Source organism: Triticum urartu, chromosome 4A (assembly GCF_056163025.1).
Source record: "Triticum urartu cultivar PI428250 chromosome 4A, HENAU_Tu73, whole genome shotgun sequence".
Classification (NCBI taxonomy): Eukaryota; Viridiplantae; Streptophyta; class Magnoliopsida; order Poales; family Poaceae; genus Triticum; species Triticum urartu.
Genome location: NC_141876.1, coordinates 347,808,701 through 347,952,879, shown reverse-complemented (window position 1 = coordinate 347,952,879; position 144,179 = coordinate 347,808,701). Strand labels below are relative to the sequence as shown.

Genomic DNA, 144,179 nt, shown 5'->3' with positions numbered 1-144,179 from the left:
GATCCTCTAGGCGACCCTACAGTGGAACTCTCAATGAAAGCACCAATGTCGGTGTTAAAACTGGCAGACCTTGGGGTAGGGGGTCCCTAGCTGTGGATATAGGATCGATGGGGAACAAGGGATGACAAACACAGTGTTTACCCAGGTTCAGGCCCTCTCGGAGAGGTAATACCCTACGTCTTGCTTGATTGTATTGGATGTATAATATAGTCTACAAAGTAGATCTACCTCGAGATTCGTATGAGCTAAACCCTAAGGTGATGAGGTGACGAATGTAGCTCTAGCCCTAAAGACTAACAACCATCGGTTTATATAGACACCGGTAGGGTTAGGGTTACCGAAGATAGATTACAGTAAGAGTTTAAAGAGATCTTGTGCCTTCTTGACTTGGAGGGCACACCACGGCTTCATAGGTCTCCTATCACTATACGGCCCCATCAGTCTGGCCCATGTAAAATGGGTCGTCGCCCCGAGGACCCCTTAGTCCATGACTCCCTCAACGGGGATTTACCTAGGTTCGGGCCACCTTGTGGTGTAAAACCCTACTCCTGCTTTGTGGTGGTTTGCCTCACGAGGAGGATGGGGATGAACTAGTACAAGGGAGAGCAGGTGAACTCGAACCCCCTCTATGGTGGAGACTACCTACACTTATACTGGCCTAGTCCTCTTCTCCCGAAGGCTCTAGGAGGGAAGGGATACCACAACGGCCAAATTCTAAGGGGGACAGGAGTACACCCTATCCTGACTAAAGGTGGTCTTCGACTGCAAAGCTTCTGGTCGTGACGTGTAGGTGGGCTCGGTGATGACCTCCGTCCTACCGAGCGTCTGGTCTTCATCCTGTTGCACCAAAGGGGAAACCTTTGGGGGATGCCTCAGGAACCCGCGTGCTGGTCTTTTCCTTAAGCACCAAAGACGAAACTGCCCTGGTCTGCGCCCGCTGGTGCCTTCCTGGCTCCGCTGTCATGGCTCGTCACCCACGTGCATCGCGAGGCGGGGTGGCGAGCCTAGAAGTGGCCGCCCCTCGGGAGGATGCTCCTTGTGAAGCCCTTGAGGCACCTGACGATGCTTACCAATGCCTACCTTGCGAGGTGGGGGCCTCGCGAGGGCTTTGCTCGTGAAGTCTTGACCTTGGGCCTCTTCGGGCACCTTGACGATGCCTACGCTGGGTTGTAGGCGGACGGGCCTGGGTGCGCCCAGTCCCAAAGCCCCGATAGCTACCTTTCTGCACTATTGTTACCATTACTATTACTTGCTCATTACAAATTATCTTGTTATCGAATTATCTATTACCGACAATTTCAGTGCCTGCAGAAGATACCTTGTTGAAAACCACTTGCCATTTCCTTCTGCTCCTTGTTGGGTTCGACATTCTTGCTTATCCAAAGGACTACGATTGATCCCCTATACTTGTGTCTCATCAAGACTATTTTTTAGAGCCGTTGCTGGGGAGTGAAGGGCCTTTGGTAAGTAAAAATTTATATTACATGCTGAAATTTACTGTCAGTTGTTACTATGGAAAACCATCCTTTGAGGGGTTTGATCAGGGTATCGTCACCTCGACCGGAGACACAAAGAGTTTCTCCTCAACCTACTGCACTGATACGTCTCCGATGTATCTACTTTTTCTTGCGCTTTTCCTCTTGTTTTGGACTGTAATTTGCATGATTTGGATGAAACTAACCCAGACTGACGCTGTTTTTAGCAGAACTACCATGGTGTTGTTTTTGTGCAGAAATGAAAGTTCTCGGAATGGAACGAAACTCTGCGAGGATCTTTTATATCATAATAAGAATTTTTGGAGCCAAGACCCACCAGAGAGGGGCCCCTGGGTGGGCACAACCCATCAGGGCGCGCCCCCTCTCCTGGCGCGCCCAAGTGGGTTGTACCCACATTGTGGATCACCGGTGAACGAAGTCTGTGAAGGTTTGGAAGTCTACCTTCAAGACTTATCAGAGTGATTGATCGAGGGCTGGGTGTCATTAGCTTAAGGGGAATAAGGTGAAGACACGGTCTTCTGAGTTAAATCTCAGCCTCCCTAACCAGATGTACAGTTGTCACAGCAACTGGAACTGGTCTAGCAAATCATTGTCTTCAACAAGCAACTGGTTCTATCCTTCCCATCTCTTTATTTACACTTGGTCCTTGTGAAGTCATTGCCTGTTTGCATTATCCATTTGTCTTCACTGTGTGACTGTTTGTTCTGATTGGTTTCATACTTTCTTCCATCCTGATCCGTACTGCCTAGCTGCTATTAGTCTTCGTGCTCTCACTTCATTGAATACTTTACTATGGCTTGTCTAGAGTAGTCTACCTTCCGCTGCATGGTTATAGGTTCATTTCTATCGTTTGCCTTCGAAACTCCCATGTTTTGAAGACTTCCATAAAAATCGCCTATTCACCCCCCTCTAGTCGATAACAAGCACTTTCAATTGGTATCAGAGCAAGGTACTCGCTAGTTCTGTGTGATTCGGTTTAACCACCTAGAGTTTTAGCTATGTCGACTGCAGGGACAATCAAAGTCTCCGTTGCGTGCCCCGTATTCGATGGAACTGAATATCCCTACTGGAAGAATAAGATGCGCATGCATCTTGAAGCCATTGATGTCGATCTCTGGTATGTCTTCAAGAATGGCGTTCCCAAGGCTGGTGAAGGTGTCACCGCTTCTGATGTCAAGAAGTTCGTTCAACTGGATTCCACTGCCAAGAACATTATCTGTGCTCATCTTACCAAAGGGCAATAAGACCGTGTTAGTGCTCTGGAAACATCAAAGCTAGTCTGGGACTGGCTCTCCAAGGTCAACGAAGGCATCTCAACCCAGAGAGATCAAAGCATTAGTGTCCTTCGCAACCTCTTCAACCGCTTCAAGAGAAACGACAATGATAATGTTCAGCTCACGTTTGATCGCCTCACTGACATCACAAATGAGCTTCAAGCTCTCAGCGCTACTGAGATCACCAAGCATGAAATCGTCAAGACACTCCTGAGATCACTTGATAGATCGTTTGACACCCTAGCCCTGATGATTCAAGAACACCCTGACTTCAAGACACTCGATCCGTCTGACATACTTGAAAGGCTCAACACACATGAGTTTCAGCTTTCTGAGAAAAGAGATATCTACGGTCCCAACTATGGCCAAACTCGCGCTTTGAAGGCAAAATCGGTTTCCACATCTGAAGAAGAATCTGACTGCAGTTATGATGACCCTGAAGACATTGGAAAGGAGCTTGCTATGCTTGTGAAGAAGTTCCAGAAATTCACCACGAAGAAAGGTTTCAGAAAGTCTTCACGATCCAGCTCATGGAATGATGAAGCTTCTACTCATGACTACAAGAAGAGAACATGCCACAAGTGCAAGAAACCTGGTCACTACATCTCTGAGTGTCCGCAGTGGGACAATGAGAACAAGAAGAAGAAGAAGAAGAGCAAGGGATATTATTCTGACGACAAGAAGAAGAAGAAATACTCAAAGCCTTCTTCCAAGTCTTCCTCAAAGTCTTCATCACACAAGAAGAGCTCATCTGGCAAGGCTCGTGAGTTTGTTGGCAAGGAAATGGATTTAGAGGAGGAGTCTACTTCTGAGGAGCCGGCGGTGGAGTCTGAGGAGGAGTCCGACTCTAGCGTTGCAAGTCTGGCTAAAGCCTACGTTGCCAAGTCCATCTTCAACACTGAAGACAATGACTTCCTCACCGACGCCGATGCTAATGACAAGGACAACTCCTATCCCACCTATTGCTTCATGGCACGCAGTGCCATGGTAAACTCACGCAATGCTCACTATCAAACATCCAGTGAAGATGACTCTGATTGTGGTTCCAAACCCAGCTACAAAACACTTGCTAACATTGCAACTGAACAACAGAAAGCTATGGAACATATTCAAAAACTGTTGGACAAAAGCGATGACCTGTTGGATGCTGAAATGACTCAATCTCAGTCCTTAATTGAAGACATAAAAAATCTTCATGTTAAGTATGAGGAACTTGAAAGTCATCATGAAACGCTCTCAACAACTCATGAAAATCTTTCCTATGATTATCTTCGAAGGAAGCAAGAACTTGAGAAATTGAGAGCGGTTCATGAAGATCTTCAAAAGGAAAACGAGTCACTTTGCGCTGAACAGATCAGTACCGCTCAGGAAGGATTTGAACCACCATGTCTTAAATGCCTTGAGCATGCTAAAGCTACTTCTGTTGCTAAATGTTCTACTGCTGCTACTGTTGTAATATCTTCAACTGTTGATGTGGTAACTAACCCCTCTGCTGAGGATGCCACTGCTATTGCTGATGAAAATGCTAGGTTGAAGACATTGCTTGAAACAGGGATGTACAAAAGTCTCAAAGGGCATCAGACACTATGTGATGTCCTCAAAAGGCAGATTCTGAATCGAAACCCTAGGAAAGAGGGTGTTGGGTTCGAAAGGAAAATGAATGCTGAGGGCTCTTTCTGGAAGCCTGAGCAGTACCCCAAAACCACATGGGTTGCTGCAAAGGAACCTTCAGTGGATCCATCCACCCTATCTGGCTTCACTTGTGCTAATCCTATTGTCATTGATGAATCCTTTGATGCAAACTATAAACTGTTTAAGAATCAGAATGGTGAAGTGTTTGCCAGGTATATTGGTACTAACTGCAGGAATGGGCCACCTATGAAGAAAGTCTGGGTGCCCAAAAGGTGTCTGGAGAATCTTACTGTGAATGTCGTCATGACACCACAAGGGAAGAAGACAAACCCCAGACCACAGGCTTCATATGGTCCAAAGGCTTCATACAGACAAAGGACTCACCTGAGTCGCACTAACACAAATGTTTTGCAGGGAAATCATACCAAGGCCTATGAATATGAGAGTGTTTCATCGAACCGCCATGTTCATAAGACCAGGAACTACTTTGCTTATTCCTATGAGTATTATTCACCTCCTGCAAAACTATTTGCCAGGGCTTTAAAGCCAAAGTTCTCGTATGCTGCACTTAGACTCATTGGTTTGAAGCCACCCTTCAAGATGTGGGTGGCTAAGAAAGCTTAACTCTCTTTTGTAGGGAAAGGTCTCCAGCCAAAAATCAAATTCATCTGAAGCTATTGCTGGGGAACTAAAACATCTTGTAGGGCGCAAGATCAAATGCCCAAATGGTCTTATTATGTTTTTTACTCCTGAGTCGCTTGCTATTTGTCCTATCAGTCCTAACCTCTATCTAAGCTTTCATAATCCACTTGCTCGTCAAATGTTTATGCTTCACAGTGTTTTTCGTGAAGACTATCCCCCTAACTGCACTGTAGGGTATGACACCAGCTGCTTCAGAATGGATTATTGATAGTGGATGTACTAATCACATGACTGGCGAACGAAGTCTTCTCATGGACTCAACCTTACATCCGTCTGACAAAAGTCACATCACATTTGCTGATACTGGTAAAAGCAAGGTATTGGGTCTAGGTAGACTTACAATCTCAAAGGATCAACACATGGATAAAGTGATGCTTGTTAAATCCCTTGGTTTCAACTTAATGTCTGTCTCAATGCTTTGCGATTTGAACATGATTGTGATATTTGGAAAATATCGTTTCCTTTTTCTAATGGAATCTGACAAGTCTCTAGTCTTTGAAGGGTATCGGAAAGATGATTTGTACATGGTAGATTTCTCAGCAGGACCACAACTTGTCGTATGTCTTCTTGCAAAAGCTTCAGAATACTGGCTCTGGCATCGGAGGCTAGGGCATGCTGGCATGAGGAACTTGCATACTCTTGCAAAGAAGAAGCACGTCATAGGAATCGAGGGCGTCAAGTTCAAGAAGGATCACTTATGCGGTGCCTGTGAAGCTGGAAACATGATGAGGGCCAAGCATCCCTCAAAGACAATCATGACAATGACTCAACCCTTCGAACTGCTACACATGGACCTCTTCGGCCCTACTCACTACTCTACCCTTACTACTACTGCTTGTCTCTATGGCTTCGTCATTGTTGATGATTATTCAAGATATACATGGGTACATATAATCCTCTACAAGACTGTGCAGCATGTCTTCAGACGCTTCGCCAATCGAGCCATGAACAACTATGGCGTCAAGATCAAGCACATCAAAAGTGACAATGGCACTGAATTCAAGAACACCGGCCTCGACACTTATCTTGATACACTGGGCATCACTCATGAGTTCTTAGCTCCGTACACGCCGCAGCAGAATGGCATCATGGAACACAAGAACAGAACACTCATTGAGATGGCTCGGACGATGCTCGATGAATACAAGACACCAAGAAAGTTCTGGCCTGAAGCTATTGATACTGCATGCCATGTCATCAACTGTGTTTATCTTCACAAGCTTCTGAAGAAAACATCCTATGAACTCCTCACTAGTAAGAAGCCAAATGTGAGATACTTCAGAGTATTTGGTGCTAGGTGCTGGATCAAGGATCCACATCACACTTCAAAATTTGCACCGAAAGCACATGAAGGTTTTATGCTTGGTTACAGAAAGGATTCGAACTCCTACAGAGTCTTCAACCTCTTTCACTATAAAGTGGTTGAAACTGTGGATGTGCGGTTCGATGAGACTAACGGCTCGCAAAGAGAGCACCTGCCAAATGTGCTAGATGAAATTCCACCCAATGAATCCATCAAGCTTATGTGAACTGGAGAAATCATACCGTCTGAAGTTCAACCTGAAGAGGAACTTATCATTTCTGCACCTAATCAACCTGAAGACAATGCTCAGCCTGAAGACAATCCTTCAAACGATGACAATGATCAGCAAGAGCAAAATCTTCGTCCAGTTCATCCTCGTGTTGCAAATGAAGTATAGATTGAGAAGATAATTGATAGCGTCAATGCACCTGGTCCACTCACTCGTTCAAGGGCAACACAACTAGCAAATTTCTGTGGGCACTTTGCATTCGTCTCAATATCTGAACCCAAGAAAGTTGATGAAGCCTTCATGGAACCTGAATGGATTCAAGCTATGCAATAAGAGCTTCAACAATTCGAGCTGAATAATGTATGGGAATTGGTCAAGCGTCCCGATCCTCGTAAACACAATATCATAAGCACTAAATGGATATATCGCAACAAGCAAGATGAGCATGGTCAAGTTGTCAGAAACAAGGCTCGTCTCGTTGGTCAAGGATACACTCAAGTTGAAGGAATTGACTTTGATGAAACATTTGCTCCGGTGGCTAGGCTTGAAGCTATACGCATACTGTTAGCCTATGCGAATCATCATAACATCCTTCTGTATCAAATGGATGTGAAGAGTGCCTTTCTAAATGGCAAGATTGAAGAAGAAGTGTATGTTGCACAACCGCCTGGTTTTGAAGATCCAAAACATCCTGAAATGGTTTACAAGCTCAACAAGGCACTGTATGGCCTCAAACAAACCCCTCGTGCTTGGTATGACACACTCAAAGACTTCCTGAAGAGCAAAGGCTTCAAACCTGGTCCCTAGATCCCACACTCTTCACGAAGACATATGATGGTGAACTGTTTGTGTGCCAAATATATGTGGATGATATTATCTTCGGCTGCACTAATCAGAAATACAGTGATGAGTTTGGACACATGATGCAAGAGCAATACCAGATGTCCATGATGGGTGAGCTGAAGTTCTTCCTTGGTCTTCAAATACGGCAGCAACGCAACGGCATCTTCATATCTCAAGAGAAATACCTCAAAGATTGCCTGAAGAAGTTTGGAATGCAAGACTGCAAAGGTTATACGATGCCCATGCCAACCAAAAGTCCTCTGGGTCCTCACGCCAATGGTAAAGAGTTCGATCAAAAGGTATACCGCTCCATGATTGGTTCTTTGCTTTATTTATGTGCATCTAGGCTAGATATCATGCTTAGTGTTTGCATGTGTGCCCGATTCCAAGCGGCACCAAATGAATCACATCACTTAGCCGTGAAGCGAATTCTTCGATATTTGGCTTACACCCCAACACTAGGATTATGGTATCCAAAGGGCTCAATGTTTGATCCAGTTGGATTCTCGGATGCTGATTATGCTGGTGACAAGGTGGATCGCAAGTCTACATCAGGCACATGTCATTTTCTGGGACGATCACTTGTGTGTTGGTCTTCAAAGAAGCAGAACTGTGTATCTCTTTCCACTGCTGAATCTGAATACATTGCTGCTGGATCTTGCTGCGCTCAGCTTCTATGGATGAAGCAAACACTCAAAGACTATGGCATTCATATGAAGCAAGTGCCACTCTACTGCGACAATGAAAGCACCATCAAGATTGCCAACAACCCAGTTCAGCACTTGAAGACAAAGCACATTCATATCCATCATCACTTTCTTAGAGATCATGTCATGAAGGAAGATGTTGATATCATTCACGTCAACATTGAAGAGCAACTGTCAGATATCTTCACAAAGCCCTTGGATGAGAAAAGATTTTGCAAGCTGCGGTGTGAGCTAAATATCTTGGAATCCTCAAATGTCCTGTGATCATGCACACATCCTAACACTTATGCATGTTGATGACTTAGATGTGCAACACACGAAGTAACGTATATCTTCAACTAATGAAGACTTACACTCTAAGTGTGAATACATTAACGCGGAATTTGACTTCGGAGCGCCACGATAATTGTGCGTCGTGTCTGGGTCTAATACTTCCTATACGGTGGGTAACGCCACCACCAAACTTTTGCTTGAAGTATTTTTTGTTGGCGTTACATTTACAAAATCTTCATGTTTGGTTTGTCTTCAATATTAACATGACTTCATGTTTATCTTCACTATATTGATTTGGTCTTATTCGGATATATTCATATATTAGCGTTCTGTCCTCTACAACATTCACTTATAGCTATGTCTTCTCGTTTCGAATCTTTTGAACTAAGTGAATGTGATCGGACGCTAACCTATCTATGCTCCCGTCTCAAATCTATCTGTCCAAATCATATGCATTTTATTGAAACCGGGGAATGTCTTCTCTGCGTCCTTGTCAGTAGAAGACACAGAGACAAACATTAAAAATGATTTAAATGCTCTATCCTTTTTGCCTGAAACCCGGAGAAGCGGGAACGACCACCCGACAATCCAGGCATGCGTGGGAACATGGAACAACCTCCAATGTGTTGCATGTTCACCACGTGTCCTTCAGATGTGAACCGCCAGGGGCACCTGCATAATAACGCTGTGCCGTCCCTGTCCTTATAAATACACGCCACACCCCATTCATTTTCCCTTCTTCCACTTCTCCTCGCACAAACCCTAGTGCCACCGCTAGCCCTCGACGATGCCGGTGATGAAGCGCTTAGCTGCCGTGACCTCACCGACGCCGTCCTCACACCGGCCGTGGACATCGTCTTCTCCGTCGTCGCCATAGGTGTCCTCCGTCGCCAAGTTAGGGCAAGGAAGATCGAACTGCTCGGCCTCATCTCCTACTCCGTCTAGCAGTTCCTCGAGTGGTAAATAAAAACTCTTTTTACAGTCCTTTTTGATCTGATAGATTCATCCTTTTCAACCACAAGTGGTTTCTGTCCCAACAAATTGAATCTATCCTTTTCTGAATCTCATAACATGCCAAGTATGCTCACTTATGCTTCACAAAGTAGTTAGAATCCTCACTTGTACTTATTCGTGGATTCGTACAAATCTGGAACCAACTCTCTACATATGAGTGAATGTCTTCGGACTATGAGGTCAATGTCTTCTAAACTGATTTATCTTCAAAATCTTCTGAGAATGCATATGAACCCTTCCCCTTCCCTTGCATCTCTAATGCTGTCACAGATACATGTCCGTGGGAGAATCCCTTGGTTCTCATAGTATGCATTCATTTGTAGAGTTCTTACAACATCACATCAATTCTCCCGAAGCTAATTCCTGTCTGACCAGACGAAGGAAGCCTTTGAATGTTCTGAAGCCATTCAGTCTGAACTTCATGGCGACAGAAAAATCAGTCAGGAAGGGCGGCAGACAGCGCCGTGAAAACACTGCCAAGGACCAGCCACCGGATCTCTATGAGCTATACAAGTCAGATCCAGAAGAGACCTATGGAGAACACAAGAACCGAATCCAATGGATTCGAAGACATTGGGCAGAGGAATGGTTCAAGTACAAATTTTTCACTGACGAATATGCTGAAAAGAATGCCATCAAGGGCCCCTGGGAGATATTATATACAAAGGTCTTCAGCCCAAGTCGAAGTCTGAAGCTATTGCTCAAGGCTTCTACCCCTGCATGATCCGTGGACCTCAGCCTGCTAATGCCGACCCATCCTCTTTGTTATGGTGTCATGAAGACAATCTCTTTAAGCGCAACTTCCAGTTTGCCAAAACTTCTGCCAAAGAGAACAAGAAGTCACTAGGGTTAGACTTCAACCCTAGTCCCTCTGCTCCTCGTGCCGACGCCACACGCGATGCTGAACCCAATATTGTTGGGCCCTTCTACAACATTGAAGGTCTCATCACTCACATTTAGGTTCAAGGGGCAGTCGTGGATCACTCTATAGATGACGCTAATTCTGACGAAGCGCCTGCACCATCGAAGCCTGTGAAGCAAAAGAAACCAAAGGCTTCAAAGCCCTCCTCCGTACCAAAGGTCTCGCGGGCGAAGCCTCTGGCCACTACACCTCCTGAAGCCAGTTTGTAGTCTGAATATCTCTCTCGCATCTCCAAGTCTGACAAGATGAAGAAGCCCATGCAACTAATTAGTCAAGCATTGACCCCTGCTGCCGTTCTGAGGAACGAGAACGAAGCCATTGATCTGTCTAGCGACGACAATCTTGGCGATGATGCTCTTGAGCTGCTTATAAAGAGCAAGCAAGAGGCGGAAATCTTCAATGATCTTCCCCTCTTTGATGTGGAGATCATGTATAAGTTCATTGATGAGTGGTTTGACAGCCCAGACCTCAGTTTTGATGATCTTCAGCTCCCAATTGGCCTCAGCGTCTCTTTCCATGGAGCCATTGCTCCTGAGATGGCTCTTGCACAGAAAATTGTTGAGCTGAAGCACAAGATTGATTATGAAAAGGCTCAGTTCAAGAAGCACATGGCCAAGATCAACGTGGAAGACGTCCAAAACTTCAAGGTTAGGTTGCATGAGCTCAAGGAGGAGTTCCACAAGAAACATGAAGAAGCTAAAGGTTCTCGAGAGCGCACGAAACACCTGGCTGCCAAATGTGTTCAAGGCTACAATGAAGCTGAAAAGTGCAAGGCTTTGGGGCGACCTAGCATCTACCCTAGAATGGCTGCCAAGAAGAAGAAGAAGCCTGCTGTGGCCTAGCCAGAAGCTTCAAGGCAGGAAGAACCTCACATTGTCTTCCCTACCAGTATAACAGGCTCGAAGCCTAAAGTCCCCACAGTGGCTTCAGAGCTCAAGAAAACTAAGGCAGCTGAAGCCGAAGCCCGAAAGCGCAAGACCAAGGCCACCACTGATGATGCTCCACCGACCGAGAAGAGAAAAACCAAGAAGAAAGATCGGGCTGCTCCCACAGAGCCCCTTGTCGTCGAGCCAATCTCAGTTGCCTGTCCTACGTCTGAACACTGTGAGCGCTAGTTGATAGTCCATGAGCCTGCTTCCATAGAGGCTCCAGAAGTTGAAGACATTCCAGCTGTTGACCCCATCGCAGCTGAAGACATTGGTCATCAAGACAATGTTGAAGATGATGAAGTCCTTCCTCAGATCGAACACAATGTGGTATCATCGCCTGTTCTCACAGACAGCGCACTCATCAGCATTGGTCGTCCATTGACGCCAATTGCTTAGGATGACTCATGGGAAGATCACCCACAAGACTCCCCCCGTCAAGAAGAATCCCCAAGTACTCTCCCACCTCAAGTCACCACTTTGGTGCTTGAAGACAATGACTTTGTGTACCAGCCAACTCCCTCTCCAAAGGCGTCGCCCGCACTCCGCAGGCTTCGCAAAGGAACAAGGCCATAGGTCACTTTGTCAAGTGTTCCAGAAGGAGAAGAGCGCCAATCCGTTTCACGCCAAGTCTTTCCTAAAGCCTCTCCTACTGCGAACATCCCCGAGTCTGAAGCCAAAGTGGCTGATGATATTCCGGCTGCATCAGCCGGTGAACAAGAAGAGCCAAGACATGAAGAAGAACGTGTTGCTACACCCCCAACCAACCCTGAAGTTGTTCTCGAGGAGAACGTGTCCGACCCAACAGCTACTTGAGTGGAGGTTGAAAACTCTGAGGCGGCCACTAACACCAACACTGAAGCCAATGACGTTGTCATGGCCGAGGCTAGTGTGGCGCCTAAAGTTAATGTGGTGCCAGAAGTGATTGCACCTGAAGCCAATCTGCAGCTCGAAGCCAATGCCAGTGCTCCTGTACCACCTCCACGGCCACACACTCTTGAGCAGGCATTCTATCAGGGCCAACTTACCACCGTCCGCTGGCCCATTCTAGTTCCTCCACCTGCCGCCGGTCTACAATTTGACTATCATGTGGAGCACATGCCTCAGGTCCAGAAGCCAAATCCAAGGCTACCAAGGTTTCCAGGTACTGCAACTTCACCAGGGTCATTTAATCTGAATGGCTTCAAGGCACACAACACATTCTTTGACAGTGCCAAGAACCCCTACACAAGGCCAAGAATCTACTCAAATCGATTCTGGAGTTATCAGCAGCGCAGCTACTATTCCTGCATCTTATACAATTAGGGGCGCATTTTCCCTCATATGCGTCTAGACAGCAAAGCCATGGCTGGCCTGCCCTGCCTAGAAGAAGCCCTTGACTGCTTCAGAGATGCTGGCCTTCTACAATTTGTAACTGCCAAAGAACATTGGAATGAAGAGCTTCTCCTACAATTCTTTGCTACCCTTCACATTCGCGGCTACAACAGGGATCCGAAGACTTGGATCCTTGAGTGGATGACAGGCGATGTAAACCATGAAGCTAAAGCCCAAGACATCATTGAGTTTACTGCCCTGCCCACTCCTGGCGAACATTATGAACCAGGTTGTCAACTACACTAGAATGCGTTGGAAAGCATCTTCCAGAAGCCAGAGCCAAATATGAACCAAATGCCGAGCATGATGAAGCCACTTCCACAAGACGCTGACTATCCTAAGGAGTTCTTTGTTGAAGACCTAGAGTATCTGCCCCGCACTATTTATCATATTATCAGGCGAACTCTCTGGCCAGTCAAATGACATTCTCCTGCAGTGGAGCTTGAAGGAGGAATGAAGACATTGGTTTTCTATATCTTCCATGGCATCAGCTTCAATGCTCAAGACTTCTTCATTCGACAATTGGCCACATCCGGCTCTGATATCTTCGGTCTGATGTTCTATGCTCCATGGGCAATGCGCCTCATCAAGCTTCACTCTGCTATCAACTATCAGCCGTTTGCGCGCAATCACCTTATATTCTTGCCAGAGGTTGATCTGTCCGTCGAAGCCATTTACCCAAAGCATGCAAAGGAGCCAATTTATCTTCACAATGTCGATCATCAAGGCTTCACCCAGCCCATTGAAGGAGTTCAGGCCGTTTCACGTGTTTATCCCTTGGCTGCCAATGCGCGTGCCCCTCGCACCCAAACTGAAGCCACTTCAAGTACCATCGCCCAAAGGCCACGGAAGCGATCTCATGTTCTCAATGACCGAGAGCTTCTCGTCGCTCTACATCAGAAATAGGATAAGCATCAAGACTGGCTTAAGTCCCAGATGCAAAGCCTCTTGGTGGAAGTTAATCACATTCGAAATCTTGCCACCAAGAATGCCTTTGTTACACATGAAACCTGTCGGAGGTCATGGAAGAGCTTGACATTGCTCAGTGCTGAAGCTGATCTTCAAGACGATGGCTTCACAGAGAGATTCAAGTTTGATTCAACTCCTCCAAGGAATGCTCACTTGCGTCAGACTCCCTCACTTGAAAACTCTGACTATTCTTCCTCAGCTGCAACAGTTAATGCCAAAGTCATAGATGATCAAGACGATGCTACCTCACCACCTCCAACTTCGGCGTGTATCGACACTGCACCAAGTTCGTCTGCACCACCAAACCTCAACGACGACTCTGCTGCATCGCCTACTCCACATGGGAACGAGTAGCTGATACGTCTCCGTCGTATCTACTTTTCCAAACACTTTTGCCCTTGTTTTGGACACTAACTTGTATGATTTGAATGGAACTAACCCGGACTGACGCTGTTTTCAGCAGAATTGCCATGGTGTTGTTTTATGTGCAGAAAACAAAAGTTCTCGGAATGACCTGAAACTCCACGGAATATCTTAGAATAAATAATAAAAAATCCTCACCAAAGATGAAGACCAGGGGGCCCACACCCTGTCCACGAGGGTGGGGGGCGCGCCCCTCCCCCTGGACGCCCCCCCCTACCTCATGGGCCCCCTGGTGGCCCTCCGACGCCAACTCCAACTCCATATATTGGCTTTCGAGGAGAAAAAAATCAGAGAGAAAGTTTCATCGCGTTTTACGATACGGAGCCGCCGCCAAGCCCTAATCTCTCTCGGGAGGGCTGATCTGGAGTCCGTTCGGGGCTCCGGAGAGGGGGATTCGTCGCCGTCGTCATCATCAACCATCCTCCATCACCAATTTCATGATGCTCACCGCCATGCATGAGTAATTGCATCGTAGGCTTGCTGGACGGTGATGGGTTGGATGAGATTTATGATGTAATCGAGTTAGTTTTGTTAGGGTTTGATCCCTAGTATCCACTATGTTCTGATATTGATGTTGCTATGACTTTGCTATGCTTAATGCTTGTCACTAGGGCCCGAGTGTCATGATTTCAGATCTGAACCTATTATGTTTTCATGAATATATGTGAGTTCTAGATTCTATCTTGCAAGTCTATAGTCAACTACTATGTGTTATGATCCGGCAACCCCGAAGTGACAATAATCGGGACCACTCCCAGTGATGACCATAGTTTGAGGAGTTCATGTATTCACTATGTGTTAATGCTTTGTTCCGGTTCTCTATTAAAAGGAGGCCTTAATATCCCTTAGTTTCCAATAGGACCCCGCTGCCACGGGAGGGTAGGACAAAAGATGTCATGCACGTTCTTTTCCATAAGCACGTATGATTATTTACGGGATACATGCCTACATTATATTGATGAACTGGAGCTAGTTCTGTGTCACCCTATGTTATGACTGTTACATGATGAACCACATCCGGCATAATTATCCATCATTGATCCGGTGCCTACGAGTTTTCCATATACTGGTTTACGCTTATTTACTTTTCCGTAGCTACTGTTACAATCACTACAAAAATACCAAAAACATTACTTTTGCTGTCTTTTCTTTGTTACCGTTATCACCACTATCATATTACTTTGCTACTAAACACTTTGCTGCAGATACTTAGTTTCCAGGTGTGGTTGAATTGACAACTCAGCTGCTAATACTTGAGAATATTCTTTGGCTCCCCTTGTGTCGAATCAACAAATTTGGGTTGAATACTCTACCCTCAAAAACTGTTGCGATCCCCTATACTTGTGGGTTATCAAGACCCTTTTCTGGCGCTGTTGCCGGGAAGCATAACTCTATTCTTTTAGTCACTTGGGATTTATATCTGCTGGACACTATGAAGAACTTGAAAGACGCTAAGACAAAAAATTATCCCTCAACTACGAGGGGAGGTAAGGAACTGCCATCTAGCTCTGCACTTGATTCACCTTCTGTTATGAGTAAGCTAGCGACACCTAAACCTACTACTGCTATGAATTCTGATATGTCGCATGTTATTGATGATGCCACTTCTGCTATGCATGATACTTATGATGAAACTACTTCTATACTTGATACTACTGTGCCACTTGGTGAATTTCTGGATGAGCAAATTTCTAAGTATAGAGAAAGAGAAATTAGTGAACCTGAACACGATGATGTTAGTGATGATGAACCTATGCCTGTTATTCCTGAGGGTTATCTTTTTAATAATGAATCTTATGAAGCTATTCTTGCTTGTTCGGATAAACCTGAACGTGAGAGGTTACTAATTAAGTGGAGTAAGGAGTCTTTTAGAGGTAGGATGAGACCTGACCCTGCTTTTGCTACTTCACCTATCTGTGTTCCTGATCAGGATTATTATGATATTACTGTTGCTCCAGATATAGTTACTTTGGTTGAATCTGATCCTTTTTATGGCTATGAATCTGAAACTGTTGTCGCACATCCTCGTAAGTTAGATGAAATAGCTGCCCTGTTTACTAATAATCTGAGATCGCGCCACTTTTATATACTCAAAATATTTCCGTTCTCATTAAAGGGTGATGCTAAGAAATGGTTTAATTCTCTTGATCCTGCCTGTGTGCAAAGTCCCCAGGATATGATTTATTACATCTCTGCTAAATATTTCCCTGCTCATAAGAAACAAGCTGCTTTGAGGGAAATATACAATTTTGTGCAAATTGAAGAAGAGAGTCTCCCATAAGCTTGGGGGAGGCTTCTCAAGTTACTTAATGCTTTGCCTGATCATCCTCTTAAGAAACCTGAAATATTTGATATCTTTTATAATGGACTAACTGATGCTTCTAGAGATTACCTGGATAGTTGTGCTGGTTCTCTTTTCAGGGAAAGAACACCGGATGACGCTGAAATTTTATTGAATAATACGTTGGCAAATGAAAATAATTGGGCACCTCCTGAGCCACCTCCCGAGCCAACTCCTGAGCCAGCTCCTGAGCCAATTACTGAGCCTATTCCTAAACCAACTCCGAAGAAGAGAGGTGTTCTATTTCTCAGTCCCGAAGATATGCAAGAGGCAAAGAAATCTATGAAAGAAAAAGGTATTAAAGCTGAAGATGTTAAGAATTTACCTCCTATTGAAGAAATACATGGTCTTAATTTACCGCCTGTTGAAGAAGTATATGATCTCAATTACTTATTTACTGAAGAACCTCCCGATATCCCGACACAGGTAGTAAAGGTAAATTCTCTCTATAGATATGATAAAGTTGAAGTCCCTCCTACTAAAATTGCTAGCCAGTGCTTGGATGAGTTTGATGACTTTATGTTTAAGCAAGATGACTTTAATGCTTATTTTGGTAGACAATTAAAGCAAAATACCTTTATGATTAAACTCTTGAGTGATTATATGGATAATATTAGAGGTGAACTTAAACTTGTTAGCAAACATGCTTCTATGGTTACCACTCAAGTAGAACAAGTACTTAAAGCTCAGAAAGAAATGCTTGATGAAATGAATAGTAAGAAAAATGATTATGCTGTTAGAGTGGCTACTAGAACTGGTAGAATGACTCAGGAACCTTTGTATCCTGAAGGACACCCTAAGAGAATCGAGCAAGATTTTCAAAGAAATAATATTGATGCACCTAGTTCTTCTAAAAGGAAGAAAAAGAAAAATGATAGAACTGTGCAAACTTCTAGTGAACCTATTGCCGAACCACCTGATAATCCAAATGATATCTCTATGTCTGATGCTGAAACACAATCTGGTAATGAACATGAACCTAGTGAAAATGTTAATGATGATGTTCATGATGATGCTCAACCTAGTAATGATAATGATGTAGAAGTTGAACCTGCTGTTGATCTTGATAACCCACAATCAAAGAATCAACGTTATGATAAAAGAGACTTCGTTGCTAGGAAACATGGTAAAGAAAGAGAACCATGGGTTCAGAAACCCATGCCTTTTCCTCCGAAACCATCCAAGAAAAAGGATGATGAGGATTTTGAGCGCTTTGCTGAAATGATTAGACCTATCTTTTTGCGTATGCGATTGTCTGATGTGCTCAAAACAAATCCTTATGCTAAGTATATGAAGGATATCATTACTAATAAAAGAAAGATACCGGAGGTTGAAATTTCCACCATGCTTGCTAATTACACTTTTAAGGGTGGAATACCAAAGAAACTTGGAGATCCAGGAGTACCTACTATACCATGCTCCATTAAAAGAAATTATGTTAAAACTGCTTTATGTGATCTTGGAGCCGGTGTTAGTGTTATGCCTCTCTCTTTATATCGTAGACTTGACTTGAATAAGTTGACACCTACTGAAATATCTTTCCAAATGGCTGATAAATCAACTGCTATACCTGTCGGTATTTGTGAGGATGTGCCTGTTGTGGTTGCAAACGTTACTATTTTAATGGACTTTGTTATTCTTGATATTCGCGAGGATGATAGTATGTCTATTATTCTTGGAAGACCTTTCCTTAATACTCCAGGGGCTGTTATTGATTGCAACAAAGGCAATGTCACTTTTCATGTTAATGGTAATGAGCATACGGTGCACTTTCCGAGGAAACAACCTCAAGTTTATAGTATCAACTCTATTGGAAAAATTCCATCGATTATATTTGGAGGTTTTGAATTTCCTCTTCCTACTGTCAAAAAGAAATATGATATACTTATTGTTGGGGATGTCCATATCCCCGTTGAGGTAACATAGTGTTATTCGAAATTTCTCCGGTTCCATGATTATCGGAATGAGTTTGTTAACAAGACTTGATCAACCTTGTTAGTGGATTCTTTTTGATGAGCATGAGATGGATGAAACTAGAAGCACAACCTTTTGTACCCTCTTTATATTTTATGTTCTTTAGTAGAAATAAAGTGAAATAGTATTTTTCTGTTTGTTTCCTGACTTATCTGTGCAATATAAAAATATCCCGAAAATAAAAGTCCTCAGAATGCCATGCCAATTTAATATGATTTTTTCGGGAATATTTAAGGATTTTTAGTGCAAAAATTACCGCGGGGGGAGCTGCCACCTGGTCATGAGGGTGGAGGGCGCGCCCTACCCCCTGGGCACGCCCCCTGCCTCATGGGCCCACGGTGGCCCTCCTCCACTTATTCTTGCACCCATCTTCTTCCTCTGTCTCGCACAAACCCGAAAAACCAACTCAAGCTCGTGTTCCAGCAACTTTTGCTGCGATTTTCGATCTCCTTGCTCAAAGCACCTCTCGCAAAACTGCTTGGGGAGATTGTTCCTTGGTATGTGACTCCTCCATTGGTCCAATTAGTTTTTGTTCTATTGCTTTATTCATTGCAAATTTGTGCTTCATAGGTGACCATGTTCTTGAGCTTGCATGTCAAATATATATGGTTCCAAGTAGTTCTAATGCTTGATATATGCTCTAGGCACTTGTATGAGTAGTTGCTATCAATCTTATTGAAGTTGGTTCACTTTGTTTGAAGTTACTAAAAATTTCAGATTGTTTCAGAAATAATGAAGAGACTTTTGAGGGGCTCGTCGAGCCGAAGTTCTAAGGAGAAACAAAAGGAAGAAGAACAGAAGCCCAAATTTAATCTGCCTCGTATCGCGGAGGTCCGGCCATGTGAATGGCCTTCCGATGACTTCTTGAGAAGTGCCGGGATTTATGAAGATTTCTATCTATTGATTGAGAACGCCGGCCTCACCAACTTCCTCCGCGACCAACGTCATCAGTATCTCTTACTCACAAATACTTTTGTGCAGAACTTCTACTTTTTCCCTAAGAAATCACCTCCAACAGTAGAGTTCCATTTATATGATGTTGCTAGGGAGATGACATTAGCTGCATTTTGTGAGGTTTGCAAAATACCTTTTGAGGGTTCTTTAGATGAACCACACCGTAATGAAGTGGAAGCTTATATTGACAATATCACTGTGGGAGAAACCAGGAAGGTTTCTGATGCAAGAATTACTAGCATACATTTCCCTGTTTTATGCTACTTTGCCTTATTTGCTAGTCGTTGCTTGATTGGTCGCGGGAACTGTGGGAACCTTAGTATTCCTGATATTATTATTTTGCTCCATGGTTTATACCGCAATAACTCTGTTAGTATGGGTGGAATTGTTGCTAGACGGTTGAGTATGAACCATACTAAGGGCCCCATCTTTGGAGGCATTTATGCTTCACGCCTAGCTGAACATTTTGAAATACCTATTAGGCATGAGGAGAAAGAAGAAACAGCGCTACCCCGTGCTTATTTAGATTATAAGAGTATGGTAGCGCATGATTTTCTTGTTAAGAATCGCGAAAGGGAGCTTAAATATAAATTGTACTTTGATAAACATCACCCTGAGAATATTACTTTGCCTGCTCCCTCTTTGTTTAACTTGTCTGCAGGTACTTACATTGTTCCGTGGGCGGCTGTTCAAGCCTATCGGAATCCTGCACCAGCCTCGGAACCGGAGCCTCCACGAATGTCTGTTTATTCTTGGGATCCTGAGGCGGTTGCCAGCCAGTGGCAGTCAGTGTCCTCTTCATCACATTATGATCCCAACTATTCTTCATCGCAGTACGACCCCAGCTTCATCTACGGATATCAGCCAGGTTATCCCTGGCAATAGACCAACTTAGGCCAAAAGCCTAAGCTTGGGGGAGTACGTATTTCCCACCGACATTACATTCATGTTCACACACACTCATTGCTAGATGTCGGTGCTCACACTCTTTCATTGTAATATCCATGTTAGTTTAAATTTGTTTTTCTAGCTTTCTTCTTGTGTGTTTGATAAACCTTAAGAAAAACAAAAAAAATTAGTGTTAGTCTACTTTCCATGCTTGTAGTAGAATTAAAAAGAAAACCCAAAAATATTTCCCGTCCTTCTTCTGCTTGTTGGGAGCTTTCCCGTGTAAATAGTTTTTATTTTTCTTTTCCTTTCTTTGGGGGTCGAGAAGACTATATTGAAAATGCTTAGTGGCTCTTATATGCATGATTGTTTATTTAACTTAGAGCCCATATTACTTGTCTTCTCTCTTGAGTTGAATGCTTGCAGATTCCAGCTTAGTCCAATGCACGTGCACTCTTATTATTATACACACCGTTCGGTCGTGCAAGTGAAAGGCAATAATGATCATATATGATGGACTCATTGGGATGAGAAAAGCTGGTATGAACTCGACCTCTCTTGTTTTTGTAAATATGATGATTCATCGTTCCTGATTCAGCTATTATGAAGTAAACATATTTGCAATGACATTTAGAGATTGTAGTTGCTTGTGCCATGCTTTATTAGCTATTTAGATGATTATGATGTGGTATGATAGGATGGTATCCTCCTTTAAATGAATTGAGTGACTCGACTTGGCACATGTTCACGCATGTAGTTGAATCAAATCAACATAGCCTTCATGATATTTATGTTCATGGTGGATTATATTCTACTCATGCTTATATTCGGTGTGAATTAATTTTAATGCATGTTTACGACTGTTGTCGCTCTCTCAGTTGGTCGCTTCCCAGTCTTTTGCTAGCCTTAACTTGTACTAAGCGGGAATACTGCTTGTGCATCCAAATTCCTTAAACCCCAAAGTTGTTCCATATGAGTCCACTATACCTTCCTATATGCGGTATCTACCTGCCGTTCCAAGTAAATTTGTATGTGCCAAACTCCAAACCTTCCAATGAAATTCTGTTTTGTATGCTCGAGCAGCTCATGTGCAACAATGGCTGCCTATATCTTCCATGCTAGGTGGTTTATTCTCAAGAGGAGTGGACTCCACTCCTCATTCACGAGAAAGGGCCGGTAACCAGGATGCCCAGTCCCATGATCCAAAAAGATCAAAGAAAATCAAAATAATTAAACAAAACTCCCCCTGGGACCCGTTGAATGTTGGAGGCACTCGTTGTTTCGAGCAAGCCATGGATTGATGCTTGTGGAGGAGGGGGAGTATAAACCTTTACCATTCTGTATGGGAACTGCCTATAATGCATGCAGTATGGAAGATACAGCCATCTCATAGTTGTTACATTGACAGTGAAAGTATGCCGCTCAAAATATTATTTATCTCTATTTCAAAAATCGATCTCTGGCACCTCTACAAATCCCTGCTTCCCTCTATGAAGGGCCTATCTATTTACTTTTATGTTGAGTCATCACCCTTCTTATTAAAAAGCACCCGCTGGAGAGCACACTGTCGTTTGCATTCATTATGATTGGTTTATATTGGGTATGACTTGACTTGATCTCTTTTACCATGAATTACAATGTTTAGTCAGTCCTTGATCTTAAGGTGCTCTGCATTTATGTTTTGCGGTCTCAGAAAGGGCTAGCGAGATACCATTTTGTTATATCATGTTATGATTATTTTGAGAAAGTGTTGTCATCCGAGTTTTATTATTATGTCTCGCTAGCTGATTATGCTATTGATATGAGTAATTGTGAGACCTACGTGTTATTGTGAGTATGGTTAGTTCATAATAATTGATGAAACTTGAATGCTGGCTTTTCATGTTTACAGCAACAAGAGCAAACAGAGTTTGTAAAAGTTTTTCTTTTTCTCTTTTAGTTTGTCAACTGAATTGCTTGAGGACAAGCAAGGGTTTAAGGTTGGGGGAGTTGATACGTCTCCGTCGTATCTACTTTTCCAAACACTTTTGCCCTTGTTTTGGACTCTAACTTGTATGATTTGAATGGAACTAACCCGGACTGACGCTGTTTTAAGCAGAATTGCCATGGTGTTGTTTTATGTGCAGAAAACAAAAGTTCTCGGAATGACCTGAAACTCCACGGAATATCTTAGAATAAATAATAAAAAATCCTCGCCAAAGATGAAGACCAGGGGGCCCACACCCTGTCCACGAGGGTGGGGGGCGCGCCCCTCCCCCCTGGGCGTGCCCCCTACCTCGTGGGCCCCCTGGTGGCCCTCCGACGCCAACTCCAACTCTATATATTGGCTTTCTAGGAGAAAAAAATCAGAGAGAAAGTTTCATCGCGTTTTACGATACGGAGCCGCCGCCAAGCCCTAATCTCTCTCGGGAGGGCTGATCTGGAGTCCGTTCGGGGCTCCGGAGAGGGGGATTCGTCGCCGTCGTCATCATCAACCATCCTCCATCACCAGTTTCATGATGCTCACCGCCGTGCGTGAGTAATTGCATCGTAGGCTTGCTGGACGGTGATGGGTTGGATGAGATTTATCATGTAATCGAGTTAGTTTTGTTAGGGTTTGATCCCTAGTATCCATTATGTTCTGAGATTGATGTTGCTATGACTTTGCTATGCTTAATGCTTGTCACTAGGGCCCGAGTGCCATGATTTCAGATCTGAACCTATTATGTTTTCATGAATATATGTGAGTTCTAGATCCTATCTTGCAAGTCTATAGTCACCTACTATGTGTTATGATCCGGCACCCCCGAAGTGACAATAATCGGGACCACTCCCAGTGATGACCATAGTTTGAGGAGTTCATGTATTCACTATGTGTTAATGCTTTGTTCCGGTTCTCTATTAAAAGGAGGCCTTAATATCCCTTAGTTTCCAATAGGACCCCGCTGCCACGGGAGGGTAGGACAAAAGATGTCATGCAAGTTCTTTTCCATAAGCACGTATGACTATTTACGGGATACATGCCTACATTATATTGATGAACTGGAGCTAGTTCTGTGTCACCCTATGTTATGACTGTTACATGATGAACCACATCCGGCATAATTATCCATCATTGATCCGGTGCCTACGAGTTTTCCATATACTAGTTTACGCTTATTTACTTTTCCGTAGCTACTCTTACAATCACTACAAAAATACCAAAAACATTACTTTTGCTGTCTTTTCTTTGTTACCGTTATCACCACTATCATATTACTTTGCTACTAAACACTTTGCTGCAAATACTAAGTTTCCAGGTGTGGTTGAATTGACAACTCAGCTGCTAATACTTGAGAATATTCTTTAGCTCCCCTTGTGTCGAATCAACAAATTTGGGTTGAATACTCTACCCTCGAAAACTGTTGCGATCCCCTATACTTGTGGGTTATCAAGACCCTTTTCTGGCGCTGTTGCCGGGAAGCATAACTCTATTCTTTTAGTCACTTGGGATTTATATCTGCTGGACACTATGAAGAACTTGAAAGACGCTAAGACAAAAAATTATCCCTCAACTACGAGGGGAGGTAAGGAACTGCCATCTAGCTCTGCACTTGATTCACCTTCTGTTATGAGTAAGCTAGCGACACCTAAACCTACTACTGCTATGAATTCTGATATGTCGCATGTTATTGATGATGCCACTTCTTCTATGCATGATACTTATGATGAAACTACTTCTATACTTGATACTACTGTGCCACTTGGTGAATTTCTAGATGAGCAAATTTCTAAGTATAGAGAAAGGGAAATTAGTGAACCTGAACACGATGATGTTAGTGATGATGAACCTATGCCTGTTATTCCTGAGGGTTATCTTTTTAATAATGAATCTTATGAAGCTATTCTTGCTTGTTCGGATAAACCTGAACGTGAGAGGTTACTAATTAAGTGGAGTAAGGAGTCTTTTAGAGGTAGGATGAGACCCGACCCTGCTTTTGCTACTTCACCTATCTGTGTTCCTGATCAGGATTATTATGATATTACTGTTGCTCCAGATATAGTTACTTTGGTTGAATCTGATCCTTTTTATGGCTATGAATCTGAAACTGTTGTCGCACATCTTCGTAAGTTAGATGAAATAGCTGCCCTGTTTACTAATAATCTGAGATCGCGCCACTTTTATATACTCAAAATATTTCCGTTCTCATTAAAGGGTGATGCTAAGAAATGGTTTAATTCTCTTGATCCTGCCTGTGTGCAAAGTCCCCAGGATATGATTTATTACTTCTCTGCTAAATATTTCCCCAGGATATGGTTATAGGTTCATTTCTATCGTTTGTCTTCGAAACTCCCATGTTTTGAAGACTTTCATAAAAATCGCCTATTCACCCCCTTCTAGTCGATAACTAGCACTTTCACTTTTCATATTAATGGTAATGAGCATATGGTACACTTTCCAAAGAAACAATTCCAAATGAATGGTATTAATGTTATTGAAAAATCTCTGACAATCACTATTGGAAGTTTTCAAATACCTCTACCTACTGTCAAAAACAAATATGAAATGCTTATTGTTGGGGAAATGCATATCCCCATTGAGGTAACTTAGTGATTTACGGAAGTTCTTCAGTTTCATGTTAATCGAAAGTGGTTGTGAATAAGACCTGATCAACCTTATTAATGAATCATTTTTGAACGGTATGAAGTTGATGAATTTAGTAAGCACTACTTTCTATCCCTACTTTTTATTCTCTATTTTTATTAGTTAAATCTTTACGTAATAATAAAGAAAATTGGGTTTCTATCGTCCATCATGGCATTTTTCAAAAAAGTCCCTCTGTTTCAGAGAATTCAACCCGCGGTCCTGTTTTAAGTTAAAACGAATCGTTATTTTCGTATTTTACACAAAAGTCCCTATCTTTTTTTGAAATCAGGCCGCCATCCGGATTTAAGTCACACCCGAACCGTTATTTTCCATTTTTCGAAACCCCCCTGATGTTTTAGGTAATTCATCCGCAGATCATATTTAAGTCAAACAAATGCTTTTTAAAATCATCTATATCTTTTAAACCGTAACTCCGATTTGAACATGTTATATATGAAATTTGATTAGAAAAATATGTAGAATATGAACATGAGATTATTTTTACCTGTTAAGTATTTTTAAATATTATTTTGGAATATATTTGAGTCAAACCAAATGATTTTCTAAATTATCTGTATCTTTTAAACTGTAACTTCGATTTTAACATATTATATATGAAATTTTATTATAAAAATGTGTGGAATCTAAATATGATGTTAATTTTACCTGTTAAATATTTTTAAAATATTGTTATGGAAGCAAACTTATAATTTATAGCGCAAGATCCATTTTTTCCATACCGGCGGCGATCCAGATTGCAAGTAAACACCCCACTATAACCATATAGGGAAAAGAAAACATCGATAACTACATATGCATACCTCTGAAAAATGTCACAGGGTAAAACAACAGATTTCTCATCGCGAGAGTGAGAGAGAGAGAGAGGGAGAGGGAGAGGGAGGAGAGAGGGAGAGAGAGACGCCTTTGGATTAACCATATTCAACACACGTTTTTTGTTGTTTTGTGTGAACACCGAGGCCATCGCCGACGAGGGTGAGAAGGAGGATAAGCGGCAACACAAATATGATGCCTCACAAAAATAAAGGAGATGGACCTATTGTGGTCTTGAGTGATGGTTGTTGAGTTAAGAGCGTGTGTTATGTTTTCTCTCCCGTTGCAACGCACGGGCTCTTTTGCTAGTAAAATAAAATGCCATGTTTTTTCTGTTTTCTGAATTTCCCGTACAATAAAAAAATGACCCAAAAATAAAAGTTCTCATAATACCTTGGAAATTTTATATGATTTTTACCTAAATATTTAAGAATTTTTGGTGCAAAAATTACCAGAGGGAGGTGCACCAGGTGGGCGCAGCCCACCTGGGCGCCAGAGCCCCATGCCAGGCGCGCGAGAGCCCCCAGGCATGCCCTGGTGGGTTGTGGTCGCCACTTGGGCCCCCTCACTTACATCTTCATCCCAGATCATCACTTACCTCCAGAAAAAAATCACTCTTGCTTTCTCTCCTGTGTTCGTGAGCTCAAACCCACGGATTTCGATCTCTTTGCTCGAAGCTTCATTTCCGAAACTGTTTCGGGGGATTGTTGCTTGTTATAATTGTACACGGACATGATGAACCTATTTGGAAGGAGTTCCTCGAGGAGACGATCCTCGGGGGCATCTTCTAGTGAAAGTTCTGCTCGTCGGTCCTATGTTGAACCAAGTGAAAGTTCCACGCGAGCTGCCGCCACCAAAACATGCTTATGGCCTTGCGATGAATATATGGTGCAGGTGGGCATCAAGGAGGAATTTGGGCAATATGTTCACAATGCCGATCTCGGTACCTACCTCTCAGATAAGTGTGAACAACGCCATCTTCTCACTGAATCATTTGTCAAAGGATTTAAATATTTTCCACGTGAGTCTAGGGTGTCTTTTATGCTTTATGATGAACCAGTTACTATATCACTAGAGAATTTTTCTTACCATTGCAAACTTCCATTTAGGGGTTCGTTTGATGAGCCATCAAAGGCGGAGTATGAGTCTTTCTTGACTAGCCTTTGTTATGGTGAAAATAGAGGAGTGAGACAAGGAAGAATAAAGAGCCTTCACGTTCCCGCAATTCAGTACTTTGCATTATTTAACAGGAAATGCATAGTAGGCAAGCAAGACTGCATCATACTTTGCTCGCCAGACTTGAGCCTCATTTACACCGCTCTCTCTGGTGAAAGGAATTATAACCTTGGAGCGATTGTTGCACGTAGACTTCAGCATAACGCCAAATGTGGCTGGTTCTATGGTGGAATTTATGCCACACGTTTAGCACGAGAACTGGGTGTTTCACCTTTGCCCTTTGACCCTATCTTACCCACTCGATATTTATATTTTCATGCCTAAAGGAGCATAAGATTCTCAAGGGAAGGGCTGATAACTTCACTTATAATTTGTTGTTTAACCAATCACATGTTGTGGACACATATTTGCCTGCGCCTGCTCTCTTTGATTGTCATAGCAAGGGGAGATATTTTGCTCTTGAGAGCGAGGCCCGAGGTCACAACGCAGCAGCGGTGGCAGCCCGGCAGGCTGTGGCATCCGCACCGAGAGCCTCCGTGAGCTACCATGCTGACTACTACCCTCCAGGCTACTGATCGATTACCAACTTAGGCCAAAAGCCTAAGCTTGGGGGAGTACATGTGTCCACCCTCTTTACATTCATGTCTACTTATTTCATTTGTCGGTGCTCACACTTTTTCATTGTATCATCCATGCTTAGAATTAGTTTTTTTCTCTCTTCTCGTGTGTTTGAAAATCTTTAGAAAAACAAAAAAAATTAGTTGTAGTTAATTTACTTTCTATGCATGCAAATCCAAAAATATTTCCTTGTTCATCTTTTGCTTTTTGGGAGCTTTCCCGTGTAAATAGTTTTTCTCGTTTTTGCTTTTCCCTTATATGCTTTCTTAAGAAAACCAAAAACTCCAAAAATATTTCAGTGTGTTTCTCTGAATTTCTTTTCTTTTATTTGAGTTGTACCAAGGAGAAGACCATGATGAAAATGTTGAGTGGCTCTCATATGAATAATTGTTGAACTACTAAAGAGCCCATTTTACCTTGTCTTCTCCTGTTGAATAAAATGTTTGCAGATTCGAGCTTTGTCCATGGCACTCTTGCACTATTATTATTTTCATCTCATTCGGTCATGCAAGTGAAAGGCAATAATGACGACATTCGATGAACTGGCCGTGGCAAAGAGAAACTGGTATGAACTTGACTTGTCTTGTCTGTGTAAATATGTTTAACCTAGTGCCCATGATTCAGCCCATTATGATTAAACATGTTTGCAACCACAATTAGAGATTATAGTTTCTCATGTCATGCATAAGTAGCTAGGAGATAATAATGATTTAGCTTGGATATCAACATAGCATTAAAATGAATGTGATGTAGTATGATGATATGGTATCCTCCTCTGAATGTTCAAGTGGCTTGACTTGGTACATGTTCATGCATGTAGTTGAATCAAAACCAACATAGCCTCTATAATGTTTATGTTCATGGCTACTCATGCTAGTGTCCAATGTTACTTGCCCATAATGCATGGTTATGATCGTTGTTGCTCTCTAGCTGGCCGCTTCTCAATCTAAATTGCTAGCCTTCGCCCGTACTAAGTGGGGATTCTGCTTGTACATCAAAAACCTTGAACCCAAAGTTATTCCAGATGAGTCCACCATACCTACCTATATACGGTATTACCCTGCCGTCCTAAGTAAATTTGCATGTGCCACCTCTAAAAACTTCTAAAAAAATTATCCGTTTTGTGTGCCTGGAAAGTTCATGGAACGATAGGAGGTGGTCGATATCTTCCATGCTAAGCAGGTTATTCTCAGGTTGAGTGTTTATTCACTCGACATCGCACAAGAAAATGGGCAGTAATAGGGATGCCCAGTCCCAAACTGCAAAATACAAAAAGAGTTCATCTCTTAAATAATCAAACAAAAACTCCCAATGGAGTCAAAACCTTTACTTTTACTGCTTGGGAACCGCCACTAGCGTGCTTAGAATGGAAGATGTTGATAACTGATGGTCGTGAAGTGAATAAGAAGGGTGCATGTCTTAAAATATCATTTATCTCTGTTTTAAAAACTGAGCTCTGGCACTTCTGCAAATCACTGCTTCCCTCTGCAAAGGGACTTTCTATTTACTTTTATGTTGTGCCATCACCTTCTAAAAGACAAGCGCCAGAAACTAAGTAGAGCACAGCGGTCATGATTTATGCATTGTCTGTAGCTAATGTTGGGTGCATCATGGCTGGATCTTTTCTGCCATGAACTACAATGTTTAGTCGTTGCTTGAACTTTGGAGGTGCTCTGCATTTATGTTTTGCGATCTCAGAAAGGGCTAGCGAGATACCATTATTGTCATATTATATCATGGTTGTTTTGACAATGTGTTGCCATTCGAGATATCTTATTATTGCTCGCTAGCTGATTATGTCTTTGATATGAGTCATTATAATCTTTAAGAGTTATTGTCGACATGGTTAGTTATAATGTTGGCTGAAAACCTGGGTGATGTTTAAGCTTATTTATGCAAACAAGAGCAAAAGAGTTAGTAAAAGTTTTTATTTCTCACTTTTAGTTTATCAACTGAATTGCTTGAGGACAAGCAAAAGTTTAAGCTTGGGGGAGTTGATACGTCTCCGATGTATATACTTTTTCTCATGCTTTTCCTCTTGTTTTGGACTCTAATTTGCATGATTTGGATGAAACTAACCCCGGACTGACGTTGTTTTCAGCAGAACTACCATGGTGTTGTTTTTGTGCAGAAATGAAAGTTCTCGGAATGGAACAAAACTTTGTGAGGATTGTCTATATCAATAATAAGAATTTTTCGAGCCAAGACCCACCAAAGAGGGGGCCCTGGGTGGGCACAACCTACCAGGGAGCGCCCCCCTCTCCTGGCACATCCAGGTGGGTTGTACCCACCTGGTGGCCCCGCTGATGGCCCCCTGATACTATAAATTCACACATTTCCAGAAAAAAAATCAGGGAGAAAGAATTATCGCGATCCACGAGATGGAGCCACTGCCAAGCCCTGTTCTTCCTCGGGAGGGCAGATCTAGAGTCCGTTTGGGGCTTCGGAGAGGGGGGTCTTCGTTCTTCGTCATCACCAACCAATCTCCATCGGTAATTCCATGATGCTCCCCACCGGGAGTGAGTAATTCCTTCGTAGGCTCGCTGGTCGGTGAGGAGTTGGATGAGATTCATCATGTAATCGAGTTAGTTTTTTTATGGCCCGATCCCTAGCATCCACTATGTTCTTAGATTGATGTTGCTATGACTTTGCCATGCTTAATGCTTGTCACTTTGGGCCCGGGTGTCATGAACTCAGATCTGAGCTGTTTATGAATCCATCATTATATCCATGTTTTAGATCTGATCTTGCAAGTTATTGTCACCTACTACGGTTATGATCCGACAACCCCGGAGTGACAATAACCGGGCCCACTCTCGGTGATGACCATTTCATGTATTCACTATGTGTTAGTGCTTTGTTCCAGTTCTCTATTAAAAAGAGGCCTTAATATCCCTTAGTTTCCAATTTGGACCCCTCTGCCACGGGAGGGTAGGACAAAAGATTTCATGCAAGTTTTTTTAATAAAGCACGTATGACTATTTACGGAATACATGCCTATATTAAATCGATGAACTGGAGCTAGTGTCGTGTCGCCCTAGGTTATAACTGTCACATGATGAATATCATCCAACAAGTCACCGATCCAATGCCTATGAATTTATCCTTATTGATCTTGCTGTGTTACTATTGGTATCATCACTGTTACACTTTGTACAAATTACTGCTATCACTGTTACTGTTACTATTGCTGTTATCGCTACTATCAAAACTCTCAAACTACTTTGCTACTGATCACTTTGTTGCAGATAATTAATCTCCAGGTGTGGTTGAATTGACAACTCAGCTGCTAATACCTTCAAATATTCTTTGGCTCCCCTTGTGTTGAATCTATAAATTTGGGTTAAATACTTTACCCTCGAAAACTGTTGCGATCCCCTATACTTGTGGGTTATCATGCACCTACTGAAAATATTGGTTATGAGATTCCTTCGAGTATGATAGAGAAACTACTAGCTAATCCTTATGCGGAACATGGAACACTACGTCCTAATATGCACCTAATCTATGTGGATGAAGTTTGTGGATTATTTAAGCTTGCAGGTTTACCCGGAGATGAAGTTAAGAGAATGTTTTCCCTTTATATTTGGGGGGAGCATTGACATGGTATAGGCTATGTGATGATATTGGAGCTTGGGACTAGAATCGATTGAAACTGGAATTTCATCAATATTTTATCATATGCATCTAGTTCACCATGATCGGAACTATATATATAATTTTTGGCCTCGTGAAGGAGAAAGTATCGGTCAAGCTTGGGGGAGGCTTAAATACATTATGTACATTCCTCAATCATGAGCTCTCGAAGGAAATTATCTTAATTTTTATGCTAGGCTTTCTCATGACAATCAAACCATGCTTGATTCTTCTTCGACTGGCTTTTTTATGAAGACAACTATTGAATTCAAGTGGAACCTTCTTGAAAGAATTAAAGACAACTCTGAAGATTGTTAACTCGACAACGGTAATGAGTCAAGTATAACACTTAAGTTCGATTGTGTTAAATCATTTATGGATACCGATACCTTTTAATCATTTCCTACCCATGTTGATCTTCCTAAGGAGAAGTGGTTTAAATATCATCCACCTATTGAAGAAAATGTCGAGGAGACAGTTATAGTTAAAGATGAAACTATCCTTTATAATGTTGACCCAATTGTGCCTACTGTTTACACTACAAAAAATACACTTCCGTGATGATACGTGTTTGTCATAGTAGGTCACGTTTTTTGTCATGCATGTACATCCAAAACGATTTTATGACAGAATCAAGATAGTCATACTTGTGATGTCGTAGAAGTGTTCCATGACATTACCAAAATTATCATCACGGAAGTGTCCACTTCCATGACGATAAATCACGCGTCACAGAAGTGCTTTCGTCAAGGGTGACCGACACGTGGCATCCACCGTAACGGAACACCGTTAAGCTATCGGGTCCGGTTTTGGATCCGATAACCCGTTAAAAGCCCCGACCAATGGGGATTTTCCATGTATAAAATCATCATTGGTTGGAGGAAACACGTGTCGGCTCACCATTGGGACAGATGTCATCCACTCATTGGACCCAAGGCGCCTATTATACATCGACACATGGCACGGCCCAATAGAGGCCCATTCCTATGAAAAGTCCGGCCTGTTTGACTTGGTCAAAAGGTGGCGGGCCGGCCCATGGAAAGCTTGTTAACGGTCTGTTCACATATAGCCCATTTACAGCCCGCTAACCCAGGGCCCGTTACGACCTCTCCGAATTAGGCCCAATACCGTCATCTGGGCCGTCCAATATGATTCCAGCCCGTTTTAACTTCCGGCCCATGTATGGCCCATGACGTCTTTCGGCCCATATGAGGCCCTTTGTAACTCTTGGCCCATTAACAGCCCATGGTGAAACTGGCCCGTAATGAACAGTGTATCACTTCATACCCATTAACGGCCCATTATTCCATTGGCCCGTTTCCAGCCGAGGTTATATTTCGGCCTTCTTAGGGCCCATTTATTCTTGGGCTCATTTCCAGCATTCGGTTACTTACGACCCGTTACTATCATTTTCTACTTGTGGGCCAAATTCAGCCCGTGGTTACAGTCGGCCCATTTGTGGCCTGTTAATACGTTGGGCCATTTTCATGTCAAAAAAACCCATTGGGCTGTTTTCATAGAGTTATCAAATACGGCCTATTAATGGCCCATTATGGTCCACGAATAGTACGGCCCATGATTGGCGAAATGATGATACGCCCCGTAGAAGGCCCATGGATCCTACGGCCCGTAAAAGGCCCATGGATCGTATGGCCCGTACAAGGCCCATGGATCATACGGCCCGTAGAAGGCCCATGGATCCTACGACCCGTATAGAAGGCCAATGGATCCTACGGCCCGTAGAAGGCCCATGGATCATATGGCCCGCAGGAGGCCCATGGTTACAAAAGTCTGTGTGTTGCCATGATTATTTTGGCCTAGTTTCCAAAAATAGGTTATTGTGGCCACTAGAAAAATACAGAAAAAGAACTGCAGTTACTACAAGCAAACAACTAAACAAGACAATATGGAAATAAATAAGCAAGCAATTAACGCTAGCCTATTACCACTATTACACATATTACATCCACTGGGTATCAAAGTTTGCCACTAGTGCAAATATAGGGACTAAAGCAGCATATTACATACACTGGCCATCAAAATTGGCCACCAGTGCAAATAAACGTGGCAGCAAAACAAGAGCATAACTGAAACAAGTTTAGAAGAGCTCAAGAAACATTATGCTGGGTATCCACCATGCTGGCAATAATCTTAGAGAGCTTATTAGCTTTGTCCTGTTTGGCGCTAAAATCCTCCAACGCTTGCTGTTGCACCAGAAAGTATGCATCTGAATGCTCCAGGGACTTCCGCAATCGTTCCGCTTGTTGTCACAGCACAGCTGATCGATGTCTTTGAGCTTGTAGTTGAGACTCAAGAAACGGAATTGATTCAGACAGTGAGTTTGAATAGCTTGTGCAAGCGCTAGTGGCCATTAACTCGAACACAAAACCAAGACAGGACTTTGGGGTTGTCTCACTGTCTTCGAGATAGTCTTCCTTAGCTGTTTTATCAGCATTGTTGGAGACCAACAAGGATGTGTCACTATCCTAAACCTTATCTACATTACTTCCTTTACCATTGCTTAATAAGGCACTCTTCCCCAATATTCTGTCAGCATTCTAAAACAAGAAACAAGCAGACACATAACAAGTTTAGCATGTACTAGTATATGAAACTCGTTGCGGTGAACCAGTTCATTAGTAAACTGGACAGGATTAAACTACCAAATTTTCTATTACCAAGTACTAGTACATCATAAAAGCATCAAACAAACATATATCTATGTCCTATGGTCACTTCATTGTCTTGCCAAATTAAAATAGAGACACGGTTCAAATCATATCAGTTCAAGACAAAGCAGCAGTGAAAGAATACAAAGCGTGGGAAACTACACGACACAACAAGATTTCAGATGGGTATCACGGGTCTACATGTACAACAACACTATTGGCTTTGTTATGATGCTAGTAATGTGCATGATATGAGAAGTCTACTATATACACAATTGAAATTGAAATCAACAGACCTATTGATAAGAGCAAACCTGTTAAAGAAACACGCGTGAACATACCTTTTGTGCCATTGGAGTTTTGATTGGATCCTTCAATTTAAAAATAAGTTTGTATGAGTAAATACAGTGATACAAGAGCAAAGGAGTATGCATGATATCAATCATAGTTAAAAAAGGCGCGCCTAAGCAAGCGCTTAAGCGCGCCTAGGCTCTAGGCGTTGGCAAAACGCATTGCGCATAACTACGCTTAATCTGTGCATAACTGCGCATAAGCATGCGCTTTGGTCAGTAAAGCACAAGGCGGTGGCAAAACACACAATTAACGCCTATTGCTTTTTTGAACTATGATAGCAATGGAATCTTAAATTAGAACAATTGTTCTTCAGGTTTAGGCACTTGTTCTACATGAACAGAGTAAGGTAAGACACAAGAATATAGTACTTAAAAATAGAAAATGAGCTCATATACCATATCACATTCTTGGTTCCAGACCAGTATGGAACAAGGCATTCCCAGTCATCGTCCAGTAAATGTGTCTCAGGAGAACATAAGGGAATTTGATGAGTTTCTTTGCCGGTGAAGTATGTTTTCTTCAAGTAATTCCGATACTGCCACCAAGCATTCTTGAAGATAGCAGAGGTATTAGCACAGGTTACCTCATCCCGAGTTTCCAAATCGGTCCTTCTCTATAAGTATCAGTGCTGATGTCGGTGTCAAAACCGGCGGATCTTGGGTAGGGGGTCCCGAACTGTGCGTCTAAGGCGGATGGTAACAGGAGGCGGGGGACACGATGTTTAACTAGGTTTGGGCCCTCTCGATGGAGGTAATACCCTACTTCCTGCTTGATTGATCTTGATGATATGAGTATTACAAGAGTTGATCTACCACGAGATTGTAGAGGCTAAACCCTAGCAGCTAGCCTATGGTATGATTGTTGTTGTCCTACGGACTAAACCCTCCGGTTTATATAGACACCGGAGGAGGCTAGGGTTACACAGAGTCGGTTACAAGGAAGAAGATCTACATGTCCGTATTGCCAAGCTTGTCTTCCACGCCAAGGAGAGTCCCATCCGGACACGGGACGAACTCTTTAATCTTGTATCTTCATAGTCCAACAGTCTGGCCAAAGGATATAATCCGGTGATATGTCTCCAACGTATCTATAATTTTTGATTGCTCCATGCTATATTATCTACTGTTTTGGACATTATTAGGCTTTATTATCCACTTTTATATTATTTTTGGGACTAACCTATTAACCGGAGGCCCAGCCCAGAATTGCTGTTTTTTTGCCTATTTTAGGGTTTCGAAGAAAATGAATATCAAATGGAGTCCAAGTGGAATGAAACCTTCAGGAACGTGATTTTCTCACTGAACATGATCCAGAAGACTTGGACCCTATGTTAAGAAACAAAGGAGGAGGCCACGAGGTAGGGAGGCGCGCCTACCCCCCCAAGCGTGCCCTCCACCCTCGTGGGCCCCCTGTTGCTCCACCGACGTACTCCTTCCTCCTATATATACCTACGCACCCCCAAACGATCAGATACGAAGCCAAAACCCTAATTCCATTGCCGCAACTTTCTGTATCCACGAGATCCCATGTTGGGGCCTGTTCCGGAGCTCCGCCGGAGGGGGCATGTATCACGGAGGGCTTCTACATCAACACCATAGCCTCTCCGATGAAGTAGGAGTAGTTTACCTCAGACCTACGGGCCCATAGATATTAGATAGATGGCTTCTTCTCTCTTTTTCGATCTCAATACAATGTTCTCCCCCTCTCTTGTGGAGATCTATTCCATCTAATCTTCTTTTTGTGGTGTGTTTGTTGAGACCGATGAATTGTGGGTTTATGATCAAGTCTATCTATGAACAATATATGAATCTTCTCTGAATTCTTTTATGTATGATTGGTTATCTTTGCAAGTCTCTTCGAATTATCAGTTTGGTTTGGCCTACTAGATTGATCTTTCTTGCAGTGGGAGAAGTGCTTAGCTTTAGGTTCAATCTTGCGGTGTCCTTTCCAAGTGATAGTAGGGGCAGCAAGGCACGTATTGTATTGTTCCATCGAGGATAACAAGATGGGGTTTTCATCATATTGCATGAGTTTATCAATCTACATCATGTCATCTTGCTTAAGGCGTTACTCTTTTTTCATTAACTTAATACTCTAGATGCATGCTGGATAGCGGTTGACGAGTGGAGTAATAGTAGTAGATGCAGGGAGGAGTCGGTCTACTTGTCTCGGACGTGATGCCTATATACATGATCATACCTAGATAATCTCATAACTATGCTCAATTCTGTCAATTGCTCAACAGTAATCTGTTCACCCACCGTAAAATACCTATGCTCTAGAGAGAAGCCACTAGTGAAACCTATGGCCCCCGGGTCTATCTTCATCATATTAATCTTCCAATACTTAGTAATTTCCATTGCTTTTTACTCTGGTTTTATTTTACTTTGCATCTTTATCATAAAAATACCAAAAATATTATCTTATCATATCTATCAGATCTCACTCTCGTAAGTGGCCGTGTAGGGATTGACAACCCCTTATTGCGTTGGTTGCGAGGATTTATCTGTTTTGTGCAGGTGCGAGGGACTCGCGCGTAGCCTCCTACTGGATTGATACATTTGTTCTCAAAAACTGAGGGAAATACTTACGGTACTTTGCTGCATCATCCCTTCCTCTTCGGGGAAAACCAACGTAGTGCTCAAGAGGTAGCAAGAAGGATTTCTGGTGCCGTTGCCGGGGAGTCTACGCAAAAGTCAATATACCAAGTACCCATCACGATCCTTATCTCCCGCATTACATTATTTCCCATTTGCCTCTCATTTTCCTCTCCCCCACTTCACCCTTGCCGTTTTATTCGCCCTCTCTCTCTCTATCCTCCCTCTCTTTCTCTATTTGCCTATTTTTGCCCGCTCACTTTTTGTTTGCTTGTGCGTTGGATTGCTTGCTTGTAACGATGGCTCAAGACAACACTAAATTGTGTGACTTTACCAATACCAACAAAAGAGATTTTATTATCACTCCAAGTGCTCCTCTTACCGATGCTGAATCTTGTGAAATTAATGCCGCCTTGCTCAATCTTGTCATGAATGATCCGTTTTCCGGCCTTCCTAGTGAAGATGTCGCTACCCATCTAAATAGCTTCATTGATTTGTGTGATATGCAAAAGAAGAAAGATGTGGATAACGATATTGTTAAATTGAAGCTATTTCCTTTTTCGCTTAGAGATCATGCTAAAGCTTGGTTTTCCTCTTTGCCTAAAAATAGTATTGATTCATGGAATAAGTGCAAAGATGCTTTTATCTCTAAGTATTTTCCTCCCACTAAGATCATCTCCCTTAGAAACGATATTATGAATTTTAAGCAACCCGGTCATGAACATGTTGCACAAGCTTGGGAGAGGATGAAATTAATGATACATAATTGCCCTACTCATGGTTTTAATTTGTGGATGATTATACAAATTTTTTGTGCCGGATTGATTTTTTCTTCTAGAAATCTTTTAGATTCGGCTGCGGGAGGCACTTTTATGGAAATCACTTTAGGAGAAGCTACTAAACTCCTAGATAATATTATGGTTAATTATTCTCAATGGCATACTGAAAGATCTACTAATAAAAAGGTGCATGCGATAGAAGAAATTAATGTTTTGAGTGGAAAGATGGATGAACTTATGAAATTATTTGCTAGTAAGAATGTTTCTTCTCATCCTAATGATATGCCCTTGTCTACTTTGATTGAGAATAATAATGAATCTATGGATGTGAATTTTGTTGGTAGGGACAATTTTGGTAACAACGCGTATAGAGGAAATTTTAATCCTAGGCCTTATCCTAGTAATCCCTCTAATAATTATGGTAATTCCTACAACAATTCTTATGGAAATTATAATAAGATTTCCTCTGATTTTGAATCTAATATTAAAGAATTTATTACTTCACAAAATAATTTCAATGCTTTGATTGAAGAAAAATTGCTTAAGATTGATGAGTTGGCTAGGAACGTTGATAGAATTTCTCTTGATGTTGATTCTTTGAAACTTCGATCTATTCCACCTAAGCATGATATCAATGAGTCTCTCAAAGCCATGAGAATTTCCATTGATGAGTGCAAAGAAAGAACCGCTAGTTCATATGAAAATAAAGATGAAGATCTAAAAGTTATTGATGTGTCCCCTATTAAATCTTTGTTTTGCAATATGAATCTTAATAATGATGGGACTGAATATGATCCACCTTTACCTAGAAGGTGTTCCAAGAATTCAGAGTTTTTAGATCTGGATGCTAAAATTGATGAAAGTGGGATCGAAGAAATTAAAACCCTAGATGCTGCTACACCCACTATTTTGGATTTCAAGGAATTTAATTATGAAAATTTCTCTTTGATTGATTGTATTTCCTTGTTGCAATCCGTGCTAAATTCTCCTCACGCTTATAGTCAAAATAAAGCGTTCACCGAACATATCGTTGATGCCTTGATGCAATCTTATGAAGAAAAACTTGAATTGGGAGTTTCTATCCCTAGAAAACTTTATATGAGTGGGAGCCAACTATTAAAATTAAGATTAAAGAACATGAGTTCTATGCTTTATGTGATTTGGGTGCTAGTGTTTCCATGATTCCAAAGACTTTGTGTGATTTGTTAGGTTTCCGTGATTTTGATGATTGCTCTCTAAACTTGCAGCTAGCGGATTCCACTATTAAGAAACCTATGGGAAGAATTAATGATGTTCTTATTGTTGCAAATAGGAATTATGTACCCATAGATTTTATTGTTCTTGACATAGATTGCAATCCTTCATGTCCTATTATTCTTGGTAGACCTTTCCTTAGAACGATTGGTGCAATTATTGATATGAAGGAAGGAAATATGAGATTCCAATTTCCGTTAAGGAAAGGCATGGAACACTTTCCTAGAAATAAAATTAAATTACCTTATGAATCTATTATGAGAGCCACTTATGGATTGCCTACCAAATATGGCAATACCTAGATCTATCCTTGCTTTTTATGCCTAGCTAGGGGCGTTATACGATAGCGCTTGTTGGGAGGCAATCCAATTTTATTTTTATTCCTTCCTTTTTGCTCTTTTTTAGTAATAAATAATTTATCTAGCGTCTTTGTAGGTTGTTTTTTTTGTTTTTAATTAGTGTTTGTGCCAAGTATAACCGTTGGGAAGACTTGGGGAAAGTGTTGTTGAACTTGCTGTAAAAAACAGAAACTTTAGCGCTCACGAGAACTGCTGTCATTTTTATTTGAAGAGTGCTATTTAGTTAAGTATTTTTGAATATGATTAATAGATAAATTCCTCACGTCCAGAAATTTATTTTAGAATTTTTGGGGTTCCAGATCTTGCGCTAGCTATAGATTACTACAGACTGTTATGTTTTTGACAGATTCTGTTTTTCGTGCGTTGTTTGCTTATTTTGATGAATCTATTGCTAGTAAAATAGTTTATAAACCATAGAGAAGTTGGAATACAGTAGGTTTAAAACCAATATAAATAAATAATGAGTTCATTACAGTACCTTGAAGTGGTCTTTTGTTTTCTTTCGCTAACGGAGCTCACGAGATTTTCTACTTTAAGTTTTGTGTTGTGAAGTTTTCAAGTTTTGGGTAAAGATTTGATGGATTATGGAACAGGGAGTGGCAAGAGCCTAATCTTGGGGATGCCCATGGCACCCCTAAGATAATTTAAGGACACCTAAAAGCCAAAGATTGGGGATGCCCCGGAAGGCATCCCCTCTTTTCGTCTGCTTCTATCGGTAACTTTACTTGGAGCTATATTTTTATTCACCACATGATATGTGCTTTGCTTGGAGCGTCTTGTATGATTTGAGTCTTTGCTTTTTAGTTTACCACAATCATCCTTGCTGTACACACCTTTTGAGAGATCCATACATGATTTGGAATTTGTTAGAATACTCTATGTGCTTCGCTTATATCATTTGAGTTATATAGTTTTGCTCTAGTACTTCACTTATATCTTTTAGAGCACGGTGGTGGATTTGTTTTATAGAAACTATTGATCTCTCATGCTTCACTTATATTATTTTTAGAGTCTTAAATAGAATGGTAATTTTCTTAAATAATCCTAATATGCTTGGTATTCAAGAATAGTAAAAACTTTCTTATGAGTGTGTTGAATGCTATGAGAAGTTCGATGCTTGATAATTATTTTGAGATATGAAGATGGTGATATTAAAGTTATGATAGTTGAAGTAGTTGTGAATTTGAGAAATACTTGTGTTAAGGTTTGTGATTCCCGTAGCATGCACGTATGGTGAACCGTTATGTGATGAAGTCGGAGCATGATTTATTTTTTGATTGTCTTCCTTATGAGTGGCGGTCAGGGACGAGCGATGGTCTTTTCCTATGAATCTATCCCCCTAGGAGCATGCGCATAATACTTCGCTTTGATAACTTGTAGATTTTTGCAATAAGTATATGAGTTCTTTATAATGTTGAGTCCATGGATATATGCACTTTTCTTCCTTCCACCATTGCTAGCCTCTCTAATACCGCGCACCTTTCGCCGGTATCATACACCCACCATATACCTTCCTTAAAACAGCCACCATACCTACCTATTATGGCATTTCCATAGCCATTCCGAGATATATTTCCATCCAACTTTCCACCGTTCCGTTTAGTATGACACACTCCATCATTGTCATATTGCTTAGCATGATCATGTAGTTGACATCGTATTTGTGGCAAAGCCACCATTCATAATTCTTTCATACATGTCACTCTTGATTCATTGCATATCCCGGTACACCACCGGAGGCATTCATATAGAGTCATATTTTGTTCTAAGTATCGAGTTATAATTGTTGAGTTGTAAGAAAATAAAAGTGTGATGATCATCATTATTAGAGCATTGTCCTAGTGAGGAAATGATGATGGAGACTATGATTCCCCCACAAATCGGGATGAGACTCCGTACGAAAAATAAAGAAAAGAAAAAGAAAGAAAGAAAGAAAAGAGGCCATAAAAAAGGAGAAAATGCCCAAATAAAAAAATGAGAGAAAAAGAGAGAAGGGGCAATGTTACTATCCTTTTACCACACTTGTGCTTCAAAGTAGCACCATGATATTCATGATAGAGAGTCTCCTATCTTATCACTTTCATATACTTGTGGGAATTTTTCATTATAGAACTTGGCTTGTATATTCCAATGATGGGCTTCCTCAAAATGCCCTAGGTCTTCATGAGCAAGCAAGTTGGATGCACACCCACTTAGTTTCTTTTGTTGAGCTTTCATATACGTATAGCTCTAGTGCATCCGCTGCATGGCAATCCCTACTCACTCACATTGATATCTATTGATGGGCATCTCCATAGCCCGTTGATACGCCTAGTTGATGTGAGACTATCTTCTCCCTTTTTGTCTTCTCCACAACCACCATTCTATTCCACTTATAGTGCTATATCCATGACTCACGCTCATGTATTGCGTGAAGATTGAAAAGGTTTGAGAATGTCAAAAGTATGAAACAATTGCTTGGCTTGTCATCGGGGTTGTGCATGATTTAAATACTTTGTGTGATGAAGATAGAGCATAGCCAGACTATACGATTTTGTAGGGATAACTTTCTTTAGCCATGTTATTTTGAGAAGACATGATTGCTTGGTTAGTATGCTTGAAGTATTATTATTTTTATGTCAATATTTAACTTTTGTCTTGAATCTTTTGGATCTAAATATTCTTGCCCCAATAAATAAAATTACATTGAAAATTATGCTAGGTAGCATTCCACATCAAAAATTCTGTTTTTATCATTTACCTACTCGAGGACGAGCAGGAATTAAGCTTGTGGATGCTTGATACGTCTCCGACGTATATATAATTTTTTATTGCTCCATGCTATATTATCTACTGTTTTGGACATTATTGGGCTTTATTATCCACTTTTATATTATTTTTGGGACTAACCTATTAACCGGAGGCCCAGCCCAGAATTGTAGTTTTTTTGCATATTTTAGGGTTCGAAGAAAAGGAATATCGAACGGAGTCCAAACGGAATGAAACCTTCGGGAACGTGATTTTCTCACCGAACATGATCCAGAAGACTTGGACCCTACGTCAAGAAACAAAGGAGGAGGCCACGAGGTAGGGGGCACGCCTACCCCCCCAGGCGCACCCTCCACCCTCGTGGGCCCCCTGTTGCTCCACCGAGGTAATCCTTCCCCCTATATATACCTACGTACCCCAAACGATCAGATACGGAGCCTAAATCCTAATTCCACCACCACAACTTTCTGTATCCACGAGATCCCATCTTGGGGCATGTTCCAGAGCTCCGCCGGAGGGGGCATGTATCACGAAGGGCTTCTACATCGACACCATAACCTCACCGATGAAGTGTGAGTAGTTTACCTCAGACCTACGGGTCCATAGTTATTAGCTAGATGGCTTCTTCTCTCTTTTTGGATCTCAATACAATGTTCTCCCCCTCTTTTGTGTATATCTATTTGATGTAATCTTCTTTTTGCGGTGTGTTTGTTGAGACCGATGAATTGTGGGTTTATGATCAAGTCTATCTATGAAAAATATTTGAATCTTCTCTGAATTGTTTTATGTATGATTGGTTACCTTTGCAAGTCTCTTCGAATTATCAGTTTGGTTTGGCCTACTAGATTGATCTTTCTTGCAATGGGAGAAGTGCTTAGCTTTGGGTTCAATCTTGCGGTGTCCTTTCCCAGTGACAGTAGGGGCAGCAAGGCACGTATTGTATTGTTGCCATCGAGGATAAAAAGATGGGGGTTTCATCATATTGCATGAATTTATCACTCTACATCTTGTCATCTTGCTTAAGGCATTACTCTGTTTTCATTAACTTAATACTCTAGATGCATGCTGGATAGCGGTCGATGAGTGGAGTAATAGTAGTAGATGCAGGCAGGAGTCGGTCTACTTGTCTCGGACGTGATGCCTATATACATGATCATACCTAGATATTCTCATAACTACGCTCAATTCTGTCAATTGCTCAACAGTAATTTGTTCACCCACCATAAAATACCTATGCTCTTGAGAGAAGCCACTAGTGAAACCTATGGCCCCCGGGTCTATCTTGATCATATTAATCTTCCAATACTTAGTAATTTCCATTGCTTTTTTACTTTGATTTTATTTTACTTTTCATCTTTATCATAAAAATACCAAAAATATTATCCTGTCATATCTATCAGATCTCACTCTCGTAAGTGGCTGTGTAGGGATTGACAACCCCTTATCGCGTTGGTTGCGAGGATTTTTTTTATTTTTTGCAGGTGTGACGGACTCGCGCGTAGCCTCCTACTGGATTGATACCTTGGTTCTCAAAAACTGAGGGAAATACTTACACTACTTTGCTGCATCATCCCTTCCTCTTCGGGGAAAACCAACGCAGTGCTCAAGAGGTAGCATCCGGCTGCTCGGAGACCCCCTAATCCAGGACTCCCTCAGTAGCCCCTGAACCAGGCTTCAATGACGATGAGTCCGGTGCGCAGATTTGTCTTCGGCATTGCAAGGCGGGTTCTTCCTCCGAATAATCCATAGAAGATTTTGAACACAAGGATAGTGTCAGGCTCTGCAAAACAAGTTCCACATACCACCGTAGAGAGAATAATATTTCCACAAATCTAATCTGCTAACACATTTAGCAACATGACATCATGCCATGGCCCGGTCATTATTCGAACCGTTTTTCTCAACCAGCACTGCACATATCGCGAGGTGTTTTTCTTGACACGTCTTGTCTAAGCAGAGTTCGTGTCCCCTTATCATGGGATTCTCATCAATACGGGTATGGGTAACCCAACCGCGCCATCAATTATGGCGTTTGGGGAATAAGCGATTTTGCCAGGTAAGTGGGGAGGCGCATCGCCTCTTCCGCCCTTATAAAGGGACAAAGATTCACCCTTTTTACCCACGCCTTCTTCCTCCTTGCTTATCCATTCTCTATAACGCCCTCGATGCGGCTATATCTCCCACGTGTCGAAGCACGACTTAGAGGCATAACCGCATTGAAAGCAATGTCGCAAGTGAGGTAATCTTCGCAAACAACCCATATAATACAATAGGGGAAAAGATACATAGTTGGCTTACAATCGCCATTTCACACAATACATGAGTAAAGCATTACATCATCCAAATACAATCAAGGCCCGACTACGGAGCCAAAATAAAAGAAGAACCCCAAATGCGACAAAGGTCCCCGATCGACCCCAACTGGGCTCCACTACTGACCAACTAGAATGAAACAACACAAAGGACAAGATCTCTGTCGAGCTCCTCCTGAGCTTGGTTGCGTCAACTGCACGGTCTCATCGGCACCTGCAAACTGGTTTTGGAAGTATCTGTGAGCCCCAGGGACTCAGCAATCTCGCACCCTCGCGATCAAGACTATTTAAGCTTATGGGTAAGGTAACAGGTATGAGGTGGAGCTGCAGCAAGTGACTAGCATATATGGTGGCCAACATACGCAAATGAGAGCGAGAACAGAAGGCAAAGCACGGTCGAGAAACTATGATCAAGAAGTGATCCTAGAACAACCTACGTCAAGCATAACTCCAACACCGTGTTCACTTCCCGGACTCCGCCGGAAAGAGACCATCACGGTTACACGCGCGGTTGATTCATTTTAATAAAGGTCGACTTTAGGTTTTCTACAACTGGACGTTAACAAATTCCCATCTGCCCATAACCGCAGGCACGGCTTTCGAAAGTTCAAATCCCTGCAGGGTGTCCCAACTTATCCCATGACAAGCTCTCATGGTCAACGAAGGAATAGACATCCTCCCGAGACATTCCGATCAGACTCGGTATCCCGGTACAACAAGACATTTCGACAGGGTAAAACTAAACTAGCAACACCGCCCGATGCGCCGACATCCTGATGGGAGCTGCACATATCTCGTTCTCAGCGCAACACCGGATAGGTCAAGCTACGAGTAAAACCAGCCCTCAAGTTTCCCCGAGGTGGCCCCGCAAGCTGCCCATTTCAGACCAACACTTAGACAAGCACTGGCCCGGGGGGATTAAAATAAAGATGACCCTTGAGAGAGCGACTCCCATGGGAAAAATAGGTGGTGGTGAGGCAAATGGTAAAACCAAGGTTGGGCATTGCTGGAGGAGCTTTACTTAAGGCGAACTGTCAAGGGGTTACCATTATTACCCAACCGCGTGAGGAACGCAAAATCCGGGAACATAACACCGATATGACGGAAACTAGGGCGGCAAGAGTGGAACAAAACACCAGGCATAAGGCCGAGCCTTCCACCCTTTACCAAGTATATAGATGCATTAATTAAGTAAGATATATCGTGATATCCCAACAAGTAAACATGTTCCAACAAGGAACGATCTCCATGTTCCAACAAGGAACAAACTTCAATCTTCACCTGAAACTAATAACGCTATAAGAGGGGCTGAGCAAAGCGGTAACATAGCCAAACAACGGTTTGCTAGGACAAGGTGGGTTAGAGGCTTGGTTCAACAATATAGGAGGCATGATAAGCAAGGGGTAGGTATCGCAGCATAGGCATAGCAAAAGAGCGAGCAACTAAGCAACCAAAGATAGAAGTGATTTCGAGGGTATGATCATCTTGCCTGAAATCCCGCAAGGAAGAAGAACGAGTCCATGAAGAAGAAAAACGGACGTAGAAGAACGGATCCTCACAAACGCAACGTTAACGGAACTAAGCCGAAGAAGCATCACCGGAAAGAAGAAAACAACAAAGTAAACAAACCACACATGGACATGGCATGATGCACAACCAAGTATGATGTATGTCCGATTTAATGATACATGGCATGGCAAAATGCACAAACAACACTACAAGTTAAGTGGAGCTCAATATGCAACGAGTTGCATATTAACGAAAAACCATATGACTTATTTAGTTCTCTCTCGTTTATGTACCCAACAAGATTAAATGTTGTTTGCATGGAAAGAGGTGAAGCAAAAGAAAACTACCTATCTAGTTAAGGTTAAAAGAGGCCGGAAGCAACGAACAACAATTCCAGAAACTCCTCATGTGCATTAGCAATTTAATGCAACAACAAATTTTAAACATATTAAATGTTGTTATCATGATGCGGATGTCATGTTCAAGTTTATGCAATTTTAAGAAAATGTTAACAAGAGCATATTAAGAAGCATTTGTCACCATGGTGGAAACGAAAGGGGTACCACAACAACGAACCCGAAAATGATGCCACGCAACATATCGGTTCCGGTAGCTCATGGATATGCCGGTGAAAAAGGAAAAGCGACATGAGCGAGTTGAGCAAGATGGTGGCGTGCTCCCGCCTACCGGGTTCCCACATGTCGGTGACAAGGCGAAAGAGGGGCAATGTGCACCGACAGTTTCGGACTCGAGGAGAACAAGGGTGCATCTCATACATCACACAGCATGCATTCGTTTCGCGGGTCATCGTCTCGGCGGTTATACCTTCGAAGCGTGCAAACGAGGATGGTTCGGTGCAAAGTAGAGGAAGTAGACGTTCTCGGGACGGCGGTAATGGAAGTAGTTATTCTCGTTTCGTAGTGGAAGTAGTTGCACATCTCATAGCGGTACTTGACAATTTCGGAGACGGCGGAAGACGAACTTGGCGGTCCTCGTCGTCCTGGTACTTGGCGTCATGGTACTTGGGTCTTCGGACTTGACGGATCCGATGCCTCCGGACATAGTGGTACACGTTCGTTTTCGAAGAGGTACTTGGCTTTCTTCGTCCCGTAGTGTAGTCAAACTTGACGTATCTGATGGATCCGAGCATCGTGATACTTGTCAAAATCCACATCGAATGAAGTGGAACATCTTTAAGTAGGACCTGGCGTGTCCCAAAATCTGCGGGCGTCGGCACTTGGCGAAAGAAACTACGAAGGCATCCTTGACATCCCTGGTTGCTGGTTCTTGGCGGCCACAAGAGGGGAAAAACAAGCCCCATCGAGCAGCAAGGAGGTGGAGTTCTCGTAGGAGTTGGCCGTGAAGGGGCTGCTGAGGCAGCAGGAGAAGATGGCCGGTGGTGCAGGCCGAACGGAGGGAGGAGGAGGCACGGGCGCTGACGAGCCTGGGGCGCCGGACCACTGTAGCGGTGGGTCGAGAGGCCAGGGAGACCCTGGAAGGGTCGAGGTCGCCGGTGGGCTGGATCGCCGGAGCGGCGCGGCGGTTCCTGGTGGTGCGGAGGAGCCGTGGACGCGATGCAGACGATGGAGACAGGGAACAGTGGGAGCAGAAGGAGCTTGCGACGACACATCGAACGTGGAGGCCCTCGAGCAGAGGAGCGGTCGACATGGAGGGGCGGCAGCAGAGCAGCGGCAGAAGGGCGCGACGACGGCGGGGTCACGGCGGCTACGGGAACAGAAGAAGGCGCGGGCGGGCGAGCTCGCCGGAGGGCGCAAGGAAGAGCGGGATCGGGCACGGGGTGGAGGAGGATTGGGATGGAGCCGAGGCTTCCCCTGGGACCGAGGGAGAGAAGTGAGATCGGGCTAGGTTAATAGGAGGCCAGCGGCTGGGCCTTAGAGCAATTGGGCCGGCCTGTCTGGGATGGGCTCTCTCTCCCTCTATCTCTTCTCATTAACAGAAGAAAGAAAGGAAAGAGTGGAAAGAAAGAAAAAAAGGAGAGAAGAAAATGGAAGAACAAAGAATCTGGGCAAAGGGATTATTTTTCCTGGACTCACAAAATTGAGCTTGACCCAAGAAAAATGGAAAAACGCATGTGAATGAAGTTTGGATTCAAACTCATTCAAAATATTTCAAATGGGTTCAAAAGTAAGGGGGTTTGGAAGGCCCCAAAAATGTTCGGTTTTAGAGGAACCTCGATAAAAGAGATACAGACTTGTGGACAAGATTTAAAGGTCAAACTCGAAGTGGAAATAGGCATGAGGATTATTTGTGCACGTGTGTTATGGTGAATATCAAATTAAAGAAATATTGAATATAGCTCCCTACTATCGGGAGGATAGGTTATAAAGAGAAACCACCATGTGAGTTCCCTTGATTTAAATGGACCGAAGATCCATGCAATTTATTTAGTGAGTTGAGGTGCAAAGATTAATGGCATGATGGCATGATGACATGATGCAATGCACAAATAAAAGGGCAGGCACAAATGAAACACACGGCGAAACCCGGAACATATGGAAGTCTTCTCGAGCATCGGTCTCGGGGCGTCACAACACTCCACCACTACGAGAGGATCTCGTCCCGAGATCTAGAATGGCACCGGAGGGGAAAACGGAAGGGAAAGAGAAGAGGTAAAACTAAGTTGCTTCTTTGACGAATGAGTGAAACCACAGAACCTTGAGAGGTTGAACAAATTGGAAGAAATAAAACAACGAGGAAGAACAGAGTTGAAAAACACTCCGTTAGAGAAGAGGGACAAAGAACATTGCGAAAAAAAAACCTTGAGGTTGAAGGGAAGATATATATTGAAAAACACTCCGGTTAAAACAAGATAGAGAAGGATTAAGAATGATATAATTTGAGCAGCACTCCGTCTGAGAAGGGAGGCAAAACTTGACAGAATGGGAAAAATTCGAAAAGCAGGCACGACACTCCGGTTAAAAGGATAAGGACGAAAAGAACACGATCCTGACAAAACAAGAAGATGGGTTGCAGAGAGCAACACCACAATGCCTCCGGAACAAAAGAATAGAAGATAGATAATTGAGATAGGAGAATGGAGAAGAAAATGCCAACTTCTGCCACAAAAGAGCTTGAGAAGGCATCCTTAGGAGAAGGGTCGAATGGAGTTGTTGGAAACACAACAACGAAAAGAATAAGCTTGATATGGTCTTATGGAATTCAGCTCAAAATATGAGGTGACAACCTGCCACTCATGGGGAAAGAATTGGAATGAACAAGGAGACGGGAACGCTATTTCACCGGGAGGATAAATGAAGAACTTGGGACATTTATAAGCACCATAGATAGCAACAATCCTTAGGGAAAGCTTTAGGTGAAATATAACCAAAGGTAACTCCAATGACGAGATTGATGGATTTAAAATACCTCATTCTTAATAATATGTGAATCATGAAACATGAACTCAAATTATGAAGAATGATGTGAAACCACCTCCAAAGATACGGTAGAAAGAAATTGTACTCCGGATAGCAAGATGAAGAAAACTTGAGCTTCTTTGAAAAGAATCTCAATGGACACTTCGAGAAGGAATATAAATCCTTGATGAACCATCATGTAGAACTTTCATGAGAACTCCAGAAATAAAAGAAATGATCAATCGAAATGGAGGATGAAAAGAATAAGGTTGAAGCCTTGCAATGATTTAGATGAATCTCCGTGGTGATATAATTGCGAGAGCTTGGGACTCCGGGAAAAGAAAAAAATAAAGCATTTCGAACCAAGAATGTGATAAGATGAACCTCCGGAATAAGGAATTAATCACTTGGATGAAAACAAGAATAAGAATTACATTAAGCGTATCCTTCACCAATTAAATTGATGACAATCAACGGATTTGGCACACTACTTATTCTCGTAGCAAGGATTAAGAGAGATATAGCGCCAACTTGGGAAGGTCTTCTTTGAACCACCGGTAGGATTGACAACGAATAAATTGATAAGGAAGAGAAACCTGGAAGAACCACCGTAAGAAATGAAAATGAACGAAGAGAAGATAAGGAAACACCGGGAAAAAATAGCAAATGAATGAAGATGCTTGAGAGAAATTATATATGAGAGAACGAAGAGATCATGCACTGATTAGAGGATATTTGATCGATGCACGGGTAAAATTTAGAGAAAGAGAGCTGAAAGCTGAGAATGAAAAAAACTGAAATGATGGACTCCGGATAATCAAACTGAGAATACTCTTGAATATATCCTGATGGGTGAAAAAAAGATTCTCACAATCAAAAATAATTATGAGAGGATGGCAACAAGCTAGCACGATGAATGTTGAAGAGAATGAAGCAAGATTAAAGAGAAACTCTTCTTCGGTCTTCACAATCCGAGAATGATGATGAGAAACAACACCATGAATTATTGAGGCACACCGGAATGAAGAATGGAAAGGTTGAGCCAACGATGAAAAGAATTGGAAGATCTTGGAGAAAGAGATTTGACTGATGACAATTCATTCTTACGTCAAACTTCGAAAAGCAATTTGAGGATAGCTCCGGGAAGATTGGAAGAGTCAGGTAAGATCCTGGGAAAAGACCTGTGGGTTAGGGCCCACTCAAAATAAACACCGTTGAACGATTTAAAAGAGAGATTGCACCGGTTGAATTAAATGACTTGAATGAGATAACATCCTCGAAATAGGTTGAACTAATCTTGAATGAAAAGACGAGCCTTCTGAGATATTTAAGCACTCCGGGACAAATGAATAGTGAGAAGTGAATTATTATGAGGTGCACCGGTATGAGAAGGCATTGAAATGAGGAAAGGGTAAGATCACCAAAGCTTTACTTGAAACCACCGGGGACGATAAAAGAAACGAAGAATGATAAACTAGAAGCTCCGTTAGTATCTTCATGAGAATCACCGGATAAGAACCTGAAGGAAAAAGAATGGAGAGGCTTCCATAATAAAATGGATACTTGATAAAGAAATCTGAGTCCTTGAGGAAAAAGGGTGGGTGGGCGGGAAAAACAAAGGCAACTTGGAGACGGATGAAACAAACACCGTTGAGAAGAACTGATAATTGATCTTACGAATGTTGAAGTGATTGGATCCACTTGAAGAGAGACACACTGGTTGAAAAGAATTGACATGACAGACTCGATGATAGAGAAGGATTAGTATTCACATCGGAGTATGAGAACACCGCTTAGGAACAGGTATGGAATCAACATTTGACATTGAAGCAACTCGAATACCACAACTCAAAACAAAACAAAGGATTGGCTTGCGGAATAAGCCGGAACAAACATATGATAGAGATTTCGTCCGAAGTTTTCGTGGTGGGGCCTACACGGGCTCGATCGCACAGCACCATCATGTACAAGGCAGTGCACATGACATACGAAGCGTCCCCGAGTCGGCATAGCCAAGGACTCTTTAAGACACAACGAGACCACTGTAAAACCGACCGTGAATAGGCGGACCACTAGACGTCGAACCCCAATTTCATATCAGACATCTCTCAGAAAGATATCCTAAGAGCTACTTGATTCCCACCTATGAAGCTCCCGAACCTTTCCGGTTATGTAATCAGGTGTTGGGGATATAGGGGAAGCATAATATCTCACCCAAACTAGCAAATCCTACATCCAGCTGTATCCATCCTTCAACACATAACCAAGAAACCTTCGGAAATCATCTACCTCAACCTTCAAAAAGCATCCGTTATACAAGTTATGGCAATACTCCCGAACTCCCGTCCCAGTACTGGGTGGTGTCGAGGTTATCTCACCAACGAACTGCATAAAAGAGATTTTCGATGTCGGCGTACTAAACTCAGGTATTCCAGAAGTGCAACGATAAAATTATGACGACAACACCTTAGAGCTCAACTCCCCGGGACACTTCCACAAAACCCCTGACAGGAGGCACCAAGAAAATGTTCTCATCATAAAACCATCGGAATGATTCCAAGATACCCGCATGATCCTAAATTTTTTTTAGTGAAATTTGAGAAGAGAAGAGTCAAAACTCTACGTCAGGATGCCTTACTAGAGCAATGAGGAGTCTGGGAAGTAAAAGAATTCCTAAACTCTCCGATATATAATTCCTAAATGACTCAAAACATTTTTCTGGACACAACTCGGCTGCTAAAAACGATCAAGCAATGGGGCTCCTAAGGTCGGGGAAGGCTCTGATTACCAACTTGTAACGCCCTCGATGCGGCTATATCTCCCACGTGTCGAAGCACGACTTAGAGGCATAACCGCATTGAAAGCAATGTCGCAAGTGAGGTAATCTTCGCAAACAACCCATATAATACAATAGGGGAAAAGATACATAGTTGGCTTACAATCGCCACTTCACACAATACATGAGTAAAGCATTACATCATCCAAATACAATCAAGGCCCGACTACGGAGCCAAAATAAAAGAAGAACCCCAAATGCGACAAAGGTCCCCGATCGACCCCAACTGGGCTCCACTACTGACCAACTAGAACGAAACAACACAAAGGACAAGATCTCCGTCGAGCTCCTCCTGAGCTTGGTTGCGTCAACTGCTCGGTCTCATCGGCACCTGCAAACTGGTTTTGGAAGTACCTGTGAGCCCCGGGGACTCAGCAATCTCGCACCCTCGCGATCAAGACTATTTAAGCTTATGGGTAAGGTAACAGGTATGAGGTGGAGCTGCAGAAAGCGACTAGCATATATGGTGGCTAACATACGCAAATGAGAGCGAGAAGAGAAGGCAAAGCACGGTCGAGAAACTATGATCAAGAAGTGATCCTAGAACAAGCTACGTCAAGCATAACTCCAACACCGTGTTCACTTACCGGACTCCGCCGGAAAGAGACCATCACGGTTACACACGCGGTTGATTCATTTTAGTTAAGGTCGACTTCAGGTTTTCTACAACCGGACGTTAACGAATTCCCATCTGCCCATAACCGTGGGCACGGCTTTCGAAAGTTCAAATCCCTGCAGGGTGTCCCAACTTAGCCCATGACAATCTCTCACGGTCAACGAAGGAATAGACCTCCTCCCGAGACATTCCGATCAGACTCGGTATCCCGGTACAACAAGACATTTCGACAGGGTAAAACTAAACCAGCAACACCGCCCGATGCGCCGACATCCTGATGGGAGCTGCACATATCTCGTTCTCAGGGCAACTCCGGATAGGTCAAGCTACGAGTAAAACCAGCCCTCAAGTTTCCCCGAGGTGGCCCCGCAGGCTACCCATTTCGGACCAACACTTAGACAAGCACTGGCCCGGGGGGGGTTAAAATAAAGATGACCCTCGAGAGAGCGACTCCCAAGGGAAAAATAGGTGGTGGTGAGGCAAATGGTAAAACCAAGGTTGGGCATTGCTGGAGGAGCTTTACTTAAGGCGAACTGTCAAGGGGTTCCCATTACTACCCAACCGCGTGAGGAACGCAAAATCCGGGAATATAACACCGATATGACGGAAACTAGGGCGGCAAGAGTGGAACAAAACACCAGGCATAAGGCCGAGCCTTCCACCCTTTACCAAGTATATAGATGCATTAATTAAGTAAGATATATTGTGATATCCCAACAAGTAAACATGTTCCAACAAGGAACGATCTCCATGTTCCAACAAGGAACAAACTTCAATCTTCACCTGAAACTAATAACGCTATAAGAGGGGCTGAGCAAAGCGGTAACATAGCCAAACAACGGTTTGCTAGGACAAGGTGGGTTAGAGGCTTGGTTCAACAATATAGGAGGCATGATAAGCAAGGGGTAGGTATCGCAGCATAGGCATAGCAAAAGAGCGAGCAACTAAGCAAGCAAAGATAGAAGTGATTTCGAGGGTATGATCATCTTGCCTGAAATCCCGCAAGGAAGAAGAACGAGTCCATGAAGAAGACAAACGGACGTAGACGAACGGATCCTCACAAACGCAACGTTAACGGAACTAAGCCGAAGAAGCATCACCGGAAATAAGCAAACAACAAAGTAAACAAACCACACATGGACATGGCATGATGCACAACCAAGTATGATGTATGTCCGATTTAATGATACATGGCATGGCAAAATGCACAAACAACACTACAAGTTAAGTGGAGCTCGATATGCAACGAGTTGCATATTGAGAAAAAACAACATGACTTATTTAGTTCTCTCTTGTTTATGTACCCAACAAGATTAAATGTTGTTAGCATGGCAAGCGGTGAATCAAAAGAAAACTACCTATCTAGTCATGGTTAAAAGAGGCCGGAAGCAACGAACAACAATTCTGGAAACTCCTCATGTGCATTAGCAATTTAATGCAACAACAATTTTTAAACATATTAAATGTTGTTATCATGATGCGGATGTCATGTTCAAGTTTATGCAATTTTAAGAAAATGTTAACAAGAGCATATTAAGAAGCATTTGTCACCATGGCGGAAACGAAACGGGTGCCACGACAACGAACCCGAAAATGATGCCATGCAACATATCGGTTCCGGTAGCTCATGGATATGCCGGTGAAAAAGGAAAAGCGATGTGAGCGAGTTGAGCAAGATGGTGGGGTGCTCCCGACTACCGGGTTCCCACATGTCGGTGACAAGGCGAAAGAGGGGCAATGTGCATCGACAGTTTCGGACTCGAGGAGAACAAGGGTGCATCTCATACATCAAACAACATGCATTCGTTTCACGGGTTATCGTCTTGGCGGTTATACCTTCGAAGCGTGCAAACGAGGACGGTTCGGTGCAAAGTAGAGGAAGTAGACGTTCTCAGGACGGTGGTAATGAAAGTAGTTGTTCTCGTTTCAAAGTGGAAGTAGTTGCACATCTCATAGCGGGACTTGACGATTTCGGAGACGGCGGAAAACGAACTTGGCGGTCCTCGTCGTCCTGGTACTTGGCGCCATGGTACTTGGGTCTTCGGACTTGACGGATCCGATGCCTCCGGACATAGTGGTACACGTTCGTTTTCGGAGAGGTACTTGGCTTTCTTCGTCCCGTAGTGTAGTCAAACTTGACGTATCTGAGGGATCCGAGCATCGTGATACTTGTCGAAATCCACATCGAATGAAGTGGAACATCTTTAAGTGGGACTTGGCGTGTCCCAAAATCTGCGGGCGTCGGCACTTGGCGAAAGAAACTACGAAGGCGTCCTTGACATCCCTGGTTGCCGGTTCTTGGCGGCCACAAGAGGGGAAAAACAAGCCCCATCGGGCAGCAAGGAGGTGGAGGTCTCGTAGGAGTTGGCCGTGAAGGGGCTGCTGAGGCAGAAGGAGAAGATGGCCGGTGGTGCAGGCCGAACGGAGGGAGGAGGAGGCACGGGCGCTGACGAGCCTGGGGCGCCGGACCACTGTAGCGGTGGGTCGAGAGGCCAGGGAGACCCTGGAAGGGTCGAGGTCGCCGGCGGGCTGGATCGCCAGAGCGGCGCGGTGGTTCCTGGTGGTGCGGAGGAGCGGTGGAGGCGATGCAGACGATGGAGACAAGGAACAGTGGGAGCAGAAGGAGCTCGCGACGACACATCGAACAGGGAGGCCCTCGAGCAGAGGAGCGGGCGACATGGAGGGGCAGCAGCAGAGCAGCGGCAGAAGGGTGCGACGACGGCGGGGTCACGGCGGCTTCGGCAAGAGAAGAGGGCGCGGGCGGGCGAGCTTGCCGGAGGGCGCAAGGAAGAGCGGGATCGGGCGCGGGGTGGAGGAGGATTGGGATGGAGCCGAGGCTTCCCCTGGCGGCGTGATCGGGAGGAGGACGAGGGGGATCGAGAGAGATGTGGGGAGCGAGTGGGGATCGGGAACGGGGTGGCGGCGCTGGAGGAGGGACTGAGGGAGAGAAGTGGGATCGGGCTAGGTAAGAGGAGGCCAGCGGCTGGGCCTTAGGGCAATTGGGCCGGCCTGGCTGGGATGGGCTCTCTCTCCCTCTATCTCTTCTCATTAACAGAAGAAAGAAAGGAAAGAGTGGAAAGAAAGAAAAAAAGGAGAGAAGAAAATGGAAGAACAAAGAATCTGGGCACATGGATTATTTTTCCTGGACTCACAAAATTGAGCTTGACCCAAGAAAAATGGAAAAACGCATGTGAATGAAGTTTGGATTCAAACTCATTCAAAATATTTCAAATGGGTTCAAAAGTAAGGGGGTTTGGAAGGCTCCAAAAATGTTTGGTTTTAGAGGAACCTCAATAAAAGAGATACAGACTTGTGGACAAGATTTAAAGGTCAAACTCGAAGTGGAAATAGGCATGAGGATTATTTGTGCACGTGTGTTATGGTGAATATCAAATTAAAGAAATATTGAATATAGCTCCCTACTATCGGGAGGATTGGTTATAAAGAGAAACCACCATGTGAGTTCCCTTGATTTAAATGGACCGAAGATCCATGCAATTTATTTAGTGAGTTGAGGTGCAAAGATTAATGGCATGATGGCTTGATGACATGATGCAATGCAAAATAAAAGGGCAGGCACAAATGAAACACATGGTGAAACCCGGAACATATGGAAGTCTTCTCGAGCATCGGTCTCGGGGCGTCACATTCTCGCACACTCGAACTCCAGCGCCCAAGTTTGCGTCTTTCTCCTTAAACCACTCCAAGCATGTCCAGATCGGGAGGCAAGTGGACGGTCTCCTCCGTCACGGAGGAGAACATCACAAAGCTACGTGAAGCTGGATATCTGGCCGCGGAGATCGCGCACCGGCTGCCAGATGCGGGGCAGATCATCCTTATGCCCGAACCCCATGAGATGGTAGTTTTCCTTACCCACTTTGTCCGCGGACTGGGTTTTCCCCTTCACCCGTCTGTCCGCTGGCTCATGGTCTACTACGGGCTGGATTTCATGATCTGGCCCCCAATTTCATCCTCAACATCTCTGCAATTTATCGTCGTGTGCGAGGCCTTCCTCCGCATCAGGCCCCACTTCGGCTTGTGGCTGAAGACCTTCAATGTAAAAGCGAAGGTGGTGGTTGTCCAGCAAGCAGAGTGCGGAGGCGCCATGGTGGGCAAAATGCCTAACATCACCTGGCTCAAAGGCTCCTATGTGGAGACCATAAAGGGGTGGCAATCGGGGAGGTTCTACATCACCGAGCCGCGCGACACCAACTGGGCGGCGACCCTCGAATTTCGATCCGGAATCCCCACGCGGCTCACTTCCTGGAAAGAGAAGGGCCTGTCCTCGGGTTCCCCGGTAGAACTGACCGGACTCCAGACCTGCATCAAGAACATGATGAGCAAGAAAATCAAGCTCGTCAACATGGTCCAGGTCATGCTCTTCCGCCAGATCCTCCCGTGTCAACGATGGGTATTCAATTTGTGGGAGTTTGACCCGGCCAAGCACCAGACACTGCGAGAGCTCTTCGACACGATGCACAAGGACGTCTGGAAGGTGTTGTTCAATGGCGCCGAGGTACCTCCTCCCCTTACCGAGGACCGCGGACTCGGCGCAAAGCGCCATGCCAATCTGGTAAGTTTTTATATCTCACAATATATTTATTTGCCCCAGTTTAATCATGTGCGGGATCTAAGCTTCCATGCCATTAACAGGACTGGGTAGAGCTAGCGGAGCAGATCGATTGCCCAGCCCCCCTGCCTAAAGATCCTGCAGATGCTCTCCTAACGAAGATGCTGGTTCCGGCGCCTTACGAGGTGCCGGTGAAGAAGGCCAAGAAGAAGGCCATGGGGACCCAAAAGGGTCTCCGGTGCAAGGTTATATCGGACTCATCATCCGATAACTCCGAAGCGCACTCCTCCCACGAAAACGAGGAGGAGGAAGAGGTAAGTTCCCCCCCCCAGCCCGGGGGACAAGAAAAGGAAGGCCGCCCCAACTGGGGAGACCAAAGGGTCCAAGAAGGGAAGGACCCTCCTTCCAGACTGCTCCACGACGGCCGCCTACAGCGGCGACGAGTGGTTACCCAGGGACATGCCCCTGGCGAAGTCGTAAGTATTCGGATACCATAGTAATTCAGGGTATGTTTTATTGCACTGCTTCTCTTTACGCCGAATATGATTATGCAGTCCGTCCCGAGCCCGTCTCGACGTATCTTCGTCGGACGGTTCTTTGTACTCGTCGGATATGAATAACAATTCACTTTCGACCACCTCCACCCCTTGCCCTACGGACAACGTCGAGGTGCTGTCTCAAAAGGCACCAAGCCGAGGGGAGGTAGTCCTGCGGGCGCCTCGAGGCGACCTTCCGGACCCTGGGCGCCAAGGGAGCAAGACTCCCACGGGCTCCAAGTTCAGCCCCCAGCCGAACACTGCACCGAAACCTTCGGTGGTTCCGGACTCCGGCAGGCGATCCCCGTTAAGAGGGGCAAGCCACCCGCGCCGGTGGCCTCTGTCCATCCAGAGGCACCGGACAACTTGCTAGAAGCGCTTTGCGACGCTTCCATCGACGAAGAGCACCGCACTATCATGAGTGCGGTGATCGAGAAAGTTCAGTCCGCCAAAAAACGGACTAACTGAAGCTTGTGCCAGCCTCCTAACAGGCTTTCAGGTAAGCAATCAAAATATAGGAAAATATTACCGCATAGATAGTAGCCCCTGATGCTCTGTATGGCGTTTGCGAAGAAAGGCCGAATAGAGGATCAAATAATGACTGAGGAATCTAATCAGAATATGTCTATGTGCATATGCAGGCTTCACTGCTGGCCACTGCCACACGTACCGCGGAGGTCGCTGCACTGAAGCAGGACCTTGAGCGGTCTGAGGAAGAGCTCGGCCTTACCAAGAGGCAGCTCGAGGAGAGCAAAGGTAAGCAATACCTTGTCTATATATTAAAAACAAATTCAGTTGTAAAGTAATAGGATCATCATGAATTTGCCAGGGGCCACAATCGAGGTGGCAACCCAGACGAAGGCGCTGTCCGAGGCCGAAGACAAAGCGGCCAAGGAGCGCATTGAGCGGGATAAGCAAGAAGCCCGGGTAGGCGAGGTGCAGCAAGAGCTCGAGGCTCTCGCCAAAAAACATGAGTCCTTGGAGCTTGACTCTAAGACGCGAGAGTCCGAGCTTGCGAAGGCGCTCAAAAGCGCATGGAGCGCCAAGGCTGAAGCCCACAAGGCCCTCCAGGAGATTGATGCGGTGAAGAAGATAGCAGCGGGTAAGGCATTCATTATGCAAAGCAAGCATGTTCGGAGCTCTCCAGGAGTGCTCACAGATCTTCCCCGCAGTGTACTAGATGCTGCGGAGTTTTACTGAGCTGAGGAGGGGAGCTCAACGGAAAAGTTGTTCTGGTCTTAGTATAATGGGACCGAACACCCAATGCCCTTGAGCGACTAGCTGAAGCAACTGGTCGAGCTTTACAAGGCGGCCGAACAGGCCATGAAGGGTCTTATAGTCCGGATGTGGCCTGGCGATCCCCTGCCTAGCAGCTACTTCGGTTTGGTGAGGCGGCTTGTGGATGCCTGCCCACGGCTTGAAGTCATAAAGTGGTCCGTCGATACGTCTCCAACGTATCTATAATTTTTTTATTGCTCCATGCTATATTATCTACTGTTTTGGACATTATTGGGCTTGATTATCCACTTTTATATTATTTTTTGGGACTAACCTATTAACCGGAGGCCCAGCCCAGAATTGCTGTTTTTTTGCCTATTTTAGGGTTTCGAAGAAAAGGAATATCAAACGGAGTCCAAACGTAATGAAACCTTCGGGAACGTAATTTTCTCACCGAACATGATCCAGGAGACTTGGACCCTACATCAAGAGATAAAGGAGGAGGCCATGAGGTAGGGGCGCGCGCCTACCGCCCTAGGCGTGCCCTCCACCCTCGTGGGCCCCCTGTTGCTCCACCGACGTACTCCTTCCTCCTATATATACCTACGTACCCCCAAACGATCAGATACAGATCCAAAACCCTAATTCCACCGCCGTAACTTCCTGTATCCACGAGATCCCATCTGGGGCCTGTTCCCGAGCTCCGCCGGAGAGGGCATCCGTCACGGAGGGCTTCTACATCAACACCATAGCCTCTCCGATGAAGTGTGAGTAGTTTACCTCAGACCTTCAGGTCCATAGTTATTAGCTAGATGGCTTCTTCTCTCTTTTTGGATCTCAATACAATGTTCTCCCCCTCTCTTGTGGAGATCTATTCGATGTAATCTTATTTTTGCAGTGTGTTTGTTGAGACCGATGAATTGTGGGTTTATGATCAAGATTATCTATGAACAATATTTGAATCTTCTCTGAATTCTTTTATGTATGATTAGTTATCTTTGCAAGTCTCTTCAAATTATCAGTTTGGTTTGGCCTACTAGATTGATCTTTATTGCAATGGGAGAAGTGCTTAGCTTTGGGTTCAATCTTGCGGTGTCCTTTTCCAGTGACAGTAGGGGCAGCAAGGCACGTATTGTATTGTTTCCATCGAGGATAACAAGATGGTTTTTTTTTATCATATTGCATGAATTTATCCCTCTACATCATGTCATCTAGCTTAAGGCGTTACTCTGTTTTCATGAACTTAATACTCTAGATGCATGCTGGATAGCGGTCGATGAGTGGAGTAATAGTAGTAGATGCAGGCAGGAGTCGGTCTACTTGTCTCGGACGTGATGCCTATATACATGATCATACCTAGATATTCTCATAACTATGCTCAATTCTATCAATTGCTCAACAGTAATTCGTTCACCCACCGTAAAATACTTATGCTCTTGAGAGAAGCCACTAGTGAAACCTATGGCCCCCGGGTCTATCTTCATCATATTAATCTTCCAATACTTAGTTATTTCCTTTGCTTTTATTTTACTTTGCATATTTATCACAAAAATATCAAAAATATTATCTTATCATATCTATCAGATCTCACTCTCGTAAGTGACCGTGAAGGGATTGACAATACCTTATCGCGTTGGTTGCGAGGAGTTATTTGTCTTGTGCAGGTACGAGGGACTCACGCGTAGCCTCCTACTGGATTGATACCTTGGTTCTCAAAAACTGAGGGAAATACTTACGCTACTTTGCTGCATCATCCTTTCCTCTTCAAGGAAATCCAAAGCAGTGCTCAAGATGTAGCAAGAAGATTTCTGGCGCCGTTGCCGGGGAGCCTACGCAAAAGTCAACATACCAAGTACCCATCACAACCCTTATCTCCCGCATTACATTATTTGCCATTTGCCTCTCTTTTTCCTCTCCCCCACTTCACCCTTGCCGTTTTATTTGCCCTCTCTCTCTTCGTCCTCCCTCTCTTTCTCTATTTGCCTCTTTTTGCCTGTTTCTTGTTTGCTCGTATGGTTGGAATAGTTGTTTATTTATTACTAAACAGAGAATCTAAGATCTATGGTTCCTCATCTGCTTGCTAATCTTTTTAAGAGATCCAATTATGATGAACCAATTGCTAGTGAGTTTTGTGCACTAGATTATCTTTATGAAGTTTTGCTTGAAATTTGTGAATCTGAAAATTGTGATGAAGTACTTTATGGAGTGATTGACGATAGATCTTTGAATAAAAAGCAGGACTGCAATGATTTTACTATAAATTTTCTTGATGTCAATTGTGCTAATATTATGCAAAACCCTAAGATTGGGGATGCTAGTTTTGCTATGTCTACTACTTGTTGCAATGATCATGGTTGGGGTGATTCTTCTTTTGATCTTGAAAATTTATTTAAGCCCCATGATGAATATGAGATTGATAATAGTGTTTGCAATATTATTGAAAGTGGGTTTGGAAGAGTGTCAACTTTAGATCCCACTATTTTGGAAGAGTGTCAACTTTGCATGCATGTGGATCGTGTTGAAAATATTTTATGTGATAGCTATTTTGTTGAATTTGCTTATGATCCTACATGTAATTATTATGAGAGATGAAAATATGGTGGTAGAAACTTTCATGTTACTAAATTACCTCTCGTTATGTTGAGATTGCTATTGTTTCTTTCCGCTTCCTTGCATATGCTAAGTTTTGCTTGACTTGATAATTTGTTTGCCTATAAGATTCCTATGCATAGGAAGTATGTCAGACTTAGATGTGTTTGTCACGTGTTTTATGATGCTCTCTTTGTGCTTCAATTCTTGTCTTTCATGTGAGCATCATTGAAATATTATGCCTAGCTATAAGGCTTTAAAGAAAAGCGCTTGTTGGGAGACAACCCACTATTTTTCCTTAGTGTTATTCAATAAATAATTTACCTAGCCTCTGTTTTGGTTGTGTTTTTTTTTAATTAGTGTTTGTGCCAAGTAGAACCGTTGGGAAGACTTGGGGAAAGTCTTGTTAATCTTTCTGTAAAAAACAGAAACTTTAGCGCTCACGAGAACTGCTGCAATTTTTATTTGGAAAGTGCTATTTAGTTAATTATTTTTGTAGATGATTAATAGATAAATTCCTCACGTCCAGAACTTTATTTTAGAATTTTTGGGGTTCTAGATCTTGCGCTAGCTACAGATTACTACAGACTGTTCTGTTTTTGACAGATTCTGTTTTTCGTGTGTTGTTTGCTTATTTTGATGAATCTATGGCTAGTAAAATAGTTTATAAACCATAGAGAAGTTGGAATACAGTAGGTTTAACACCAATATAAATAAATAATGAGTTCATTACAGTACCTTGAAGTGGTCTTTTGTTTTCTTTCGCTAACGGAGCACACGAGTTTTCTGTTTTAAGTTTTGTGTTGTGAAGTTTTCAAGTTTTGGGTACAGATTTGATGGATTATGGAACAAGGAGTGGCAAGAGCCTAAGCTTTGCGATGCCCATGGAACCCCAAATATAATCTAAGGACACCTAAAAGCCAAAGCTTGGGGATGACCCGGAAGGCATCCCCTCTTTCGTCTGGTTTTATCGGTAACTTTACTTGGAGCTATATTTTTATTCACCACATGATATGTGTTTTGCTTGGAGCATCTTATATTATTTGAGTCTTTATTTGTTAGTTTACCACAATCATCCTTGCTGTACACACCTTTTAGAGAGCCATACATGATTTGGAATTTGTTAGAATACTCTATGTGCTTCGCTTATATCATTTGAGTTATATAGTTTTGCTCTAGTACTTCACTTATATTTTTCAGGGCACGGTGGTGGAATTGTTTTATAGAAACTATTGATCTCTCATGCTTCACTTAGATTATTTTTAGAGTCTTAAATAGCATGGTAATTTGCTTAAATAATCCTAATATGCTTGGTATTCAAGAATAGTAAAAACTTTCTTATGAGTGTGTTGAATGCTATGAGAAGTTCGATGCTTGATAATTGTTTTGAGATATGAAGATGGTGATATTAAAGTTGTGCTAGTTGAGTAGTTGTGAATTTGAGAAATACTTGTGTTAAAGTTTGTGATTCCCGTAGCATGCACTTATGGTGAACCATTATGTGATGAAGTCGGAGCATGATTTATTTTTTGATTGTCTTCCTTATGAGTGGCGGTCGGGGACGAGCAATGGTCTTTTCCTACCAATATATCCCCCTAGGAGCATGCGCGTAATACTTTGCTTTGATAACTTGTAGATTTTTCCAATAAGTATACGAGTTCTTTATGACTAATGTTGAGTCCATGGATTATACGCACTTTTCTTCCTTCCACCATTTCTAGCCGCTCTAATACCGCGCACCTTTCGCCGGTATCATACACCCACCATATTTCCATCCAACTTTCCACCGTTCCGTTTAGTATGACAGACTCCATCATTGTCATATTGCTTAGCATGATCATGTAGTTGACATCGTATTTGTGGCAAAGCCACCATTCATAATTCTTTCATACATGTCACTCTTGATTCATTGCATATCCCGGTACACCACCGGAGGCATTCATATAGAGTCATGTTTTGTTCTAAGTATCGAGTTGTAAGAAAATAAAAGTGTGATGATCATCTTTATTAGAGCATTGTCCCATTGAGGAAAGGATGATGGAGACTATGATTCCCCCACAAGTCGGGATGAGACTCTGGACGAAAAAAGGGAAAGAAAAGAGGCCATATAAAAAAAGGAGAAAAGGCCCAAATAAAAAAAATGTGAGAAAAAGAGAGAAGGGACAATGTTACTATCCTTTACCACACTTGTGCTTCAAAGTAGCACCATGATATTCATGGTAGAGAGTCTCTCATTTCTTCACTTTCATATACTAGTGGGAATTTTTCATTATAGAACTTGGCTTGTATATTCCAATGATGGGCTTCCTCAAATTGCCCTAGATCTTCATGAGCAAGCAAGTTGGATGCACACCCACTTAGTTTCTTTTGTTGAGCTTTCATATACTTATAACTCTAGTGCACCCGTTTCATGGCAATCCCTACTCACTCACATTGATATCTATTGATGGGCATCTCCATAGCCCGTTAATACGCCTAGTTGATGTGAGACTATCTTCTCGCTTTTTGTATTCTCCACATCCACCATTCTATTCCACATCTAGTTCTATATCCATGGCACATGCTCATGTATTGCGTGAAGATTAAAAAGTTTGAGAATGTCAAAAGTATGAAACAATTGCTTGGCTTGTCATCGGGGTTGTGCATGATTTAAATACTTTGTGTGGTGAAGATCGAGCATACCCAGACTATATGATTTTGTAGGGATAACTTTCTTTGTCCATGTTATTTTGAGAAGACATGATTGCTTTGTTAGTATGCTTGAAGTATTATTATTTTTATGTCAATATTAAACTTTTATCTTGAATCTTTCGAATCTGAATATTCATACCACAATTAAGAAGAATTACATTAAAATTGTGCCAAGTAGCACTTCACATCAAAAATTATCTTTTTTATCATTTACCTACTCGAGGATGAGCAGGAATTAAGCTTGGGGATGCTTGATACGTCTCCAACGTATCTATAATTTTTGATTCCTCCATGATATATTATCTACTGTTTTGGACATTATTGGGATTTATTATCCACTTTTATATTATTTTTGGGACTAACCTATTAACCAGAGGCCCAGCCCAGAATTGTTGTTTTTTTTTCCTATTTTAGGGTTTCGAAGAAAAGGAATATCAGATGGAGTCCGAACGGAATGAAACCTTCGGGAATGTAATTTTCTCACCGAACATGATCCAGGAGACTTGGACCCTATGCCAAGATATAAAGGAGGAGGCCACGAGGTAGGGGGCGCGCCTACCCCCCCCCCCCATGCGCACCCTCCACCCTCGTGCCCCCCTGTTGCTCCACCGACGTACTCCTTCCTATTATATATACCTACGTACCCCCAAACGATCAGATACAGAGCCAAAACCCTAATTCCACCGCCGTAACTTCCTGTATCCACGAGATCCCATCTTGGGGCCTGTTCCGGAGCTCCGCCGAGGAGGCATCCATCACGAAGGGATTCTACATCAACTCCGATGAAGTGTGAGTAGTTTACCTCAGACCTTCGGGTCCATAGTTATTAGCTAGATGGCTTCTTCTCTCTTTTTGGATCTCAATACAATGTTCTCCCCCTCTCTTGTGGAGATCTATTCGATGTAATCTTCTTTTTGCGGTGTGTTTGTTGAGACCGATGAATTGTGGGTTTATGATCAAGATTATCTATGAACAATATTTGAATCTTCTCTGAATTCTTTTATGTACGATTGGTTATCTTTGCAAGTCTCTTCTAATTATCAGTTTGATTTGGCCTACTAGATTGATCTTTCTTGCAATGGGAGAAGTACTTAGCTTTGGGTTCAATCTTGTGGTGTCCTTTCCCAGTGACAGTAGGGGCAGCAAGGCACGTATTGTATTGTTGCCATCAAGGATAACAAGATGGGGTTTTTATCATATTGCATGAATTTATCCCTCTACATCATGTCATCTAGCTTAAGGCGTTACTCTATTTTCATGAACTGAATACTCTAGATTCATGCTGGATAGTGGTCAATGAGTGGAGTAATGGTAGTAGATGCAGGCAGGAGTCGCTCTACTTGTCTCGGACGTGATGCCTATATACATGATCATACCTAGATATTCTCATAACTATGCTCAATTCTGTCAATTGCTCAATAGTAATTCGTTCACCCACCATAAAATACTTATGCTCTTGAGAGAAGCCACTAGTGAAACCTATGCCCCCCCGGGTCTATCTTCATCATATTAATCTTCCAATACTTAGTTATTTCCTTTCCTTTTTACTTTACTTTGCATCTTTATCACAAAAATACCAAAAAAATTATCTTATCACATCTACCAGATCTCACTCTTGTAAGTGACCGTGAAGGGATTGACAACCCCTTATCGCGTTGGTTGCGAGGAGTTATCTGTTTTGTGCAGGTACGAGGGACTCGCGCGTACCCTCCTACTGGATTGATACCTTGGTTATCAAAAACTGAGGGAAATACTTACGCTACTTTGCTGCATCATCCTTTCCTCTTCAAGGAAATCCAACGCAATGCTCAAGAGGTAGCATCTGTCTGCATTGAGGGTGCGCGCAGGGTTTTGCTCGGGCGAAGGTGCACTGGGTGAAGCTGGACGCCGTAAAGCTGGTGAAGGAGGGTTCGCCGGAGGGCGAGGAGCATCGCTGCCCCGAAATGTATTATGACAGTGTCCTGAAGGGTTCCCGCCTTGTGGCAGAGGAATGTGCTAGAGATGTAATTTTTGAATGAACATGCTCATGTGATCCTGTAATGTGAAACGAGTTCATTTGCGCTATGCAAAGCTTTTTCAATTTAAATTATTACATTCTATACGGCCGTTTATAAAATTTGAGAGTTGGCCAGTCGTCGGCTTCTGCCCCCACGTAACTAGTACTGGGGTGTTTGGGATAAACCTGAGCACTCATTATCCCAATTTTGGGTCCTTCGAGGGAGGTGTTCATCACAACAAACCAGGCAATCGGACTATAAGGCTTTATCACTCTCACTTAGCCATAGAAGTATACAATTTTAAATTTTGGCGAAGCCCCTAGTATTCAGAAGGACGAATTTGGGGTGCTATATACGCCTAAGTCGGACAAGGCCGACTCCTCGCCTGAAGCGGAAAAAGTCTTTAAGGACTTGAGACCTCTCGAACAACGACCAGCTCTCGCCTTATCATGACAGTCAGTTTTCGGCTTTCTCTACTGAGGTGCTCGTCCGGAAGAACCGGGACACAATCGCAGTAGTTCTCCTAGCTCTACCTTAGCCGATATAGCGTAATGTAAGGTACCAAAACATGGGAGCCGGGCAAACCCAACTATTGACCCAAGACATGATTCGGAGCTGATGCATATAATGCTATAAGTTCAGGGTGCCGCACTGTCGAAAGTGTTCAGACTTCTCACGCCGTATTATGGGATAAACGAAAGCCCCTGGTGTACTGACCATACCAGAATGTACAGGTACAAGTTGTCGTAAATGAACATATAAGTAAAAAAGGATGGATAATGCAATAATAGACTAATGCTATGCATTGTTATTTTAAATAATACATCGAAGTGTACTGATAAAAGTAGTGCAATAAGCAAAACAATAGGACTATTTGACATGTCCTATCCAAGGGCAAGCTGCATATGGGTAGTAAAAAGCGGGTATATCGATTGTTATTAGAGACCACCTGGGGGTTCTCTTGTACATCTTAGCTTCTTGCCTCCTTGGTTGTTCCTTCCCGTAGTGTGTCCAGCAATCATACTGCCGGAAAGGGCTTCCAGAGAGCAAGGCCTTGAAAGAGAAAAAAATGATAAAGGTGTGCAGCCCTAGGGCGGTTAAGCCGCATTGCCGGACGTGCCCTGATCATGCCCCCGCCTATGCCCATGGTATTTTCAGTGCGTAATTATGTACGCGCGGCACGGATTTCGTCGCTTGACTGGGACTGGGACGGGGGCCGAATTGCTAGGCGAGCTCTGAACGTGCTAGGCGATCCTGTTGCAGGTTACTCCGGACTCGCTTGACGGTGTCCGGGGGTTGTATCGCCGAATTGGCGGTTTTCCTTAAAAGGCTGCTTTGTGCTTCTGCTGCGAGGGCCGTGGTGTGCTCTTCCGTGCGGAGCGAGCATTCTGTGTTTCCATTGACTGTTATGACCCCCTAGGTCCTGGCATCTTGAGCTTGAGGTATGCGTAATGCGGTACCGCATTGAATTTTGCAAATGCGGTTCGCCTGAGCAGTGCGTGATAGCCACTGCGGAACGGGACGATATCGAAGATTAACTCCTCGCTTCGGAAGTTGTTCGGAGATCCAAAGACCACTTCCAGTGTGATTGAGCCCATGCAATGGGCCTCTACACCTGGGATGATGCCTTTAAAGGTGGTTTTGGTGGGTTTGATCCTCGAGGGATCTATACCCATTTTACGCAATGTATCCTGATAGAGCAGGTTCAGGCTGCTACCGCCGTCCATAAGGACTCGAGTGAGGTGAAATCCATTGATGATGGGGTCTAGGACCAATGCGGCGGATCCGCCATGACGGATACTAGTGGGGTGTCCCTGCGATCGAAGGTGATCGGATAAGAGGACCATGGGTTGAACTTTGGGGCCACGGGCTCCATCGCATAGACGTCCCTTAGTGCATGCTTCCATTCCCTCTTGGGAATGTGGGTTGCGTATATCATGTTCACCGTCTTCGCTTGTGGGGGAACCTTTTCTGTCCTCCCGTGTTCGGCAGCTGGGGCTCCTCCTCGTCATCACTATGCAGCCCCTTGTCCTTGTTTTTGGCATTCAACTTGCCGGCCTTCTTGAACCCCCAGCATTCTCCGTTGGTGTGATTGGCTGGCTTATCGGGGGTTACGTGGATTTGACACGAGCGATCAAGTATGCGATCCAAACTGGATGGGCCCGGAGTACTTCTTTTCAATGCATTTTTCCGCTGACCGGATCTAGAGCCTCTGAATCCGGCATTGGCTGCCGTATCATCGGTGTTATCGCCGTTCTTGCGGTGCTTGTGTCTGTTACGACATGGTCTGCCATTGGCATCTTTGGTATCCGAAGTGCCCAAATTCCTTGATGTGTTGTTGCTGCAAGCCAGCCAGCTATCCTCGCCCACGCAAAAGCGGGTCATGAGTGTCGTGAGGGCTGCCATAGTCTTCAGCTTCTGCTGGCCGAGGTGCTAGGAGAGCCACTCGTCACAGATGTTATGCTTGAATGCCGCTAAGGCCTCTGCATCTGGACAATCGACAATTTGGTTTTTCTTAGCTAGGAACCGTGTCTAGAATTGCTTGGCCGATTCCCCTAGCTGTTGAGTTATATGGCTCAAGTCATCAGCATCCGGTGGTCGCACATAAGTGCCCTGGAAGTTGTCAAGGAATGCGTCTTCCAAATCCTCCCAACTGCCAACAGAGTCTGCTGGCAAGCTATTCAACCAATGCCGAGCTGGTCCTTTGAGTTTTAGTGGGAGGTACTTGATGGCATGCAGATCATCACCGCGGGCCATGTGGATGTGGAGGAGGATATCCTCAATCGATACAGCGGGATCTGTTGTACCATCATACAATTTGTTATTTACGGGTTTAAAACCCTCCGGGAATTCATGATCCATAACTTCATTAGTGAAGCATAGGGGGTGTGTGGCGCCTCTGTGCCGGGCTATATCACGACGCAGTTCATATGAGTTTTGTCCACTGTATTCGGCCCAGCCGGATTTACTTTTAGTGTATCCGACGTGACGGTCATCGTCCCGCGTTGGCGTGCGCCCTCGTGACCCGTATATCGACCTTGCATGCTTTGCCCTGCTTTCCAATTCGTCTCGCAGGTCGTGTGTGTTGCCCCGGGCCTTGGTATTTTTGTTTGAGTGGCGGCAGGGTGCAGGCTGAACTTCAGGCTGAAACGCCTCTCTGGCTCGGCCATGAGGTGGCCGGTCAGCCGCATCGTACATTGGTGATGTAGGTTCCAATGCTTCCTCCTCGAGTCGCGGTAGCGACCTGCACTTTGCGTAACTCTTGGAGGGGCGCTCGAGTTCGTATTCCTCGGCCGCAAGGACTTCGGTCCATTTGTCTACTAGAAAATCTTGATCAGCTCGAAGCTGTTGTTGCTTTTTCTTCAAGCTATTTGCTGTGGCTATAAGCCGGTGTTTGAAGTGCTCCTGCTCGATGGGATCCTCAGGCACGATAAATTCTTCGTCGCCGAGGCTCACCTCGTCTTCGGAGAGAGGCATGTAATTGTCCTCCTCCAATTCTCTATATGCTGCCCGTTCTGGAGGGCTAGCTTGTTCACCCTCCCGCTCTAAATCGTGCTGGAGGGGATTGTTGTCGTCTTCGGCACTATCCGGAGTGTTATTGTCTCTTGTACCAGTATCACTACTTTTGCTATGGCAGGACTTAGAGCGGCGCTGCTGACGTCGGTGCTTGGGTTGCTTCTTGGAGGGGTGTCCACCATGTATATATCATATGAGGAGGTGGCGGTCCAGTGCCCTGTGGGCAGTGGTTCCTGTTCGTCTCCTGCATCGTTTTCCATACCGTCGATGTCTTCGGAGTCAAAGTCGAGCATGTAGGTTAAATCATCAACAGTGGCTACTAAGTGGGTGGTGGGTGGGGAGCGAATTTCTTCATCGTCCGCATCCCATTCTAGCCGGACATAGTTCAGCCAAGGTTCTCCTGACAAGGAGAGAGACCTTAATGAATTTAGCACGTCCCCGAAAGGTGAGTGCTAAAAGATATCCGCGGAGGTGAACTCCATGATCGGCGCCCAATCGGATTCGATAGGCACGGACGCAGGCGGTTCGGAGTCCGTGGCCGAAGGCGAATCCAATGGTTCGGCAACACGAATCTCGTAAGGGGTGAAGTCAGTATCCGGCTCCATCGCCACTAAGAGTGCGGCCTCCATGGCGGGCTCTATCCACCCGTCCTTCGATGGTGCAATTTGCTCCGGATTGAAGGCCGAAGTAGTTGCAGGTGTGATCTCCCGAACACTGTCCAATGGCAGAGCTAAATCATGCTCGTCGTGATCGTGGGCGCACCTGGTATAGGCTCGAATCCGTCGAAGATCAAGTCTTTGCGGATGTCTGCAGTGTAGTTCGAGTTTCCGAACCAGACCTGATGTCCAGGGGCGTAGCTCTCGATCTGCTCCAGATGGCCAAGCGAGTTGGCCCGCAGTGCGAAGCTGCCAAATATGAAGATCTGTCTGGGGAGGAAAACCTCACCCTGGACCTCATCATTACCGATGATCGAAGGAGCCATCAAGCCTTATGGTGACGGCACAGTGGAACTCTCAATGAAAGCACCAATGTCGGTGTCAAAACCGACGGATCTCGGGTAGGGGGTCCCGAACTGTGCATCTAAGGAGGATGGTAATAGGAGGCGGGGGACACGATGTTTACCCAGGTTCGGGCCCTCTTGATGGAGGTAATAGCCTACTTCCTGCTTGACTGATCTTGATGATATGAGTATTACAAGAGTTGATCTACCACGAGATCATAGAGGCTAAACCCTAGAAGCTAGCCTATGGTATGATTGTTGTTGTCCTACAGACTAAACCCTCCGGTTTATATAGACACCGAAGGGGGCTAGGGTTACATAGAGTCAGTTACAAGGAAGAAGATCTACATATCCGTATTGCCAAGCTTGCCTTCCACGCCAAGAGAGTCCCATCTGGACACGGGACGAAGTCTTCAATCTTGTATCTTCATAGTCCAATAGTCTGGCCAAAGGATATAGTCCAGCTGTCCGGAGACCCCCTAATCTAGGACTCTCTCAGCTGACAATTCATCACATTTATTACTGGTGAATAAAGTGACATAGTTTAAAATAGCATTAACACAATATGGTATTGTTCAGGTCAAGACATGGAAGGAAATGACATTGTGAAGGAGTTGGCACCTTCACGACACCACTAGATTACATATCAAGAACTCATAAGTATCAATGGTTAGTGTGCTGTCAATTTATCCCATTTCAGATTAGCAAAATAAGATCACTTTCTCTGTATTTTAATTTACATGGTATGAAGAAGGAACTTGGTTGTACAATTGAAAACTTAAATTGAGAAGGACAAACTTCTGTTTATGAAGTAGATAATAAACTTTAAACATGCAATTTGATGCAAACACCAAAAATAAACAGCTGTTGCAGTCATGCCTAACCAAATATACACGACAAAGTTTGAAGGCTTGAGAAGGACAAACTTACATTATTGGTGAAGGAAGGCTCTATAAATCCCTTGTCCATGCTGATGGGGGGGGTGAAAGTGTGTTATATCGACTAGAGGGGGGGTGAATAGGCGATTTTTATGAAAGTCTTCAATACGTGGGAGTTATGAAGACAAACAGTGAAGACTTTGCCTATTACTATGCAACGGAAGTTAGATTACACTGGGCAAGCCATGGTCAAGTACTCAATAGAGTGAAAGCACAAAGACAAACAGCTACAGTGTAATAAGGATCAGGTAGGAAGAAGTTATGAAGCCAAACAGATCATACATTCACGTTGTGAAGACAAAAGATAGAGCAAGCATGCAATGGCTTCACAATGAGTAATAGTAAGAAAAAGGAAGTGAAGATGAAACCAGTGACTCGTTGAAGACAATGATGTGTTGGACCAGTTCCAGTTGCTGTGACAACTGTACGTCTGGTTGGAGCGGCTAGGTATTTAAACCTTAGGACACACAGTCCCGGACACCCAGTCCTGAACACACAGTCCAGGACACCAAGTCCTCACCGTATTCTCCTTGAGCTAAGGTCACTTAGTCCTCGCCCAATCACTCTGGTAAGTCTTCAAGGTAGACTCCCAAACCTTCACAAACTTCGTTCACTGGCAATCCACAATGTCTCTTGGATGCTCTGAACGCGACGCCTAACCGTCTGGATTATTCACAGTCCTCAAGTGTAATAATTCTTCAGATCACACAAACAAGAAGACTCAAGTGATGCCCAATTTGCTCTGGCTCAGGGTGGTTAGGGGTTTTCTCCTCACTAGGAATTTTCTCTCAAAGGCTTCGAGGTGGGTTGCTCTCAAACGACAAAAGCCATGCACTGAAATCTGAGCAGCCAACCGTTTATGGTTGTGGGGGTGGGCTATTTATAGCCACTTGGCAACGCGACCTGATTTGTCCGAAATGACCCTGGGTCACTAAGGAACTGACACGTGTCTCAACGGTCAGATTTCAAACTCTCATGGCAACTTTTCTTGGGCTACAAGCAAAGCTGACTTGTCCGGCTCTGGACAAGATTCACTCTCATTGTCTTCGTTCGAAGACATATGTTTTTGATTTATTTAGGCATCACTTCAGTCATTCTGACTGGTTCTCCTGGACCCCACTTAACAGTGCGGTGGTTCCTATGACACAACACAAAAGAGAAAGAACTACGAAAGATCTAAGTCTTCGAGCTCCATAGGCTTCATAACGTGTCTTCTTTTGTCATAGTCTTCAATGTGAATATCTTCATAAACCACCTTTGTCTTCAATGTCTTCATACATATTTAGGGGTCATCTCTGGTAGTAAAACCGAATCAATGAGGGACTTCTACCTGTGTTTTCCTGCAATTCTCACAAACACATTAGTCCCTCAACTAGGTTTGTCGTCAATGCTCCAAAACCAACTAGGGGTGGCACTAGATGCACTTACAATCTCCCCCTTTTTGGTGATTGATGACAAACTAGTTGAAGTTTTCAACGGGGAATATAATGTGTGAAGTTTGTAAAGGATAGGGAATTGTCTTCATAAGTTGCAAAGGCTCCCCCTGAAGACGTGCATATAGGTTAATTTGCTTTTGGAATGCAAATGCACATGGCAGGTTGTACTTGTGGAGATCCTCTTCAGCTTATGATGACAATCCACTATGCATGTGAAAGTATATGAAGATAATGACATGCATAATGGAAAATGGACGTCTGCAGAATGAGATAAGTGCAGAATTTATCGTCGCACATGCGGAATTTATCTTCACAAACAGAGTGGCAAACAAGTAGCAGACGACCATCGAGTTTTAGTGTTTACAACTCAAAGAACCAAATGAAGCAAAAACAAGAGTTGTAAACACGAAGAAAAATATGACAAAACATAAGGTACCCGCCCATATTGACCCGCTTGAAGACTATAAACATCATACACTTCTCCCCCTTTTGTCAGTAATGACCAAAAAGGTTTGAAGACATAGAGTTTGCGATGCGTTCCCAGGCGCAGCAGGGTCGGTGGAGTTGTTTGGCGGTGCAGAGCTGGGATGTGCTGAAGTAGGTGGTGGTGATGTAGCATCGTCGTCTTCATCAATGATCCTTGCAGTAACTGTGGCAGCAGATGAAGAGAACTCAGAGTCTTCTAGTGATGGTGTGTTGCGCATCACAGCCCTTCTAGGAGGTGTGGTGTCAAACTTGAAACACTTTGTGAAGCCATCCTCTTCAAGTTCAGCTTCAGTACATATCATTGAGAGCCCTTTCCATGTATGACGGCAGGTTTCGTGTGTAACGAAGGCATTCTTGGTGGCAAGGTTTCGAAGACGATTGACATCCACCAAGAGGCTCTTCATCTGACGTTTTAGACAATCATGATGCCTATCTTGCTTTTGGTGAAGGGCCACAAGAAGCTCTCGGTCAGTGAGGACACGAGCACGCTTCTTGGGTCTTGGAGCATTTGTGCTGTCTGTGGCTTCAGTAGATGCTGGTGCACGTGTAGTGCCAGCCAACGGATATACCTGGATATGGCTTCAACACCTTCAACATTCTGCGTGAAGCTCTGGTGTTCTGCATTCTGAAGACTTATTGGTTGCTTGGCAGGCTCAGGGTATATTGCTTCAGCAGAGGTATCCACATCTGGCAAGAAAATCCGATGGTTTCGGGAAGAGGGCTGATACGAGATCGCAGAGTGCAGTTTGATTAGCCTCATCACCCAAGGAGCATAGAACTTCAAACCAAATAATTCTGAGCCTGACGCTGCAAGTTGGCGTATGAAGAGATCCTGTGCGTTGAAGCATTTGCCATGCAGGATATAGAATATGAGAGTCTTTATTGGACCCTCAATCTTAGCATGTGGTGAGTGTCCCTTAATGGGCCAGAGAGTCTGCCGGATGATGTGATATATGGTCCTGGGCAGGTACTCTAGGTCTTCAACGAAGAACTCAGTTGGATAGGGTGCATCCTAAGGCAATGGCTTCATCATTGAGAGCATCTGACTCATATTGGGTTCAGGCCTCTGAAATATGCTCTCAATGGCTTCAGAATGTAGTTGACAGCCTTCCTCAAAGAATTCGCCTGGAGTGGGCAGGCCGGTGAGCTCAATGATATCAAATGCATTGGCTTCATGATGGACATTGCCGGTCATCCACTCCAAGATCCAAGTCTTCGGATCTCTGTTGTATCCTTTGATATGAAGAGTGGCATAGAACTGAAGCAGAAGCTCTTCATTCCAGTGCTCTTCATCAGTCAGAAACGGCAGCAGACCCACTTGCCTGAAGCAATCCAGTGCTTCCTCTAAGCAGGGCAGACCAGCAATGGCTTCAACCTCAAGGTGCTTGTGCGGAAAGATGCGGCCTTGGTTGTATAAGATGCATGAATAATAGCTGCGCTGAGAATAGCTCCAAAACCTGTCTGATACAATCCTTTCCCTTGAATAGGGGTTCTTGGAGCTATTGAAAAATGTATTGTCTGCCTTGAAGCTGTTAATATCAAAGGAGCCAGGTGCTGATGCAGGACCTAGAAACCTTGGAATCCTTGGGACTGGCTTCTGGACATGAGGCCTATGCTCAATATGATAATCAAACTGTGGACCTGCAGCAGACTCAGGGACTGAAGTGTCTGGCTCAGTAGCTTCGCTGTCCGCTGAAGCATTTGGTGGGGCGGGCTCCACATTGGCTTCAGTGTTTGTGGTGGCAGCCGCAACATTTTCTTCCTCCGCTTGTGTAGTTGGAGGGACAACCTCAGGCACGTTCTCCTGGAGAACGGCATCTTGATGGAGCGGGGAAGTGGGTTCTAGTGGTGCTTCTTCATTGTCTTCGGCTGATGCAGCCGGAATTTCTGCAGTATGGACTTGAGGCTGTGGACCTTTGCGAAGCCTACGGAACGCAGACGATGCTTGTGGGGTCGGAGTGGGCTGGACCTCAAAGTCTTCTTCCTCCTGAGGGCAATCCGCCCATGACTCATCTTGTGCCATTGGCATTAGAGGACGACCAATACTGATGAGTTCGCTTGTTTCAAGCTGAGGAAGGGCTGCATCATCTTGTACATTGTCTTGATGACCAATGTCTTCAGCAGCTATGGGGTCGGCTGCTGGAATATCTTCAGCTTCAGGAGCCTCTGTGGGAGCAGGCTCATGAACTGTCAGTCTTCTTTTTACATTGGGGTGAAGGACAGAGAGGGGTTCAACTATCAAGGGCTCTGTGGGAGCAGCCCGAGATTTCTTGATCTTGCGTTTCTTTTTGCTGGGGGCAGTAGGAGAGGCTTCAGAGCTTTTCCTTTTTCTGGCTTCAGCCTCTGCATTCTGTGTCTTCTTAAGCTCTGAAGTGGTTGACCGGCTCTTTGGCTTCGAGCCAGTCGTGGCGGTTGGGAAGACATTCGGAATAGCTTCTTGTCTTGGTGCCTCTGGTTCAGTCACAGCAGGCTGCTTCCTCTTCTTCGCGGCCATCTTGGGGTCGATGCTAGGACGCCCAAGTGCCTTGCGCTTCTCGGCCTCATTGTAGGCCTGCACACATCGTTCTGCCAGAGACTTCATCCGCTCACGCGATCCCTGAGCTTCAGTACGCTTCTTCAGGAAATTTTCCTTGAGCTCATGTAACATGGTTTTGAAGCTCTTCACTTCCTGCACACTGATCCTGGCCATGTGCTTCTTGAATTGAGCTTTTTCATGATCAATTTTCTGCTTCAGCTCAACTATGCGCTGAGCAATGGCAAGTTCTGAGGCAATTGCGCCTTGGAAGGCGACGCTGAGACCGACAGGCAGCTGCAGATCTTCGAAGCTGATGTCTGGTGAGGCAAACCATTCATCGATGAAGTTGTGGATGATGGCGACGTCAAAGAGAGGTAAATTGTTGAAGATTTCAGCTTCTTCTTTACTTTTGATAAGCTGCTCTAGAGCGTCATCTCCCAGATCTTCATCGCTTGATAGATCAATGGCTTCGCTGCGCAGAATGGCAGCAGCAGTGAGCTTTTTGCCGGTTTGTTGCTGGGGCTCCTTTTCTTTCTAGGGCTTGGAGACGCGGGATACGTCTTCAGACTGCACACTGACTTCAGGAGGTGCAGTTTTCTATGGCTTCGCCCTTGAGATTTTTGAGGCAGGGGCCGGCTTTGAAGCTTTTGGTTTCTTTGTCTGCTTTGGCTTCGGCACAGCAGGAGCTTCATCAGACTCAGAGTCAGCTGGAGGGTCATTTACGGCAGTCCCTTGGACTAAGATGTGAGTGATCAGGCCCTCAAGATTGGCAAACGGACCGATGATATTGGGTTCGGCGTCGCGTGTGCCATCTGCCCTTGGTGCGGAAGGACCAGGGTTGAAGTCTAACCCAAATTTCTTCTTGTTCAGCTTCGCTGATTGTTGAGCAAACTGGAAGTTGCGCTTGAAGAGATTGTCATCACGACACCAGAGGAGTGACGACGGATGCGCATCATCAGGCTGTGGTCCTCGGACCATGCATGGGTAGAAGCCTTGAGCAATGGCTTCATCTCTGGTCTTGGGTACGAGATTCTTGTATAAGATGTCCCCCCCATGGCTTCTTGATGGCACTTTTCTCCGCATACTCCTCAGTGACGAAGCGGTATTTGAACCACTGTTCATCCCAATAGCGTCGAATCCATTGGATTCGGGTCTTGCGCTGCCCATAGCTCTCTTCTGGATCTGTTTTGTACATTTCTGCCAAGTCTTCAGGAAGATCCTTGGAAGTTCCCTCACGTCTCTGTCTGCCCCCCTTCCTTGCTGCTGCTTCTGAAGCCATAAACTTTAACTTGAAAGGCTTCAAAACATTCAGAGGCTTCAAAGGCTTTCTTTTTCTGGACCAACAGGAACTGGCTTCAGGAGAGTTTATGTGATGCTGTAGGAATTCTGCAAATGAATGCAGACTATGAGAACCGAAGGATTCTCCCACGGACATGTACCTGTGACAGCATTAAGGTGCGAGGGAAGGGGAAGAGGTCATATGCATTCTCAGAAGGTTTTTGAAGATTAATCAGTTTAGAAGACATTGACCTCATCGTGCGAAGACATTCACTCATAGATAAGAAGTTGGTTCCAGATTTGTACGAACCCAAAGATTAGTACAAGTGAGGAATCTAACTACTTTATGAAGCACAAGTGAATATGCTAGGCATGTTATGAGATGCAGCGAGAGATCTGACTAGTGTGAAGAGAAACTTCTTATGGTAGAAAGTGACAGAACAATGAGATCAAAAGAGGCTGTAAAAAGAAGTTTTATTTACCACACTGGAATTGCTAGACGGAAGGGAGTTGATGCCGAGCAGTTCAGTCCTCCGTGCCCTAACTTGGCGACGGAAAACACCTACGGCAACGGTGGAGAGGACGATGTCCGCGGTCGGCGTGAGGACGGCGTTGGAGAGGTTGCGGCAGCGAAGCGCTTCGTCTCCGGCGTCGTCGAGTGCTAGCGGTGGCGCTAGGGTTCTTGCGAGGGTGGAAGAAGGAGATAATGACTGCGGTAAGTGTGAATTTATAGGCTCAGGGGCGGCACTGTGCTATTACACAGGTGCCCCTGGCGGTTCGCATTTGAGGAACGCGTGGCCAGTTAGCGGATGTTTGGGGTTTGTTCCACGTCCCACGCACGCCTAGATTGTCGGGCGGTCGTTCCTACTTCTCCGGATTTTGTGTGGAGGAATGAGCATTAAAAAATGGACTTTATGGTTGTCTCTATATCTTCAGCTGACAACGCACTGAAGACATTCGACAGTTTCAACAGAATGCATATGACTTAGAGAGATAGAGTTTGAGATAGAAAGCATAGAGAAGTTTGGGGTCCGATCACATTCACTTAGTTCAAAAGATTCAACACGAAGCCATAGCTATAAGTGAATGCTGTAGAGGACAGAGCACTAGTATATATATATATATATATATACAAGCAACGTAGTGAAGATAATCATGAAGACATGTTCGAAGCCAAAACAAATGTGAAGACAATCAAATGTGAAGATATTGCAAGGTAACGCCATGAGTGAAACACTTCAAAATAGAACGTTTGGTGGTGGCGTTACCCACCGTATAGGAAGTATGAGACCCAGACACGGCGCACAATTATAGTGGCGCTCCGAAGTCAAATTCTACATTAATGTATTCACACTTAGAATGTATGTCTTCATTGAATGAAGATATACTTTACTTTGTGTGTTGCACATCTAAGTCATCAATATGCATAAGTGTTAGGATGTGTGCCTGATCATAGGACATTTGAGGATTCCAAGATATTTAGCTCACACCGTAACTTGCAAAATCTCTTCTCATCCAAGGGCTTGGTGAATATATCCGCCAATTGCTCTTCAGTGTTGACGTGTATGATATCAATGTCTTCCTTCACAACATGATCTCTGAGAAAGTGATGACGAATTTCAATGTGCTTTGTCTTCGAGTGCTGAACTGGGTTGTTGGCAATCTTGATGGCGCTTTCGTTGTCGCAGTAAAGTGGCACTTGCTTCAGATGAATGCCATAGTCCTTGAGTGTTTGCTTCATCCACATAAGCTGAGCGCAGCAAGATCCAGCAGCAATGTATTCAGATTCAGTAGTGGAGAGAGATACACAGTTCTGCTTCTTTGAAGACCAACATACAAGTGATCGTCCTAGGAAGTGACATGTGCCTGATGTAGACTTGCGATCAACCTTGTCACCAGCATAATCAGCATCCGAAAATCCAACCAAATCAAACTCTGAGCCCTTTGGATACCATAATCCTAGAGTTGGGGTGTGAGCCAAATATCAAAGAATTCGCTTCACAGCTAAGTGATGCGACTCCTTTGGTGCCGCTTGAAATCGAGCACACATGCAAACACTAAGCATGATATCTGGCCTAGATGCACATAAATAAAGCAAGGACCCAATCATGGAGCGGTATACCTTTTGATCGAACTCTTTACCATTGTCGTCAGGACCTAGATGATGTTTGGCTGGCATTGGTGTTGTGAAGCCTTTGCAGTCTTGCATACCGAACTTCTTCAGGCAATCTTTTAGATACTTCTCTTGAGATATGAAGATGCCATTGCGTTGTTGTCGTATTTGAAGACCAAGGAAGAACTTCAGTTCCCCCATCATGGACATCTGATATTGCTCTTGCATCATATATCCAAACTCTTCACTGTACTTCTGATTGGTGCAGCCGAAGATAATGTCATCCACATAAATTTGGCATACAAACAGTTCACCATCATATGTCTTCGTGAAAAGAGTGGGATCCAGGGAACCAGGTATGAAGCCTTTGCTCTTCAGGAAGTATTTGAGTGTGTCATACCAGGCCCTAGGGGCTTGTTTGAGGCCATACAATGCCTTGTTGAGCTTGTATACCATGTCAGGATGTTTTGGATTTTCAAAGCCAGGTGGGTGTGCAACATACACTTCTTCTTCAATCTTGCCATTGAGAAAGGCACTTTTCACATCCATTTGATATAGAAGTATGTTATGATGATTTGCATAGGCCAGCAGTATGCATATAGCTTCAAGCCTCGCCACAGGGGCAAATGTTTCATCGAAGTCAATACCCTCCACTTGAGTATATCCTTGTGCAACGAGACGAGCTTTGTTTCTGACAACTTGACCATGCTCATATTGCTTGTTGCGGTATATCCATTTGGTGCCTATTATGTTGTGCTTCCGTGGATTAGGACGCTTAACCAGTTCCCATACATTATTCAGCTCAAACTGTTGAAGCTCTTCTTGCATAGCTTGAATCCATTCAGGTTCCATGAAGGCTTCTTCAACTTTCTTGGGTTCTGATATTGAGACGAATGCGAAGTGCCCACAGAAGTTTGCTAGCTGAGTTGCCCTTGAACGAGTGAGTGGACCAGGTGCATTGATGCTGTCAATTATTCTATCAATCTGCACGTCATTTGCAACACGAGGATGTACAGGGCGAAGACCTTGCTCTTGCTGATCTGTGTTGTTGTTGGGAGGAATGTCTTCAGGCTGAGCATTGTCTTCATGTTGATCAGGTGCTGAGATGATAAGTTCTTCTTCGGGATGAGCTTCAGAAGGTATAATCTCTCCAGTTCCCATAAGCTTGATTGATTCACTAGCTGGAACTTCATCTAGCACATTTGGCAGTTGCTCTCTTTGTGAACCATTTGTCTCATCAAACCGCACATCCACTGTTTCAACCACTTTGTAATGGAAGAGATTGAAGACTCTGTAGGAGTGTGAATCCTTTCCATATCCTAGCATAAAGCCCTCATGTGCTTTAGGTGCAAATTTTGAAGTGTGATGTGGATCCTTGATCCAGCACCTTGAGCCAAATACTCTGAAGTAACTGACATTTGGCTTCTTGCCAGTTAGGAGTTCATAAGATGTCTTGTTTAGAAGCTTGTGAAGATAAACACGATTGATTGTATGGCATGCAGTGTCAATGGCTTCAGTCCATAATTTTCTTGGAGTCTTGTATTCATCTAGCATCGTTCTGGCCATCTCAATGAGTGTTCTGTTCTTGCGTTCGACGACGCCATTCTGCTGTGGCGTGTACGGAGCTGAGAATTCATGTGTGATGCCCAAGGTATCAAGATATGTATCAAGGCCAGTGTTCTTGAATTCAGTGCCATTGTCACTTCTGATGTGCTTTATCTTGGCACCAAAATTGTTCATGGCTCGATTGGCGAAGCGTCTGAAGACATCCTGCACTTCAGTCATGTAAAGGATTATGTGAACCCAAGTATATCTAGAGTAATCATCAACAATCACGAAGCCATAGAGGCAAGCAGTGGTAGTAAAAGTTGAGTAGTGAGTGGGACCGAAAAGATCCATGTGGAGAAGTTCGAAGGGTTGAGTAGTAGTCATGATTGTCTTCGAAGGATGCTTTGCCCTTGTCATCTTCCCTGCTTCACAGGCACCGCATAAGTGATCTTTCTTGAACTTGACGCCCTCGATGCCTATGACATGCTTCTTCTTTGCAAGGGTGTGGAGGTTCCTCATGCCAGCATGCCCAAGCCTCCGATGCCAAAGCCAGCATTCTGAAGCTTTTGCAAGAAGACATACTGCAAGTTGTGGTCCTGCTGAGAAATCTACCACGTACAAATCACCTTTCCGATACCCTTCAAACACTAGAGACTTGTCAGATTCCATTAGTACCAGGCAACGATATTTTCCAAACATTACGATCATATTCAAATCGCAAAGCATTGAGACAGACATTAAGTTGAAGCCAAGGGATTAAACAAGCATGACTTTATCCATGTGTTGATCCTTTGATATTGCAACTCTACCTAGACCCAATACCTTACTTTTACCAGTGTCAGCGAATGTGATGTGGCTCTTGTCGGATGGACGTAATGTTGAGTCCATAAGCAGGCTTCTTTTGCCAGTCATGTGATTTGTACACCCACTATCAATAATCCATTCTGAAGACTTTGAAGTCGCTGGTGTCGTACCCTACAGTGCAGTTAGGGGGATAGGCTTCACGAAGAGAATTGTGAAGCATAAACATTTGACGAACCAGTGGGTTATGAAAACTTAGATCCAGATTAGGACTAATAGTGAGAGTAGCATGCAATTCAGGAATGAAGTACATAATGATGCCATTCGGGCATTTTATCTTGCGTCCTACAAGATTTTTAAGGTCCCCAGCAATAGCATTAGAAGATTTTGTTTTTCTGCTGGAGACCTTTCCCTGCAAAAGAGAGTTAAGCTTTCTTAACCACCCACATCTTCAAGGGTGGCTTAGAAGCGATAAGTCTAAGTGCAGCATCTGAGAATTTTGGCTTTGAAGCCTTAGCAAACAGTCTAGCAGTTGGACAATAGTACTCATAGGAATAGGCAGAATAATTTTTGGTCATATGAACATGACAATTCGAAGAACCGCTCTCATATTCATATGCCTGATTATGGTTTCCCTGCAAAACATTTGCATTAGTGTGACTCAGGTGAGTCCTCTATTTGTATGAAGCCTTTGGACCATATGAAGCCTTTGGTCTGAGGTTTGTCTTCTTCAAGTGAGGTGTCATGAAGACATTCACAGGAAGATTTTCCAGACATTTTTTCAGAACCCAGATCTTCTTCATAGGCGGTCCATTCCTGCAGTTAGTGCCAATGTACCTGGCAAACACTTCACCATTCTGATTCTTAAATAGTTTATAGTTTGCATCAAAGGATTCATCAATGATGATGGGGTTAGCACAAGTGAATCCAGATAAATTGGATGGATCTGCTGAAAGTTCCTTTGCAGCAACCCATGTGGTTTTGGGGTACTGCTCAGGTTTCCAGTAAGAGCCATCTGCATTTATTTTCCTCACAAACCGAACGCCCTCTTTCCTAGGGTTTCGGTTCAGAATCTGCTTCTTGAGGACATCACATAATGTCTGATGTCCTTTAAGACTTTTGTACATCCCTGTTTCAAGCAATGTCTTCAACCTAGCATTCTCATCAGCAATAGTAGTGGTATCCTCAGCAGAGGGGTTAGTTACCACATTAACAGTTGAAGATATTGGAACAGGAGTAGCAGTGGAACATTCAGCAACAGAAGTACCATTATCACGCTCAATGCATTTAAGACATGGTGGTTCAAATCCTTCCTGAGTGGGACTGATCTGTTCGGCGCGAAGTGACTCGTTTTCCTTTTGAAGATCTTCATGAGCCGCTCTCAATTTCTCAAGTTCTTGCTTCCTTTGAAGATAATCATAGGAAAGCTTTTCATGAGTTGTTGAGAGAGTATCAAGACGATCTTCAAGTTCCTGATACTTAACGTGAAGGTTTTTTATGTCTTCAATTAAGGATTCAGATCGAGTCATTTCAGCACCCAACAGACCATCGCTTCTGTCTAACAGTTTTTGAGTATGTTCCATAGCTTTCTGTTGTTCAGTTGCAATTTTAGCAAGTGTTTTGTAGCTGGGTTTTGAATCACAGTCAGAGTCATCGTCACTAGATGTTTGATAGCGAGTAGTGCGTGTGTTTACCTTGGCACCGCGTGCCATGAAGCAGTAGGTAGGAGTGGAGTCGTTCTTGTCATTTGCGTCGGTGTCGGTGATGCAGTCATTGTCTTCAGTGTTGAAGATGGACTTGGTGACGTATGCTGTAGCCAGACTCGCAATGCCAGAATCAGACTCCTCCTCAGACTCCACCTCTGCCTCCTCAGATGCAGACTCCTCCTCTGAATCCATCTCCTTGCCAACAAACGCACGTGCCTTGCCAGATGAGCTCTTCATGTGTAGAGACCTAACCCGAATGGATCAAGTCTCTGTGCTTAAGTGTCATCCCTGGATCGGTATGCTGACACACACAGTACTCAAAGGATTTATAACAGAGGTAAATCACATGTATAAAGTAACGTAAATACTATTACCTCAATCCATATAGCGGAAGCAACAAGGTTGTGGATTCCCATCAACACCAACGGAAAAGTTGAGTGTAGAAATCGTAACCCTAACGTATCACTTACTCGTCGTAAGATAATCCTGCAACATGAGACGTTGCAGCCACAGAGGGTCAGTACATTGAATGTACTGGCAAATTCACACCATAGAGAATGATGAATAAAGACTATCACTACATGCATATTTGGCTGGTGGAAAAGCTCTATGGTTATAAGGTTTTTGCGTAAAGCCAATTTTTCCCTACTGCAAAGGAATAAGATTAATTACTATCATGGTGGTTGTTAAACATTGAGAATGGTTGACAGCATTCTCAATCAAAATTAAGTAACATCATTAAAACCCAACAATATTCATTTAAAGTAACGTGATGAGATCAACAGGATAATCCAAGAACTAGATACTCAAGATGTCCATAACCGGGGACACGGCTAATCATGATTAGTTTATACACTCTGCAGAGGTTTGCGCACTTTTCCCCACAAGACTCGATCGCCTCCGTTGGATTTCTCGCACTACATGGTGTTTGAGAAACGGATGACCGAGACATAGTCTTTCGGAAGCGCTAGAACCTTACGATCGGGTAGACCGTACCACCTACATCCCCTACATCTTCTAGTCTACCACTGTAAGAGTTCGCACAACTTAATCAACTATGCCAGAGCCCATAATGGCTTGTGGTTGCACACGGAAGTTTCTAGTATGAATAATCTCATGATCCCTTTGAGCCTGGGTGGCGGTCCGAAATAAAAATAGGCAAGTCCTGATAGACATCAGGTGCCTCAATCCACCCAGATGTGTGTTTAAGTTGCCACCTTAGGTAAACCATTAAATTATCAATCTCACATCTGTCATGGATACTCTCAAAACCCAATCCATGTCTACTAGCATAGCATGGCATAATAAGCAAACGTAGAAGTAACTCCCAAAGGTTTGATAATAAACAGGTAATAGGTACTACCTCAACTACTTCCCATCCCACAGTTTAATTAGATCCTAATCATGCAATGTGTGAAGATTGATCAAATGCAAAAAAAACTGGGTATAGAAGGGGATATGATCAAAGTGTGAACTTGCCTGCAATGTTGATGAAGATGATTTGCACTCAAAAATCTTGATAGCTCTACTCGTCACACTCCGGTCAATCTATCGTAAGCAAGCAATAGTAACCACACATAAGCAATCACTCAAAAGATCAAAAAGATCGAAGAAGTCGATTCGGAAACATCAAAACCAAGCAAATAGCTCTTGCAACATAAAACAATTTCTAACAGTACCAAAATTATGTGAGTTTGGCCTTATTAGAATGTTTAGGTCAAGTGCTTCGATTTGCAAAAAGAATCAACTCAAACGGAGCTACGAAACTCAAGTTATGATCAAACGAAGTTTGAATTCAAAACTGATCTAATTCAAATTTTAAATTTTTCAAAAACATGTTTGAGTTGGTTTAATGGATAGAGGAGATCATAACGAAGAAGTGGGCGTTGGTTTCGTTGGATTTGGACTAACGAGTAAAAAGTTATGGTCGTTTGAAGTACAGGGACTAAACTGTGAAGAAAGTTATCATGAATAGGTCCCTGACCGAAATTAATAAAAAAAAGAAAAATTTCTACAGAACGAGCGTTCGCTACAGAAGCATATGTGACGAATTCGTTCACTACAGAGGCTAAACTAATGAACGTTCGCTACACAAGTAAATCTAAACAAAACCATTTTTTTTATAAAAACCGATCTAACTAACCAAAAAAACGAAATAAAAACCGTTCTAGAGTTTTACCGTTCGGGGCGGTTTTCCGTTGGAAAACCGGCGGCGAACTCCGGCGGCTTCCGGCGAGGTCCGGGCTGCGTGACGCGGGTGGCGGTGGATGCGGCGCGGGGCAGCGCGGCAGCGAGGCGAGCAGGCGGGCGCGGCGCGGTGGTAAAGCGAGGCGGCGACGTGCAGGCGGTGGCGGCGTGCAGGCGGTGGCGGCGAGTGGAGCGGCGGCGGCGGCGATCTGCGGCTGCGGCGGCGATCTGCGGGGCGGCGGCGAGACGCGAGGAGGAGGAACAGGGAGAGAGAGGGCGGCGGCCTCGCCTTTTTAAAGGCAGGGGCGCTGCTTGGGGAAGGGGGTGGCCGGAGGTGGGGCGGCGTCGGTCTCCGGGAGGAGTCCCGATCGGCGACGGAGGTGGAAGGCGGCGCGGCTGGGCTGGGCCTGGCTGGCTAGCTGGGCCGGCCTAGTCGGGGAGAAGATTTTTTTTTAGAATATTATTTCCAGACAATTAAAATAATAAAAGCAAAATAATTAAAAATATTATATAGGCATATAATATATCAAAATTTTCAGAAAAAGATTTTCTACGAGATGAACATTTTTATAACTTCAAATAAAATCCACACAAATTCAGATAAAACAAAGAGTGCTACTGGTCTATTAAAATCCAGTAAAAATCATTTTAAAAATACCAAAATGATTTCAAATTAATTTTTCTCCAATTTTCTAATGTAGGGAATCATGTTACCCTAATTTCCATATATTTTATTTTTGGAGAAAAATAATTTGAATAAAACTCAAATAAATCCAAATTAAAAATAAATTCAAAAGAACTTTGAATTTAATTCTTTGAAACTCCCAACTCATATTTCTTATAATTTGAAGAAGTCATTTTATCTTCTCTCATGCAAATCATTGAGTTGCATAAAGTTCCAGAATTGGAAATATTTTCCAAATGAAATTCAAATATTTTCAACACCCCTTGTCATTTAAATAAATGGAAGAAATCATGTCATCTTCTCTCGAGGGTTTTGTATTTGAAAAGGATTTGAATTCATGGGGATCAGAAAGCAAATATGAAAGTTTGGGAAAGTCCTTTTATTCCGTCTCATTTAACTTTCAAAAGTTTCGAATTCACTCACTTTCAGTCAATCAGTCAAACAATCCATCAAGTCTATCTATTTATAATAACATTCCAAAATTTAGAATTTTGGGATGTTACTAACCTACCACCCTTAAAATGAATCTCGTCCTCGAGATTCGGAGAGGCTAGCAAGAAAAGGTTAGGGTTTGGGGGTCTCCTCAAAATCCATCGATCATCAAAGGTGTCTGGGGTGCTACCACCCTTAGAAACGTTGTTACGGTCCCATCAATATGTTGGGGAACGTAGCATAAATTCAAAATTTTCCTACGTGTCACCAAGATCTATCTATAGAGTCATCTAGCAACGAGGGAGGAGTGGATCTACATACCCTTGTAGATCGCGCGCGGAAGCGTTCAAGAGAACGGGGTTGATGGAGTCGTACTCGTCGTGATCCAAATCACCGATGATCCTAGCACCGAACAGACGGCACCTCCGCGTTCAACACACGTATGGAGCAGCGACATCTCCTCCTTCTTGATCCAGCAAGGGGGGAGGAGAGGTTGATGGAGATCCAGCAGCATGACGGCGTGGTGGTGGAAGTAGCGGGATTCCAACAGGGCTTCGCCAAGCGCTGCGGGAGGAGGGAGATGTGTCATGGGAGGGAGAGGGAGGCGCCAGGGCTTAGGTATGGTTGCCCTCCCTTCCCCCCACTATATATAGGGCCAAGGGAGAGGGGGAGGGCACAGCCTTGCCCCTTCCTCCAAGGAAGGGTGCGGCCAAGGGGGGGAGGAGTCCATCCTCCCCAAGGCACCTCGGAGGTGCCTTCCCCCTTTAGGACTCTCCCCTCCTCTTGTCCCTTTGGCGCATGGGCCTCTAGGGGCTGGTGCCCTTGGCCCATGTAGGCCAAGGCGCACCCCCTACAGCCCATGTGGCCCTCCGGGGCAGGTGGCCCCACCCGGTGGACCCCCGGGACCCTTCCGGTGGTCCCGGTACAATACCGGTGACCCCGAAACTTGTCCCGATGGCCGAAATAGCACTTCCTATATATAATTCTTTACCTCCGGACCATTCCGGAACTCCTCGTGACGTCCGGGATCTCATCCGGGACTCCGAACAACTTTCGGGTTACCGCATACTAATATCTCTATAACCCTAGCGTCACCGAACCTTAAGTGTGTAGACCCTACGGGTTCGGGAGACATGCAGACATGACCGAGATGACTCTCCGGTCAATAACCAATAGCGGGATCTGGATACCCATGTTGGCTCCCACATGTTCCATGATGATCTCATCGGATAAACCACGATGTCAAGGACTTAATCAATCCCGTATACAATTCCCTTGTCTATCGGTATGATACTTGCCCAAGATTCGATCGTCGGTATCCCGATACCTTGTTCAATCTCGTTACCGGCAAGTCTCTTTACTCGTTCCATAACACATCATCCCGTGATCAACTCCTTGATCACAATGTGCACATTATGATGATGTCCTACCGAGTGGGCCCAGAGATACCTCTCCGTCACACGGAGTGACAAATCCCAGTCTCGATTCGTGCCAACCCAACAGACACTTTCGGAGATACCTGTAGTGTACCTTTATAGCCACCCAGTTACATTGTGACGTTTGGCACACCCAAAGCATTCCTACGGTATCCGGGAGTTGCACAATCTCATGGTCTAAGGAAATGATACTTGACATTAGAAAAGCTTTAGCATACGAACTACACGATCTAGTGCTATGCTTAGGATTGGGTCTTGTCCATCACATCATTCTCCTAATGATGTGATCCCGTTATCAACGACATCCAATGTCCATGGTCAGGAAACCATAACCATCTATTGATCAACGAGCTAGTCAACTAGAGGCTTACTAGGGACATGGTGTTGTCTATGTATCCACACATGTATCTGAGTTTCCTATCAATACAATTCTAGCATGGATAATAAATGATTATCATGAACAAGGAAATATAAGAATAATCAATTTATTATTGCCTCTAGGGCACATTTCCAACAGTCTCCCACTTGCACTAGAGTCAGTAATATAGTTCACATCGCCATGTGATTAACACTCATAGGTCACATCGCCATGTGACTAACACCCAAGAGTTTACTAGAGTCAGTAGTCTAGTTCACATCACTATGTGATTAACACTCAATGAGTTCTAGGTTTGATCATGTTGCTTGTGAGAGAGGTTTTAGTAAACGGGTCTGCAACATTCAGATCCGTATGTACTTCGCAAATTTCTATGTCATCTTGTAGATGCAACTACTACGCTACATTTGGAGCCATTCCAAATAACTGTTCTACTTGGAGCTATTCTAAATTGTTGCTCCATTATACGTATCCGGTATCTCTACTCAGAGCTATCCGGATAGGTGTTAAGCTTGCATCGACGTAACCCTTTACGACAAGCTCTTTTACCACCTCCATAATCGAGAAAAATTCCTTAGTCCACTAGTTACTAAGGATAACTTTGACCGCTGTCCTATGATCCATTCTTGGATCACTCTTGTACCCCTTGACTGACTCATGGCAAGGCACACTTCAGGTGCGGTACACAGCATAGCATACTGTAGAGCCTACGTCTTAAGCATAGGGGACGACCTTTGTCCTTTCTCTCTATTTTGCCGTGGTCGAGCTTTAAGTCTTAACTTCATACCTTACAACTCAGGCAAGAACTCCTTCTTTGACTGATCCATCTTGAACACCTTCAAGATCATGTCAAGGTATGTGCTCATTTGAAGGTACCATTAAGCGTTTTGATCTATCCTTATAGATCTTGATGCTCAATGTTCAAGTAGCTTAATCCAGGCTTTCCATTGAAAAACACTTTCCAAATAACCCTATATGCTTTCCAGAAATTCTACGTCATTTCTGATCAACAATATGTCAACAACATATACTCATCAGAAATTCTATAGTGCTCCCACTCACTTCTTTGGAAATACAAGTTTCTCATAAACTTTGTATACACCCAAAATCTTTGATCATCTCATCAAAGCATACATTCCAACTCCGAGATGCTTACTCCAGTCCTCAGAAGGATTGCTGGAGCTTTGCATACTTATTAGCATATTTCAGGATTGACAAAACCTTCCGGTTGTATCACATACAACCTTTCCTCAAAAATCATCGAGGAAACAATGTTTTGATATCCTATCTGCAAGATTTCATAAATGATGCACTAATTGCTAATATAATTCCAACAGACTCTTAGCATCGCTACGAGTGAGAAAGTCTCACCGTAGTCAACTCCTTGAACTTGTCGGGAAACTTCTTAACGACAAGTCGAGCTTTCTTAATGGTGACATTTACCATCATTGTCCGTCTTCCTTTTAAATCCATCTGTACTCAACAGCCTCACGACCATCAAGTAGTTCTTCCAAAGTCTACACTTTGTTTTCATACATGGATCCTCTCTCGGATTTTATGGCCTCGAGCCATTTATCAGAATCCGGGCTCACCATCGCTTCTCCATGGCTCGTAGGTTCATTGTTGTCTAGCAGCATGACTTCCAAGACAGGATTATGTACCACTCTGAAGTAGTACGCATCCTTGTCATCCCACGAGGTTTGGTAGTGACTTGATCTGAAGTTTCATGATCACTATCATAAGCTTCCACTTCAATTGGTGTAGGTGCCACAGGAACAACTCTTTGTGCCCTGCTATACACTAGTTGAAGTGACGGTTCAATAACCTCATCAAGTCTCCACCATCCTCCCACTCAATTCTTTCGAGAGAAACTTTTCCTCGAGAAAGGACCCGATTCTAGAAACAATCCCTTATTGCTTTCGAATCTGAGACAGGAGGTATACCCAACTATTTTGGGTGTCCTATGAAGATGCATTTATCCGCTTTGGGTTCGAGCTTATCAGCCTGAAACTTTTTCACATAAGCGTCGCAGCCCCAAACTTTTAAGAAATGACAGCTTAGGTTTCTCTAAACCATAGTTCATACGGTGTCATCTCATCAGAATTACGTGGTGCCCTATTTAAAGTGAATGTGGTTGTCTCTAATGCCTAACCCATAAACTATCGTGGTAATTCGATAAGAGACATCATGGTATGCATCATATCCAATAGGGTGCAGTTATGATGTTCGGACACACCATCACACTATGGTGTTCCAGGCTGTATTAGTTGTGAAACAATTTCCACAATGTCTTAATTATGTGCTAAACTCATAATTCAGATATTCATCTCTATGATCATATCATAGATATTTTATCCTCTTGTCACGACGATCTTTCAACTTCACCCTGAAATTACTTGAACCTTTCAATAATTCAGACTCGTGATTCATCAAGTAAATATAGTCAACATCTACTCAAATCATCTGTGAAGTAAGAACATAACGATATCCACTACATGCCTCAGCACTCATTGGATTGCACACATCAAAATGTATTACTTCCAACAAGTTGCTTTCTAGTTCCATTTTACTGAAAATGAGGCTTTCAGTCATCTTGCCCATGTGGTATGATTTGCATGTCTCAATTGATTCAAAATCAAGTGAATCCAAATGATCCATCTGTATAGAGTTTCTTCATGCATATCTACCAACAAACATGGTTCGCATGTCTCAATCCTTTCAAAAATGAGTGAGTCCAAAGATCCATCAACATGGAGCTTCTTCATGCGTTTTATACCAATATGACTCAAGTGGCAGTGCCACAAGTAGGTGGTACTATCATTACTATCTTATATATTTTGGCATGAACATGTGTATCACTACGATCGAGATTCAATAAACCATTCATTTTAGGCGTAAGACCATTGAAGGTATTATTCAAATAAACAGAGTAACAATTATTCTCCTTAAATGAATAACCGTATTGCGATAGGCATAATCCAATCATGTCTATGCTCAACGCAAACACCAAATAACCATTATTTAGGTTTAACACCAATCTCGATGGTAGAGGGAGCGTGCGATGCTTGATCATATCAACATTGGAAACACTTCCAACACATATCGTCAGCTCACCTTTAGCTAGTCTCCGTTTATTCCGTAGCTTTTATTTCGAGTTACTAACAATTAGCAACCGAACCGGTATCTAATACCCTGGTGCTACCAGGAGTACTAGTAAAGTACACATCAACACAATGTATATCCAATATACTTCTATCGACCTTGCCAGCCTTCTAATCTACCAAGTATCTAGGGTAATTCTACTCCAGTGGCTGTTCTCCTTATTACAGAAGCACTTAGTCTCGGGTTTGGGTTCAACCTTGGGTTTCTTCACCAGAGCAGCAGCTGAATTGCCGTTTCATGAAGTATCCCTTGTTGCCCTTGCCCTTCTTGAAACTAGTGGTTTCACCAACCATCAACAATTGATGCTCCTTCTTGATTTCTACTTTGGTGTCAAACATCGCGAATATCTCAAGGATCATCATATATGTCCCTGATATATTATAGTTCATCACGAAGCTCTAGCAGCTTGGTGGCAATGACTTTGGAGAAACATCACTGTCTCATCTGGAAGATCAACTCCCACTCGATTCAAATGATTGATGTACTCAGACAATCTGAGCACAAGCTCAACAATTGAGCTTTTCTCCCTTAGTTTGTAGGCTAAGAAAATCGTCGGAGGTCTGATACCTCTTGACGTGGGCACGAGCCTGAAATTCCAATTTCAGCCCTCGAAACATCTCATATGTTTCGCGACGTTTCAAAAACCGTCTTCGGTGCCTCAACTCTAAACCGTTTAACTGAACTATCACGTAGTTATCAAAACGTGTATGTCAGATGTTCGCAACATCCACAGACGACGTTCGAGGTTCAGCACACTGAGCGGTGCATTAAGGACATAAGCCTTCTATGAAGCAATGAGGACAATCCTCGGTTTACGGACCTAGTCCGCATAATTTCTACTATCAACTTTCAACTAAATTTTCTCTAGGAACATATCTAAACAGTAGAACTGAAGCGCGAGCTACGACATAATTTGCAAAGATCTTTCGACTATGTTCAGGATAATTAAGTTCATCTTATGAACTCCCACTCAGATAGACATCCCTCTAGTCATCTATGTGATTACATGATCCGAGTCAACTAGGCCATGTCCGATCATCACGTGAGACGGACTAGTCAACATCGGTGAACATCTTCATGTTGATCGTATCTACCATACGACTCATGCTCAACCTTTCGGTCTTCTGTGTTCCGAGGCCATGTCTGTACACATGCTAGGCTCATCAAGTCCACCTAAGTGTTTCGCGTGTGTAAATCTGTCTTACACCCGTTGTATGTGAACGTTAGAATCTAACACCCGATCATCACGTGGTGCTTCGAAACAACGAACTGTCGCAACGGTGCACAGTTAGGGGGAACACTTTCTTGAAATTATTATGAGGGATCATCTTATTTACTACCGTTGTTCTAAGTAAACAAGATGCATAAACATGATAAACATCACATGCAATCAAATAGTGACATGATATGGCCATCATCACTTTGCTCCTCTTGATCTCCATCTTCGGGGCTCCATGATCATCTTGTCACCGGCATGACACCATGATCTCCATCATCGTGTCTCCATGAAGTTGCTCGCCAACTATTACTTCTACTACTATGGCTACCGGTTAGCAATAAAGTAAAGTAATTACATGGCGTTGTTCAATGACACGCAGGTCATAAATAAATTAAGACAACTCCTATGGCTCCTGCCGGTTGTCATACTCATCGACATACAAGTCATGATTCCTATTACAAGAACATGATCAATCTCATACATCACATATATCATTCATCACATCCTTTTGGCCATATCACATCACATAGCATACCCTGCAAAAACAAGTTAGACGTCCTCTAATTGTTGTTTACATGTTTTACGTGGCTGCTATGGGTTTCTACCAAGAACGTTTCTTACCTACGCAAAGACCACAACGTGATATGCCAATTGCTATTTACCCTTCATAAGGACCCTTTTCATCGAATCCGATCTGACTAAAGTGGGAGAGACAGACACCCGCTAGCCACCTTATGCAACTAGTGCATGTCAGTCGGTGGAACCAGTCTCACGTAAGAGTATGTGTAAGGTCGGTCCGGGCTGCTTCATCCCACGATGCCGCCGAATCAAGATAAGACTAGTAACGGCAAGCATATTGAACAAAATCAACGCCCACAACTACTTTGTGTTCTACTCGTGCACAGAAACTACGCATAGACCTAGCTCATGATGCCACTGTTGGGGAACATAGCATAAATTCAAAATTTTCCTACGTGTCACCAAGATCTATCTATGGAGTCATCTAGCAACAAGGGAGGAGTGGATCTACATACCCTTGTAGATCGCGCGCGGAAGCGTTCAAGAGAACGGGGTTGATGGAGTCGTACTCGTCGTGATCCAAATCACCGATGATCCTAGCGCCGAACGGACGGCACCTCCGCGTTCAACACACGTACGGAGTAGTGACGTCTCCTCCTTCTTGATCCAGCAAGGGGGGAGGAGAGGTTGATGGAGATCCAGCAGCACGACGGCGTGGTGGTGGAAGTAGCGGGATTCCAACAGGGCTTCGCCAAGCGCTGCGGGAGGAGGGAGATGTGTCATGGGAGGGAGAGGGAGGCGCCAGGGCTTAGGTATGGTTGCCCTCCCTTCCCCCCACTATATATAGGGCCAAGGGAGAGGGGGAGGGCGCAGCCTTGCCCCTTCCTCCAAGAAAGGGTGCGGCCAAGGGGGGGAGGAGTCCATCCTCCCCAAGGCACCTCGGAGGTGCCTTCCCCCTTTAGGACTCTCCCCTCCTCTTGTCCCTTTGGCGCATGGGCCTCTAGGGGCTGGTGCCCTTGGCCCATGTAGGCCAAGGCGCACCCCCTACAGCCCATGTGGCCCTCCGGGGCAGGTGGCCCCACCCGGTGGACCCCCGGGACCCTTCCGGTGGTCCCGGTACAATACCGGTGACCCCGAAACTTGTCCCGATGGCCGAAATAGCACTTCCTATATATAATTCTTTACCTCCGGACCATTCCGGAACTCCTCGTGACGTCCGGGATCTCATACGGGACTCCGAACAAATTTCGGGTTACCGCATACTAATATCTCTATAACCCTAGCGTCACCGAACCTTAAGTGTGTAGACCCTACGGGTTCGGGAGACATGTAGACATGACCGAGATGACTCTCCAGTCAATAACCAACAGCGGGATCTGGATACCCATGTTGGCTCCCACATGTTCCACGATGATCTCATCGGATGAACCACGATGTCAAGGACTTAATCAATCCCGTATACAATTCCCTTGTCTATCGGTATGATACTTGCCCGAGATTCGATCGTCGGTATTCCGATACCTTGTTCAATCTCGTTACCGGCAAGTCTCTTTAATCGTTCCATAACACATCATCCCGTGATCAACTCCTTGATCACATTGTGCACATTATGATGATGTCCTACCGAGTGGGCCCAGAGATACCTCTCCGTCACACGGAGTGACAAATCCCAGTCTCGATTCGTGCCAACCCAACAGACACTTTCGGAGATACCTGTAGTGTACCTTTATAGCCACCCAGTTACGTTGTGACGTTTGGCACACCCAAAGCATTCCTACGGTATCCGGGAGTTGCACAATCTCATGGTCTAAGGAAATGATACTTGACATTAGAAAAGCTTTAGCATACGAACTACACGATCTAGTGCTATGCTTAGGATTGGGTCTTGTCCATCACATCATTCTCCTAATGATGTGATCCCGTTATCAACGACATTCAATGTCCATGGTCAGGAAACCGTAACCATCTATTGATCAACGAGCTAGTCAACTAGAGGCTTACTAGGGACATGGTGTTGTCTATGTATCCACACATGTATCTGAGTTTCCTATCAATACAATTCTAGCATGGATAATAAACGATTATCATGAACAAGGAAATATAATAATAATCAATTTATTATTGCCTCTAGGGCATATTTCCAACACAATACTCATATACTCCATCCTTATTTTTGACAGGGCCGGTCTTCTCAGATCTTCAGTTTAATTCCTTTCTCTGGGCTCTTCCGGTGATGGCATAACCTTACCACAGTTCTTCTCTCCTTTCCTCTTGGCAAGGTTATTCCGAGATTGGGTCTTCTTAGCTGACGGGTCGGGCGCCATTACTAAACATCTATCGACATCTCATGGTGGTCAACCATTTATGGTTTCTCCTGCAGGAAATGGGTCTGGGTTGATCCTCACCGTATAACCTACGGTTGGCAAAAAGCTGCCATGTACAAGGGAAAAATTCTTATACCATTCTAAGGTTTAACAAGGTTTAATATCGTCGTCTCTCTACTATAGGCAAGTCACTCAGATTTACCATCCCATATAGCAAGGCGAATAATAAGAGTAAGTCGGTATGGTGATCAATCCATCCCGCACCCAAATCATTACCTTGTATACGGTTTAGTGAATCTCGCATTCTAACACTCGGTCATTCTCACAAGCATTGCAGAATTTCTATTGTCGACGAACCAAGTTCGGATATATCCATAGATTCTGCAAGCCAAACAAACATCTATCGTTCCTTCACAACTCTCAGGTTTTGCGTTACTCCTATAAGATCGTCTATCGATAAGGGCATATCCACTTCCAGGGTTTTTCCTTCAGCAAGAGTGTGCTTGCTTCTTGGCAGGTCCTAGGGCCTGTGGGTTATGGCCCATCTCATCACTTTAGTCCTTGAACTTATCATTGGGAAACTTATCATTATTCCAACTTCCAACTTCCTAGTATTCTTAAATCCATCCAATTGTATTGTCTTCCTTCCTTCTATTGGCACCAAAACTAGGACATGATTACTCAGACTCATCATGGAATTTTCATTGATCCATATTTCCAACATCATACCTCCTTTATATCCAATAGTAATTTATCTCTTCATCCCCGTGGGATATCCCTCATACCGAGATAAAAACCTCTACTTATGAAGTTCATATTCCACTTCATGGAACATCATTATCCTTTCCGCGGTCAAGCGTCCTTACAAGGGAATATTGGCCATCTCTGCATGGCACTTCTTCAACTGGGAAACGTGAAACACATCTTGAACTCCTGACAGTCCTTCGGGTAACTCAAACTTGTAGGCCACTTCTCTCATACGCTCCAAAACTCGGTATGGTCCTACAAATCTCGGGGCTAACTGTCCCTTAACTCCAAATCGTTTAACTCCTCTAGAGGGGTCACACGAAGACATGCTCTATCTCCAATTTCATAGACTACCTCCTTGAGTTTTTGAGTCTACATAACTCTTCTGCCTGGACTGAGCTACCTTCAGTCTATCTCGAATCAACTTAACATTCTCTTCTGACTCCTTTGATCACCTTTGGTCCAAACAACTGTCGGTCTCCAACTTCATCCCACATACTCTTGGGGCATCACACATATCGAGACAAAACTCATATTCATTTTGTCCGAAGTCCATTACAGGGTACTACCACCCTTAAAATGCACAAATCTTCCATAGACCATATTTCTCATATCCTAAAAAAATGGTCAAAATCCTTCTTCATGGAGTAACAACTCATAAAATCCATATCAGTGCCAACGTTGCTACTTTATTCATTCTCAATTAATTACAATCTCTCGCTTTTCCATTACATGTCTCAACTCAACACCTCAATATAAAAGAAAATGTTCTCACTTCTACTACTCCATTACTTTTGTTGCAAACTCAACTATCTAGCGCAAGTTTCCTTCTCCTTGGGGCATTCTTTGGCAAAGTGCCCTACTCCATTACCACTAAAACATATTACTTCTGGCAAGTATCGAGGTTTCCTTTTTGGGCAACTGTTGAGGTAATGCCCTAATTCCTTGCACCTGTAACAGGTGATACGACTCAGGTCCATCCTGGAATCCAATCTGCTTCTCTTCCTAGACCTTTTCATGCCAATCATGGCTTCTATTTCCTGTGGGTCATATTCTACTTCCTCTGTCGGGAATTCTACTAGATTCCCATTCATACAATTCTGGGAGATGTGTCCTTCTTCTCCACATGAATAGCAAGATTTAGTGCAGGGTTTACTCGAGTCCTCTTTAGATGTGTCCTCCATCTCTTCCTTCATCACAACTTCTTCTAAAATTTCCATGAGGGCTCCTTTCATTACTTCTTTCTTCTGCTAGATGGTTCGTTGTACCATGGGGTAAATGTGACACTGAGCAGGATAGTGGGTAGTCCCCTCACACAAGAAACAAGTAAGCTGCCTAATTGGGCATTCTTCAACTGGGTGACTTCCTTCACAATTAGGGCATTCATCCTTGTGTTCTTTATGGGTGTGTCTGATTTCTCCACAAATCTTGCATGCACAAGGTTTCTTCACGTCCTTTCCATAAGGCTTCAACTTCTGGGACACAAACTGAGACTTTAGCAAAGTCAACTTAAAGTCTTTCCAAGGGGTTATTCCTTGGCATCTATTGATGGTTTGTTACATCCTACACCAAGTAGCAGCACCTCTTTCAAAGCATTGAAGAGCATGCTGGGTCATATCATTTCCAACTATAGGGTTGTTCTCCATATGATCCTCCATGTTCTGAATCCATCGGTCTGTCTCCAATTGACTCATTGGTCCCGAAAATACAAGCTCATCTCCATTCATCCTCTATTGGGTCCATGGGTTTGAGGTGAGATAAGAGAGATAGAGAGGGGTGCACACAATACAAACAAAAGTTTTGAAAAGACAGATTTTTGTTGTGGCTGTCGAAAAACATCAAACAAATGACAGCTCACAAACGTCGCATCTAACGTAGGTATATAACAGGGGTTTGGTCTTCTAAGGTCAACGTCGCCAAACTCTTCAAGTCTTGTTCATGCCTCCAATGGCTTCTTCCGATCGTGTTTGTCCTTCTCCTTTTCTTCTTCCTGATCCTCTCTGTTGACAAAAAGTTTCTTGTGACGTCCTTTAATATTTCTGGAGTGGCATTCCAAACTTCTGGGTTTCAACATCCTTGGCATGAACCATGGTCCTACTGTCCTTCAGTTCCTGACGAATCTCCTGTATCTCAAGGTTGTACTTCTCTAGCTTGGCTGCTTTCAACTTCTGGTCTTAAGTTCTTCACGAAATGCTTCCTTTCAAATACGGCTTCTTGTGGCTCCATTTTAAACTTCTTGTTGTACTACTCCAGATCCTGGTGATACACCAGCTAAGGTTAAAACTGCATCCTTAACTCAGCATGGTGACAATAGCATCAGCGGGCGATGACATCACGGATAACCGTGTTTCTGCTCTTGTCATTTCCATGAGCTATCTCTCCACAGTTGATATCTCCTGCCTTAGGGTTTCTTTGACAAAACTTCGAGTTCTCATACTCCTTGTTTCAGTCTTTCTCCGATACACCTTGATCTCGGGTATTGACAGCTTCCATAGTCTGCCAAGTTCCATAAGGGGTAGCCTTCCTAGGTCATACAAATCTGGGAATTCTTCAGAGCCTTCAAATTCTACTTGTCTTCTGTCTTCAACCGTTGTAGTTTCCATTATTCAGATGCACGGAAAATACTGTTCATTCCGAAGTGGTCTTAGTTGTCTGATATCTTGTACTTCTTGGAGTGGTCTCATCAGTCGAATCTTCGTGGGGTCAAAAGGGGAAAGGGGTATGGTCTCACTAAAATGGAATATTTGAATAAGCTTAGAAGAGAAGAGAGGTAAAAGATCTTTTTGAAAGGGAAAATTGTAGAGAAAAATCTTTGCTATGGGCTTGCCAGTTTCTAGGGTCACGTCCTATAGTCAACATGTGCTCTGATACCATCTTGTAGCGACCTGACCCGAATGGATCAAGTCTCTGTGCTTAAGTGTCATCCCTGGATCGGTATGCTGACACACACAGTACTCGAAGGATTTATAACAGAGGTAAATCACATGTATAAAGTAACGTAAATACTATTACCTCAATCCATATAGCGGAAGCAACAAGGTTGTGGATTCCCATCAACACCAACGGCAAAGTTGAGTGTAGAAATTGTAACCCTAACGTATCACTTACTCGTCGTAAGATAATCCTGCAACATGAGACGTTGCAGCCACAGAGGGTCAGTACATTGAATGTACTGGCAAATTCACACCATAGAGAATGATGAATAAAGACTATCACTACATGCATATTTGGCTGGTGGAAAAGCTCTATGGTTATAAGGTTTTTGCGTAAAGCCAATTTTTCCCTACTGCAAAGGAATACGATTAATTACTATCATGGTGGTTGTTAAACATTGAGAATGGTTGACAGCATTCTCAATCCCAATTAAGTAACATCATTAAAACCCAACAATATTCATTTAAAGTAACGTGATGAGATCAATAGGATAATCCAAGAACTAGATACTCAAGATGTCCATAACCGGGGACACGGCTAATCATGATTAGTTTATACACTCTGCAGAGGTTTGCGCACTTTTCCCCACAAGACTCGATCGCCTCCGTTGGATTTCTTGCACTACATGGTGTTTGAGAAACGGATGACCGAGACATAGTCTTTCGGAAGCGCTAGCACCTTACGATCGGGTAGACCGTACCACCTACATCCCCTACATCTGCTAGTCTACCACTGTAAGAGTTCGCACAACTTAATCAACTATGCTAGAGCCCATAATGGCTTGTGGCCGCACACGGAAGTTTCTAGTATGAATAATCTCATGATCCCTTTGAGCCTGGGTGGCGGTCCGAAATAAAAACAGGCAAGTCCTGATAGACATCAGGTGCCTCAATCCACCCAGATGTGTGTTTAAGTTGCCACCTTAGGTAAACCATTAAATTATCAATCTCACATCTGTCATGGATACTCTCAAAACCCAATCCACGTCTACTAGCATAACATGGCATAATAAGCAAACGTAGAAGTAACTCCCAAAGGTTTGATAATAAACAGGTAATAGGTACTACCTCAACTACTTCCCATCCCACAGTTTAATTAGATCCTAATCATGCAATGTGTGAAGATTGATCTAATGGAAAAAAAACTGGGTATGGAAGGGGATACGATCAAAGTGTGACCTTGCCTGCAATGTTGATGAACATGATTCGCACTCAAAAATCTTGATAGCTCTACTCGTCACACTCCAGTCAATCTATCGTAAGCAAGCAATAGTAACCACACATAAGCAATCACTCAAAAGATCAAAAAGATCGAAGAAGTCGATTTGGAAACATCAAAACCAAGCAAATAGCTCTTGCAACATAAAACAATTTCTAACAGTACCAAAATTATGTGAGTTTGGCCTTATTAGAATGTTTAGGTCAAGAGCTTCGATTTGCAAAAAGAATCAACTCAAACGGAGCTACGAAACTCAAGTTATGATCAAACGAAGTTTGAATTCAAAACTGATCTAATTCAAATTATAAATTTTTCAAAAACATGTTTGAGTTGGTTTAATGGATAGAGGAGATCATAACGAAGAAGTGGGCGTTGGTTTCGTTGGATTTGGACTAACGAGTAAAAAGTTATGGTCGTTCGAAGTACAGGGACTAAACTGTGAAGAAAGTTATCACGAATAGGTCCCTGACCGAAATTAATAAAAAAGAAAAATTTCTACAGAACGAGCGTTCACTACAGAAGCATATGTGACGAATTCGTTCACTACAGAGGCTAAACTAATGAACATTCGCTACATAAGTAAATCTAAACAAAACCGTTTTTTTATAAAAACCGATGTAACTAACCAAAAAAACGAAATAAAAACCGTTCTAGAATTTTACCGTTCGGGGCGGTTTTCCATTGGAAAACCGGCGGCGAACTCCGGCGGCTTCCAGCGAGGTCCGGGCTGCGTGACGCGGGCGGCTGTGGATGCGGCGCGGGGCAGCGCGGCAGCGAGGCGAGCAGGCGGGCGCGGCGCGGTGGCAAAGCGAGGCGGCGGCGTGCAGGCGGTGGCGGCGAGTGGAGCGGCGGCGGCGGCGATCTGCGGCTGTGGCGGCGATCTGCGGGGCGGCGGCGAGACGCGAGGAGGAGGAACGGGGAGAGAGAGGGCGGCGGCCTCGCCTTTTTAAAGGCAGGGGCGCTGCTTAGGGAAGGGGGTGGCCGGAGGCGGGGCGGCGTCGGTCTCCGGGAGGATTCCCGATCGGCGACGGAGGTGGAAGGCGGCGCGGCTGGGCTAGGCCTGGCTGGCTAGCTGGGCCGGCCCAGTCGGGGAGAAGATTTGTTTTTTTTGTTTTTTTTAGAACATTATTTCCAGACAATTAAAATAATAAAAGCAAAATAATTAAAAATATTATATAGGCATATAATATATCAAAATTTTCAGAAAAAGATTTTCTACGAGATGAACATTTTTATAACTTCAAATAAAATCCACACAAATTCAGATAAAACAAAGAGTGCTACTGGTCTATTAAAATCCAGTAAAAATCATTTTAAAAATACCAAAATGATTTCAAATTAATTTTTCTCCAATTTTCTAATGTAGGGAATCATGTTACCCTAATTTACATATATTTTATTTTTGGAGAAAAATAATTTGAATAAAACTCTAATAAATCCAAATTAAAAATAAATTCAAAAGAACTTTGAATTTAATTCTTTGAAACTCCCAACTCATATTTCTTATAATTTGAAGAAGTCATTTTATCTTCTCTCGTGAAAATCATTGAGTTGCATAAAGTTCCAGAATTGGAAATATTTTCCAAATGAAATTCAAATATTTTCAACACCCCTTGTCATTTAAATAAATGGAAGAAGTCATGTCATCTTCTCTCGAGGGTTTTGTATTTGAAAAGGATTTGAATTCACGGGGATCAGAAAGCAAATATGAAAGTTTGGGAAAGTCCTTTTATTCCCTCTCATTTAACTTCCAAAAGTTTTGAATTCACTCACTTTCAGTCAATCAGTCAAACAATCCATCAAGTCTATCTATTTATTATAACATTCCAAAATTTAGAATTTTGGGATGTTACATCTTGTGTGATGAGGACTTTGAGGAAGACTTGGAAGAAGACTTTGAGTATTTCTTCTTCTTCTTGTCGTCAGAATCATATTCCTTGTTCTTCTTCTTCCTTCTTTTCTCATTGTCCCACTATGGACACTCAGAGATGAAGTGTCCAGTTTTCTTGCACTTGTGACATGTTTTCTTCTTGTAGTCATGAGCAGAAGCTTCATCATTCCTTGAGCTTGATCGTGAAGATTTTCTGAAGCCTTTCTTCTTGGTGAATTTTTGGAACTTCTTCACTAGCATTGCAAGTTCCCTTCCAATGTCTTCAGGATCATCAGAACTGCTGTCAGATTCTTCTTCAGATGAGGAAACAGCTTTTGCCTTCAAGGCACGAGTTCGCCCATAGTTTGGACCGTAGATATCTCTTTTCTCAGAATGCTGAAACTCATGTGTGTTGAGCCTCTCAAGTATGTCAGATGGATCGAGTGTCTTGAAATCAGGACGTTCTTGAATCATCAGGGCTAGGATGTCAAACGAACTATCAAGTGACCTAAGCAGCGTCTTGACGATTTCATGTTTGGTGATCTCAGTGGCGCCGAGGGCTTGAAGCTCATTTGTGATGTCAGTGAGCCGATCAAATGTGCGCTGGACATTCTCATTGTCATTTCGCTTGAAGCAGTTGAAGAGGTTGCGAAGGACACTGATTCTTTGATCTCTCTGGGTTGAGACGCCTTCATTGACCTTGGAGAGCCAGTCCCAAACCAGCTTGGATGTCTTCAAGGCACTCACACGGCCATACTGTCCTTTTGTTAGATGGCCACAGATGATATTTTTGGCGGTAGAGTCCAGTTGAGTGAACTTCTTGACATCAGCAGCAGTGACACCTTCTCCAGCCTTGGGAACACCGTTCTCGACGACATACCATAGGTCGATGTCAATGGCTTCAAGATGCATGCGCATCTTATTCTTCCAGTAGGGATATTCAGTTCCATCGAAGACGGGGCACGTAGCGGAGACTTTGATTATCCCTGCAGTCGACATAGCTAAAACTCCAGGTGGTTAAACCGAATCACACAGAACAAGGGAGCACCTTGCTCTGATACCAATTGAAAGTGCGTTATATCAACTAGAGGGGGGGTGAATAGGCGATTTTTATGAAAGTCTTCAATACGTGGGAGTTATGAAGACAAACAGTGAAGACTTTGCCTATTACTATGCAGCGGAAGTTAGATTACACTAGGCAAGCCATGGTCAAGTATTCAATAGAGTGAAAGCACAAAGACAAACAGCTGAAGTGTAATAAGGATCAGGTAGGAAGAAGTTATGAAGCCAAACAGATCATACACTCACGTTGTGAAGACAAAAGATAGAGCAAGCATGCAATGGCTTCACAATGAGTAACAGTAAGAAAAAGGAAGTGAAGATGAAACCAGTGACTCGTTGAAGACAATGATGTGTTGGACCAGTTCCAGTTGCTGTGACAACTGTACGTCTGGTTGGAGCGGCTAGGTATTTAAACCTTAGGACACATAGTCCCGGACACCCAGTCCTGAACACACAGTCCAGGACACCAAGTCCTCACCGTATTCTCCTTGAGCTAAGGTCACTTAGTCCTCGCCCAATCACTCTGGTAAGTCTTCAAGGTAGACTCCCAAACCTTCACAAACTTCGTTCACTGGCAATCCACAATGTCTCTTGGATGCTCTGAACGCGACGCCTAACCGTCTGGAGGATTCACAGTCCTCAAGTGTAATAAGTCTTCAGATCACACAGACAAGAAGACTCAAGTGATGCCCAATTGCTCTCGCTCAGGGTGGTTAGGGGTTTTCTCCTCACTAGGAATTTTCTCTCAAAGGCTTCGAGGTGGGTTGCTCTCAAACGACAAAAGCCGTGCACTGAAATCTGAGCAGCCAACCGTTTATGGTTGTGGGGGTGGGCTATTTATAGCCACTTGGCAACCCGACCTGATTTGTCCGAAATGACCCTGGGTCACTAAGGAACTGACACGTGTCTGAACGGTCAGATTTCAAACTCTCATGGTAACTTTGCTTGGGCTACAAGCAAAGCTGACTTGTCCGGCTCTGGACAAGATTCGCTCTCATTGTCTTCGTTCGAAGACATAGGTTTTTGATTTATTTAGGCATCACTTCAGTCATTCTGACTGGTTCTCCTGGACCCCACTTAACAGTGCGGTGGTTCCTATGACACAACAGAAAAGAGAAAGAACTACGAAAGATCTAAGTCTTCGAGCTCCATAGGCTTCATAACGTGTCTTCTTTTGTCATAGTCTTCAATGTGAATATCTTCATAAACCACCTTTGTCTTCAATGTCTTCATACATTTTTAGGGGTCATCTCTGGTAGTAAAACCGCATCAATGAGGGACTTCTACCTGTGTTTTCCTGCAATTATCACAAACACATTAGTCCCTCAACTAGGTTTGTCGTGAATGCTCCAAAACCAACTAGGGGTGGCACTAGATGCACTTACAGGGGGGGGCAATACAAGAAGTTTACCACAGAATCTTCTTCATAACCATTGCCTTTATTCTACATTTTGTTAAGAGCAAATATAGATGTGACAATATAAGAAAAATTGGTGAATATTTAAGATAAGATGAAGAGTGATGCTACATAACCAAGTAGCTATAAATGTAAGTACAGTGATACAGGCAAAAGGTACAGCCAAGAGCAATGCAGAGCTAAACTTCTTCAGTACCATCGGTGTTATCCAACCTTATGGTAAGAGTAAATATAGATCTTATGTGTAGAAAATGGAGGGCGAAGGAAAATAAGTTGCAGAGTGATGGTACATGAACAACTACCTGTCAATATAGGTACACTGATAAAGGACAGCAGGTACTTACAAGAACAATGCAGCGCTAAAAAATTTCATTGGCATTGGATATATTCTACACTAATGTAACCATTCATACAGATCAGATAATTTGGAGCAAACAATTGATAAGCAACCTATCATGCATACTGCTGTCACATAATGAACCAGGTATGTATGCAAGTACAGTGATACAGGACAACAGGTACTAACAAGAGCAAAGCAGCGGGCAACATATTTGCGATATCACATCGTTCTTTTCAAATCGGTATTCCTTTTCGAGCAGATTTCCTGCAAAAAAGATATGTAAGGCACATGCGGAAAAGTAGAAGTTCAAATTGTCATGCGATATCATAGACAATACCTCATCCTTGGAACAAGACCAGTGCATAACAAGAAATTCAATGCCAATGAAATTTAGCACATGAGACTTCACAAGAAATTCGTTTATAGACTTGCCATCAAAGTGTGAATTCCTCACGTAACGCCGATACTGCTGCAATGCTTCCTTGAAAAGCACAAGCAAGCTTTGCTCGTCATGACTATCCAGATTGACCCTCGCCTACTTACAACAATTTAATGTAAATCATTGATGTGTTCAATCAGCAGAAAACAGGAAAATAATCACCATGAATAATAGCACTTACACGTAAGTGGGACAAGAAGATGTCAAAATGGTGTTTGTCTTCACTATCACTACTAGGGAAAACCCTAGTAGTAGCGCAGGTCTTGAGGCTATCAGCAGCGCAGGCAGACGTGCTACCAATAAGGCACTACATCTAACTATTAGTAGTAGCACGGTTTGCACCCGCGCTACTACTATTGACTATATCAGCAGCGCTTTTCCAGAACACGCTACTATTACTTAGTTGTAGCACTTTCCAAGCGCCACGCTACTGCTATGTGTTTCATCATTTTCCCGCTTCCTACCCAGTTTCCTACCCAGTTTTAGTTTCAATAAACTGCAATTTCCAGATACTAGGTACTACTAGATATAAATTTCATAAAGCATTATAGGTACTAGGTAGTTCTACCTCCGTTCCAAATTACTCGATAACGATCATCATATGCATCCTCAAGCATTACAAGGTGATATCGATGACGATCATCACATATAGTTCTAGATGATATTGACGACGATCATCATATGTAGTTCTACATGATATCGACGACGATCATCAAATGTAGTTCTAGATGATATAGCCACACACACATATGTAGTTCTAGCTAGATGATATCGATGACGATCATCATCCTCAAGCCTGGGCGGTGGGTGTTCCTGATAGTAATTAGGATGGCCTGTCCAACACAAAGATTCTTGCCAACGAGGAATCTCTTCCACCCAACCGAGTTTAAGTGTGTGCGACCGTATGTGTCCATGTGGTAAGTACAGGTGGTGACGGAGCCCCTTGCGGTAAGGCGTAGTCCAGCTGAGCCTTCTTCATCCGGATCGATACCACAACTCACAGATAGGTTCTTTGGCAATTTCTGAATAAGAAAAACATATCAATTAATAATTAGCCTCGCACATACTCTTGCAAATATATTTCTATTAAGTATAGATTTCTACACTATCAAAAGACACAGTACTACGCATTTGTACTAATTAAGCATGAATTCTACTAATAAGTATATATGGATTATCTACACTACTAATAGTTCCTTGGATTCTACACTAATAAGCATGTGATCAGACTCTACACTAAAGCATATCATCGATTAGATTCCACAAAGCATATCATTGGACTCTACACTAAGCATATCATCGGATTCACTAAGCATATCATCGGATAATTTGCATTTGTAAGTATAACAATAAAGCATATACATATATATCATCAAATTACTACAGTCAGTATAACATACCATTTCATGCCGATCGACCATGGTACTTGTCAGGCGGGTCAAGAATGGCACCCCAACAAAGTCATCACGTGGCGGAATTATGTCCCATAGGTTGCACACCTCCTCCTCGCTCAGCCTCGTTCTTTGAGCTACGATGGCTTCATGAAGTGGGTTCTCATCATCTTCATCGAGTGGGTCCTCATTATCTTCGTCATCTTCATCATCTTCATCATCTTTGTCATCTTCATCATCTTCCACCAGGTTGAGATAAATGACAGTCAACTTGGGTCTTTCTGCTCTGAAGGAGAAGCTGATCAACTTACCACCAGTAAGACGCATGCGGGTGAGGAAACGGGCCCATCCATCTCCTCCAATCTGCGACATATTGCATCCTTTCTCGACCTCCATAGTGTATGGCCCCCCAGGAGCCTCAAATGTCACAGTGCCTCCTTCAGCTTGTTGAATTCAACCTCACATTGCATGGGATGATCTGTGTAAAAAAAGCAAAATGACACAATGCAGTAATACCAACACTAAAAATAAAATAGTTGTTACATTTCATCTAATTTCTTACCGCCGCATGAAGGAAACTTGGCTGGAAGTAGATGCCGAATAGCTTGCTAGTTGCAAGGCTGTTGGCGCTCCTTGACTTGCATAGTCGGCATGGTGGTGGTGGCAGTGGCGCCATTTTCCTAAAGCAATATGAGCAAAGTATTAACGATCCATTTCAGAGGAAAGAAAAACAGTAGCATGTGATATTTTTGGTTCTTCTTCAGTTATATTTTCATAGTGGAACCTGATCCTAAAAAGTAAACAACAAGCTCTCAATTAACTTACTAACACCTTCTATAATAGAACCAACAGCTAGCAGGCAAATGCCAAATCAGCCAACAAGACTCACAGACAACAAGTTCTCAATTAGCTTACTAACCCCTTCTAGAATATCTCTAGATGAAGAGATTCTTCCACGAGAAGCAATTTCAGGGGCCCCTACCAAAGGTATAACCCTAAGATCTGTAATAAGTTATCTACCAAATCAAGGTACCACCTACCAAGACACATTTCCTCTAATTTGGCCCCTATTGCCTAAGATAACTGATAAAAAAACAAGTGGCAAATTTAATTGGGATTAACTTAGCACTTGCAAACTAAATACTTGTACCACTTACCAAAGCATTTCAACTAAATTGGCACCTACATTTTGCAAAAAATAACTTATTATAGAAAAACAAAATCATCTAGGTATCCATATGAAATTCGTAAGCCCTCGCTGCATCTAGGTAGGGCAACCCTCCGGGGGTGCTGACGAGGAGGGGGGATGGCACGGTGACCTCGGTCGGGGGTGCTGATGAGGGGAAGGTCGGTGACTTAACTATGAGAGGGGCCGACGACAGCGGCCGGCGAGGGGATCGAGGGCAGTTGGCCAAAGGTGCACGGCCAGAGCACGCGGGAGGTAACAGAGTGGGCGGCGAGAGGGTGGAGGAGCAGCTAGCAGAGGGGCGGTGAGAGGGGGGAGGAGCATTACCTGCGGCGGCAGTGGTGGTGGCGCGCGGTGGCGAAGGAGAAACCCTAACCGCAGCTGCCGGTGTCGGGTGGTGGGGGACGATTGAGAGAGATGAGTGTGCGGGGGGGGGGGGGGGGCGTGTTTTGTCTTGCTGTAGCAGTAGCGTGGGTACAGGGAACGCGCTACTGCTAAGCCCAATATCAGTAGCGCTTTGTCCAGAAAAAATGCTACTTCTAAGGCTAAGCATCTAAAAACATCAAAAATATACATTGGTCATCATTGATCTTTTTGTGTAGAATCTAAATAGTCAACATGAATCCTCACCATACCTGTATAGGCACAGGTGAAGATTCATATTGCAGCCACAAATCCTACACATACAGTTCAATGAAGACCAAGTGCTCAAGATAGTTTGAGAAGTAACATATTTAAGGTGGTAAACACTTTGTTCGCTTAGCAGTATTGGAATAAACTTAATTAGTTGCAAGAGGGGATGATACTTACCAGCAGCGAGTTTTAAAGAAAAACGCTGCTACTAAGTACTTTAGCAGTAGCGCGTCCAGGAGAAGGGCGCTACTACTATATCTAGCCTGAGGGAAACACCGTGACAATTGTAGGAGCAGCGCTCATTTCACCTAGAGCGCTACTGCTACTGGGCTATTATTAGCGTGGTTTTCTGAAGCTCGATACTGCTAATTAGCAGTAGCGTTCGTTTTTAAACCTCGCTGCTGCTAAGATTCTGTGTATAAGGTTTTCCCTAGTAGTGTATAATCTTCCCATGATGGGAATATATGCATGTAGTCCCTAACAACATTGAAAGCATTGTCTTTTAAACTGGGAATAACTGGAATGGGGTTCCAATCTGCAGGATTTGGCCATCTCTGCACTTGGGATAGGTCTTCGGCTGGTGGACTTGCTGTACTTTTTGCTAGAGTGGGATTTTTCTATGGTACGGCTGGTGCTATGGCAACTGAAATCGGCATACCTTTTGCTGGAGTGCAGGTCCTGTGTGGTGGGGCTAGTGGTGTGGCCAGTGAAGTATGCATACAGTCTGCTAGAGTCGGTCCTACGTTTTGTGTCACTGGTTGTACAACCAATATAAGTGGGGTGCTCTCTAATTTCTCTGGCACAACCACGTTTTTCAAGGACTTTTCTGGTGCTCCTTCAGGTTCGGCAATCACCCTCTTCCTTTTTGATGTCTGATGCACAAGAACAACATTTGAGTTGAAAAACATGGTATGATGACAGATGGAATATGTATTGATAATGGATGGGCATGGCATCTCGACATATATGATGAGTAAACTAAGCAGATGCGGTGCAACAAAGTAGAAGAAATGCAAGACAACATATGCAAGATATGCACAATCAATAAAACCTTGCCAAATTAGAACAGGCACCTTGATGGATGAATAGGACAAGCCATCTGCCTTTGACTCCTCGAGGTTAGAATAGTCATTAGGATCATATTCTGAACAAGAATCAACAAGTGGGGAGCGTATGAGTTTCATTGCATCCAGAATGGCACTCAATGCCTTGGTGCCAATTTTGTAAGTCATTGCAGTGTTTAGCTTCAAGAGTGGATTGCTGCTAGTGCAACACAAAGCAGCTACACAGATCATAGTGTACATATAACCAGAAAACCGTAAGCATTAGAGTAAAATCAGCAAAGTGGAACTTGCTGGAATATATGTGCTAGTATTGCTGGTACGGCTAGAAAGGCTTCGGATACCAGCTCTCTTCAACTGAAGGTGCGGTACAGTTAATATTAGTGTAACTCTCAAAGGCAACACAACTCCCCGCATTTCCTTGCTATTCTTATAGGATTCAAGTGGGCAGGCCACTACAAATCCTATTCCCATGTTTACAAAATCCTACGAATCAAAGAGGCATGAAGAGTTCAAAGTGTCCATCACAACCGACCGTATAGACCTCTACACTTCAAATGTCCCTGCTCATCTTCACTACAAGGAAGATACTGTACTACTATCATACTCCCTCTGTTCCAAAATATATGTCTTGGTAGAGATTTCCACTATGGATCACATACAGATGTATCCAGATACATTTGAGAGTGTAGACTCACTCATTTTGCTCCATATGTAGTCCATGGTGGAATCTATACAAAGACTTGTATTTAGGAATGGAGAGAGTACTTATTAAAGAAGAACGGAAGAGGAACATGCTAAAAAGAGCAAGCAGATTTTGGATAATAAAATGTTCATTGCGCAGTGCCCACACATGATGAACCAGAGCGCATTAAGAAAGCAACTACCTGCTGTCTCTCTATATGTGGTGCACGTGCTTTTTCGAAAGTAAAGTAGGAACATTAGCTGACTAATTAAATGTTATCTGTTTTAGTAATATCAACATCATATCAGATTCGTACTTGAGCAACAAGTTTGGAAATATGAGTGGCACGTTGTTTAGCTTGATGGATTCAGGAGCAGTGCTAAGCAGGTATGATGATGGTACTTAATATAAAGGCATGTCTGCATGCAAGTCGCATGACTTTTGTCATTTGGGTCAGTCGACCATTTCAGGCGGTTGGATGAAGATCCTATGTCTCCTAACCCTTCTTCTTCATCGTCTCTGATTCTTCCCATACAGAACACCGCACGGGCCGCCGGCCGGACCACCATCCCCCATCGCCTGTGTTCCTCTGCCACCCCCACCCCCACCCCCGCCCCACCCGCGTCGAGTTTTCTTTGTTCAGCGAGGCCCCACCACCACCCCCCACAACCACCGTCCCCACACGAGCCCCTTTGTTCGCACCGGCGAACTCCGGCGAGCTCTTAAATATCGACTGACCCAATTTTGAAATTTAGTCTACTGTGATTTAACTAGTGTGGAATATAAAAGGGGAAAACCATAAGCATTGGGAGTGTAGTGTTGAGCGTGCCATGGCGGATCTGAAGGTGCAAATCGGACAAAGGCAACTTCGCAACCAATGTTTTCTTTCAACTAGCAAGTAAGTGATGGACAAGAAATCAGAGTAAAGCAGTGGCGATCTATTTTCTTGCTGTGATAAATAAGTTGAGAAGATACGAAAGAGTACCGCCTCTGCTGCGGCGCTGTGTATGCATCTGCTGAGAATTTAACGGGGTTGCGGTAGCGATGGTTGTTAGCGGCGTGGTAGCAGATCTAGGAGGGTAGACGGTGGCGGCGAGGCACGGTGGACGAGACGGTCGTAGGAGCGGTGCCGGCAAGGTGGGCGACGGCGGGGATGAAGCGAGAGGACGGGATGCAAGGATCCTGGTCCGAAGCGGTGGATGAGAGAGGTCGATCTCTTGTAATGGACGGCGGTGTCGGGGTATCAGCTCCGGCATGGTGGAGGAGGACGGCGGTGGATGGGGTGGCAGACGGAGGAGGCTGGGGTGGAGAGGATGTTTTGGCGCCCACGGAGTATGGATTGGGAAATGTAGGTGGAGAGGAATGGGGGAACCATGTCTTCAGGGCGCGCTTGTCTCAAATGCAAGGAAAATTACAAACTTAGCCCCCATTTCAAATTTCCTACATCACAGCAATATTAGTCGGTTGGGGATATGACGGTAATCTCGCATACACCGAATATTTGCCGACGAGAGTTTGTTTTTGGCGCCCACCGTGTATGAATCGGGGAGGGAGTCAATTTCGGCCGAGGACACATTAGGTTTTGTCGCCCACCGTGTATGAATCCGGGTGAGAGGCGGTTAAGTCACGTTTGAGTGAAATTACAAACCTACCCCTATCGAAACCTATAGAAATCGAGCAGATAGGCTTTGCGTGGCAGGGATAGGCACTAGTAATTTCCATCTCGCAGATTTTGGTTTCGAGCAGTTACTGCGACTTTCCCCGCTTTGTTCAAATTTTGGAGAGTGCACGTTTACCGCGCCAACTCAATTCGAATCCCGTTTGTATTCTATTTTTTTCAGGCGGGATCCATTTTCGATTGGAATAAAATTCTATATACATCATATTTTTATATTTACTTTCAAAAGTACAACAAAGAATTCTGCTCCTTTATATGTATAATATGATTTACAAATACAATGATCTCAAAATCATAAGGTTGAATTATAAAATTAAACCAAATTATGTTCTACTAAAATGTATGGATCAGTAATATCTACATATCAAATAACATAGATGCGCATGAATTCATATGAGTATGCATGTTTGATAGATCAATTTTGGTTCGAGTATGGATTACATGTATCATCATCTCGAATTCAAACATTTGAATCCCTTTTATGTTCACTCCTTTCACGCCCATCTATCTCGCATGCATGCTCCTTCATGTAGCTATCACTCTCTTTTCTCCAGCTCACCCGCACGCTCACTTCATGTTTCTCCTATCCTCGCAAACATGGTCTCTCGACGTCTCCCTTGAGAAGTGTCACACTCTCCCTATCATTATACATTACACGGTTTTCATTATCTCTCACGTCTCTACCGTTCTCTCGTATCACTAGGTACCTAAGCTTTCTTTTTCACCACCACACACACAGTCTCCACTCGTCTTTCACTTTGTCTTTCTCTCTACGAGATTCTCTCACACACCCTATATGTCTCTAGATATTAATCATACCACTAAAATTAATCTGTCTCTCATGTGGACAAAACATTTGTTGCGGTCTCCTTTTCGTCTCATTTGTTTACCGATCAGACAAAATCCCCCCCTCTGTCTCTCTCACACACACACAACTCCTACTTCCACTCCCCTTCCCGACTACCGTCTCTCCCTCTCACACACAAAACTCTCGCTTTTGCACCCCCGACTCGTATTTCTCTCACAAACATTTATCGACTAGCCTCTAGATAGGTTTATACACCCGCACACTCGTGATTCCACTATCGCATACATGTCTCTCTCCCGCTCCTTCTATCTATGTAGATTTTACTTCCCTTCTTGAGACACGCCCTCTCGATCGTGCACACACACACTATCGCCTCATTTTAAGCTGATACCTCTCGCACACACACTCTTTGTGTCTTTGTCACACATGCACTCCGTCCTCCTCCTCTCTCCCTCTCTCTCACACACATGGGCTTTTTGCAACAACTAGCAAGATGCCCATGCGTTGCACGGAACATCAAGATGCATTTGTATGAGTTGTTTATCTTGTGGGAGAAAAGGATGAACAAGGGAGGGCCTTATTTGCAAGTGTGGAGAGGGGTGTGGGTATCTTTTTGCAAAATTGCCATAGTTTCCTTCCTATCCGTTAGAGATAGATCGGACGGCCTATATTGCAGGATGGCAGGCACACGATCATCACCGACTATGCTTTTTATAAGAGTAGGGATAAAAAACAGAGTTGGTGATGATGGTGGTCCTGCCATCCTGTAATATAGGTCATCCGATTTATATCTGACGGATAGGAAGGAAACTATGGCAATTTACCCGCACTCCTCTCCACATTTGCAGATAAGGCCTTCCCTCGTTCATCCTTTTCTCCCACAAGATCTTGATGTTTCATGCAACGCACGGGCATCTTGCTAGTAAGAGTAGAAATTATACATATACCACTTCTCGAATCTTGAAACCAACAACATTCCTCCCTTATCTCATCAAAACCGCCAAAAGAATATATTTTGAGTGAAACATAACATATTTTTAGTGATATACGTATTTCAAAACTAGACTTTTTTTCTATCAAATCGGTGAATATGTATTAATCTACTGTGATCATGTGGCACCGCATTGGCACATTGCTAGTAGTTATTATAATTTTTTGGACACCAGACAAACGGTGGAGTACATATACGAAGAGAAGAGGCGCACGCACGCAGTTAGTCTCTCGCTGTCTCGCACACATGAGTGTTACGTAAAGGCAACATTAACAAATAAACCCTAAAACCCTAGGTGTATGATTGCTGCATTTGCGGGTACCAGGTATGTGGTGGAGCGCACCTTTGTAGGAATAGTCAGCTCGCGTGATAATTTGATCCATAGTAGTTGATGGTCGGGACAACAGGTGAATGACTTGGAGGCGGTGGCTCACCAGTTGCCACAGATCGAGTAGCCATGTTTAAAATACCATTTTTAGCGGGGTTAAGAGTTCTGATTTTCAATGGCGCGTTATAAGTACTAAGTAGTTTTTAGAACTATTGGTATGGAGCGAAAATGGAATTCATAGTACTACGTACCTCCTTGGCGTATGGTTGTATGGGTTTATGTTGTGAGATGTTGTACCTGGTAGTTCTAGGGCAAATACTATGGTTTAGATTTAGACGTTGGCTTTCATTAACAAAAATCGGAAGGGGGAAACCCTTCTTTGATTAAAAAAACTACTACCTCCGTTCTGGTTTACTAGTCCCCATCGTATTTTGGGTCAAAGTTTGTCCACGAATTTTACTTGTAAAATGTGAATGGAAAACTAGATTTTGTTATACCCAAACAAAAAAGGACGGGAGGGAGTGATTGCTCTAACACGGACGGGACCTCTCATAGCGCAGGCATTGAATCGGCATGTCGGCCAAGATGGCCCCACTCGCTGCAGGCCCGGCTAAACACGCCTCCTCGCCGCATGCAACCGGCTTCAGACTGCCACGCCTGCCTTCATTGAATCCGCACTTGTGCCGGCAACACGTCTTTCGGCGAGCCGGCTGGCATTTTAGAACACAAAAAATGACCAAAATATAATTAATTACGCATGGTCTTGACTTGTTGTGCTCGCACTGGTAGCAGGAACTAGGGGTTTTTCTTTATTCATAACTTTCCTCAATTTTTTTTTGGCTTTGAAGTGAATCATGGTTGTGGACATTTTGTATGAATGTGCATATATCTGTGAACATGAGTTTGATGTGGAAGTTGAACTTGGAATGTCGGGCTTGCGCGTGAACTATACCATGTCCAATGCTTTGCCTGTTATTGTTTGGAAAGTAATTGTTGTTATTACATGACCCGAAAAAAATTGTGCCACGTCAGTAAATGCATGGACATCACAACAGGCATGCTGACTGGATAAACATTTGAACCTAGCTACTATGAAGGAAATTTTGTATTGACAGCAGTTTTAGATAGCAGGAGACGCCTAGCCTACTCTGCCTCTGCTAGCTTAATTCTGGCTTCTTCCATCTGTTCCTTGGCATGGGTGAAGAGAGCATCTGATTGCTCTTTTCGCTTCTTCAGGAACTCAGCTACATTCTCAAGGGCTGCTACACGCTTTGTTTCAGCCTTTACTAGAGCCACGAGGACTGGAACAGCTGACGACTCCACCTGGCTTGTGTGTAATCCAGCATCATCTGGGAATTTGCACCTTGTGTCCAATCCAGCATCATTAGGGTACTGGCACCTTGTGTGTAATCCAGCCTCATTTTGGAAACATGATCTCGAGGTTGACCATACTTCCCTCCTCGCAGGAACTGCATCCTGACATGAAGTTACTTCTTTTTTAGATCAATACTAGCAACCCAGATCCATTTAGTAGAAGCCAGATAAACAGAACTAGGAGAAATGAATTCAAAAGGAAAAATATAAAAACAGACTACAAGGTGACAACACCCACTTCCTACATCAAGCTAAAAAAGAAAGCATTAGGATGATTAAGACTCTTCTTATTACACATCGAAGAACATGAGGCTTAAGAGAAACAGAAACTACAACATATACACATCGAAGAACATGAGGCTAAACGAAAGTAATTGAAAGGTTGTTACTTACCAAAGCTCGTTTTATAGGTTCGGTGCAGCTCCTCATTAACTTGCCATGCTCGTTGAAGATGTCCCAAATATCCCGTGTTTGGTCTTCATAGCTCCTCTGCATGTTCGCACTCATGGTTTTAAAATCTCAACATGGCAAGAAAAATATACTACTAGTAATACTCACGCATCTTGTGGGCAACATTAAAGCACTCATCTGCCATATTAGAGCATCTCCAACATAATGGCAATGTGCGGCGCTTCAAAAAAGCGTTTACAGTGCGGAGATCAAGAAGTAGAGATAGAGAGTAGAGGATAGTTCTCAGCATAGATAGATAAAAAAATAGATTAGTCAACTACTCCTTTTCGTCCGACTCCTCCTTGGTGGTGTCCTCCTCTGACGTCTGACTGTAAGCGTGCAGATACCAATCGTCGTCAGATTCCCAGGGCGACACTGCTCCTAGCCTCATGTTGAATTGAGCCGCTTTTCGCCTATGCTTGTGCTCGCGATAGGCAGCTCGCTCCGCCCTCCTCTTATCCCTTTGCGCCCTCCTTTTCGTCTAGAACTCGCGCTCATTGATGATGTCCTACGGGAAGCGTTGGCGCCATAACGTCATGGCTTCCTCGTCCATCTCAGTGATGCTGAGCCGGTGCTCCCGCCTCTGGTTGTTGCGACGATCCTCGTCGGTGATAAGCCGTGGCAGAGGCGCGAGCTCCTATGCCGGCTCCGGCGTCGGCACGTTGGGGAAGTTCAATGTTCTATGAGGCCACCGGAGGCGCCACGCCGCCACGTCGTACGGCGGGCGACCTCATTGGTGGTGTCAAAATTGCCGAGGCCGAGGTGCATCCCGTGGAACCAGATCTCGGCGGAGAAGCCGCCGGAGGGGCGTGAGCGGATGTTGCGGTATCCCCAAGTTACCCGGCGACATGGCGGCATGGTGGCGCGGTGGCGGCGAGGCGAGAAAGAGCGTGGAGAGAGCGGTGGCGACGCACAGAGCGGGGAGAGAGCGGTGGCAAGGCACACAGCGGTGTGAGGGCCTTGGATTTTATAAAGCGCGCCGGACGCTGCGTGCCAAAACTAGCGCACGCCCGACCGCTTTTTCCCGCGCGGCGCAATCCTTTCCCGATGTCTCTGCTATCTCTACCTCTCTTCTCTAATGTTATATTATTTTATATTTAATATTTATCTCTACTTCTCTACTCTCTACTTTGTTTTCTTTTCTTATAAAAAAACAGAGTTGGTGATGATGGTGTGCCTGCCATAGTGCAATATAGGCCGTCCGATTTATATCTGACAGATAGGAAGGAAACAATGGCAATTTGGCAAAAAGATACCCACACCCCTCTCCAGATTTGCAAATAAGGCCTTCCCTTGTTCATCCTTTTCTCCCACAAGATAAACTACTCATACAAATGCATCTTGATGCGTGCAACGCATGGGAATCTTGCTAGTTCTAAAAAACTTTCCATCATTTGCCACACTACTGGTTGCAGATGAAAAAACTACCCAAGCATAGCGCGATACAGGAGCGATGCACAATTACAAGCTGATATTCTGTTGGACAATGGAGGCTATAACCAATTATTTTTACGGGAACAATAGCACCTAGGAAATTTGAAGGGTAGGTATGAACAAAATTGGAATTGCACATGTACTGCTAAGTGATTCAATACACACATTACCAGTCGTGGAGGAGAACAATGGTCGCGGCAACCTCTGTGGGTCATGGCTTTCAACGGGAGTCAGTTCATTATCCACGACAGTGGTGCTTCTGCGCTTGGCGTCGGCTTTCGGGAAGCAGATCCGAGACCGGGGAAGAGGCTCCGTGTATGACGACGACGGTGGACCGGCTCCAGTGCGGCGTACGAGGTCGTCGATGAGGCAGATGCACTGCGGTGGATGGGTGTGCCAATGTAGAAGGGGAGGAGCACGAAGGCTGCGGTGCCGTGGAGAAGTCTATTTTGCGGTGGGGATAGAAAATGGGGAGTATTCAGGTGTACTACTCTGGGTGCCGGGGTGGGGTTGGCTGGGTAGGGTGAACCTAAAGTTACGAAAACAGCCCCCTACCAACCGTCATCCGTAGGCCTGTTCCGAAGGCTATGATGGTAACTTCCCACTGCTCGAATCAGGGTCGCGGGAGATTTTCCCGCCGACCTCAAAATTTTGTGACACTGAATTCCCCGTGTGGCGTGTTGGGTGATTAGGCTAAGCAACTAGCGAGTAGTACTAGTAAACTCTGCATATTAGGTTTGACCGAGGTTAAACTTCCTAAATTTTGACCAAGTTTATAGAAAAATATAAATATTTACCATAACAGATATGTATGATGTGAAAGCACATTCAATAATGAATCTAATGGTATTTATTTGTTATTGTATATGTTAATATTTTTTGTTATAAACTTTCTGAGAGTTTACAAAACATGACTTTGACCAATGCTAATACGTGGACTTAAATAAAAACGGATGGTGTACACATTTGTTTTCTTAGTATGTAGTGAATTAATCATTTGTTGAAAATGTGAAATAGATATATTAGGCTACTGACTTCGAATGTAATGCTCCATACAATTCGATAGTTACAATCATTGTCGAATTCCAAGATGTATACGTGGTCTATAGTACTTCACAACATGCTCAAACTCACATTATCCCAGTCAAATGACAATCAAAATGCATTTCATAGTTATTACTTTGTAGGATGCAACAAAACCAACAATAACTCTACATCAGCCATTATAAAAGCAACATTTTGAACATATCCCAATGTGTGAATGAAACATGCAGAGAGAGCTTGCGAAGATGGAGCAGATAGGGCGGGAAAGATTCTATGTATGTGGACGAGAGAGTAGGAGACAAACCTAACAAAACAGAGAGAGATAGAGAGAGAAAGAGAGAGGAAGAAGTTAGGTCTGTGAGAAAGATGGAGACATGTAATATAGGTGAGATGCGTGTGCATCCGGATTCTGTACACGTGGAAGGAGAAGAGACAACAGGTTTGATGAGAGAGCTGGAAAAACATGGACGAGAGGGGAAGGATCTCATGGGTTGAGGGATTGATAAATTTGTGCGGGGGGTGGGGGGAAGGGATTGGTAATTTTCTGCGAGAGAGAGGGTGGGGGGAGGAGTCAGTCAGCCGTCGTCACATCATCCTGCTTCCAAATGGCCCCGCATTCTACAGCGCAGTGTGGTCGCCGTCTTCGATCTCCTCGATGCCCTCTTTGAAGATTGAGTTGTTGTGCATGCTGGGGTGCAGAGAATCACAAGCGAGAGTGGTTCCCATATAACCTTGGATGGGGATGAATTGTGTGCTCGGGGGAGGGTGTGTGTGAGGTTGTGTGCTGTGTGCTGTGTGTGTGTGTCAAATATTGAGAGTAAACAAACCTAATGAGAGAAATGTGTGTGTATGTGATGGAAAGCTACATGCTAAACAAGGTATTCATGAAGAGATTGTGCGTGCAAGATAGAGAGCGATGTGCGGGCCTTGAGGTGGGCAGGGGACGGGTGAGGGTGTGAAAATGTGCGCGTTGATGCATGTGTTACATGCGATCGTGCGAGGGACGGACGAATCGAGAGAGATGGTTGTTGTGTTACGTATGCTCCTCTCTCTCTCTCTCACACACACACAAGTAAAATAGAAGACCGCTCTCATGTATACACAACGTATCGGCATCTGTCTATGTCTCACTCATGCATGATCATTTGCACATTCACACCTCTCTATGTCTCTATCACACGCACACCGTCTCCACATTGCCCTTCCGCCACAACACACATATGGACACATACACACGTTCTCTCTCAGTCACACACACAAAATCAGTATTAAAAAAACTAGGGCGCACCTAAAACGCCCAAATCCAAATAAACACGAATTGGAGCTAAATTCAAATATATGGAAATATTGTAGTGTCAAGAACTTTTCCAGGAAAAAAGTTGAGTAATATTCGGGGATTGTTTTCACACACACAAAAAGGTTCGGTGGATGTCCTTCGAGCGCGACACGGTGACGCACCGTTCGATCGACCGCGTGGCCACGGTTCACGCGCTTGCACAGGATTCCGTATCATGGTTGTGGTAACTAATAAAAGCGCTGCCTAAGTCTAATGTTTACGTGTACTAGTATGGTTTTCTTTTAAGTTTGACCAGCCCTATATAAAACTAAACTAAACTCATCAATATGCCGTCGTCGTTGCGCATGCCAGCACTCGCCTACTCCGGCCAACAATTTCTCACCCATCACCACCGTGTCGCCGCCATCCCTGTGCCATGAAGCCGAGGGCTCGTCTGCTCACGTCGCCTGCAGCCCCTCCTCGCGATGCCGCCGCGCTGCCAAGCACGCGAGCAGCTGGTGGAGCCACGTCTATGCACGCAGTGTACGAAGAGGAGGACGAGTGCGTGCTCCAGCACGCCGACGAGGAGGAACTAGCGTGTCATTGTCGCCTCCGCCTGTGCGGAGGAGGCGCACATGGTGGCTATCGCGGTGGAAGCCAGTCGCGCGCACGTCGAGCCCGCAAACCGGGTGCGGACGTGGAATCTAACTTCGAGACCTTGAATGCCACGTGGATCCTAAAATCTGAAGGAGCAATTTGGGTCAGTCAACTCTTGTAAGCCGTTTGATGCAACATGGATGGCTAGAAGGGCTTCTTCAACCTCCGAAATTGATGCACGGTTCATCTTCTTAGCCCGCCGCACGCCTAACCGCCTGCCGCCATCGCCGCACCCTCCCTTGAACCGCCTGCCACCGCCATGCTCCCCCCACCCCCGCCATCCGTTTAACCCAGGGCACGATCCATTTTTTCCGGCGGACTCCATTCCACACCCAACACTCCTAAGATAGATCATGGGCACCCTGCCACCATAATATAGATACTAGGGTAGCTTCTCTGTCGTCTTCTTCCTTCGCTCCATCGAACTTCTTTCACAAATCGACTGACCCAAATTATACTACTAGTACAAACATATTAACTACAGTAGGAACATGAAGACATGAGCAGTAGTACCAACTGCAAGAAGAACAATATTACTCCCTCCATTCCAATATCTAGTGCGCATAGTTATAGGCACACATACCAACACGTGAGCCGGAGGTTGCAGCTTGGACGCAGAATACCCCCACCCAGGCCATGTACTGTTGTAGTTTGGCAGAAGCGACAAGTGAGGAGGCTGCATGTGTGCTATTGTGCAAGGCTATTTGGGTCCAAACTACAGGATGGCTGCCAATGCGCACTATAAATCGGAATTTTTCTAAAAAACTTATACGCACTACATATAGGAATAGAGGGAGACATAGTACTAGTAATACTGTACGTACTAAAGAGTTCAAATAACGAGAAAGAACATAAACATAGTTCTGCCGGGGCCTCAGCACAACACACCCTTGAAAATAAACTAAGCAACTAGTCTGCTTGACACTGCAGTAGAACCAGCATGAGCGACGGCACTGCCACCTACTCAGAGTCCGAGTCCACGTCCTCAACTTCGTCCTCGTCCCTCTTCCTCTTCCTCTTTGCCGACGCTTCTTTGCTTGAACCGGACACTGGGCTTTGCTTCTTCATGCAACGCTTGTAGATATTTAAACAAAGGTAGGCATCCATTGCTGCGTATAGGATGTGAACTTCATCTAATGTCTTCGACTCCCATGCATGCTGAAACTCGTGGTGAGGTTTCTTCAGTTTAGCGTATGAAGGATCAATCATGGATGCTGCCAGGGCCAGCATTGAAGGCCGAGAGGACGACACCAGGCTTGCCTTCTGGAGATCAAAGGGCTGGCCTACAACGAGGCCTATCTGACCCAGGACATCCTTGTCGTTCCTAAAGTCTATAGTAATGATTTTCACTCTTTCGTCCTTGAGGAAGTGCTTAAAATCCTGGCACTTAACGTCGGCATGGCATATGTGGTAGACCAAGCACACGTTATGTACGCAAACCTGGATCACGGCAGGCTTCTTCTTCTCTGCCTCCTTTAGAATCTTCTCTCTTTGCAAGACTGTGGTGTACTCAACATCTAGCCCAGCGACCCACTCATCCGTTGAAATGTTGAACATGCGTGGGAAGCGAGCAAGGCATGCTTTCACCGTCGTAGATCCATGTGTGTACATGACGATGAATTCATCGCCGGTGATGGCTCTAACCTGGTACTCAGCAGCGACCATGGAGATTTGGGAGGACATGGATTTTGGAGGAGGGATAGGAGAAGTTGAACTGGTGTAATGTGAAAGGACGGGACGACTGGGAGCAAACTGTTGGAATGTGAAAGGACGGGATGACTGGGAGCAAACTGTTGTAAGGTACTGTACTAGTAGAAGACAGGGACGAGTAGGGCGTGCGAACGGCGAGGGGTTGCTGGCTTGCCCGGTGGATAAACGGCTACAAGCCCCCAAAGAGTTCTCGAGAACTATGCGGGACCCACTAGATGTCATGTCTACTAGATCCATATCGTAGGCCTGACGGTATAGCTTCTGCCTGTTCGCACGCCATGCCGGCGCGTGGGTAACATCACTGAATTCCGTCAACCATCGCGCCTCCCACGACCTTCGCCTCCCTCGCGCGGTCACGCCCTTTGAGACTTCGACGGACTATAAATGAGCAATTTTTTGCCTACTCTGCCTGCATGATACTCCCTCTGGTCCCTTTTAGTTCCGTCAACCGTTTGCAAAGTGTTTGACCAAATTTATACTAAAAATATCAATATCTACAATACTGATTATAATGAGTATAAGAACTATGTTTTATAACGAGTATATAAATATTGATTTGACATTGTGAATGTTGATACATTTTTCTATAAGTTTGGTCAAAGTAGAGGTACATTGACTTCAGATAAAACTTAAATGCACAATGCAGACTACTAGTTCCTCCATCCAGGCGCGTGCCATGTCCTATCTTGTCATCACAACAAGAACTATTAGAGTACTACTACCTCCCTTCTAGTTTAAAGGGCTCAATTCAAAAAATTCTCCTACTCTTAGCAAGAAAGAGGCGTTGGAATAGTTTTTGTAGTCTGCAAAAGTACTCAACTAATGATGTCGTTCTTCACAAAAAAATGTGTGTACCAATGCATGCATGAACACTAGTTAATCTAACCCCCCCTCTTCTTTAATTCTTTGCCACATCAGCATGTTTGCTATTCCCGTGTGCATGATACCAGCTAAGATACCACCATTATGGCCAGCCTTAATCATCGAATGCAATAATTTAGTGCACCTTGAAATATGAACATGTGTGGGGCGTGTATGTTTTTAATGACTTGATACTATACCTAGTCCGGCATGCAAGATGAGACTTATTATGCAATGTTCCCCATACCTTCAGGAAGCCCGTTCGTCTCCAAATGTTTTCCTCTCCATCTATGGAAACAATATGCTTGCCAGACTCTCCTTCTCCCTTCGGCGGTCCCACCACTCCACCCCGTGTAGAAAAAATCTGCATGCATGACTCTCCTCCCCTCGTGCTCGTCCAATCCATTGTGACCAGCAATATTTCCACCCCTTCCCTCCCCCATAATTTACTCCAACAAATATGCCCACGTACTACTTCCTTTCCGGTTTATAGGGCTCAATTCAAAAATCTCACCAACCAAGGTAGATGATGAGTGGTGGAATAATTTTCATGGTTTGTAAAAGCACTCAATTAATGCGCTCGTTTTTCTCAAAGAATTGTGTTTACCAATGCATTAATTGCAATGCATGCATGCATGAAGTACATGCATTGGTCAAGTTTCTCATAATCCTCGCATGCAATGAATTAATGCACCTTGAAATCTGAGCATGTGATGGGAGTAGCTGTTACGTTAATGACGCAACATATCTTCCGGGACGCTGCTTCAGTTACTTAACTGCAGGTGCATTGGGTCACTAACATATGGGCCCAATAGGGGTCTGGCCCACATGTCAGTGACGCAACTGGACCTGTAGTTAAGTTAGTGCAGCTGAGTCCATATCTTACGTAGGTGTGTCATTGCTCGCTATAAATACTGCGCCTCCCACGGCATTCGGAAGAACGCTTACGTTCATCGCTATCTCCTCCCCCTCCCTCTCATGTCGACCACCATGGCATCGCCCCTCCCAAGCCCTAGGCGCCCCTCGTTGCACTGCTTGGACGGTCATGCGTTGTTGTTCCGTTCCTCGTCGCCACTAGTCGAGGAGGACGCGTCGGTGTTCCACTCCTCGCCGCGACGCATCGAGGTGGATGCGTCGGTGTTCCCAATCTCGCCAGCACAGGCGTCGGAGTTCGCGTCGGCTCCCCGCTACGCGGAGAATGCCGCGCCGCCCGCCGAGCCCCCAGCCTTGAGGAGCTTTGGAAAGAAATGGATGTCGCCATGTGGGATGCTTTGCCACCGGCAGAGAAAGCCAAAATAGAGGCGGAGAAGAAGGCCGAGGAAGAGAAGCGCGCCGCGGGGTGATAACCCACAAGTATAGGGGATCGCAACAGTTTGATAAGTAAGAGTGCCGAACCCAATGAGGAGATAAAGGCAGAACAAATATTACCTCAAGTTCAATCGACCACCGATACAACTCTACGCAAGCTTGATGTTTGCTTTACCTAGAACAAGTATGAAACTAGAAGTACTTTGTAGGTGTGATAGGATAGGTTTGCAAGATAATAAAGAGCACGCAAATAAAAAGTAGGGGCTGTGTAGGTAAAGAAATAACTAAGTTAATTTTAGTAAAGAGCTTTTTGTTACGAGAAAGTTATTTGTCCCTAGGCAATCGATAACTAGACCGGTAATCATTATTGCAATTTTATATGAGGGAGGGGCATAAGCTAACGTACTTTCTCTACATGGATCATATGCACTTATGATTGGAACTCTAGCAAGCATCCGCAACTACTAAAGATCATTAAGGTAAAACCCAACCATGGCACTAAAGCATCAATCCATTTTATCCCATACGCAACAACCCCCTTACTCGGGTTTGTGTTTCAGTCACTCACGCAACCCACTATAAGCGAATCATGAACGTATTGCAACACCCTACAGCGGGGATCCCGCATGATTGCGGGACACGGAGAGCACCATAGGACAGCACCAATAATAAAACATGCAAATCAAACCAATCTTGATCATCAAATAGCCCATAGGACAAAACAGATCTACTCAAACATCATAGGATAGCCATACATCATTGGGAAATAATATATAGAGTTGAGCACCATGTTTAAGTAAAGATTACAGCGGGTAAGAGAGAGGTTACACTGCTGCATAGAGGGGGGAAGAGTTGGTGATGATGGCGGTGAAGTTGTTGGTGAAGATTGCGGTGATGATGATGGCCCCCGGTGGCACTCCGGTGCCACCGGAAGCGAGGGGGAGAGAGCCCCCCTCCTTCTTCTTCTTCCTTGACCTCATCCCTAGATGTGAGAAGGGTTTTCCCTCTGGTCTGTGGCCTCCATGGCGTGGGAGGGGCGAGAGCCCCACCGAGATTAGATCTGTCTCTCTATCTCTTTGTTTCCGCGTTCTCAGATTCTACCCTTTCACCGTTTTATATATTCCCGGAGATCCGTAACTCCGATTGGGCTGAAATTTTAACACGATCTCTATCCGGATATTAGCTTCCTTGTGGCGAAAGAAGGGCATCAACCACCTTACGGGGTGGCCACGAGGGTCAGGGGCGCGCCCCCTGCCTCATGGGCCCCTCGACCATCGTCTCGCGTGGATTTTTCCCCAAAAATCACATATATTCCAAAAAAAATCTCCGTCCATTTTTATCCCGTTTGGACTCTGTTTGATATGGATATTCTATGAAACAAAAAACATCCAACAAACAGGAACTGGCACTGGGCACTAGATCAATATGTTAGTCCCAAAAATAGTATAAAAAGTTGCCAAAAGTATATGAAAGTTGTAGAATATTGGCATGGAACAATCAAAAATTATAGATACGAAAGAGACGTATCAGCATCGCCAAGCTTAATTCCTGCTCGTCCTCGAGTAGGTAAATGATAAAAAGATAATTTTTGATGTGGAATGCTACCTAGCATAATCTTGATCACATATCTAATCATGTCATGAATATTAAGACACGTGTGATTCAAAGCAATAATCTATCATTTGACATAAAAATAATAATACTTCAAGCCCACTAATAAAGAAATCATGTGTTTTCAAAATAAAATGGCCAAAGAAAGTTATCCCTACAAAATCATATAGTCTGGCTATGCTCCATCTTCACCACACAAAATATTCACATCATGCACAACCCCGATGACAAGCCAAGCAATTGTTTCATACTTTGACGTTCTCAAACCATTTCAACTTTCACGCAATACATGAGCATGAGCCATGGACATAGCACTATAGGTGGAATAGAATGGTGGTTGTGGAGATAGTCTCACATCAACTAGGCGTATCAACGGGCTATGGAGATGCCCATCAATAGATATCAATGTGAGTGAGTAGGGATTGCCATGCAACGGGTGCCCTAAGAGCTATAAGTGTATGAAAGCTCAGACTGGAAACTAAGTGGGTGTGCATCCAACTTGCTTGCTCATGAAGACCTCGGGCATTTGAGGAAGCCCATAATCGGAATATACAAGCCAAGTTCCATATTGAAAATTCCCACTAGTATATGAAAGTGATAACTCAAGAGACTCTCTATATGAAGAACATGGTGCTACTTTGAAGCACAAGTGTGGTAAAAGGATAGAAACATTGCCCCTTCTCTCTTTTTCTCTCATTTTTTATATATATTTTCTAAAAAAATTGGGCCTTCTCTTTTTTATTTTTCTCGTCCGAAGTCTCATCCCGACTTGTGGGGGAATCATAGTCTCCGTCATCCTTTCCTGACTGGGGCAATGCTCTAATAATGATGATCATCACACTTTTATTTACTTACAACTCGATACTAGAACAAAGATATGACTCGATATGAAGGCCTCCGGCGATGTACCGGGATGTGCAATGATCTAGCGTAGCAATGACATCAAAAAACGGACAAGCCATGAAAACATCATGCTAGCTATTTTACGATCATGCAAAGCAATATGACAATGAATGCTCAAGTCATGTATATGATGATGATGGAAGTTGCATGGCAATATATCTCGGAATGGCTATGGGAATGTCATGATAGGTAGGTATTGTGGCTGTTTTGAGGAAGGTATATGGTGGGTTTATGGTACCGGCGAAACTTGCGCGATACTAGAGAGGCTAACAATGATGGAAGGGTGAGAGTGTGTATAATCCATGGACTCAACATTAGTCATAAAGAACTCACATACTTATTGCAAAAGTCTATTAGCTATCAAAACAAAGTACTACGCGCATGCTCCTAGGGGGATAGATTGGTAGGAAAAGACCATCCCTCGTCCCCGACCGCCACTCATAAGGATGACAATCAATAAATACCGCATGCTCCGACTTCGATACATAACGGTTCACCATACATGCATGCTACGGGAATCACAAACCTTAACACAAGTATTTCTACTAATCCACAACTACCCACTAGCATGACTCTAATATCACCATCTTTATATCGCAGAACTATTGCAAGGAATCAAACATATCATATTCAGTGATCTACAAGTTTTATGTAGGATTTTATGACTAACCATGTGAATGACCAGTTCCTATCATCTCTCTAAATAGATATAAGTGAAGCAAGAGAGTTTAAATCTTTCTAAAAAAGATATTCCCACGCTCTAACAAATATAAGTGAAGCAAAAGAGTATTCTACAAATGGTGGTTTTCTATGTAAAGAGAAACAGGCAATCCAAACTTCAAATGATATAAGTGAAGCACATGAAGCATTCTATAAAGCCATACTCAAAAGATATAAGTGAAGTGCAAAGAGCATTCTATAAATGAACCAAGGACTATCTCATACCAGCATGGTGTATAAAAGAAAAATGAAAACTAAATGCAAAAGACGCTCCAAGATTGCACATATCGCATGAACGAAACGAAACCGAAAACATACCGATACTTGTTGAAGAAAGAGGGGATGCCTTCCGGGGCATCCCCAAGCTTAGACGCTTGAGTATCCTTGAATATTTACTTGGGGTGCCTCGGGCATCCCCAAGCTTGAGCTCTTGCCTCTCTTCCTTCTTCTCACATCGAGACCTTCTCGATCATCGAACACTTCATCCACACAAAACTTCAACAGAAAACTCGGTAAGATCCGTTAGTATAATAAAGCAAATCACTAGTCTAAGTACTGTTGCAAACCAATTCATATTTTGTTTTGGCATTGTTTCTACTGTAATATAACTTTTTCATGGCTTAATCCACTGATATGAATCGATAGTTTCATCAAAACAAGCAAACTATGCATCAAAAACAGAATTTGTCTAAAACAGAACAGTCTGTAATAATCTGACCATTCACCATATTTTGATGCTTTAAAAATTCTGCCAAAATTTGTAAAAATAAAAAAATTGTATAGAAAGATAGTGCAAAATGAATCAGAACCATTTGACGGTCCAGCTAAAAATGTAAAATTGTGCACTACAGCCAAAGTTTCTATCCCGCACCGTACAAACCATCAAGCAAATGTAAACATCCTAAAGGCAAGCCTTGGCACATTATTTTTATAATACAATGGAATTGTACAAGGGGATAATTATTTTTGTTGAAAAGTTTCTGTAATCAAGATTCACAAAGTTTCCGTGAGCATGAACAAAGTTCAAGGAGCTCTCCCACTTCAACAATGCTTGTCTTTCTCACTTTCTCCTTCCTTTCTGAAAAAGTTCTGGGTTCCCCTCTTTATTTTTGTTGTTTTTAAACTATATGAAAGCACTCAACAGAAATAAATGACTCTCTAAAACTTCTGGGTTGTCTCCCTGGCAGCACTTTCTTTAAAGCCATTAAGCTAGGCATATAGTGCCCAAGTAGTGAATCCACCCGGATCCTAAGGTATATCAAAGCCAATTTTAATTAACAATGATTTATAATTTAGTAGTGAGAACAAAGTAACATATATCATGCAACAACGAAGTCTAAATGTCTTCCTATGCATTGGCATGTCATAAAAGAACAATTCATGCACGCATAGTAAAGGCCAATGCATAGTATAAACAGTTTCTTGCAATTTTATAGTATTGGAAACATAGAGAGGTGGAGATATAGTTCCTCTATCATAATAATTGCAAGTAGGAGCAGCAAGCACATGCATATTATATTCATCAAAATCATCATGTGTAATAGTCAAACGCAACCCATCAATATAATCCTTAATAAGGGCAAACTTCTCCGATATAGTGTAGTTGGGAGAATTCAAAAAGATAATAGGACTATCTTGTGTGGGTGCAATAGCAACAATTTCATGTTTAACATAAGGAATTATAGCAAGTGCATCTCCATAAGCATAATTAATATTGGCATCTTGGCCACAAGCATAGCAAGCATCATCAAAAAGGGATATTTCAAGAGAATCAACGGGATCATAACAATCATCCTTCGGTAAGCACGAAGGGAAATTAAACAATGTATGAATTGAAGAGTTACTCTCATTAGAAAGTGGGCACGGGTAGCTAATCCACTCTTCCTCCTTTTGTTCTTCGCTCTCCTCCTCATCTTTTTCATCCAATGAGCTCATAGTTTCATCAATTTCTTCTTCCATAGACCCCTGCAAAATATTAGTCTCTTCTTGTATAGCGGGGTAGTCCTCAATATATGGTTCAACATAGGCATTAGAAGCATAATTATCATAGCAATATTTAAGTATGGCAAAATTTTCAGATTTGTAAAGAGTAGCATCATACGTTTCAATCAAAGAAGCAATTTCATAAGCACCCTTAAAAGCAACAAATTCTTCAATTGATAGGGAAGGTGTTTCTTAGGATTTTCAGAACAAGTAGTAACTATAAACACCCCTAGCATACAAAGATATGATTCCATTATCACTAAACTCACATTGATAGGGAAGGTGTTTCTTAGGATTTTCAGAACAAGTAATATCATATATTTCGCATAAATTCCAAGCATAGCATTGCAAACAATGAATTTGACCCAATAAAATTTTCCCTTTTTCAGATATTCGGTGTCGCACATAACAAGTGTGCTCATCTAAAGATTTGCCCTCAACTAAGCTAGTTGGGGTTTCAGCACGAGCACATAGGGCTCGAAGATGATCCAAGTAATAAGCTTCAGCAGTGTGATAGATTTTGAGTGGTTCTTCAACCATTGGTTTAGTTGGTACAACTAATTTTTTTTGGTATTTTGCGTTTCCTACCCATAACTAAAGATAGAAAACAACTAAGAACAACAAATAAAAATAACTTAGTGATAAAGCAAACAAGCACACACGAGAATATTCACCCTACGCTATTGCTCCCCGGCAACGACGCCAGAAAAAGGTCTTGATAACCCACAATTATAGGGGATCGCAATAGTTTTCGATAAGTAAGAGTGCCGAACCCAATGAGGAGCTAAAAGCAGAACAAATATTCCCTGAAGTTCTATCGACCACCGATACAACTCTACGAACGCTTGATGTTCGCTTTACCTAGAACAAGTATGAAACTATAAGTACTTTGTAGGTGTGATAGGATAGGTTTGCAATATAATAAAGAGCATGTAAATAAAAAGTAGGGGTTGTTTAGGTAAAGAAATAACTAAGTTAATTTTAGTAAAGAGCTTTTCGTTACGAGAAAGTTATTTGTCCCTAGGCAATCGATAACTAGACCGGTAATCATTATTGCAATTTTATATGAGGGAGAGGCACAAGCTAACATACTTTCTCTACTTGGATCATATGCACTTAAGATTGGAACTCTAGCAAGCATCCGCAATTACTAAAGATCATTAAGGTAAAACCCAACCATAGCATTAAAGCATCAAGTCCTCTTTATCCCATATGCAACAACCCCCTTACTCGGTTTGTGTTTTAGTCACTCACGCAACCCACTATAAGCGAATCATGAACGTATTGCAACACCCTACAGCGGGGATCCCTCACGCTTGCGCGACATGGAGAGCACCATAGGACAGCACCAATAATAAAACATGCAACTCAAACCAATCTTGATCATCAAATAGCCCATAGGACAAAACGGATCTACTCAAACATCATAGGATAGCCATACATCATTGGGAAATAATATATAGCGTTGAGCACCATGTTTAAGTAGATATTACAGCAGGTAAGAGAGAGGTTACACCGCTGCATAGAGGGGGGAAGAGTTGGTGATGATGGCGGTCAAGTTGTTGCTGAAGATTGCGGTGATGATGATGGCCCCCGGTGGCACTCCGGTGCCACCGGAAGCGAGGGGGAGAGAGCCCCCCTCCTTCTTCTTCTTCCTTGACCTCCTCCCTAGATGGGAGAAGGGTTTCCCCTCTGGTCCATGGCCTCCATGGTGTGGGAGAGGCGAGAGCCCCTCCGAGATTGGATCTATCTCTCTGTCTCTCTCTGTTTCTGCGTTCTCAGATTCTACCCTTTCACCGTTTTATATATTCCCGGAGATCCGTAACTCCGATTGGGCTGAAATTTTAACATGATCTCTATCCGGATATTAGCTTTCTTGCGGAGAAAGAAGGGCATCAACCGCTTTACGGGGTGGCCACGAGGATCAGGGGCGCGCCTGCCCCCCTGGGGCACGCCCCCATGCCTCGTGGGCCCCTCGAGCATCGTCTCGCGTGGATTTTTATTCCCAAAAATCACATATATTCCAAAAAAATCTCCGTCCGTTTTTATCCCGTTTGGACTCCGTTTGATATGGATATTCTGCGAAACAAAAAACATGCAACAAACAGGAACTGGCACTGGGCACTGGATCAATATGTTAGTCCCAAAAATAGTATAAAAAGTTGCCAAAAGTATATGAAAGTTGTAGAATATTGGCATGGAACAATAAAAAATTATAGATACGATGGAGACGTATCACGGGGCAAGCTGCCTGGCAGGTCTATGTCACGTCCGAGAGAGTCAGGCAATTGGCTCTTTGGCAGAAGGCTTGTGCAAGGGCCGTGAGGGTGGCGGGGGACGCCCGTGCCAAAGCCCTGAGAGCAGTCGGGCCCAAGAGCCTCATCTGCGCTTGGCGGTACATGGACCGGGTGCACGCTTCCAGCGAGGAGGAGTACCTGTTGGCGCCGAATCACCACACGGTGAGATGGTGCTCGCCCGCCGGCAGGCCACCAATTAGCACCTCGCGAGTTGCGAGGCTAAGGAAGAGGTGTTGTGTCGGCGCGCTGGGAAACATCTGCGCACCAAGGCACTCGTGGCGCGCTGCAAGCGCTCCTGCGAGCATCGTGGCTTTTAGTAGGAGTATAATTTAGTTTCGTAAGGTCATCTCATTAGTTTTGGGACGCAAATGATAAATCTCGAACGTTCGGGAATTATTAGCGTCCTTAGTTAAGTATGTAAGAGGGAAAGTTTGGAAACCTTGTGTATCTGTACGCATTTCGTAAGTAGGTGCATATAGCACAAACTTTACTATATACTATCCCACTACACGTCTCTCCCTATATATGCTTGCAGACTGTGCTACTCCCTCCGTCTAGGTGAATAAGTCATCTTTGGTTGTGCACCATGACCAAGAAGGAGGGAGGACTTTATACACCTAGATGGAGGGAGTAATACTATTACTTATGTACGTGCAAATGCACGTTTTAACATTACGATGCGGTTTTTGTAAAAGTAGAAAAACACCACTAGTCAAGCTTGTGAAACGATTCAATGCAAAAATGCTCGTTTGATTGTTTACCTTTAGCTTCCTTCTCTGTGGTTATTTATCTGTCGTACTTTTATGGAGTATCTCACTGGCCGGAAAGGCATGCAAATTCCCAAACTGCTTCCTACACCCTGTATCAATTTTTTTGCCTAACAAGTTGTGAAGCCCAAATAAATGAGTGAGGTGCTTTAATGTTACTCTCCACTGTGACTAGTCTTATGGGAAAAGCTGGGGAAGAGATGGCTTATTTTCTAAGCCGCCAAAAGAACTGGCCCTAGGAGTAGTAGCTAGGGATACTAGGAGTAGTAGCTAGGGATCGAATGCAAAAAAGACGGAGGGATGTGATGATTGCTTGTCCGTTTATTTTACCAGGCCACTTATTACTGGGAGTGGTTGGGTTTTGTGATATGACGGCTTTACTGCCGCGCCACGAGCGGGGTGAGACTCCTGTGCAGCGCCACCCTCTACACTAGTACTACATCGGTCGTGGTTTATCCCCCATTGAATTTGACTGAAGATTTAACTGACAAAATGTTAGTGCATGTCAACAAAAACAATATCGTTGGAATCGTATTTGAGCATAGTTTTCAATGATATAATTTTAAGTGACATGCATCAGCATTTATCATACTATATATAATGTTATTTCAATTTTTGTTCATACTAATCTATAGTAAGGTGCCCGTGCATTGCACGGAAGAGTGAAATGCATTGATCGTGGAGTTGTTTATTTTGACAAAGGATGTGGGGGTCATCTCATGTGTAATGGGTATTGATAGGTTTCTTCGGATATTATTTCATCTCTAGAGCTCACAAACATCTGGGTGAAATAGATAAAAAAAGTATCTTTTGCAAACAAAAGCGTTCAACTGTTCAACCTGCATCCAAAACTTGTGAAGAAATAACACTTATTGTGCTTTGCAAGAAATGATCTTCAAGAATTAGTTTTTGAGTATCCATTGTTATACATGTTGGCTACAGATGACATGGTACTTTCTTATAGTCAACAGTTGGCTATACTATTTAAGTATTAACCATGCCCTTATACACCTAGACAGAGGGATTAAATCAGGATGACTTGGAAGGGAGCAAAGGAGATGTAAGAAATGGTTCATCATAAGTCTTTCACTAGTACTGTAGTAAAAATTCATACATGGAAGATTCTAGACTAAACCATAAATGGATACACTTTTATTCATGCACGACACTCCAATAGAGCAAGATCATGCATCGAAGTCTCCACATGCTTAGAAAATAGATTACATTGAGCGAAGACTAATGATGAACATTTAACTTGGTAATGCAGATGTCCAGGTGAACCTCGTTGGAGTCCCCATGCACATTGTTGGGGGTCAAATCATACCATGCGTCTTCCATGTCCACATCGGCGGGAAGGTCCCAGCTCGGCAGAGTCCAAGTCAGCTTGACGTAGCCAGTGTCGCCGCCCACGTACCTCTAGGGGGTAGTAATAGTGAGCACGCACCCGTACATCAGCCTCGTGTTAGTGTCAGTGTCAGCGGCGTCGCCCCTGACGCACACTACAGAGACGGGGCGGCGGCCTATGCGGGCCTCGCCGGTGCCCACGATCAAGAGGAAGATGCTGTCGTCCTCCTCTGAGACTAGCAGGCGGCGGTGATCCTCCAGCGACTCCGGCACGGTGAATCGGTAGCACGTCTCGTACTTGATGTTCTCTGCCAAGGGCCAGTAGTGATCGTCGCACGCCTGCGTGAGGTGATGCACGATGTCCGCCTGTGAGCCCCAAAACAGCATCGGGCTCCTTGGAGGCATCGACCAGGTCGTCCATGAAACGGGAGTGGCTGTAGGGGACATTCGGCCAGTTGAATATATGAGCAAGTTACTACGAGATTTAGTCCGAATAAGCACGAAATAAATCATGACAGCTATAACAGAGATTAAACTAATCATGTGGACTAGCATAGTAGATGAACAGATCGAATCTAGGACACAGACTAGAAGCATTAATTCTACCATGATTTTGAACAGGAAGGACAACAACACATACGGTGCAATGGGAGCAGCACCATTGGCGTTCAGGTTGTCGCCCATGTCGTTGAGGAAGAGGTTGCCAAGGTCGGGGAAGAAGTCGTCGTCGGTGAACTCGTCACTGCCAGCAGTCGCGAGAGTGCGCTCCCCAAATTTCAATAGCGCCCACCGAATGCAGCGCACGAGGGAGTGGCTGTAGGGGACGTTGCGGCCACCGAATGGAGCGCAGGAGTAGCCCACCAAGCAGTAGATGGTTCTCATCCCTAGTCTCTATTCTTATCTCTATCTCTACTACTCTTCTTTGTTTTTTATAATATACTAGTTGCAGCTGTCAAATCGAATAGTACTGCGCCGTCCGCTGCACGCCCGGCTGAACACGCCTCCTCGCCTCCATCAAACCCCTCCGTTAAACCTTTGTACATGACTTGCAGCCTGGCTATAGATTCGTACAGAAAGTTAAAAAGAAACAAATCCATCCTTAATCTTGTATTCTAAGTACTCTGTGGGTTCCACTTCCAGTATAGTAGCGAAAGAAGTGTATATTAAAAAAAAGCTAATGTTTATGACAGAATTTGAACTTAGGCCATCGCGCTGCGAGCATCCGACCCAGACTAGTACACTAGGTGTTGGTTGGGGAGAATGCAAGAGATAAACCTTTATAACAATGAGCCCGTCCGTTGCAACAGATCCAAAATAGAATAATACATATTCACAAATTTGAAAGAAAATAGTTTACTTTTGATATACATATCACTAAAAATATCTTATGTTTCACTCCAAATATATTCTTTGGGCTGTTTTAATGAAGTAAGGGAGGAATGTGGTTGGTTTAAAGATACTAAGGAGTTTTGTGTAAACTAGAGCAGAGAAGTGGGAATTGTTGCAAAAGGCCACAACTTACATCACAGTCGTTAGATGCGGATCTAATGGTCAGAAATGCCGGATGGCAGACACACCATCATCACCAACTGAGTCTTTTATAGGAGTCGGAGTAGAGAAAAAACCGAGTTGGTGATGATGGTGTGCCTGCCATCTTATAATATAGACTGTCCGATCTATATCTGACGGATTGAAAGCAAACTATGACAATTTTACAAAAGATACCCACACCTCTCTCCAAATTTATAGATAAGGCCTTTCCTCGTTCATCCTTATCTCCCACAACCTTGTTGCTGAGCAATTAAAAAAGGAAGTCTCTAAAACAATCTGGCATGGTGGCCGCTGCCGGCGCCGTCCATCGCCATGCCTCCACCCAGTCCGACCACCAGTCACCACCATGCCCCACTCATCCTCACCTCTATCATCTTTCTCGAGATATCATTTTTCGATGAAATGGTCGACATACCATTTTCCGATAAAATTCTCAAGATATCATTAGTTTTTACACATGCGATTACTCCTGCATGGGTCAATCACAATAGGTGTTTTGTAAAAAAAATGCATCTTGATGTTCCATGAAATGCACGGGCATCTTGCTATTTTTTTGCATATAATTCCAAACACCATGTAGACACGGTCTTTGACCATTTTACAACTATGTTAGTATCATTGTTAGTGGTCAGCCGGTGCAAGTTATATCCCCGGGTGTTTTAACCTTTTTTAGTAATGATATCTGGCAATTGTTCGCCACGAGCTCCATCCTGGCGAATCCCATGTAACCATCAGATTTCCATCCGACAGTGGCCAATTTTTAAGCCATAGTATTTGACAAAACCGCCACCCTTGCACACGTACTGTAACTGCGTCGCGGGCGTTTGGATCTGCCATGTCTCCCAGCGAACATTTGCTAGGGATTGGAGTTAGCACCGATGGCTGTTCATAGTTGTTCCACGCTCGAGCATTGAACTTTGTAACTATTTTTAGATTAGAATATACTACTCCTCTAGTCCTACTCCACTACTACTCTACTCAAGCAAGTTAGGGCATAGTAGCAGGTACTGTAGGGAGTACCAGTACTGTGAGCACCCAAGCAAGTTGTCTGGCATTGATATGACCCTACGCTGCTGGTATGTGTCTCCTAAGTCAAGCGGCATGCTGTTGCCATCATCACCTGTCCACTTCCCGCAACACATATTCTCTTCTCCATCTTTGTCCGCACATAATCTCGTCCAATCTTCCATCCCCGCTAAGGTGCCCCCCTCATCCGAAATCCAAGCACTAACAATGGCAGAACCGAGCAGCGTCCGCTGAAAGAGTGGCTGGAATTTTCTCCCCATAGAGGTAATCAAACTCATTTTTTCACGTGTGGACAATCTCAGTACCATGCCGCTCGCCGCGTGCTCGTCGGGGCTGTACCGTTTACTCAAAGCCCTCATGTCGGAGCTTTTTTAGCCAGCTCCTTGCTTGCTGATGCCGCCTGATCTTCAGAATGGTGTGTCACACAACATAACGATCGTAGGGTGGCGAGTATCAACCCCCTTGAATGCGATCTGATCCCCTTCACCCTCAACTACATTAACGGTATGTACTGGGTCGGCATCAACACGTCTTGGATGGTGCTCGTCGATGGTCGCGGCAGCTGGATGCTCGTCGAGGTCTACACCCGGCGATTGATCCCCCTTCCTTTGATTAACACTGCTCTGCTTTGGCATTGTGGCCCACAATACTCGGAATCTTACAGTAGCCAACATGATACTAAGTTTGATTTGCTCAAGGTTGTAATCTGCCAAGTGCCTACAAGATCTATGAATTATAAAGACTTTAGGCTAATTGCGTTCTTCAACCACGGTCTCGCCTATCTGACAGGTCACTGCGGTAAGTGGATAAATCTGCACATCCATCGCAGGATCATACATCCTCCATGGTTCTCTGATGCCATTAAACACAAGGGCTTCATTTACGCTGTCGACTCCTTCTATGGCTGGACGTATTGCTGGCCTACTCCAGTCATCGCTACAAACGGCTGTTACAGCAGTATGTTACTTTCCTATGATATCATGATGGCTTGCTTATATTACTGTCAACATTTACTGAAAAGTATGCATGCTCATAACATGTTGTTCTTAAGATTGACTACATCAAGAGCCCTTTTTTATGTGACTCCAACTTCTTTAGGGTTATTTGACTCCAACTTTGTTGTAGGCCGCCTGGTGTCCCTACCCTTCCTAATCCCAGAACCTTTCAAAGAAAAGTGGCATGGCAGTTGCAGGTAGTTCCTGGCTCGATCAGACGACGACGAACGATTGATGATCGTTCGCACATACCGGACGTGTTGTTTCGCCGAATACAATCACAGTCATTGCATGGTCTTTGAGCAGGATCCCAGCTTCTCTGGGCCTTCAGGAATTTTTGACTGGAGGTTGGTAAGTATCCTTGGTACACGCTCTCTATTTGTCGGACTGAATTATCCAATTAACCAGGAGATAACCAACGGCAAGGATCATGATGGCAGCGCAGTTTCGTTCATCAGGCAAAACTGTGTGTACACAGCGTAGCATGCGTCTCTGCATGCACCATACCCTGATATGTGCCGCCACGCTCTGCAGCCCAAAGTAGGAGAGAGGGTCACAAATATCATACTTCGACCTGCTGGCTGGAGTTTCCCCGGTCAGGCACCCATCTGGTTCAAGCCGTCAGCCAATCTCTACAGCTTAATAAATAGTAATGTCTAACTGAGCCAGTTAGTTAGATGCGTACACTTTGTGTAGTAGGATCTTTATTTAGTTTGATTCATACACTTGTTCTTTTTGGTAGCCCTTTTGTAATGATGGCTGATGTTTGGTTTGGAAGAGAGAGCTGCGTCTTCACTCTTCTGGCCTGCTTACTACTTTTGTTGCACCCCAGCCCTGGTTGCTGCTGCTGATGTTCTCAATGTACAATCCGTAGTATATTTCGTCTGTTGGTTGAATAAATGTGTTGTTAGAACGACAAACACAATGTTTTGGAAGTCGTTGCACGGTTCGATCCTTTAGTGCCCCATACCGTATGTAGCGCATACTATTTTTTGTACAGAACACATTTTCCACTTGTTGATAACATGCATCCCACTGATGAAGGTCCAATAGAGATGCCCATAATTAACTGGAAGAGAGGCTCTCACATGAATCCGGCCCAGGTACATGCTCATGGTCCCCTAAACATAAATAAGTAAATAAATAAATAAATAAATAAATAAAGCTAAATGCTCATGCACCAGTTCTTTAAATTCACGATTTAATGGGAGGATATTATTTCCTATGATAGTTTCATTACATTCAGTCGATATTATTCTTAGGCAAAGATAGCGACCAGTCTTATTTCTCCCGGCATTTTATTCCTGCAACCATTGGACCCATGCAAATCGTAGTCGACGTTGTAAATAGTTCCGGTCCATTTTTATTTTTCAATAAGAATGTCCAACCCAGCCCAGCACATTGGCGACAACACTTTATCCTACGCCTTGGTGCGCTCGCCGCGGCGCCGCTGTCCGGCCCTGTCAACATAGTTATTTTCGAAATGATCCCTGTCAACATAGTGAATCGGGAGAGGACTGTAGTTGTGAGTATGACAGTATGGACCCACCAGGTCCACTCCCGAACACAAGCAAGCGCCTCTTTTACTACTCAGATGAACCCCTTGTTTTTAATCTAATCCACCCTGCTAATATCTGGGACCCACACCATTTTCAACGTATAATCAATTAATGACGGAATTGCACAACTTTTTTAGTAGTAATTCGGAGGAGCAGGCTATAAACTGGGTTGTGCGGTCTCTGTGGCCCGTCTAACAACATGACCAGCCCAGCAGTTTTTTCTTTGGGAAAATAGGTAGCCTAGTATTTTTTTTGAAGAATACCCAAGCTAGGCCTATTTGTATTCCCCGACTTACTGGGCTGCAAGATGCATTCCGGCTTGGCCAAAGAGTATGGTCAGTGTCTGTTAAAAGTAATATCAAAAGGGGTGGAAAATTCCAAAAAAATAGCAAATGGGATATTTATTTCTTTTTTTTTGTTTTTGTTCTTCACTGATATCTTATACTGTATTTCATTGGATTTAACAAGACATAGTACTAATTTATTTTTAAATTTGTTTTAGTACGGCTACTAATTTTTGGATTAAGAATATTTTGTTCCGCAGCAAAAATTGTGAATTTTTAAAATTTCCCACATATTTAGTTAATTTTTTAACCCTGGTACTAACCAGAAAACGGGAAGAAATTCTAAAAATGGAGAACAGGTTGCAATAAATTCCATATGAATTAGAAAATGAGTAAAAATTATAAAAATAATAGCAAATGGGCTGTACACGCCACATATTTCGAGGCTGACTTGTTTACGCAAGGCTTTGTCAGTCAACACATGATTCTAGCAGAAGTGACTGCTGGATGTCCATCCAACGGCAGACGTGCTTCTTCAATCTCTGATCTTCCTGCTCCAGCCGCCTAAACTAGCACCGGCGGGACTGCCTGCTCCCTTCTCTTGTGGCCCGCTGTGATGCCGCGCAGGCTTCCCGGCCCACCCTACTCCCTCCGCTGGCCTGGCCGCATGCAATCAACTGCCTCCTTATTACGCGAAAAAATGATTCCTCCCATTGACATCTGGGGCGCACCGGTTGGGAGGGTAACCTGTGGGCCTACTAAGTTGACGCGTACACAGGGCTTGTCAACTTAGTCAACAAACAATTCTAGTAGCAGTAACCGTTGGATTTGAATCGAACGGTGCTGCTGCTTCTTCAATCGCTGCTCTTCTTGCACTAGCCGCCCAAACCAGCGGCGGCGAGACCGCCTGCTCCTGCCTCCAGTGGCTGGCTGTGCTACCGTTGAGGCCTCACCGCCCTCTACTACTCCCACCTCTAGCCAGGCCCTGCGGCGACGGCAGCCTCACACCGTAGCCGAACCAGTGAACCCTTGTACTCCTCTTCATGTGGGCATCCACTGAAGCGTCTTCCCTGGCTCCGCATCTTCCCCAGCTCCGCGTCGTCCCCTTCCTAGGCCTCGCCGTCGTCCACCACCTTGGATGCCTCGGCGCGGAGTGGTCAATGTGGTCAACGAATGACACCATCGGAAGTAGACTGTGCGTGGAGAGGCTGACAACTGGGACCACGGCCGCACACAAGGAAATGCCTCCTTATTACGCACAAAATAATGATTCCTCCACCTGACAGCTGGGGCCCATCGGAAGGGCCTCTGTATTTCGCGAAAAAAACGTTCCCACAGCTGACAGGTCGGACCCACCAGCTATATCTTTGCACGCAAGGAAGTGCCTCCTTATTACGCACAAAAAAATTAATACCCCCTGCTAGCTGGGACCCACAATAGTGGGAGGCTGACTTGTGGGCCAACTAAGTTGACGAGGACGGAGGGCTTTGTCAACTTAGTCAATATGAACGATTCTAACTCCAGTGACCGTATGATGTCCATCCAACGGCCGTAGTGCTTCTTCAACCTCTGGTCTTCTTGCTCCAGCCGCCCAAACCAGCGCCGGTCGTGCCTCATGCTCCTGCCTCTCGTGGCCGGCTACAATGCCACGGAGGCCTCACCGCCCCCTACTACTCCCACCACTAGCCAGGCCATCCCTCTACTCACCCACGCCCCCTGTTATTCTGCGGCGACGACAGCCTCACACCGAAGCGGACCAGTGAACCCTCATACTCCTCTACGCATGGGCATCCACTGCTGTGTCTTCCCTGGCTTAGCGTTGTACCCTTGCTAGGCCTCACCGTCGTCCACCGCCCTAGTGCTCTCGGCGGCGTGGTCAACGTGTTCAAGGAACGGCTTCCATCGGACGTGGACTGTACGTGGAGAGGCTGACAGCTGGGTCCACGGCCGCAGCAAGGAAGTGCCTCCTTATTACGCGGAAAATAATGATTTCTCTAACTGACAGCGGGGACCCACCGGACGGGCAACCATATTTCGCGAAAAAAACGTTCCCCCCCTGACTGCTGGGACCTACCAGCTACATCTTCGCACGCAAGTAAGTGCGTCCGGGCAAAAAAAAAAGATTCGCCCCCCTGACTGCTGGGACCCACTAGCTACATCTTCGCACGCAAGGAAGTGCCTGAAAGTCGGGACCCACCTGGTCGAAGCGTATGTAGCATTTCATTCTGGTCGCGAACGTGTACGTACATACTGGTCGATGTAGAGGCGCGCACATGTCGTAGTAGAGGCGCGCACGTAGCATGTAGACGCACGTAAAGTGGCCAGTGTGCAAGAAAGAAAATACGGGCACGTACGTACATACGGGCGGGGTCTCGAATGCCTACTCGCGCATACGTACGGCCAGGGCTCGTGTACATGGCTGGGACAGAATGGAGAAACTGCATCGTCTTCGTGTTCATGGGGAGCCAACCGGCTAGGTCGAAACGGAATGAGTCGTCGTGTTCATCGGGTGGGCTTGTATGGAACAGCCGATGGAAACGAGGCCTGGCATACCGTAGAACGGAGGAAACAACCTTGTGTTCGACCGGCCATGTTCGCAACGTGATCATGATCATCGGGAGGGGTCTAGCGTAACGCGAAACAGAGGAAACGGACCTCCTACGGTCGAAACAGGGGTCATGTTCATCGGGAGGGGTGTGGCGTACCGCAAAACAGAGGAAACAGACTTGTGTTGGAGCGCTACAGTCGAAACGGGGGTCCTGTTCATTGGGAGGGGTGTGGCATACCGCAAAACGGGACTCCATGGGATACTATTCATCTCCACCATCGACCCCCCCAGCCTCCACGGGCTCCTGTTCATCCAGCCTCCACTGCGCTCTACACCACCGGCTACTATTCAACCAGCCCTCCACGGGATACTGTTCATCCAGCCCTCCACCGTCTACTGTTCATCCAGCCCTCCACGGGGTGGTCCTCTTCATCCAGGCCTCCAGAGGGTCCTATTCATCCAGCCCCAACTGGCTCGATCGATCGGGGTCCTGTTCATCTAGAGGCAACACCACGGGGTCATGTTCATCCACCCCCACCGGGAACTGTTCATCCAACACCCCCCAGCAATGCTCACTGTTCATCCAGAGGCAGCATCGATCGGCTTCAGTTAGCAGAAGTAGCGAAGGAATCACTCGGGTTCAGTAACGCGTAGCCTGCAGTGCAGTCGCCCGGGTTCAGTCAGAGCCCAACGCCTCGCACACACGTGCGTACGTGTACGAGAGAAACGCGCATCACCCGGGCCCTGACCACCCACCGTAACCGGGAACACTTCAAAATTTTCCTTGCCCTTGCTTCTACCACGGTTTTTTCCGTCGTGGACGGCCCAAAGAATGTCATGCAGCTGCATCTCCGACCCGCCCAGGACGGAAAGCCCCTTTTCTATCATGATTTTTTGTCATAGAAGTAGGAGCCCACCACATCTATGATGATACCAGGTTTTGTCACAATTATTGTCATAGAAGTGTCATAAGTATGACATAAATTTTTTTTGTTCGGCCCAAAATGTCACGGATGTGTCTTTTATTTGTAGTGTTACATTGAAAAACCACCTTTCACTGTTAGGATACAGGAACATGCTAAGGTTTCGACCATGGTTAACAAAAGTAATATTAGAGAACCTAGACCCTCTAAACAAATTAAAGTAGAACCTAGTATTGCTATGGTTAAAGATCTCTTGGTTGATAATATTGATCAGCATGTTATTTATTATGTGATGAAGCTGCTAGAATTGCCAAACCGGATACTAAAGATAAGAATAAACCCGTTGTTGGCATGCATGTTGTCTCAGTTAAAACAGATCGTTGTTATCATGGCTTATGTGATATAGGTGCTAGTGTCAGTGCTATCCCTTTTACTTTATACCAAGAAATTATGAATGATATTGCACCTGCTAAAATAGAAGATATTGATGTTACTATTAAATTTTCTAATAGAGATACTATCACACCACTTGGGATTGTTAGAGATGTTGAAGTCTTGTGTGGAAGAATAAAATACCCTACTGATTTTATAGTTCTTTGTTCTCCACAAGATGATTTTTGTCCCATTATATTTGGTAGACCTTTCTTGAACACTGTTAATGCTAAGATAGATTGCAATAAAGAAATTGTCAGTGTTAATTTTGGTGATGTGTCTCATGAGTTTAATTTATCTAAGTTTCATAAGACACCTCATGATAAATAATTGGTTAGTAAGGATGAAATAATTGGTATTGCTTCTATTACCGTACCTTCTACTGATCCACTAGAACAATATTTGCTTGACCATGAAAATGATACGCACTTGCATGAAAGAAATGAAATAGATAAGATGTTCTTTGAGCAACAACCTATTCTTAAACATAATTTTCATGTTGAAACTCTAGGAGGCCCTCCTCCACCTAAAGGTG

At 44.0% G+C, this 144,179-nt stretch overlaps 2 pseudogenes across 1 annotated transcript; both read right to left on the bottom strand.

Moving 5' to 3' along the window:
* Positions 1–46,242: 46,242 nt before the first annotated feature.
* Positions 46,243–54,232, bottom strand: LOC147975818 (uncharacterized; annotated as a pseudogene).
* On the bottom strand, positions 53,241–117,269 carry LOC147975817 (uncharacterized; annotated as a pseudogene). The gene is made up of 3 exons (XR_015602262.1): positions 117,131–117,269; positions 54,358–55,562; positions 53,241–53,601 (listed from the first exon to the last, which is right to left on the bottom strand). The product of XR_015602262.1 is annotated as an uncharacterized LOC147975817 (transcript).
* Positions 117,270–144,179: the final 26,910 nt, after the last annotated feature.